Here is a 126,193-nt window from a genome sequence, read left to right on the forward strand (position 1 = left end):
TATAGTCGAGTTCTTTGGTATACAATTTTTCAAAAGGCGAGATATTGTTCAAGTTTTTAGAAGGTAGCCGATTTATCAGATAGACAGATGCTAAAGCCGCTTCAGCCCAAAAACCTTTTGGGATGTTTTGAGAAACAAGGAATATTCGAGTTGTCTCTATTATATGTCTATGCTTCCTTTCGGCTAATCCATTTTGTTGAGGGGTTTTGGGACAAGATCTTTGGTGAAGAATACCATGACTTTCAAGATAATTTTTGAATTCACTTGAAAGGTATTCTCCACCAGAGTCAGTTCTAAAAATTTTTAGATTCTCATTAAATTGATTTTTAATCATCATATGATAAGTTTTAAAAATTGAGAAAACTTCAGATTTGTGTTTAAGAAAATAAATCCAACAATATCTCGTGTAGTCGTAAAAAAAAATGACATAATATGCGAAGCCTCCTTTTGATAGGACGGGTGCCGGTCCCCATACATCTGAATGGATAATTTCAAAAGGTCTTGTTGTAAATATAGATCTTTCACAAAAAAGGCAATTTTTTCATTTTCCCAAGAATACATTCATTGCAAGTTAAATCACATTTACATAGACTTTTAACAAAAGGTAAATTTAAAATTTTTATAATATTTGGATGTCCAAGTCTCTTGTGCCACACATTAATATCCTTTTGTTGGACAACATTACAAAACAAGTTCTTTGAAATTTGAAGGGAATCGACATAGTATAGATCGCCCTTCCTAGAGCCTTCCCCAATCAATCTCCCAGACCGACGATCCTGTATCCAACATTTTTTAGATCAGAACTTTATATAACACACATGATCCGAGAGTTGAGAAACAAAAAGAAAATTTAAGTTTAATTTGGGTATAAATCTAATTTTTGGAATAAAGAACCCTTGTTTTTCAAAATTTCCTATTCCTTTTACTTCAAGAGATGTTCCATCCGCAGTTGAAACAAAAGATGAAGAGAATTTTTTTGAGTATTCGGAAAAAGAACTAAAACTTGGGGTCAATTGAAAAGAAGCATCCGAATCTAAAAGCCAAGAGGTCTTACCGGGAGGATAAGAGGTTGACATGGCGGCTCCGGAAATAGCCCCTTTTAAAAGAGGTTGAAGTGCATTCATGATTTGTTGCAATAAAAAAGCTCCATTTGAAGATGACGATCACTCTTCCTTTTGAGGTTGAGATGTAGTAGCCATGACAAGTAACTTTTTTCACTTTGGGCAAATAGGCTTGATATGACCCGGTTCCTTATAAAAATGACATAAAAGCTTGCTATAATCCTTCTTCCCTCCTTGACCACTTGAGTTTTGATTTTTGAAGTGAGGAGGCTTGTAGGTCCTTAAGTTGCTCGCCGGTCTTGAGACGACATTAACTTCTTCATTATAGGAAGGTGTAGCTAGAACACTTGGGTTGTTCTTGCTTATACCCATACGAGTCTCTTCCCCACTTAGTTTAGTAATTACATATTCAAAAGAGAGGGAAGTGAAGGTGGATAAAAGACTTGAACGTATATGTCCTGTATACTTAACTGGACCCTCCCATTAAAATTTCCCCCCTGCTTCTATGGTCATACAGATAAGCTGATTATGTGTCTCGAATCTTGATTGCATATTAGATCCACGAGCTCCATTATCTAACTCGATAAAAAAACTAAAGAACTATGTACATCATTCAAAACATGAAGAATAGGTTGTTTGGGACCTTTCTATTGGAACTAGTTGTTAGTCATGTAGTTGGAGGTGGTGGAGCATATGCTGCTTATCACACTATTGGTGTTGAAGACAAAAACAAGGTCATATGACATAAAAGGATGAGAAGAGTCAGATTGAGTATCACCAAAGGGAGGAGCTGCCTGTGATATGTACATGGTGAGTGTGGTGCAAAACCATATAACATGGATATTTGAACTATATGCAACCACGTATACAAGGTACAAGCAAGAGAGAGAGAGAGAGAGAGAGAGAGAGAGAGAGAGAGAGAGAGAGAGAGAGAGAGAGAGAGAGAGAGAGAGAGTTTTGCACCATCACCAACTAACCGATCACAATGACCTCGAGGTCTCTTCATCATCTTTCTATCAAGTGCATCTTTGAAGGACTCGATACCCTCAATGTCAACCTCTCGTGGTTCTTCTTCTTTCCCTTGTGTTACTGAACTTAGAGCTTAAAATTTAAATAGAACAGTAGTTTTCATGTAAAACTTTATTATGTTATTCATTCGTTTTTTATCTTATAAAGAGGGACAATTTTTGTTTTTCTAGAATGTGTTCTGTACAAGTATCAGATAGTGGTACGCCTGAAACGGGTTACACATGGCGAATCGGTGTTTCTATGCAACTATAAATTTATCTTCGTTAATAAACTCAGTTAGCCTAACACAGTTAAGAAACTGAACAGTTGTTAGGCCCACAAGATAAACGCCTTTCATGGGATATTTAGCATTCACATTATATGCAACTTATCTCTAGAAATGCCACTATGAAGTGTGAAATGACACTATGAAGTGTGAACACGCTGGTAAAAAATCTCAATAATTTAAAGACCAAATTACGTTATTTTCAAAAGATACCGATATGTTGACCGTTTGAAATGACAAACAATCCTGATATTTGCCGTACTTGGTGATTTGTACACACGGCACTAAACTGGGAAGACCAATCACACACACACACATACGGAGAAAAGCATGTGTGCTCGCACTATTCTGCCAGCATTTGTGAGGGTGCTGGCCCGCACGTGACTCCCGCCCAAGTGCTTTTACTTTTTATCCACCACGGATGATTTACTTCCACTATTTTTTTTTTTTAAATTTTTTTCATAATCTTCAGCTCTGTATTAAAAGACTAAGAACTTTATTCTATAACAAAAAACAAACAAACTATTTTATAGAGTTTAAAATGGCACGATGACTCCTCTGAAACCGAATGTATTTTTTCTCACTGAATCCGTCCCTTTTGAGACGTCCTCTCTTTCTCTCTGTGGAAAATTTCCCGTCATGCCTACGGCTTCTAGGGCAGGCCGACCGGAGGGAGGATCCGGGGGGAAGGCCCTCCGGCAGCGACGCCGCCGCTCTCCGGCGGCATCCTCCCCCTACCGCCGCCCAGATCCGCCCGCTTCCTCCCCCGAGCCCCGGAACCCTAACTGGTTCTTCGCGCTGCTCGCTCCGGCGTCGAGGTTCATCGCTAGCAGTGCCGGGAGGTTGATCTCTTCGGTGCTCGGGAGGGGGGATTCGCCGTCATCTTCGTCGGCGTCGTCCTCGTCCGGTGGAGATAGTGAACCGGAACTTGGTTAGTTGTGCTCTTCCCTTTTAATTTTTCTGAATCTTTTGGGAGGTTTGTGTGTACTTGGACTCAAGATTGAGTTCGGTGGTTTTGTTTGGGCTTTGTGGATGAGTGTCTTGTGCTTGCTTAAAAACCAGTCTGGTTTCTTTTGGTTTTGAGCGTGGAACGATGATTTGGTGTAGTCGGTTCTTTTTTTGCTCTGTCTGCTAGACCAATGAGATGCTAACTCAAACCAGAGGCGTTCATTTTTCTTCCTTCCGCGTAATTGTTATGGCGTCGTTAGGAATCTGAGTTTGTATCGCAAATTAGTGGTTGTTTGCTTCCTTCGTCTTTTCGGAATATTGATCTCTTTTAGTACCTGTAGAGACCATTCGGGTTTTGGTTTTCTTTTACCCACGATGCTTACTGTCTGATTATTAAAGACCTTGCTGAACGACGCAATTCAACTTTTTTGCTTATTCAGTGTAATGCTTATAAGAGAGCAGTAGTGGAAATGAGAAGATCATGGTGTAGAGTGAGGAACATCTAGGGCCATGGATGATAGTGGATATTGTAGGTTATTCTCTTGGAAGGGGAAGCCAACGCCATTGCTTTACCCTTTCCTGCTGAAATGTTTCTTGCAAAAATCCATGAGGTCAAAACATTAGAAAGATAATTATTTTCACCTGTTATATGCTCTACTTGGAAGTGAGGTGTATAGAATTGCTTGGCTACTAGAACAAATATGCTCTGGAGTAAGATTTTTCTTTCTCTATCTTTCTTCTTTTAATTTATTTATTTGTTTTTTTTTTCAAAACGTGTTTGGCATGGATGAATTCTACTGTTAGTTTGTTAGGAAAAAAGTCGTCTTGAACACTTCTCTGTAAAATTTTGATATTACTTTTATAATTGCAAATGTTTTTTCGGGTATGGTTCCATAATTTTGATGTAAATTTTACTAGTTATAGTTGTTTTGAAGTAGTTTTCTTTCGGTTTTTGTTTCAAGGTTCATCCGTATCTATGATCAGTGTCAATTTCTACAAGCTTAAAAGCATCTTGATCTACAATATTAAGGCAACTTTAAGTTTTAACCTTTTCCTTTGTTCTCATCACTGCTTTTTTATGCTCGTTAGACTAATCAGGTGGATTTTTTTAATCAGTTTGATTTTTTTTTCTATGTTGGGTTAAATTTTTTTTTTTTTAAGTTTCATATGTAATTGAGACACCCTAAAAAAATTTGCAAAAAGCTTTTATTTTACTCAATATTTTATCAGAAAAATTTCAGCAAAGCTGATTGTTACATGAAAGCAATATATCATTCACAACTTTTTGAATTTCAGAGAGCGATTCTTTAACCTGAATGACATTACTTTCCATTCATGATATCCAAAAGGAGTTAGTAAACACAGTCTTGTGCAAGGTTGTACGTTTCGTACTGTATGATACTGTATATTATTATCTGTATCATACAATACATGCCCTTATCGTACTGTATTGTACGATATGGGGTGTATCATACGATACATACTCGGCGCACTTTAAAAAGGGCTGAATTATAATGTTTTAATTTTAGGTTTTAAAGACATCTTGAGGGCCAATTCCCTCATTTGTGTAGAAGCCATTAGAGAGGTATTCACACACCATAGGACTCGTGAGAGCGATTTGGGGGTCGATCTGTGCGCAAGGCAGAAGGATTTTGCAATTTGTTCAAGTAAGAGTGCAGTTTTACCATTTTTCTACTCAAGGAAGTGGATTAAGGTAAAAAAAACCTATTCTTTGCTTCTTATTGAGTGTTTTTGGGGGAAGATGACATCAAATGATCTGTCCTGACAATGGGACACTTGAGTAATTAGTGAAAACCAATTAAAAATCGAATGTAACTATTGTTATATTATTATTTCAGGAGGCGCAAAGAGCAATTTGATCCCATTAGTTTGAAAATTTTTGATATATTGAATCAAGAAGAAGCAAACATTCTAAATAAAAAAGACATTCCGTGGATAAACGTGGAAGGAGCTTAGGATGTAGGTGATTAAGAGCTCACGTACATTGGAGATGATGTGAATGTCGAAGAAGAAAAAGAAGAAGAAGATAATAATAATGATGATTGATGGTATATTTTTAAAAAACTTGATTATTGTTTCATGTGTTATTTTTAAAAAACTTGGTTATGATGCCTTATGTTACTCATAGATACATAAATGCTTCATATGTGATTTTATGGTTGTATTTTGTGTAATTCATCATTGTTTCATGTGTTATGATTTTTTTTTAGAATTTTTTCTATTTTCATGTTTTTTTGGAATTTTTGAAAGCATTTTATTAAAAAAAAATATTTTTTTAAGATACGATACGATACATATCTTATTCTGGACCCGACCGATAAGGGTAACAATAAGATACATACAACCTTGGTCTTGTGCCTATCTTCTTTTAGTTGAATTTGCGATAATATGGACATAATATCACAATTTTTAATATAAATTTGATCTTTGAATTCTTCTGATTAAACTTCAGTTAAGATATTGATACGTTTTAGAATGAAGTTAGGAGTTTTTTAATTTATTGCTAGTTTGGGAACCCCCTCTTCTTTTCAACTGCATTTTGAAAATAAAAAGAAGTGTAACTATATTAAACAAACTTTTTTATAGTTAACTACTTTTCTCTTCATTGATATCCAAAACAAAACAATTAAAATTAGGCTTGGTCAACAGGAAGATGTAATATCCATATAAGAGATGTTCCAATTTAGAAGATCTGTCGACCTGTGTATGATGCTTAAGAATCACACTCAATACCTCACTGTAGACCACGATAATCCTTTGTTCAGAGCCTTGAGGCTATTTTCAATCTGTCTGCTCATCAATAGAGATGATTCTAGCCCATTGGTTAATGAGTTTAGTGCATGGATCACAAACTATATGGGCCAAGTTAGGCATCAGACTACTTTGGTTGGAATTATCCATTTGGTTTTGAGAAATCAATGAAGATAGAACAATAGGAAAATCAATGTTCTACTATTTGGCTCCCACATTTCCTAGGCCAACTCACTGAACCTAGAATGAGTAGTTCATGGTGGGTTAAAATCCATAATTTCTTTTCAAGTCTTCCATTATGTCCAAATGTACTAAATCACTCATGCTATGACCTTCTGTGATGCCCCGAAAGTTTAGAGATATTTTCTTATAATAACTCTTTTAGAAAACACAACGGAAGTCTCCCATTTTTTATTTTGAACCTGAGATAACCTTGGGCACACCACATATTTAAAGTAAAAATCATTCATTCATTTAAAGTAACCAAAATAATTTCATTCATTTCATTGAATGAAATATCAGAGTTTCACAACCAAAATAATAGTAAACTCTTTGATGCAGTCTAGTTCATTCCAAAAATATCTTTGAATCCCTGTGTACTGCGTTATCTGTTCGCCTACCCCCGTGAGCCTGGAAAGTATTTTAAAAACAACATGAGACAACTTAATGTTTCGTATGATTACTCAGACCTTTACTCGGTCTCTAGTATGCAACGTACATAAAGCAAATAAAACATTTTTAATCAATAGGTCATCATCCATATGACATTACATTGTAACATGTAATTGAGACATAATAATTATGCATATGACATGACTTATCTATATGACATGAAATAATTTATATCTTTTTATTTAAATTACTTTGGAAATTACATGACATGCTTGCAAACCATTACAATTTAAATGATCATCCTAATTCAACTCCCGAGACAACACTTCTCGGGCCACTTTGGGTTCTTAGGCCTCCAAGGGTGTTCATTCAAATATTTCATTTTATATTTTAAACCTCTGGAGGAACACTAAGATACTTGCACCAGAGTCCAGGATTCTTCGTCAAGACATCCCTCTTCCTGGGACCAAGAGTCCGAGACATTTTGTTCCTCTTCCTATAGTCAATGTAGTGCAACACAAGACATACAGTCACAACTCCACCTCCGCCTCAAGTATCGAAGTCCTTTGCCCCCTAATCCATTGTTGATGAGGACGGGTTCACATTTCACCCAAGACATGACTGTCGAAACGTATTCATGTCAACACATATTCCACGAGTTTGGTGTTTACGCCGATTCTCATTTGACCGACTTGCTCATCCACATTTGACAAGCTCCAAATCATTAGTGCAATTTTTCTTATCTTTCTGATAATATTTTCTCAATGCATGCTAATTTTAAAAATAAATACAACATACTCAAAATTTATAATAAGTTGCACTTTTTGGGTCAATACCTATTTTTTTATGTTGTGTAATATGCATTTTCAAAATAACCATGAATAACATGAATTTACATTTGAAATATGCTTTTATTTTATCACACATTTATGCATTACAATATGCATTTCAAATCATTTAAACGTACATGATTATAAAAAATGATGCAATATTTGTATTAACATAATTCAACACATCATATCATGCTTTTTCAATCATTAAATCATGAATGGATCTCTGGAGAATTCCAGAACCCTTGGTTAGCACTCATGGATTAACCATAATCTTACGTACATATGCTTATCTTAGCATACATATCGCATACAAGTCTCATAATTTTTTTTTAATATTAGGGCTCTGAACCCATAATTCTTGAAAATAAGAGTGCCAGATATTTTTAACTATCTTAGGAAAATAGTGCCAACCTTAAGGCCTACGATTTTATTTTACATCCTCCATAGTATATCAAATTAAATTCTAAAAATTAAACGATAATTCAAATAAATTCATATGATTCATTCTGAGGTTTCTTTTCCCCATATTTGGAATTTTTGAAATATTAGAAAATACTTGTCCTAAATCAGATTGTAGTTCAAATATTATTTTAAAAATTTGAACACCTACTCTATTTTTGAGCAATAATGCCTATGAATTTACTAAAATTTGAACAATATTTGGTCTATTTTAATTTGAAAAATCCATACATTATTTTAGAAATTTTGACCAGACTTCCTCTGTATTAAGTCATAAATTGAAATTTCAACTAGGACCTACTTTATAACAAGTCATAATTTTTGAAAATTTTGCTAGAACTTACTTTATACCAAGTCATAATTTTTGAAAATTTTGCTAGAACTTACTTTATATCAAGTCATAATTTTTGAAAATTTTGCCAGAACTGACTTTATATAAAGTCATAATTTTTGAAAATTATTACATAATCACCGCATAAATCTATACGAGGGATAGATGAGTTATACAGATTCATACATGATTTTATCAAAATTTCAGCAGTGCTTTCACAATGCTTTCTCAAAATTGCCGTCGAATTGGGTAGAACCTCTGCTCGCCAAGCTCTAAGGGCCGAATTTGTTGGGGCAGGACTAACTCAAACAAACAGAGACCGTCAATAGGTAGAGGCAGGGGTCACAAAGGTTTCTAACGTAACAAACTGAAAAATAACGGGGCCTGAGATATTTAAAACAAGAGAGAGTGGGAGAAGGGAGAAAAGCTCTGAGGGAGAGGGGGGGATTTTTTTTAGGTGAAGCGCCCCCTTTAAAATCCATATTTTGCACCCTTTGTTTTTGGAACTTGATTTTGTAAAACTGTTTACAAAAACCATCAAATTTGGTTGTTTTTATAGAAAAAGGTGGGAAATTTTTAAATTTTTATTATTTTTATTATTTGTTTATTTTGTTAATTCCATAAATCCTATTTATTTTTACCAAAATAACCTTGGTCTTATTCCACGTGACCAAGTTGCCACTTGGGTTATTAAATTATCTTTCTCCTTTAATATTTTAAATATTTACTTGAATATACCCTTGGTGTGGTAAATTACCATTTTTTCCTGTACATTTTTGTTATTTACCTGAATATATCCTTGGGTTGAAATTACTATTTTACCCTTGAACAATTTAAATATTTATAAGCATGCCACTGAAATATGGATCCAAATAAGTATCCAGATTCATTAAAAATATCCATTTAGATAATATCCAAATCCATTAAAAGATCTATATGAATTTATTTAATATTTAAAAATTATAGTTATTACATTCTTACCCTCTAAAAAAATTTTTCGTCCTCAAAATTAAGTATACACTCAATCTAATAGATGAGGATATTTTTCCCGTATCTCTGTTTCTGGTTCCTAAGTACACTCTTCGATGCCGTGAAGCTGCCATCAGACCTTGACTAGCAAGACTGTCTTATTCCTTGGTACTTTCTCGTTACGTTCCACTATTTCTACCTGTCGCTCTTCCATCGTCGAGTCTTCACATACTTCTTTATTTTCATGTATAATATGATGAATCTTTAATATATTTTCTTAGCATTGATGCGTGAAATACGTTGTGTACTTGTGTGTACTGCGGTAGTAGAGCTACTCAATATGATGCTTCTCTAACTTTTCAAGTACTTCAAAGGGACCAATGTATTTAGGGCTAAGCTTGCCCTTTTTACTAAACCTGAATATGCTTTGGGTCGATGATATCTTTATGAATACATGTTCTCTAACTTTGAACTTGAGTTCGCGATATCTCTGGCCTGCGTAGCTCTTTTGTCTACTCTGTATCATTAGTAGATGTTGTCGGATCTTCTGCACTTGTTTTGAATACTGCTGAATGCTGATTGGTAATTCTAGTGCTCTATCTCCAACGTCACTCCAACATGTTGGTGATCGACAAAACCTACCATTTAATGCTTCAAAGGATGCCATTCCAATGCTGACATGATAACCGTTGTTGTAGGTAAATTCTTCCAACTTTACATGTCGATCCCATTCATTGGACCAATCCAAAGTACATGCCCTTAACATATCTTCCAAGGTTTGGATGGTCATTTCTGATTGTCCATTTATCTGTGTGTGAAATTCTGTGTTGAATTGTAACGTTGTTCCTAGAGCCTTCTGCAAATGTCGCCAGAATCATGACGTGAATCACGGGTCGCGACAATGTTTTTTCATATAGTCAAACTATCTCTTCGACGAACAAGTCTGTCAAACTTTCCAAAGGTTAATTTACTCTAATAGGCAGAAAGTGTGCAAACTTAGTGAGACAGTCTACAATCACCCATATAGAATCGTGTTGCTTGCAGGTTCGAGGTAACCCAACAATAAAATCAATGGTGATATTGTCCCACTTTTATTCTAGAATCTCCAAAGGCCATAACAAACCACATGGCCTTTGGTGTTCTATCTTTACCTTTTGGCAGGTGAGGCATCTTGACACAAATTCAACAATATCGTGCTTCATTCCGTTTCACCGGAAAGTTCGTTGTAGATCCTTAAACATCTTTGTACTCTCGGGATGGATAGAGTACTTGAATCTATGTGCCTCGACAAGTAGCTCTTCTTGCAAGGCCTCATCATTTGGGATCCACCACCTTCCCATAAATTTTATGGTCTATCCTCATCACAAACAAACTCGGATTCAGGCTTTCGCGTAGTGGCCATAATTTTTTCAAGTTTTGGGTTCAAATTTTGTATCTGGGCAATTTTATAAAAAATTTTAGGTCATGCACCCAAATTCGAGCACTTGGTTTGCCCTGACTCGTTTAAAAATGACTTACAAGTAATCAAATCTTCCAATAGTTTTCAACTATGGCCAATTAAACGGGAGGCTAATTCTTTTCTGCTTAAGACATCTGCAACTACATTTGCCTTTCTTAGGTGGTACAAAATGGAGTAATCATGATCTTTCAAAAACTTCAACCATCTTTTCTGTCTCAGATTTAATTCTTTTTGAGAAAATACATATTTAAGACTTATGATCAGAAAAGACCTCAAACTTCTCACCATAAAGATAATGGCGCAAGATTTTCAGAGCAAATACTACGACTGCTAATCTTAGGTCGTGGGTGGGATAGTTTTGCTCATGGACTCTCAATTGTTTGGAGGTGTAAGCTATCACCTTTCCATGTTGCATCAACGCATCTGAGGTATCACTGTAAACGACAAAATCTCCTGATTCAGATAGTAATGACAAAACTGAAGCTGTGATCAGTCTCCTTTTTAGCTCTTGGAAGCCCTCCTCACATTGAGGAGTCCATACAAACTTGGCTTCCTTTATCATCAACTTAGTTATTGCAGCGGTTATCCTTTCAAAGTCCTGGACAAACTGGCAATAATATCCGGCTAATCCCAAAAAACTTCGGATCTCTTAAACATTCTTTGGTTGTGCCTATAACAATACTGCTTCTACTTTGGTAGGATCTATTTTCACACTATTACCAAAACTAACATGTCCTAAGAACATGACATGATCCAACCATAACTCATATTTCGAGAACTTGACATATAACTGGTCTTCTCTTAGTGTTTTTAATATGATCCGAAGTTGAATCCTGTGTTGTTTCTTGCTTTTAGACTATATCAGTATGTCATTAATGAATACTATGATAAGCTGGTCTAAGAAACTTCTAAAAATATGATTCATTAAATCCATGAAAGCCGCTAGAGCATTGGTGAGCCCGAATGACATCACCATGAACTAATGGTGGCTATATCTAGTTCAGAAGGTTGTCTTCTAAACATCAGTAGCCTTGACACACAACTGATGGTAGCCTAATCTTAAGTCAATATTTGAGAATACCTTGGTTAACCTCAATCCTGGGTAGAGGATATTTGTTCTTTATTGTGACTTGATTCAACACGCGGTAATCAATACACAATCGTATTGACCTGTCCCTTCTTCACGAATAGGACCGGTGCACCCCATGGTAATACACTAGGTCTAATAAAACCCTTATCCATTAATTCCTGTAGTTATTTTTTTAGCTCTACCAATTCAGCTCCAGCCATACAGTAAGGTGCTTTTGAGACTGGGACAGTCTCGAGCATCAAGTTGATGGAGAACTCAATCTCTTTCAAAGGTGGTAGACCTGACAAGTCTTCGGGGAATATGTTTTTAAATTCTCGAACTATTTTCAGATCTTCAATTGCTGCTACTTCATTGTTTAAAGCTATTACACTTGCAAGGAAAACCTGACATCCTTACTGAATGTACTTTCATACTTTTATTGCAAAAATTATCTTTCTACACTTGGAGTGATTTACTGAGCTGAACTCGATCAATGGGTGGTTAGGTCGTTCCAACAAAACCTTTGTTCCATGACACTTTAAAATAGCAAAGTGCTCGTATAACCAATCCATCCCAAGTATGATGTCAGAATTCGTTATAGTTTTCCCTGCCCCCCCGGCCTCTCACTTGATTTCATTCTTCCTTTGTACCATCGATCGATGGAGTGAGCGAGCAAAGCGAGCGAGCACTAAAGATTAAACTCAATAGGAAGCTGCCTTTCTAGTGCCTAAGTGAGATAGTATGGGAATCCAACTAGCATGCATTTACCAGTGTCAGTTTAGTCCAGTAGAAAGCGGATCCGTATCTTCATTATCTTACATAATCTTTTTGTAGGAGTTGGAAGGGGCAGTGGACAAGGAATCAACTGCTCCCATTCATGCATGTGAAAAAAAAGAAGAGAACGAACTGGGAGTGGGTGCCTACATAACAAGTTGCTTGCTTACCAAGTCGTCCTGGCAAGCTCCTCTAGTTCTATCATATTTAATAGAATGAGATTAGCTGAAAATTTGTGTCCTTGAATAGACACTTCTATATCAGGAATGCATTCACCAGAGACTCTGTTCATTCTCAGAAGAGTGACCACTTCAAGGCACACATCTAACTCCCTTGTCATAAAAGAACGAGAAACATCCGAATCAAACAATACATGCACCGAGTGATCGGCTATAGAAATAATACCTTCTATGACTTGGTTGCTTGGACCCACTTCCTCTGCAGTGGCCGTATAGACTTGGCGAGTATTCCGCTTCTTTTGCTGGTTCAACTTGGGTTGCTGGCGCATCTGTTGAGGCGGTTGCAAGTACAACTGTTCTTGGGGTCGTGGTAGGCATTGTTGCTGCTTGAGTTGCAACAGATACTGCTGCTATTGGGGTTGTGGTTGTGACCTCCTCATTGGGCACTCCCTGAAGAAATGCTCCATCTTTCCGCAGTGCAGACATGCCCTAGTGTCACGAGGACAAGGACGTCCAAAGTGACTAGGGCATATTTGGCAAACCCTTGGAGCGGGTTGATTATGCCAGTACCCTTCGTGCTGAGGTTGCTGTTTCTTATTGAGGGTTGCTTTTCCTTTACCCTTAAAGAAGGGCCTCTTGCATGATTGCTCATGATTCTTTTGGGATTTTCTTGTTGGTTCCCAATCTTTCTCAATAATGGTAGCCGCCTCGATGGCCTCATCCAGGGTTTTGAGGACTCTTGTTAAAGACTCGACTTTTGAGTATGTCGTTTTGAGGACTCCTGTTAAAGACTCGACTTTTGAGTCTGTCTTTTAACTCTTAAACATACTTTATTGCTCGAGCACGCTTTGTGGGATAAGTATTTGGGCAATAACGCTTCAAATGTCTAAACTTGGTGGTGTAATCGATCACTCTCATATTGTCTAGTTTCAGATCCAACAACTCCGGTGTCTTTTTCTCGCGGGCATGAATAGGGTAGTAAGCATCATAAAATACACTCCTGAAGTCTTCCCCGGGTACTACTGGTATGACCTCAAATCATACCTCTCTGGTGGTCTCCCACCACTTCTCGGCATTCTCCTTCAGTTGATAAGACCCCACAATAGTCTTCTTATCCTCAAGAACTTCGAGTATGGTAAAAATCCGTTCGATCTCGCAGACCCAAGATTTGACCTTCTCTGGATTAGTTTTCCCAGTAAAAGCAGGAGGATCCAACTCCTTGAATTTCTTGCATGCCATACATTGGGGTCCCGCTTGCTGAGCTTACTTGTGTCAGTGCATTGAGGGCTCCCATAGGAAAGTCCCTCTGCTGATTCCAGTTATTTGGCGGGTGAGGCATCTTCGTTTAAAAAAAAATTAAGTAACAATTAATTTTCATACATTTTCTAAACCTACCCCCTTAGGTTAGACTTATAATTTATACATTTCACATGGATATATATCTATCAAAATAAAAAAGTTCGTACATATTCTTATAATAGTACAATACTTACTACAATTTAGTAAGTATAAAACTTTACTTACTAGCAGCGGAATATCAACAAAAACACAAATTCTTGGAATCTTTAATTCTCTGAACTGGATATGAAGTTCTCTGGTACCAACTCTATGATGCCCCGAAAGTTTAGTAGAAGTCTCCTATTTTTTATTTTTTATTTATTTTGAACCTGAGATAACCTTGGGCATGCCACAAATTTGAAGTAAAAATCATTCATTTAAATTAACCAAAATAATTTCATTCATTTCATTGAATGAAATATCAGAGTTTCCCAACCAAAATAATAGTAGACTCTCATATGCAATCCAGTTCATTCCAAAAATATCCTTGAGTCCTCGTTATCCATTCACCTACTCCTGTGAGCCTGAAAAACCTTTTAAAAACAACGTGAGACAACTTAATGTCTTGTATGCTTCCATATACCTTTCCTCGGTCTCTAGTATGCAACATACATAAAACAAATAAAACATTTTTAATCAATAGGTTATCATTTATATGACATTACATCGTAATATGTAATTGAGGTATAACAATTATGCATATGACATGAAATAATTTATCTTTTCATTTAAATTACTTTTGAAATTACATGACATGCTTGCAATCATCACAATTTAAATGATTATCTTGATTCAACTCTCGAGACGCCACTTCTCGGGCTACTTTGTGTTCTTAGGCTTCAGGGGGTATTCATTCAAACATTTCATTTTATATTTTAAATCTCTGGAGGAACACTAAGATACTTGCACCAGAGTCTAGGATTCTTCGTCAAGACATCCCTCTTCCTAGGTCCAAGAGTCTGAGATATTTCATCCTTTTTCCTATAGTCAACGTAGTGCACCACTAGACATACGGCTGCAGCTCCACCTCCGCCTCAAGTATCAGAGTCCTTTGTCCCCTAATCCATCGTGGATGGGGACGAATTCACATTTGACCCATAACATGACCGTCAAAACGTATCCGTGTCAACACATATTTTATGGGATTGGTGTTTACATTTGACCAACTTGCTCATCAACATTTGACAAGCTCTAAATCATTAATGCAACTTTTCTTATCTTTCTGATAATATTTTCTTAATGCATGCCATTTTTAAAAATAAATACAACATACTCAAAATTTACAATAAGTTGCACTTTTTTGGATCAATACCCATAAAATTTTTTATGCTATGCAATACGCATCAATATGCATTTTCAAAATAACCATGAATAACTTGAATTTACAATTGGAGTATACTTTTACTTTATCACATTTATGCATTACAATATGCATTTCAAATCATTTAAACATAAATGATTATAAAATATGATGCAACATTTGTATTAACATTATTTAATTGTTCATATCATGCTTTTTGAATCATTAATTGATGAATGGATCTCTGGAGAATTCTAGAACCCTTGGTTAGCACGCATGGTTTAACCACAATCTTACGTACAAATGCTGATCTTAGCATACATATCACATACAAGTCTCATAATTTTTTTTACGACAATTAGGGATTTGAACCCGTAATTCCTAAAAATAAGAGTGCTAGATATTTTTAACTATCTTAGGAAAATAGTGCAAACCTTAAGGCATAAGATTTTATTTCACATCCTCCACGATATATCAAATTAAATTCTAAAAATTAAACGATGATTCAAATAAATTCATACGATTCATTCTGAGGTTTCTTTTCCCCATTTTGAGAATTTTTGAAATATCAAAAAATACCTGTCCTAAATAAGATTGCAGTTCAAAAATTATTTAAAAATTTGAACAACACCTACTCTATTTTTGAGCAATAATGCATATAAATTTGCTAAAATTTGAACAATTGTTGGTCTATTTTAATTTGAAAAATTCATAAATTATTTTAGAAATTTGCTATTAAGGTTAAAATAGAGTTTTATATAAATCTAAGTAAGAGTCGTGATAATGAGAATTTGGAGAAGTATATTATAGCAAAGAAGAAAGCTAAAAAAGTAGTTTGAAACGCGAGGGATAAGGTATATAAGGAGGTTTATGACAAGTTGGATACCAAAGAGGGCGAAAAGGATATTTATAGGCTTGCAAAGATGAGAGATAGGAAATCAAGGGATCTGGGTATGGTTAGATGTATCAAAGATGAAACGCAAAGGGTTTTAGTCAAAGATGAGGAAATTAAGGAGAGATGGAAAGATTATTTTGATAAGCTATTTAATGGAAGTCATGCTCAGGATCTTGGAGACTTTTCTATTTTTTTTCATGACATGAACCGTGACTTTATGCGCAAGATTCAAAAGAAAGAAATTGCAGAGACTTTAAAGAAAATGAAATCAAGAAGGGCAGTTGGCCCAGATGGTATACCTATCGACGCTTGGAAATGCTTGGGTGACAAATGTTTAGAATGATTGACAAATCTTTTTAACAAGATTTGGCGGACAAATAAAATGCCTAAGGAGTGAAGGAAGAGTACTTTGATGCCTCTATATAAGAATAAGGGTGATATACAAGATTGTACAGACTATCGTGGTATAAAACTCATGAGTCATACTATGAAACTTTGGGAGAGGGTGAGGAAGGTTGTCATGATATCGGAGAATCAATTTGGTTTTATGCCTGGAAGATCAACTATGAAAGCTATACATCTTCTTAGACAACTTATTGAGAGAAATAGAGAGATGAACAAAGATTTGCGTATGATGTTTATTGATTTGGAGAAGGCATACGATAGAGTACCTAGGGACGTTCTCTGGTGGACAATGATGAAGAAAGGTGTTTCTCTCAAGTACATTAGTATAATTAAAGATATGTTTGAAGGAGTAGTAACCAATGTCCGCACTTGTGGAGGGGTGGACACCAATTTTCCTATAACGATTGGGTTACATCAAGGATCTGCTTTAAGCCCTTTCCTATTTGCTATAGCGATGGATGTGCTTACGAGATCAATTCAAGAAAATGTGCCGTGGTGTATGTTGTTTGCTGATGATATTGTTTTGATTGATGAGTCTAGAGCTGTGGTTAATGCTAAGTTAGAATTATGGAGATGGACATTGGAAGCAAGAGGTTTTAAGTTGAGTAAGAGTCAGACAGAATATATTGAATGTCGGTTTAGTAAACAACGAAGTAGTGATGGGAGTGTAGTGAAGCTTGGTGAGCAAGAAATATCGGTGGATGGTTGTTTCAAATATTTGGGATTTATCATTCAAAAGTATGGAGAAATTGATGGACATGTAAATCATAAGATAAAGGTTGGGTGGATGAAATGAAAAAGTGCAACTGGAGTGTTGTGCGATCGTAGAATGCTAATGTGGTTGAAGGGAAAGTTTTATAGGACGACTATTAGGCCCGCTTTACTATATGGTACGGAATGTTGGGCTGCCAAGAGACATCATATTCAAAAAATGAGTGTAGCTGAGATGCGTATGCTTAGATGGATGTGTGAAAATACAATAAAAGATAAGATTCAGAACGAGGAGATACGTAACAAGGTAGGCGTTGCACCCATTGAAAATAAGATGAGAGAGAATCGTTTACGATGGTTTGGACATATTCGACGAAGGCCTAATGATGCTCCAGTTTGAAGGATAGCGAAATGAGAAAATATATTAGTTAAAAGAGGTCGGGGTAGGCCTAGGAAGACATGGATGGAGATGATAGGAAATGATATGAATGCTTTGAACCTCACCGAGGACATGACATTGGATAGAAATGATTGGAGAAGAAGGATTCATGTGGAAGACCCAAAATGATTTTCTTTTTTGGTTCATATCGCCGACCCCAATTGTTTTGGGATGAAGGCGTTGTTGTTGTTGTTGTTGTTGGTGATGGTTAGAATTGCACTTCTGCAAGTCAACCCAGTCATCAGATCTCTTGAAGCATGCATCAGAGGGACTCTTTTTTTTTTGGGATAACGGTAGAGAATGTTGGGCTACCAAGAGAGATCATATTCAAAAAATGAGTGTAGCTGAGATGCGTATGCTTAGATGGATGTGTGGAAATACAATAAAAGATAAGATTCAGAACGAGGAGATACGTAAGAAGGTAGGCATTGCACCCATTGAAAATAAGATGAGAGAGAATCGTTTACGGTGGTTTGGACATATTCGGCGAAGGCCTAATGATGTTCGAGTTAGAAGGATCGAGAAATGGGAAAATATATTAGTTAAAAGAGGTCGGGGTTGTGAAGAATCCTTGCAAACAATCAAGTTTTCAAATAACTTGATACTTCAAATACTCAATACACAAAATAAATGCAGTGTGTTTATAAGCTTTACACCACAAAAGAAGTGCAATAAATGCACAGTGTTTATAAGCTTTACACCAAAGAAAGTGCAATAAATGCACAATATTTATAAGCTTAAGGAGACAACTCCTTACTCTAGTACATGCATACAATGGGCTCACATAGCCCTTATTTATAAGCAAACTTAAGAGACGTTGGGCTATTCCCAACAGCTCTTATTAGAGACGTTGGGAATATATTTTTAAAACTGTGTGCACAGTCAATGGCTGACTGTTGTACACTGTACACAGTCAGTACAAAAACATTATATAAAAAAAACTAAAATAAGAAATGAAAAAAATTACAGAAATAAAATAATAAAAAAGAGGAATTACAATCATATTAAAAAACATGAATATGCATAAAATATAGAAATGACTAAAATACCCCTACAACCAATACAATAAAGAAATATATATTTTATATATACAAGTAGATGAATACATATATATATATATATATGAAATATATATATTTATATGTATCTTCTTTTATATATATAAAATATATATAGAAAATACATTGTCTTATAAATTACAATTTAACACCCCCCTCAAACTTATGGCAAGATGACCGAAAGTTTGCGAAGGAGGAAATTGAACCGCGGAGCACACAAAGCTTTGGTGAAAAAAATCTGCCAACTGATATTCTGAAGTTACATATGGAAGATCTATAACTCCTTTCAGATACGCTTCCCGAACATAGTGACAGTCCATCTCAATGTGTTTAGTCCGCTCATGAAAAATATGATTTTTGACAATGTATATTACACTTTTGTTATCACAGCATAGCTTGGTGGGCCCTTCTATTGATATTCCCATGTATTCTAATAGCTGATGAATCCATACAATTTCCATGGTAGTAGTCGCCATGGCACGATATTCAACTTCTGTTGAGGATAGAGACTCTTTTTGCTGCTTCTTACATCTTCATGAAATAAGTGAGTCTCCTAAAAACACACAAAAACCAGTGGTGGAGTGATGGTTATTTGGATCACCTCCCCAGTCAGACTCAGTATAAGCAATTAATTTTAATTCAGAAGAAGATGATAAGAATACTCCCTTGTTTAGTGTGCCTTTTATGTATCTCACAATTCGCAAGATGACACTCATGTGAACTGATGTTGGTGCATGTTGGAACTGACTTGCAGTATGAACTGCATGAGAGATATCTGGGCTAGTAATACTCAGATACATCAAAGATCCCACAAGCTGTCTGTAGAGGGTGGGATCGAAGAGAGGAATACCATCATCAATCTTCATTTTGGCTCCTACTATAACAGAAGTTTCACAAACCTTATCATCTATAATACCTGACCGGTCAATAATCTCAGAGGCAAGCTTAGTTTGAGATAAAAAATACCCTATATGAGAGTAAGCTACTTCAATACCCAAAAAATAAGTTAGAAATCCCAAACCAGACATTTCAAGCCTATCCATCATAATTGATTTTATGCTTTTAACCCCTTTAGAATCACTTCAGGTTATAAGCATATCATCCACATATAAGAGCAGAATGACAATCCCTAGATTGGTTTTTCGAACAAGTAAGACAGTGTCAATGAAACAGTAAGAAAAACCATTTTCTAACATTACGAAGTTAAATCTATCATACCAAGCCTTAGGGGCTTGTTTTAAACCATAAAGTGCTTTTCGAAGACGAAGCACTTCCCCTTTGGATGTTTTTAGTCCTGGTGGAACATCCATATATACATCTTCATTCAGATCACCATTTAAGAAGGCATTTTTAACATCCATTTGATAGATGTTCCATTTGTTGATTGAGGCAACAGTAATGAGATATCGGACAATGACCATTCGGGCCACAAGGGCAAAAGTTTCTTTATAGTCAATCCCATATTCTTGACTATATCCCTTTGCAACTAATCGAGCCTTATATCTCTCCAGAGATCCATCGCTCTTAGTTTTTACCTTAAATACCCATCTACACCTTATTGCTTTCTTACCCTTAGGAAGATCTTGGAACTCCCAAGTCTTTGCCCTGTTGAGAGCTGAAAGCTCACATTCCATTGCTTTCAGCCATTCATCATTCTTTTTGGCTTCTTCGAAGTTTTTGGGTTCTATATAGGAATGAATGGCGCTAAGGCAGACTCTATGTTTAAGAGTAAATGAATCATATGAAATAAATCTAGAAGTTATCTTTCTACTTCTCTCAGTTCTTTGTAGGTTTTCATCATTTGTTGAATTTGACCCACTAGGTTCACTGAATTTTTCAATTGCACTCCTAAAATTGTTTTTATCTCTATGGGTATATGTTATAGGATATCTCAATGCTCCTTCACTTCTATGTTGGGAGATAGGTGGATGGGAAGAGCCATTTTCTTTATCATTGACGTCATTATGAATGAAATCGTCATCACTATCATCATCATGTGTTAACATTTCAAATAAAAAGAAGTAATCCATGTTTTCTTCAAAGGGTTCACTCCTTTCAAAACCATTAACATTTTTCAGAAAACTCACATTTCTGGAAACATATAGCTTGTCATTCTCAATATCATAATAACGAAACCCTTTTTGGGTTTCAGAATATCCAAGAAAAGCACATGCAATGGATTTTGGCGAAAGCTTGTCATTCTTGTCAGTAAGAACGAAACATTTGCAACAAAAAATTCTCAACCGACTATAGTCGAGTTCTTTGGTATACAATTTTTCAAAAGGCGAGATATTGTTCAAGTTTTTAGAAGGTAGCCGATTTATCAGATAGACAGATGCTAAAGCCGCTTCAGCCCAAAAACCTTTTGGGATGTTTTGAGAAACAAGGAATATTCGAGTTGTCTCTATTATATGTCTATGCTTCCTTTCGGCTAATCCATTTTATTGAGGGGTTTTGGGACAAGATCTTTGGTGAAGAATACCATGACTTTCAAGATAATTTTTGAATTCACTTGAAAGGTATTCTCCACCAGAGTCAATTCTAAAAATTTTTAGATTCTCATTAAATTGATTTTTAATCATCATATGATAGGTTTTAAAAATTGAGAAAACTTCATATTTGTGTTTAAGAAAATAAATCCAACAATATCTCGTGTAGTCATCAACAAAAATGACATAATATGCAAAGCCTCCTTTTGATAGGACGGGTGCCGGTCCCCATACATCTAAATGGATAATTTCAAAAGGTCTTGTTGTAAACATAGATCTTTCACAAAAAGACAATTTTTTCATTTTCCCAAGAATACAGTCATTGCAAGTTAAATCACTTTTACATAAACTTTTAACAAAAGGTAAATGAGAAATTTTTACAATATTTGGATGTGCAAGTCTCTTGTGCCACACATTAATATCCTTTTGTTGGACAACATTACAAAACGAGTTCTTTGGAATTTAAAGGGAATCGATATAGTATAGATCGCCCTTCCTAGAGCCTTCCCTAATCAATCTCCCGGACCGCCGATCCTGTATCCAACATTTGTTAGATCAGAACTTTATATCACACCCATGATCCGAGAATTTAGAAACAGAAAGCAAATTTAATTTTAATTTGGGTATAAATCTAATTTTTGGAATAAAGAACCCTTGTTTTTCAAAATTTCCTATTCCTTTTACTTCAAGAGATGTTCCATCCGCAGTTGAAACAAAAGATGGAGAGAGATTTTTTGAGTATTCGGAAAAAGAACTAAAACTTGGGGTCATGTGAAAAGAAGCACTCGAATCTAAAAGCCAAGAGGTCTTACCGAGAGGAGAAGATGTTGACATGGCGGCTCCGGAAATAGCCCCTTTTAACAGAGGTTAAAGTGCATCCACGATTTGTTGCAATGAAAAAACTCCATTTGAAGATGACGATCACTCTTCCTTTTGAGGTTGAGATGTAGTAGCCATAGCAAGTAACTTTTTTCACTTTGGGCAAATAGGCTTGATATGACCCGGTTCCTTATAAAAATGACATAAAAGCTTGCTATAATCCTTCTTCCCTCCTTAACCACTTGAGTTTTGATTCTTGAAGTGAGGAGGCCTGTAGGTCCTTAAGTTGCTCCCCGGTCTTGAGACGACATTAACTCCTTCATTTTCGTCATTATAGGAAGGTGTAGCTAGAACACTTGGGTTGTTCTTGCTTATACCCATACGAGTCTCTTCCCCCACTTAGTTTAGTAATTACATCTTCAAGAGAGGGGGAAGTTAAGGCAGATAAAAGAGAAGATCAAATCTGTCCTAATTCAGGCCTAAGCCCATTCATTTTCTTCATTATAGGAAGGTGTAGCTAGAACACTTGGGTTGTTCTTGCTTATACCCATACGAGTCTCTTCCCCCACTTAGTTTAGTAATTACATCTTCAAGAGAGGGGGAAGTTAAGGCGGATAAAAGAGAAGATCGGATTTGTTCGAATTCAGGCCTAAGCCCATTCAAAAAATTAAAAAATCTATCTTCTTCCAATTGTTTATAAGGAAGCTCTATGGCTTCTCCACTCCACTTGGGTTCGAGCATAGCAAGTTCATCCCAAATAGAAGAGAGTTCAGCAAAATACTCCCTTATAGTCATCTCTCCTTGACGAAGAGTTAAAGCTCTCTTTTGAAGGTAATATTTATGAGACAGGTCCCTAGAGGTGTACATCTTCTGAAGGTACTCCCATGCTTGAGAAGCCTTCTTAAACTTGATAATATTGGCGTTAATTCTTGTTTCTACGGATGAGAAAGTCCATGAGAGGATTTTAAAATTCCTCATCTCCCATTCTTCATGCTTTTTGGTGTAGTCTTTAAGAGCCTTGGCTCTTTTTTCGCCTTCAAGGATTTTTATTTCTCCTTTCTCCATCAAGGTTATCTTTGGCTCCGGTTCGAGAATCGAGCCTTGAACATAACCCCAAAGCCCTTTTCCTTTAATATGAGCCTCCATGTTTCCGGCCCAGACGTGATAGTTGGACCCATTGAGTTTGAAGCCGAGAGAAAAATGAGTCTTTTTCACCCATTAGAGAGGAGAGATGATGAAAAAGAATACGTACCATAAATGATTTTTAGACCTTTCTTGATAGAAGAGTCTTCTAGAATATTGGATGAACAAGTGAATCCACTTCAATTACCAAAAAAATCGAGGGCACGCTTTTTGAGGCACCCAAAAAAGTGAGAATCCACATGATCTTTTTTTTTCTCCAACCTTGCTCTGATACCATGTGAAGAATCCTTGCAAACAATCAAGTTTTCAAATAACTTTATATTTCAAATACTCAATACACAAAATAAGCTTTACACCACAAAAGAAGTGCAATAAATGCACAATGTTTATAAGCTTTACACCAAAGAAAGTGCAATAAATGCGCAGTATTTATAAGCTTAAGGAGACAACTTACTCTAATACATGCATACAATGGGCTCACATAACCCTTATTTATAAGCAAACTTAAGAGACGTTGGGCTATTCCCAACAGCTCTTATTAGAGACGTTGGGCTTCCCAATGTCTATATTTTAAAACTGTGTACACAGTCAATGACTGACTGTTGTACATTGTACACAGTCAGCCACTGACTGTGTACAAAAACATTATATAAAAAAAACTGAAATAAGAAATGGAAAAAATTATAGAAATAAAAAAATAAAAAGGAGGAATTACAATCATATTCAAAAACATGAATATGCGTAAAATGTAGAAATGACTAAAATACCCCTACAACCAATACAATAAAGAAATATATATTTTATATATACAAGTAGATGAATACATATACATATATGAAATATATATGTATATGTATCTTCTTTTATATATATAAAATATATATAGAAAATACATTGTCTTATAAATTACAATTTAACAGGGGTAGGCCTAGGAAGACATGGATGGAGATGATAGGAAAGGTTATGAATGCTTTGAACCTCACCGAGGACATGACATTGGATAAAAATGATTGGAGGAGAAGGATTCATGTGGAAGAACCAGAATGATTTTCTTTTTTGGTTCATATCGCTGACTCCAATTGTTTTGGGATGATGACTTAGTTGTTGTTTGTTGTTTTAGAAATGTTGACAGAACTTCCTCTTTATTAAGTCATAAATTGAGATTTTAACCGGAGCCTACTTTACAATAAGTCATAATTTCTGAAAATTTTGCTAGAATTACTTTATACAGTCATAATTTATAAAAAATTTTGCTAGAAGTTACTTTGTATCAAGTTATAATGTCTGAAAATTTTGTTAGAACTTACTTTATATCAAGTCATAATTTTTGAAAATTTTGACATAATCACCACATAAATCTATATGAGGGACAAATGAGTTCTACGGATTCATACATGATTGTTTCAAAATTTCAGCAGCGCTTTTGCTTTGCTATCTCAAAACTGTGGCTGAATTGGGCAAAGTCTTTGTTGTTCAAACTCCCTGAGCCGAATTTGTTTGGGCAGAACTAACTCAAACAAATGAAGACCGTCAATAGGTAAAGGCAGAGCTAGCAAAGGTTTCTAACAGAACAAACTGGAAAATAACGGGGCCTAAGGTACTTAAAACAGGAGAGAGAGGCTCTGAGGAGAGAAGGGGGGGGGGATTTTTTGTGGTGAGAGAGAGCCCTAGGAGGCTATTTATAGGCCCAGGGGTGGGGTTGCCCCCTATTGGGTGTCAGTCTTTGAAGAACCCCCTTTAAAAACCATGTTCTGCACCCTTTGTCTTTGGCACTTGGTTTTGTAAAACCGTTTACAAAAACTATCAAATTTGGTTGCTTTATAGAGAAAGGTGGGAAATTTCTAATTTTTTATTATTTCTTTCATTTATTTATTTTGTTAATTTCATAAGTCTTATTTATTTTTACCAAAATAACCTTGGTCTGGTTCCACATAACCAAGTTTTCACTTGGGTTATGAAATTATCTTTTTGTTTTTCAATATTTTAAATATTTACCTGAATATACCCTTGGTGTGGTAAATTACTATTTGGCCCCTATACATTTTTGTTATTTGCCTGAATATATCCTTGGGTTGAAATTATCATTTTACCCTTAAAGAATTTAAATATTTATAAGTATGCCACTGAAATATGGATCTAGATAAATATCTAGATTCATTAAAAATATCCATTTAGATAATATCCAAATCCATTAAAAGATTTATATGAATTTATTTAACATTTAAAAATTGCAGTTATTACACCTTCTACATCCCAAGTCTCCCCATTCTTCGATATGACTCGTGTTCTTCTTGTGGCTAAATGACTATGAAATCACATTGATACTTTCACTCCACACATTACGCATAGCATCAAAGACATCTCTATTTTTCCCTCGAGGAGTCTTTAAGGTCTATTTGTTTCACACTAAGGATCAATGCCCTTTTCCTTTCATGGGGCCCACATTGTTGCTAGTGTGGAGGTGGGATGATAATGAGTTTTAACATGAGGGGAGGTGTGACATCCAAATGTCAGTAAAAGGAGGCAGTGAGAAATGGTGGGACCCACACCCAAGGTTATAAAATGCATATAGTAACTTACTAAAAATAAGTATTGAACCTCATAAAATTGTAAAGATTTTTAAAAACTAAAAATTTCAAAATAATTTAAAATAATAAGAAAAATTATAAAAAATTCATAATGCAAAAAGCAATGTTAGTAACCTATGTCACATGGGTGTGGGTGCGGGTGCAGGGATTCGGCACTTTCAAAAAACCTGGGTGCGGGGGGCGGGGTGTCCAGGGGGGGCCGCCCCTGGCGGGCGGTTATAGAGGGGCAGCTCCACCCCCAAGATTTTTTTTTTAAAATTCCGCAGCCCATTTCATAGGGCACTTTTTTTAAAAAAAATCCAAAAAAATGGACCGAAATGACCCGGGGTGCGTTGACCGCACCCAGGGATGGGTTGACCACATCCGGTGCCGCACCTGCACCCGCGTCGACGCGGGTGCGGCACCCTGCTATCCGAATCCCTGTTACATAGTAACTATAAATCAAATTCAAAAGATCACATAACAAATAATAATCAGCCACAAAACATTGAATGCTCAAGAATTAAGATAATAAGCTATTAATGATCATGACTAATAAGAAAATACAAATTATCCAATACTCTGAAGTATCACACCAAATAAAACACTTATAAATGAACACACACTCTAAATTGGCTTGTATTTTCTCAAGTCATTCTCTTAGTTTTAAATCATTAGCCCATCTATCATGAGTTATTTAAAATTTTAAACCTTTTGAACTATCTGTCCTATATCATGGATTGCAGCTTGCCATAATCTGACTGAATATTTTTATGTGCCTGAAATGGTAGCTCACTGACCAGACTGATGTCGATCATAATCGCGCCTTGTCCCTTCTCATTAGTGAACTGGTCTGAATATGATTTGAAACTAATTCCCCATTACCCTAGTTCATGGTGAACATGATTTGATGGTAGCCTTTCCCTTTGATAGCCTCCTCAGGCATGGGCTGCAGATGAAAAATGCTTGATGATAGATTTCCTCACGGCTTGCTGTATTTTGATAATAGTGCAGTGGAAGATAATTTGGAAGTCGTGCCTTCTGTTGGTACTGTCTTATGTATAAGAGAGAGAGAGAGAGAGAGAGAGAGAGAGAGAGAGAGAGAGAGAGAGAGAGAGAGAGAGAGAGAGAGAGATTGGTAAGATACCAAATTTTCCTCCTAACCACTTCAAAAATCATGGTTGCAGGTGTTTCTGTTTGATCTGAACCTGTAGATGTGTTTATCATTGCCTTTTCATTAAAGACATGCTTTGAGTCAAATTAGTTCAACAAGAAACTTTATTTTTAGCATAGAATTTTATTAGCGATATGAGCTGCTCTCTCTCTCTCTATATATATATGTGCGTGTAATATATCTATATATATGTATGCATGTATATGTATGTATTTGTCTGTGTGTGTGTGTGCACAGGCTGGTGTGTATGGGTGTTTGTAAGTGTATCTTTGTGAGTGCATATGTATGTATTCCTTTTGTGTCTTGTGCGTATGTGCATGTATATTCCAATCGTTGTCAATCTAAATGTATGTCTTCTTATCAAAATATTGTTGATTTTTATTTTAACATATGACATATGTACTTGTTGGTTTTCTTTATTTGGTTCTTTATAACAATCAGCAAGTAGGGTTCCATGATTGTGCATTAAATATTTGAAATCATAAAAATGCTCAATAAAAAAGAAACACGAAGCATGCCCTCAAATCAGTTTTGACTTGGCGTAATCATGATCCACTCACTTGTATCGCCGTGTGGGTGATTCCTGACTAAGTCTGAACCATAATCCCCTATAGCGTTAAAGGTAATTTCTCGGTGAGGGTATTTCTTGGAGAGATTTTCAAAAGTTGATAAATCTCGGAAGTTTAAAAAATTGAAAAAAATATAAATAACAACAAAAAGCTAAGAAAATAATAAGTTTTGCATTATTTTTCTTCCAAAAATATAAAGAAACATGTTTTAAAGGTTTTAAAATTAAAAGAAACAAAAAATAGGAAATGAAAACTTAAAAAACAAGTTTTTTCCAAAAAATATCGCGATATTTTGAAAATGTTGTGAGATATTACATTTAGTATCAGCTACCTTAAAATATCGGTATTTCTTGTGATATTTTCAAAATATCGTCGATATCGGTGACAGTGGTCTGAACTGATCCTGGTTCAACTAGGATTGCGGTTGGCCTAGTAAGGAGGCAAGTTGAGACCCATGATTGGGGTGGATCGATGGCCTACTAAGGAGACAAGACGATTCGATTTGGCCGATGCTCGAGTCAACTCCTTGGGTTTGTATTTGGACTTTATGCCTCTTGAAATTAAACCCCCCAAAAAGGACATATATAGGTTCGCCACCTATGTGAGTGCTGACTAAGCATTGGCTGGTTGTTCTAGTCGGTGCACCTAGTCCGGCCGATGACTAGGTGCATGGTGTTAAAATGTATTCTCTTTTATATATATATATATATATATATATATATATAAATATATATATCTCAAACCCGATAAGGGTAATTATGTAAATTCATGTATTTTACGCATATTCTCACTTGAGAATATGTTTGTACCTTTTTATTTTTCATTTCTTTTTGTATTTTTCTTTTTTACCTTTTTTATTTTTTACTTTTTGTTTGATGTGACATGCGGGGGCCACCCAATACACATGTTGGAGCCCCCTCCAATGGTTACATTTCTAACCATTGGAGGGGCTCCAACGTATGTATTGGAGCCCCCCAATGCCTCAAATACTTATAAATAGGGGTGATCCCCTTTAGATTTTCTTATGCTTTGTAAAGCCCCTTTTGGGACCCAATATATTGAAGTTGATATTTTTTTATGCTTTTGTGCATGTGTATCCGTGCCTTTGTGCACTTGTGAGAGTTTTCCTTTGTGCCGTTATGCACACTTCGTGTTTCTAGCATTGTGTTTATACACAAAATCTCTTTTTATAGAGATTTTCGCATGGTATCAAAGAAAGGTTGCTCGGAGAAAGAAACTCTTGCGGTTCTTCACATTATCGAGTGCCTCAAAAAATGTGCCTTCAACTTTCTTGTGATAGGCATGAAGACTTCTCTTCATCCAATATTTTAGAAGAATACTACAACAAGATTTAAAATCTCATTGTGGTACGTCTTCTTTTCTCTCATCTTCTCTCTCTAATGGGTGAAAAAGACTTCCATTTCTCTCTTGGCTTTAAGCTCAATGACTCCAATTATCACGTGTGGGCCGGAAATATGGAAGCCCATATTAAAGAAAAAAGCCTTTGGGGCTATATTCAAGGCTCAATTCCGGAACTGGAGCCTAAAATTACTTTGGTTGAAAGAGGGGAAATCAAAATTCTTGAGGGAGATGAAAAAACTAAAGCTCTTGAAGAATATAGCAAAAAACATGAGTGGGAAATGAAGAACTTCAAGATTTTGTCACGGATCTTCTCCTCCGTTGAGATTAGAATCAACGCCAATATTATAAAGTTTAAAAAGGCTTCTCAAGCGTGGGAGTATCTTCAGAAGCTGTACACTTCTAGAGATTTATATAAGTATTACCTCCAAAAGAGGGCGCTAACCCTTTTTCAAGGAGAGATGACTATAAGGGAATATTTTGCTGAACTCTCTTCCATTTGTGATGAGCTTGTTATGCTCGAACCCAAGTGGAGTCGAGAAGCCATAAAGCTTCGTCATAAACAACTTGAAGAAAATCAATTTTTCAACTTTTTGAATGGGTTAAGACCCGAGTTTGAGCAAATTAGATCTTCTCTCCTATCCTCCTTCACCTCTCCTTTTTTTAAAGACGTCATTACAAAATTGAGTGGAGAGGAAACTCATATGGGCATTAGCAAGCAAAATCCAAGTGTTCTTGCAATGCCCACAAATCAAGATGAGTGCTATGGAGCTAATGCCATTTCTAGGCACGGGAACAACTTGAGGACATATAAACCTCCTCATTTTAAAAGCCAAAATTAAAGTGGTCAAGGCGGAAGAAGGGATTATAGCAAAATTGTGTGTCACTTTTACAAAGAGCCGGGTCATATCAAACCGGTTTGTCCTAAGTGAAAGAAATTACTAGCAATGACCACCATATCTCAATCACAAAAAGAGGAATATTCAAATGGAGTTCTATCTCTAAATCAAATTGTGGAAGCTCTTCAACCTCTTCTTAACGGAGCCATTTTCGGTGCCACCGTGTCTACTCCTTCTCTTCCAGGTAAAACTTATTGGCTTTTAGATTTCGGTGCTTCATTTCATGTCTCCAAACATTTCCTCTTTTTTCGAATATTTTGAAAGTTCGTCACCATCTTTTGTTTCAACCGCGGATGTCACTTCTCTTGAAATTAAGGGAATTGGAAATTTTAAAACCCAAAACTTCTTTATTCCTAAAATTAAATTTATACCAAAATTGAATTTGTGCTTACTTTCCGTCTCTCAACTCTCGGACCTTGGGTGTAACATTCGATTCTCATCTAATAAATGTTTAATACAGGATCACCGGTCCGTGAGGTTGATTGAGGAAGGCTTTAGGAATGAAGACTTATACTATGTGGACTCTCTTCAAATTCCTAAAACCCTCTTTTGTAATGTGACCCAACATAAAGACATAAATGTTTGGCACAAAAGACTTGGTCATCCCAATATCACCAAGTTATCTTATTTGGACTTTGCTAAAAATCTTTGTAAAAGTACTTTATCTTGTAATGACTGCATTCTTGAAAAAATGAGAAGTATGCCTTTTGAATAAAGATCTATGTTTATCGCTAAACCTTTTGAAATTATTCATTCGGATGTTTGGGGACCGGCACCCATTATACCCAAAGAAGGTTTTGCCTATTATGTGATTTTTGTGGATGACTTTTCACGATATTGTTGGATATATTTTCTTAAATATAAGCATGAAATCTTTACATGTTTTAAATAATTTCATATGATAATAAAAAATCAACTTAATAGTAATTTAAAGATATTTAGGACCGATTTCGGAGGTGAATATCTATCTAATGAATTTAAGAAATATCTTGAAGACTATGGTATTGTTCATCAAAGAATAGTGATGCAAATTTGGGATAGCCCTTACGACGCCTAGTTGGTCATTAAATAACCAAGGTACAGAATAGTGATGCAAATTTGGGATGGCAATGTTTAAGTTTCATGATATGATGTAACACACCAAGAAATAATATGTAATTGCTGTATAATATTGCATGCATGCCTATGGGATGGAGGAGTTGCAAGCTGAATACATTTACCCATTATGTAACTAGTTGGTGTACTATTAAAATTGGCTCTTTTTGGAATTGTTTCAGGTAACCTTGAAATAATTATTTGTACAATACTTTTACGAATTGATGTATATTTTTGTGTACTTAAATGGTAACTGCTTTTCTTATCTTTATACTAAAGATTGAATCATCTAACATTTTGCAATGTTTTTTCTGAAGATGATGAGGATATTGGTGCAACAGTTTCTCAAGAATCCAATCAGGTAACATGAATATCCCCATGGATCTTTGGATTCATATATTTCTTATTGTTCAATTGAACTAGTAGTGAAAGATGTGAAAAATGTGTATGGTCTTGTCACATGTTGGTTTCAGATTGTTTGTCCATTTCTAGTGACACTTGGAGAAAGCTCCTGTATTGTGAAATTACAATAAATGTACCTTGCAATTAATTTCTCTATTTCTGAAAAAATGTGATTAACATATCAGTAGGCATCCAAATTTCAAATGTTAGAATTACATCCAAATCAATTGATCACGTGTGCATATGCACTTGACCTGGACACTTTTTAATGTGAAATGGAATTCAGAACTTCATAGTTATTGACTTTACCATCTAAAAATATACAGAATCCAGCTATGTCAGAAATAAATGAGAATCCTGGAACAATATTGCAGCCAGTTAAACAAAAGAGTGAAGCAAAACTTGCTATTGAGAAGTTACTCTGGCAAGAAACTTTTTCCAGGTAAGTACATCATATAAACCATATGTTTACAATGTTTTTATGTTTGTATCATTTGCTGTATTTGAAGCTCCAAATCTGATACGCATCCTCATTCATGATTTTTCCATCTCTGTTAATTATTAACTTCTTTTGAGTTGTCTTGCTATGTTCTTTGCTTGTGACCCTTCTGAATGAAATCTGTTGCTGGAGTTATGTCGTGCATCCTTATTGCCTTGAGGGGGACTGTTTTGTATTCAGGCTGTTTTGTTAGGGGTTGAGATGACCATGGAACTTTTCAGGCATTTCCTAAAATGCTTAAAGTTAATCATTGTTTTCATTTCCTCCTTTTTAACCACCTATAAAATTGCAAAGTTCTAGAGATTGGTACTTATATGCTGTCTGCTGAGCAAATTGCTTAGGTTACATTGTGAAGGCCTATGGAACCCACAGTTAAAATATGAATAGTTTGTCATTTGACTTTGTGAGAAGTGCCTTTCTTTGCTGCAATTCTTAGTTTATTAGTAAAGAAAATGTTTTGGAAAATCATGTGTCAGAATAAAATGTCATCTTATGAATGAATCATCAATCTGGAATTCTTTTCATGCTTCTTTTGGATAAGTTGAAAAAGTTGTTTACAATGTACTTTTAGATGTTGTAACACTCGTTCTTGTTATCTAATCCAGTTTCTGTTTTAGAGTTTGGAAAATATAATTTGGAATTACTTTGTCAGTTGTCACCATCATTAGTTTAGCCTCCCTTTAAATGAGAGTTGGGCTTTGATTTAGAAAAAAACAAGTGATGTATGCTTTAAAATACTGAGGTTATGGATCGACATGGAAATGCCAATTGGTTTGCGTGTTTGTTAACTTCTTTCAATGCTTTGGTAAATTTTGCACATTAGTTTTTTTTGTCATAACATTGTGGGAAACGACACTTTTTTTCCTTCTCTTGCAGTTCTTAGTCTTTCTGTTCGAGTGTCATAATTATGTCTAGGATTGTCCACAAGCCAACCCAAAGCCCAAGTATGGTTTATTCAAGCTCGGCTCGGGCTGCAGTTGAGCTTGAACTAGTTCAAGCTTGGCTCAATTGAGCTCAAGCTATGCATGAGCTTGGCTTGTGAAGTTGAATCCAGTTTATTAAATATAAAAGCTTTTTCTCCCTTCATTAAATGCAAAGGAGATTGGTTGATAGGTGTTTCCAGTACCCAAGAATTAGTTTTTGTCAAAAAACTTCATGTGAATTGCATATATTTAAAAAAATAACTTTTTAGCATGCTTTAAACAGTTTGTTGAGCTCTTGAAGGGAACATGTGCAGGCTTGTGCTTGGCTCATATAATTAAATGAGATATCAATATCTGAGCTTGGATTGTTCATTAACTATGGTAGTTTGAGCTCTTACCAAAATCCTGAGCATCTCATGGGGTTATTTCAACCCTTAATCATGTGCTTGTATGTTTCGTTCATGTATCCGATTCTCAGTGTCTTGAATTTATATTTGGAAATTTGTTTTACTCCTGCTAACAAAAAAGAGAAAAGCTGCTCAATGGGTGCCAAATGCTTGTAATATTATTTCTCTGATGATAATTAGTTGTTATGTTCTCATGCTCTTAACAGGATGTTTGATGTTTTCTCACCAGGGATGAGTACATTAATCTGACTCAGATATTGCAATCACGTGTTGTTGACAACCTCCCTCCTAGAGAAAGCAGTGAAACCATGCAAAAAGATCCATGTGATAAACCTAGCAGTGGAGGTACTGCTGTTTTGGAATCACACCAATTGGTTGAATCAAATAAAAAATCTGCAAAAGATTGGGAAAGCAGATTTGGTCTTTCTCCAGGCCTTTCTAGTTTTACCACAAGTACACCTGACCTATGCATCACAGCTGTTATGGAAGCAAAGAAGTGGAGAGAGAGGAAGCTGAAATTGAGTTCAAGTCCTCAAATGGACGATGGACATTGTACTCTGAACACATTCGTTCTGCCAAATGTTAGTGTCTCTGAGTCATTTTCTACCTTTATTATTTGTTGTTTGACATGCTAGATTGAGTGATGGCCTGTTATATACTTGTGACATAAATCCAACTAAAACAAAAGGAGTATTGGCAGTGAAGGATTAGCATCTTGTTATCATATTTGATGAAATAACTGCATTTAAGTGATCCTAAATAAAACCACATTTTCTTGTGAGAGCTATCTTGCTTTTCTTTTTATATCAAGGTTTCTGCTCTGGAAGTTGCTCCACCAAATTTGACTTGCATTCTTTTCTAATTCCTTTGCATTTGGCTAGTGTATTGGATGGGAGGGACATGAAACAATTTCCTTTCACAAAATGCTATAGGGATCATGGACAATAGCCAGATACTGCTTCCTGCATTATTAGATGATTTGACAGTCAGAGCTGAAGATATTAGTTATGTTTATTTCTGGGAAGGAGCCTAGTTTATCATGTTGAAATTTATTCTTTTCATCATAGCAATACTTTGAGTGGGAACTCTAAAGAAACCTTGCATTCTTTTCATCCCATTCCATATCATCTTTTCATTGACGCTTCTTGAGAAGTCACTTAAATGAGCAAACATCAGGTGTAACTTTTGGTTATTGTTTCCCATAAGGGTGTCTTTCCTGTCCTATATTATATTTAGGCAGTGGCCTCTCACCTCCACTAGGTCATGCTTTTATTTACTGATGACATGTTAGAAAATATGGGTGGTGCATTTATACTGTTCCGGTTGCTTCAATTTTCTGAAGTTAATTGGGAATTTATAGCAGTTAAGTTATTTTTTTCTATTTTTTCCCTCTCTAGTATAGGCAAAAGATGGCGATTTTTGCTTTATATCTTCTCTGTTTGATGTGCACACATGTGTGCAGTTTACACGTGCATGCATATGCTCAGATTCATATTTGAGAGCATTCACTGTTCAATGTTGGAAACTTGCATATTGACACCTAATACTTTGTGGAAACTTGCATATTGACACAAAATATGTTGTTTTAATTCCATCTCTCTGGCTAAATTTTGCTAATCTTCTGTACTCACTGATGTAGGATGCCTTTTAGGTCCTTACATTGTTGTGTCTTTGCAGAACTTTGAAGAAAGTGATATTGGATCACCAGTGGACATGGCAAAGTCTTACATGCAGGGCCGGCAGACATGGGCATCACCTTCGGTTGGCAATAGCAGCCTTGGCACACCACCATCCATTCGGCCACTTATTTTAAGGGATGAAACCTTCGATGCTGTTGCCAGTCAATCTGCACCCTCTTACAAGGTTCATGTTACATGTTTAATCTTGACTGGTATTTCATTTGAAGGGTTGTCTCCTGGTACTTTGTGTTATTCTTAAATTCTTGAAAGTTTGTTCATAGCATGGTCTACTTGTTAACTTATATGGTCCATATGATTGTATATATATATATATATATATATATATATATTCTTTTTCTTTTTCATTCTCCTTTTGTATTTGTAATAGGTTATGCCCATTAGGGGCATTTGTGTACCTTTTTTATATTTTTGCTTTTCTTTCTAACCATTGAGACTAGCTCAACGCCTAGTTGGACTAGCCCTCTTGCTCTTTCCCTTCTCTATAAATATGGGATTCCGTATGCTTTTCTTAAGCATTTCAAGTGAATAAAACTTATATTTTATACTTTGTGCTTGCCCATTAGTGGCTGGTGTGAGTGTGTTCTTGTGCTCTTTGTATTTGCCCTTTTATAGCTCTTATGTATTGCCTATTGTGGCATTGTATTTGTGCACATCTTCCTTTGTTTTGCACTCTTTTGTATTGTGCACATACCTATCGTATTTCATTACATGGTATCAGAGCCATAAACTCTTGTGATCCTTTTGTACTCGATCAAGGCTCGTAGTTGCAGTAGGAGGAGGAAGTGATCTTCTTCAAGTATATTGGGGTTTCATATTCAAATAGAGGGCCAAAAAGGATGACTATGATCTCATTCAAGCTCAACGACTCAAATTAACGTATGTGGGCTGCCGCCATGGAGAATCACCTTAAAGGGAAGAAGCTTTTAGGGGTATGTGAGTGATACCACTTGTCAGAAATTGCTTCACCAAGGTAAAGCCCAGACCGATGTTTGTGATGAGATATATGTATAAAGTTTTAGGTATGGGTCAGATCAAGATTTGCACCTATGAAGTATTGTAGTGGCATTATGTCACATAAATGAAATATAGGCCTTTTCTGTACTTTATTTATGTTATTTTAATGTCCTTTAGTAAAAGAAAGGCATGGGGGAGATTTTGATTTAGACAGATTTGTCTCTCTCTCTCTCTCTCTTTCTCAAGGGGAGAGGTTTGTTATCGTGGGGTTGGGTCAGGGGCGGGACCCAAATGGGATTTGGGACTCGTCCCTTTGAACAAGCCAAAAAAAAGAAAGGAGTTTGGTTAGGGGTGGACATCAAGTTGTGCCGGCCCGGCCCGATCCAAAGCCAATTAAGGCATGACAGGCCCAAAAATAGTTTGGGCCGCCGAGAGCCTGACCTGACAATTATCAGGTCGGGCTCGTCTCGAGACTTTTCAAGCTCAGGTAGTAGGAGCTTGCCCGAGACTTGCCGATTCATTTCAGATTGGGTAAGGCATCCACGTGTCCAAGCCTCCACGAACTGCTCCGTATGCAACTGGTGGAAGGTCCCTTTTTTATAGGTTTTGGAAGAGCTCTACTTTTTTATCGATATGGGACAAAACCTCATGAAGTTAATTTTTTAATGTGTTAATGCTAAAGTCAAAAAAACTTTTGAATGTTCCTTTTTAAAAGAGAGAATGCATTTTAAAAAGAGATAGAGAAAAACTATTAATAGTAATTATATTTAATGTATTTATAATGGGAAACTTGCTTTCTCATGCAACATGCTCAAGGGCTAAGGCACTTACACGGGAGAATAGTCCTAGTGGAACACTTCCACTGCTTATAAAAAGGGAGGGGTGTCTCATATGGAACGTGTTTCATCGTGGGTCGGTTTTGGGCTCGGGTTGGTGTTGCCCAACATGTTTTGTAATATATATATATTATGTATTTTAAAAATAAATAATATAATATATAAAATATTTTTTAATTAAACTATCATAGGTATAAAAGCTCAACCCTGGATGACCTTGGTGCTGAAGCCTGATTTTTATCGGGCACGGTTGCCAAATGGCGGCCCGAGTCCGAGTCCGACCCTGACCTCGACCCGACCCGAGAGTCTGCAGGCTACCTGGCCCGTTGTCCATCCCTAAGTTTGGTATCGAGTCTGAGTTGGGTCCAACTCGATCCATCCCAAACTGCACCCAAAATGTACCTAGTACCCATACCCATGTTGACAGGATTGAAATGGGTACTTAAGGTACATTGGCGTAAGACCAAAACAATTGGAAAGATAATGATATTTTTTGAATTATTGCTATATTGAGGTACTTGAGGTACATGGGTTTTAGTCAAAGATGAGGAAATTAAGGAGTGATGAAAATATTATTTTGATAAGTTATTTAATGGAAGTCATGCTCAGGATCTTGGAGACTTTTCTATTCTTTTTCATGAGATGAATCGTGTCTTCATGCGCAAGATTCAAAAGAAAGAAATTGCAGAGGCTTTGAAGAAAATGAAATCAAGAAGGGCAGTTGGCCCAGATGGTATACCTATTGAGGCTTGGAAATGCTTGGGTGACAAAGGTTTAAAATGATTGACAAATCTTTTTAACAAGATTTGGCGGACAAATAAGATGCCTAAGGAGTGAAGGAAGAGTACTTTGATGCCTCTATATAAGAATAAGGGTGATATACAAGATTGTACAAACTATCGTGGTATAAAACTCATGAGTCATACTATGAAACTTTGGGAGAGGGTGAGGAAGGTTGTCATGATATCGGAGAATCAATTTGGTTTTATGCCTGGAAGGTCAACTATGAAAGCTATACATCTTCTTAGACAACTTATTGAGAGAAATAGAGAGATGAACAAAGATTTGCGTATGGTGTTTATTGATTTGGAGAAGGCATACTATAAAGTACCTAGGGACGTTCTCTGGTGGACAATGATGAAGAAAGGTGTTTCTCTCAAGTACATTAGTATAATTAAAGATATGTTTGAAGGAGTAGTAACCAATGTCCGCACTTGTGGAGGGGTGACAACCAATTTTCCTATAACGATTGGGTTACATCAAGGATCTGCTTTAAGCCCTTTCCTATTTGCTATAGTGATGGATGAGCTTACGAGATCAATTCAAGAAAATGTGCCGTGGTGTATGTTGTTTGCTGATGATATTGTTTTGATTGACGAGTTTAGAGCTGTGGTTAATGCTAAGTTAGAATTATGGAGATGGACATTGGAAGCAGGAGGTTTTAAGTTGAGTAAGAGTCAGACAAAATATATGGAATGTCGGTTTAGTAAACAACGAAGTAGTGATGGGAGTGTAGTGAAGCTTGGTGAGCAAGAAATATCGGTGGATGATTGTTTCAAATATTTGGGATTTATCATTCAAAAGTATGGAGAAATTGATGGACATGTAAATCATAAGATAAAGGTTGGGTGGATGAAATGGAAAAGTGCAACTGGAGTGTTGTGCGATCGTAGAATGCTAATGTGGTTGAAGGGAAAGTTTTATAGGACGACTATTAGGCCCGCTTTACTATATGGTACGGAATGTTGGGCTGCCAAGAGACATCATATTCAAAAAATGAGTGTAGCTGAGATGCGTATGCTTAGATGGATGTGTAGAAATACAATAAAAGATAAGATTCGAAACAAGGAGATACGTAAGAAGGCGGGCGTTGCATCCATTGAAAATAAGATGAGAGAGAATTGTTTACGGTGGTTTGGATTGGACATATTCGGCAAAGGCCTAATGATGCTCCAGTTAGAAGGATGGAGAAATGAGAAAATATATTAGTTAAAAGAGGTCGGTGTAGGCCTAAGAAGACTTGGATGAAGATGATAGGAAATGATATGAATGCTTTGAACCTCACCCAGGACATGGCATTGGATAGAAATGATTGGAGGAGAAGGATTCATGTGGAAGACCCATAATGATTTTCTTTTTTGGTTCATATGGCTGACATCAATTGTTTTGGGATGAAGGTGTAGTTGTTGTATTGCTATATTGAAAATATTGCGTACCTTGTGATGTTTCTTTTTTATTTTTTGAATTTTTAATCTTTTATTATTAGTTATTTTAAAAAAAGTATCTGATGTTTTCCTCCCAAGGAAAACCTCTTGTTTTTGAATTATCACGTAAATATCCTTGCAAGGATATTTTTGAGTCCGATATTGGCGACTATGATGTGCTATGCTTTTACCTATTCATTGTTTCGGATCTATCTTATTTTCTGGACTGATTTATTTTGTATGCATCTTAAGTATACCTTTACAAGAAACTGCTTGGTTCAACATTTGAAAACATGTTAGCTTGCAAGTTCCTTGAAACAAAATGTTTCGTTGGCTTTTGGTGGTCTATTTATGCCTTGATGAGATGAAAACATGGACAGAGGGCGGTGCTGTAGGAGATTATATCTTATAAAGTGATAGCATTTTGAATATTTAGACTTCGACTTCTACTCTGTTACTTGCCATGCTTGTGGTAATTAATAGCCTTAAAGGATAATATGTTTTAAGGTCAAGTGGTATATACATTAACATATCCTTCAGGTGACCTATATTAACTGCTTATTATCATGATCTTCATTGTTGTTTTCTCGAATGCTGCAAATCCTACTTTGGGCGTTGAAAGTATTCATGAAATAAAGTAAACTCTAAAATGCAAAAAATGATGATTTTTTCTTCTTGTTACACTAATAATTTCTGTATGTCATGTTCTATTTGGTTTCAGGGACAGAAGAGGAATTCTCTTGTGACTGAAGTTTTGGAGGCTCTTGATGAGACTCGAAGAATCCGGCAAAAATTAGGGGAAGATACTGTAGAATTGCCTTCAGATGCGATGAAAATCAACTCATCTTCAAGTGAATTGGAAAATATCAATCAACCAACGTCTTTAGATGCTGATAAGAAATTGACAGAGGTTGGCAATTCAACAGAAATGTTGGTTGAAAGGCCTACATCTGATGCATGTGATATTCAAGATAGAACAACTAAAATTAGAGGACTTTCAGAAGGTGATGTGCCTGGTGAAAAACCTGTTGGAGAGAAACTTGTAGCTGAGGATTATTCTCGCGAGCAGACACACAGCATGGTTGCTGTTTCAGAGCCCGAACTAATTGTTAAGGTAGAAGTGTATGAGCACCGTGGCTAGATAACGGGTTGCTTCTCCTGGAAATTTTGCTTTTGGGACCAGTTGATTGAGAGAATCTAAAAACCTAATATCTGTGCTATGCACATGGCTTTGTTGGGATCAGGATTAATATAAAAGAAAAAAGATAAGAACGTAGAGGCAACCTCTGTTCTTCTTTCTCGGTGAGATGGCATATATTCTTTGCAGAAGGAATACAGGATTTAGCCTGTGTTATATAACATGAGTGCTTAAAAATTCCTAGTGTTACCACTGGGTTTTGGTGCTAGATGGTTCTGGTATTGCAATGCATATGCACATTTTACACACTGTACATTTTCTTCATTCTTTTATTCTTTCCTTGATTATCTTAATGAAGTTCTCTACTTAAAGTCTGAGAGGCAGACTCTCAGATGCATGTGAGCATGCAGACATACAGGCACAGTATACCGTTTCATCCTTTAGGAGAAGGCCGTGGCATGCCTGCTGTACACATAACTTTCTGCCTACTCATGCCCATACACATTTCCATGTATCATAGAGCTTAGATGGTTAAGATTCAATTAATATTGGCAATATATTCAATTATGTATTTCTTTTGCAGTGAAAAACCATGAGAATTTTTCAAGAAAGAGGAGCATATAGCAAAAAGCTCCCCTACATTTGATCCCATCAATTGCTTCCATCTTTCTTATTGATTTTGTTGTACTGGAATTATATCCATGCAATAACTGCTGAAAATTTATCAGTTTTTCTAGGTCCTCTCTTCCTAATTCTTTAACATTATTTAGTAAATCAGGAGAGAGGTCTTGTTTTGGGGAACACTGCATTATAATCTATTTTTTAATGGAAAATTTTTTGGACCTATATTCACCTGAGCTATGTAATACATTAATTGTGTTATGTCATTTTAAATTTAAATGGTGATGCTTTCTAAACTGTTCCTTTTTTTCTCACTCCATTTTTTTTCACAATGACAATGTGAGTTGTTTTTTCTCCTGCATTCTTGTTCCCATGCCTTAATAAAACTGAGAACGTTAATAGCCGTGTTTCCTATATCAGAAGAAATGAAGCTTATACGTGTGACATTTTTTGTTTATGTAAGGACTCTGAAGAGAGCAAACAGCCTGCTGGCAGTCGGTCAGTTTCTGATGAATCTGTCTCAAAAGACTCCATGCTATTGCAACATGCTAGCAATAATCTTAATCAAGATGGCCAAGGTATGTGCTATGAATTCTTTGATGAGTTTGAATCAGTTTGCTATGTTTTTCTAATGTTTTAAAATGAGATAAATATAGCATGTAAAACCCTGACTGCCATTGATCTGATTCCCTAGCAAAATCTTCCTGAGAAAATTTTAGAATTTATGAGATTCTAGGGATCCTTCGGGCGTTGCTCAATGGAACTATTAAATAACACCACCGGTGTCAATGTGATCTTCGTTCATGATTCATTTGATAGTCCAAAACAAAGTTCTGCACTACTTGAGGCCATGATTGATTATTTCCCTAGCAAAATCTTCCTGAGAAAATTTTAGAATTTATGAGATTCTAGGGATCCTTCGGGCGTTGCTCAATGGAACTATTAAATAACACCACCGGTGTCAATGTGATCTTAGTTCATGATTCATTTGATAGTCCAAAACAAAGTTCTGCACTACTTGAGGCCATGATTGATTATTTCACATATCATAAGCTCATAACCATCAATTCAGAGGCATTGATGAAAATGACTGACACCAAAAATTAAAAAGATTTGAGCAACACTCCAAGTGGATATATACACAAATCCTCTCAGTAAAATCTGTCAGTTAGCATTCTAAACACATTACAGTTTTATTTTGCACAAGTTTTAGATTTCCTTTCTGGTGGTGAACAAAAATATTTGACATAGGAGAATAAGAGTAAAACCAGAACTCAAAGAGCATTAATGGAAAAAACACATATAAAAGACTTATTGTAAGTTGTGTATATTGATTCAGCCCTTAAATGCACAGTGCATGCTATTCAGGAAAATTGTTCACATGCTGCAACTGTAGATTGTATCAACAGAGGGCCTTTCCAAATTATGCCAAATTGCCAATCGATTCAATGTTCACAATGTGATACCACCGATCTTCTTTAGCTTTCTAGCATCATCTTTGTTGTACCCTTGCACTGGTGTGAAAGGATACACAGGACAACATGCACCAGGTAGATTTGGAATTTATGACATCCAGAGTTCTATCATACGAGAAGAATGGAGGACGTTGAGAGAGAGAAGGAGCTGCTGCAGAAACCCACAATTCTCAATACAGGAATAGGCATACACTATTCTCATCTAAGTCACAGGGATTCGGCCAACCACGTGCTGCACCCGCGTTGACGCGACGTGACGCGCGTGCACATGCGGGTGCGGCACCTGGTGTTATCAACCCGACCCTGGGTGCGGTCAACACACCTAGGGTCATTTCTGTCCAATTTTTGGACCTTAAGAAAAAAAAATTTGCGCCCGATAAAATGGCTGCGGAGAGGAGGATTAAGGCAAATTGTTTTTGCCCTAATCCTCCCTGCCTCTCCTCCCAACCTCTTCTCCTGAAGCTGAAGCGGGCAACGACCTCTCTGCCGGATGCCGATGCTGACCTCTCCGCTGGACCTCTCCTCCTCAGGTACTCTCTCTCACTCGCTCTGTCTCTCTTCTCTCCGTCTCTCACTCTCTGTCTTTCTCTCTATCGCTCTCTCTTCTCTCGCTCTCTCCATCTCTCACGTACTCTCACACTCTCTCTATCTCTTTCTCTCGCTCCATCTCTATCTCTTCTCTCACTCTCAATCTCTCGCCCCTTCAAACTTTTGGAATCATCATACACTTGGATACAATGATTATTCTGACATTAAAACAATTGTAAGTGATTAGTAGAAGAAGAAGAATCTCAATGTACATATTTTTTCTAGAACAATGTAATAAGAGTAAATCCAATGTTGTACCACAAGTGGCTCCGATGATTCCATGGCTGCATATTGAATCTTATGAAAAACCATGTCAGTCTTATGAACTCCCAATGAAAAAGTGCTGTTTACTTGCATTTATTTATAGTATACACAATGAATCTTCAGTGATTTGAGAACACATCAGTGCAAACTACTGATTCTATCAGTAATACACTTCAAGACTTCATTTGAAGACAGTTCTCAGCCTTTTCATGAACAGCACTGACGAAAGACATTAAACTCAATAACCAGAATTTGCAGAAATTCATTTGAAAGCCATGCAGGCCTCATTAATGTGGTTTGACGTTTCTAGCATGTAGAGTGTGAATAGTATTAGGTGCTTAGGTCTTGTCTTTGACCCTGTATTTATACAAACTTTCTGTTTGATACTTTGCTTAAACAAGTATACCATTTGATGTGACTAATACAAGTAAATTGGTTAATTTACTAGTGCTCAAATTTTAATAATTAACAAGGTTACTAGTGTTTAATAATTGGTTGCTACTGGAAAAACCCCTGATGCACAATTGTTTTTTATTTCATTAGTGTTACTGTTGTTAACTGTTAAAACTTAAAAATTATATATATATATATATATATATATATATATATATATATATATATATATATATATATATATATATATATATATATATATATATATATATTTGCCGCACCCCTGCACCCAAGTTTTTTGAAAGTGCCGCACCCCCGCACCCGCACCCATGTGACATAGATTCTCATTATATGTTGTGTTTGACACAAAGTTTAGGGTACTGAAATACCCTTTTACAACATAAAGAAATTACAAACATGCCATTACTGAAGTGCATCAGCCTTGTATAAATTAGAACATAATAAGACACAGAATCAGGTCTGGATCCAGCACCGATTTGGACCCAAATACATATACGACGGCTTTTCACCCTCCCTCAAGTTGTGCATGGTTTTGAACCATGAACAACTTGCCTTTTAACATACAAAACCTGTCTTTGGTCAGTCCCTTTATGAACATATCAACCACTTGATCAGTAGTCTGCACAAATTCAGGCTCAATCTCCTTCTCTTCCACCTTTTGCCTCACAAAATGTTGATCTATCTCGATGTGTTTGGCACGATTGTGATAAATAGGATTGAAGGACATGTTGATGGCACTTTGATTATGACATAAGAGAAGGGATCGAGAGACCAATTCCTCTTCCTCTATCAGCTAGTGCCTAATCCATGTAGCCTCAGCAGTGGCGGCTGCCATTGATCTATATTTGGCCTCTGTACTTGATCTAGCAATTGTCGTTTCCTACTACTCCAGGATACCAGGTTCATCCCAACAAAAACACAATAACCTAATACCAACCTGCGTTCATTTGGATCTCCCGCTGAATCTGTATCAGTGTAAACAATGAGCTCATTTGCATTTTGCCCATTCATCTTCTTTCTATACAAAAGACCATCCCCGATGGTTTCCTTCAAATACTGAAGTATTCGTTTAACAACTTCCATATGCCCCACACGCGGCTCATGCGTGAACTGGGATACCGGATTAACTGAGTAAACAATATTAGGTAGAGTGAAAGTGAGATATTGCAAGATCCGCTGCAATACTTTGTAGGATCCTCATATAGATCTCCATCTTGGGAACTGCGTTTCTGGTGAAGAACACTGGGAGTTCCTAAAGGTTTGCACTCTTTCATACCTGCCTTGCTGAGGATGTCGGTGGTGTACTTATGTTGGGTGAGAGTCATTCCTTCAGTGGTGCTTTCAACTTTAACTCCAAGAAAGTATCGCAGTTTCCTAAGATCCTTCATTTTGAATATTTGATTCAAGAGCTGCTTGATCTCCTCAATATGATCTTTGGAGTTACCTGTGATGATAATATCATCTACATATATCAATAACAGAGTAACTATATCGTGGCTCTTGAATATAAACAGGAAGTAGTGAAGAAGAGATAGATTAAAGTCATATTTTTGTATTTCAAGAGAGAAACTATCAAACCAAGAACGGGTTGTCTGCTTCAACCCGTATATCGGTCTTTTTTAATTTGCACACGTATTTTGTAGAATCTCCTTTTGCATATCCAATGGACTGTTCCATGTACTTTTCCTCTTTTAGATCTCCACGTAGAAAAGCATTCTTGATATCAAATTGACTAAGTGTCCACTGATGTTCAATAACTAAGGATAATATGACTCTGATTGTTCTCATTTTCACAACTGGACTGAAGGTCTCATCATAATCCTGTCCTTACTCGTGTAAAACCCTTTGCAACAAGTCTCGCCTTGTACCGTTCAATAGTGCCCTCTGGTTTGTACTTTATTTTGTACACCTACTTCGGCCCAACTACATTTCTATCAAGTGGTCTGAGAACAACATCCCAAGTATCACATTAATGAAGGACCTTCATTTTTTCATTTATTGCTTTAATCCATATTCTAGAATTTGTTGTCTGATAAAATGTTGTGGGCTCATCTTCCTTTCCCAAAGAAGTTAGAAAGAGTTGAAAATTCAACGAAAATTTTTCATAACTAACCCATCTTTAAATCAGATGACGAGAGCGAGTGGATCTTCTAACATCGAAGGTTGGGGTAAAAGTAAAAGGTGTATCCATCTCCTGATTAAAAATGGAGGGCTTCTCTCTTCCTCGTCGAGTATAAATAAGGCCTTTATACCTTTCTGGTTCCAAGGGTGGTTCTATACTCTCTTGTGCAGTCAACCTGTCAGCAAGAATAGTCCCCCTATCCCTTTGAGCACAATATGAAGGGCAAATATCATTAGTACTAGAGAAAAAATCAGAATTTAACTAGGGGTGATAGACCTCAACTTTGGAATTTAATTAAGAAGTGATAGGTGTGAAAATTCGTGAGGGATCTGTTGAGCCTGCACAGGAAACAGAAAGCAGAGAAAAGGGAGAGAGAGAGATACACAATGGCTGGGGCGGCTAATGTGTTTCACACCATCGAGCCCTAATCTCTTATCATTAAAAGGCTTTTACAAATGGAGACTAAAATATTACACCATAACACTCATATTACATAAGTGCCATTAATGAGAAAAACATCAACTGCATAATTAAAAGAATAGACGTACGTATGGATCTAGATCCAGATCCATGTGCATGTTCTATTTTAACACCCTCCCTCAAGTTGTACATGATTTTGGAGCATGTACAACTTGCTCTTCAATAGCCAAAATTGATGTGCTATTAACCCTTTGGTAAACAAGTCTGCCACTTGATCTTTTGTTCGAACATGACGTAGTTTTATCTCTTTCATCTCGACTTTCTGTCGTATAAAATATTGATCAATCTCAATGTGCTTCGTTATGCTATGTTGAATAGGATTACACACAATGTTTATTGCGCTTTGATTGTCACATAGAAGAGATGATCAAATAATTGTCTACCCAAGATCACTCAATAAATGTCTAATCCATGTAACTTCTGCCGTGCCTACAACCATCGACCTCAAGACACTAAACTGTGTCCAATATATACACAATATCCAGAGACATATCGTCTCTCATTTGGATCCCCTGCCCATTCTGCGTCTGTACAAGTGATGAGTTCATGTCCTTTATGTAGGTTATCGTTCTTGCGATAAGCAAGTTTGTCTCCTATAGTTCCTTTTAAATAGCGTAGAATGCGCTTCACAACTTCCATATGACCTTCCGTTAGAGCATGCATAAATTGGGATACCTGATTGACAGCATAAACGATATCAGGTCTAGTAAATGTCAAATATTGCAGCATCCATACAAGGCTTCTATACGTTGTAGGGTTGACACAAAGATACCATCTTTAGAACTCAACCTTTGATGTAATACACTCAGAGTGTTGACTGGTTTGCAATTCGTCATCCCGACTCTTTCCAGGAGATCAAGAGTGTATTTCTGTTGCATGAGTGTCAATGTGTCCTTTTGTTTGTCAACCTCCACGCCAAGAAAGTACCTCAACTCCCCTAAATCTTTCATCTTGAAAATTTTCATAAAAAAACGCTTCATATCTTGCACATGATTATCTAAACTCACAGTGATCACAATGTCATCAACATATATAAGAAGAAGTGTAACAATGTCCATCTTCTGGTAAATAAAGAGCGAGTGGTCCAACGAGCATCTTCTAAAACCATAGCCTTGAATTTGCATGGAGAAACTTTCAAACCAAGAACGAGATGCCTATTTCAACCCATACAGAGATTTCCTTAGCTTGCACACCCAGGCAGTAGGATCCTTCTCGGCATACCCAGGAGGTTGCTCCATATATACTTCTCCTCTAAATTTTCATGCAAGAATGCATTTTTAACATCCATCTGGCTAAGCTTCCATCATCGGTCGATTGCTAAGGATATGATGACACGAATTGTGCCCATTTTGACTAGAGGATTAAAGGTTTCATCATAATCTTCACCATATTGTTGTGTAAATCCCCGAGCAACAAACTGCACTTTATATCGGTCAATACTTCCTTCAGGCTTATATTTTGTTTTATAAACCCATTTTGAGCCAACTACATTCTTTCCTTTTGGCCGATGCACTATTTCCCAACGTTTGGCATTCAAGAAGAGCTTTCATTTCTTCATTCATAGCCTCAATCCAATGACGAGATTAAAGAGCTTGACTAAGACAAATGAGTTCATTCTGCTTTGTGAGCTGAGATAAAAATAGCTTAAAATCAAGAGAGAAGGTCTCATAACTCACCCATCGCTTAATAGGATGCCTGAAGGCCTTTGAACTGGAGCATTAGGGATGATTTCCACATCCTTCAGTCCTGTATTTCTGTTCCTTCTAGTGTATATGTCTAGAGAAGCGTGCAACTGGAGGTGGTTCAACTGCTGGTGGTTCAACTGAAGATGGCTCAACATACATCTGTGAGTCATCCAACTCCCTACTCAAGTCGAAGGAAGGACAAGTTGCCTGACATGTCTCTTTTGTATTGGCAAAAAGATCTGCGCTCATCCATGGATCATATACCTCTACTTCTCGAGATGGCAACGCTTCAGGGTCATTGATCTGAAAATGTTGTTCATCGAAAACAACATTCTTGGAAGTCCTAATACGTTTTGTAGTAGAGTCATAGCATCGATAGCCTTTGTATTCATCTGCGTACCCAATAAATCTGCACTTAACGGCCTTGTCCTCAAACTTATTTCGCAGAGATGAATCAATATGCACATAACATGTACAACAAAAAACACGCAACTCATCATAAGAGGGATGTTGCCCAAATAAAACGTAATAAGGAGATTTTCGATTCAGAAGTACCATAGGAAGACGATTTATGACATGAACAGATGTGTGAAAAACTTCTATCCAAAGACTAATGGGCACATTGCTGCCGTGTAACATGCTCACGCACTCTCGACAATATGCCTGTGTTTCCTCTCCGCAACCCCATTTTGTTGAGGGCTATAGGGGCAAGAAACCTGTCGACTTATTCCCTTATCCCGAAGAAATGCAATAAACTCGTTCGATGAATACTCACCTCCACCATCACATTGTAAGTGCACAATATCACAAGAAAATTTTGTTTTGACCATCAAATGAAATTCCTGAAATATTTGGAAAACTTCATGCTTGTGTTTCAAGAAATATATCCAAGTATAGCGAGAATAAGAATCAATAAAAATAACATAATAACGACTGCCAGAGAGAAGAAATATGTGCGGGTCCCCAAACATCGGAGCAAACAATTTCAAATGGCTTTGAAGCTCTTTTGTTAATAATATGAAAAGGAAGAACATGACTTTTGCAGAGTTCACAAGATGAACATTTTTTATTCTCTAAAAAGGAACATAAACTAGACTTTGGAAGAAGACCATCAGAGACAAGACTTTCAACGAAACCCCGACTACAATGTCCCAAGCGACTGTGCCAGATATCTGGCTTATTACAATGAGATGAATTAAAAACTTCCAATGGAATAAAAGACAAAGACTCTGAAGACGAAGACACTAAGAATGCTTGGACAGATTCAACTGGAGAACTGGAATTGAGGGAATCTCCTTGAAGACAGACATGTTTCCTCGTCGCTCTCCCTTAGCGAACGTCTCCTTCGTTCGTAGATCCTTAACATAAACAAAAGAGTGAGTAAATTCGACTGGAGAATTCATATCGTCAACAAGTTTAACTATAGAGACTGTTCTTTTTAATATTAGGAGCAAGAAGAACATTGGACAAGTGAAGTGTGGACTTTGACATAGGAATATGTGCACTGCCAGTATGGCTAATGGAGTGATAAGTTCCATCTCCCGTAACTATACTACATTTTTTTAGATAAGGCAATAAGTGAGATAACTTACCCGCATTACCCGCGACATGTGTGGCAGCACCAGAATCAACGTACCATTCTCCTTGTTCATTTTGCTTGATTGTCATCTGTGATAATGCTGATAGCAAAAGTTGTTGCACATCTGTAGATGGCGCTTTCGTGTCCATAGTAGTAGCTGACTTATTCTCAATTTTGTTTATTTTTCCCTTGTTCTGCAGATTAAACCAACAATCAGCTTTCACGTGTCCTCTTTTGTTACATAAGAAGCAAGTGAGCACTCTCCTCTGATTCCCTGCATTAAAAACACCTGAAAAATTAGGTGTAGGTAAGATACCACGTCCTCCTTGCCCAAAACGTTCGCGGCTTCGACCTCCTTGATGCCCTCCGTTTCCTCGTCCAAAACCTACAGAAGTGTCCATTAGCCAAGACTGAATGAGAATGAGCTGATTCATTTTCTTCTGCCCCTTGTTTCATAACCATCTCATGCTGGAGAAGTTTCGCTTGAAGGTCGTCAAAGGTGGGAACGTGGGGAAGGCGGGACAAAGCTGTGGTAAATATGTCAAATTCAGGGCCCAATCCATTGAGAAGTTGTTGAACTTTATCTTTATTTAAAATAGCACTTCCAATAACCGCCAATTGGTCAGTAATACTCTTTAAGCGGCCTATGTATTCCATAACTGTCATGGAACCTTTCTTCAAACTTTGAAACTCATTTTTTAAGTACATAACTCGAGCTTCTGATATTTGAGAGTATGTCTGAGACAACTTACTCCATAGATCTGCCGCAGTGCAATCATATGAAAGAGTAGCCCACACTTCTTGGGAGAGTGTTGACGTAATATAAGTAACCAAAGACTGATCCCGTTTACTCCAAACTGTATACTCCGGATTCTTAACAGATTTAGTAATTGTGTCACCCTGCTCATCCTTGGTTTCCTGCAAAATAAGACGTGGTGGTATAGGAACAAAACCATCCAGATGTTCATCGAGATCCTGACTCTGTATAAAGAGAAGTATTTGTCTCTTCTAGGTCAAGAAATTAGAATGAGTAAGTTTTTCCGTAACGAGCTGATTCAAAAAGTTTTTAAAGGAACCAGATGACGAGGAGTAATCCATATCAATGGGACAACGAGTAAGCAAACAAGACGAATGAAGAGAAACAAACTGATTGGAGATCACTTAATCAATTAGTAGAGCTTCAATAAAACATGTACCTATGCTATCAATGCCTTGAAAGGAAACCCTCCTTTTTTTTTGAATTGACGTGGAGATTGTAAACTGTTATAATCTGCTGATAGACGTTGCACAGAAAACACTAATTTAAAAGAATTGAGGTTGACGTGTAGATTGTAAACCCCTTTTAAATTGAGATTGACGTGCAGAAGGAAAGAAAAAGAAAAACTGATATGCACGTCTGACAACAATAAGAAAGAATGAAAAGAGAAACTGATATGCACGTCTAGCAATATGGAAACAAAAGTTTCACAACCACAAAAAGAAAAGGAATCAGAGAGGAGGAAGCTGCAGTTGTTTTGTTTTACTGACAGCAGTCGTTGATGTTAAGGAAAGTTGCAGATGGTGAAGAGTACTATGAAGAAAAAGGAGATGCAGACGTTAATGCTGCAGTCGTTAATGATGAGGAGTACTATGAAGAAGAATGAACGAGCAATAGAGTTAAAAGGAAAGAGGAAGAGTAAACGAAGAGACAAATCAAAACCTGCTTCTTCAGATCTCGCTGGAATCAAAACCTCCTTTTTCAGATCTCGCTGAACAGGCTTCTGGTAAGGTTCCGCTACCAAGCTCTGATACCATGTGAAAATTCGTGAGGGATCTGTTCAGCCTGCACAGGAAACAGAAAGCAGAGAAAAGAGAGAGAGAGAGGGAGATACACAATGGCTGGGGCGGCTAATGTGTTTCACACCATTGAGCCCTAATCTCTTATCATTAAAAGGCTTTTACAAATGGAGACTAAAATATTACACCATAACATTTATATTACATAAGTGCTATTAATGAGAAAAACGTGAGCTGCATAATTAAAAGAATAGACTTATGTATGGATCTGGATCCAGATCCAGATCCATGTGCATGTTCTATTTTAACAATAGGTTGATTATCAAAGTTCAGTTCATCAAAGACAACATTTCTTGATATCTTGATGCACTTACTCGTAGGATCATAACACTTGTATCCCTTATAGTCATCCGTATATCTCATAAACTTGCACTTCAAGGCCTTGTCCTGAAACTTATGTCTCATCGAACTGTCAATATGAACGTAACATACACAACCAAACACGCGCAAATCATGATAGTTGGTTTGAACTCCAAACAGAGAATTGCACTCTGAACAATATGGTGATGCTTCCTTTCAACAATCCCATTCTATTGAGGTGTATGAGGGCAAGACACCCTTCTGCTTATTCTATTACTTTGGAGAAAAGTAATAAAGTCACTTGAAGAGACCCCCCCCCCCTCCATCGCATTGGAAACAAAGAATATTTTCAGAGAATTGATTCTTGATAACATAGTAAAAATTTTGGAATGACTTGAAAGTCTCAGACTTGTATTTCATAAAGAAAATCCAGGTGTAGCGAGAATAACTGTCAATAAATATAAGATAATATCGAATTCCAGATATAGAGGCAATTGGGGCAGGCCCCCAAATATCAGAACAAATAATTTTCAAAGGTCTTGAAGCTCTTTTATTAATAGAATGAAAAGGTAGAATATGACTCTTACATAAGAGACAACTAGAACATTTTTTGTCATCGGCATTTAGCCCTAAACTAGACTTGGGAATGAAATTATCTGAGACAAGCTTCTCAATGAAATAACTATTGCAATGACCTAAACGACCATGCGAAAAATTTGGTTTATTAGATTCAGAGACACTAAAAACACATTTAGGAATCACTGAAGACGACGATGAGGTGAACTTAAAGTTGGGATCAACAGGACAAACATGAGTAGTAGGATCTTCTTGGAAAACATACATATTGCCCTGTCATTTTCCTTCAGCGAATGTCTCCCTCGTGCAAAGATCCTTGACGTGAACAAAAGACAAAGTAAAATCAACTGAAGCATTAATATCATCAACAAGCTTAGAAACAGAAACAATGTTTTTCTTGATGATAGGATCATAAAAAACTTTTGAAAGACCGAGAGAGGACTGTGACATAGGAATAACAAAGTTTTCAATATGGAAAATAGAATGATGAGATCCATCTTCAGTGATTGCTATTTCTACCAACATATGGAACATGATTTAGGAGCTTACTAGCATCACTAGTAACATGAGTCGTTGCCCCGGAGTCATCGTACCAAGTACCCTGATCATTCTCTTTCAGAGTTAATCCTGCCAAAGCTGACAACAACTCCTTCACTGGCCTTTGAACTATCTGTTCCTCTCTTCACTTATGTCTGTGTTGATTTTCCTTTATTTTAAGGATTAAACCAACAGTTAGCCTTAATGTGCTCCTTTTTATTACACAAGAAACAAGTAGGAATTGGCCTTTGTCGATGTGAGCTGGGAGGTATGTTGGGCGTAGGTAGTCTATGACCTCCTTGCTCATTTCTTCCTCATCCTCCCCTTCCCCGAACATCATAACTTCCTCATCCTCCCCTTCCCCGAACATCATAACTTCCTCTTCCTCGTCCATATGCTACCCCTATGGCAAGAACATCTTGTGTGCCTGCGTGCACATGTGATTCTTCAAAGAATCATTTCAAGGTCATCTCATATTGTAATAGTTTTGCACGCAGATCTTCAAAACTGGGTAGATCAGGTAAACACAATAAAGAAGTAACAATCATGTGGTAGTCAGGTTCCAACCCATTCAGAGTTTGCTGTACCATGTCTTTATCACTCACTGCACAACCCACAATTACTAGTTGATATGTAACGATCTTCATGTTGTTCAAGTACTCCATGATAGTCATGGAGTCCTTTCTCAACATCTGAAATTCTCTTTTAAAAAACATTATCCTGGCCTGAGAAACCTGTGAATATGTTTGAACTAATTGATAGAATTTCATCTGCACCTGCATTAAGAGAGAAAACAGAGAAAGAGAGGGAGAGAGAGAGAGAGACGAGAAGGGAAAACCAAAAGAGCCCTGCGGCTGTCACGATTTTTGTATATCAGAAATCGTGACCTAATGCATTGTATAAAAACCTTTAAGTATACATGGGTCGGGTCGGGTCTAATATAATATCCGAACCCAACCCAGAAGAAAAACATTTAAGTTTAAGTTTTACAATGAACTCGGGTCTGGTATAGGATCCAGACCCGAACTCGAAACAATATACACTTTTTCACTAATCTATCCCACATATGCACAACTGAATAGTCATCTGTAATTGTCACAAGAACCTCTTGTGACAATGTAGGAGTGATATAAGCAACCAACGCCTGGTCCTTTTTCATCCAGGTTACATACTCTGAGTTTCTGACATACACTATGGTAGATGCTCGTGATATAAACTTTGAAGGAACCAGAATAGATCCATCTGGATGTCTAGAAAGATCCTGACTCCTTATGAATGGAACGATCTGCCGCTTCCAAGTCAAGAAATTAAAATTGTTCAACTTTTCAGACACAAGTTGACTAAGAAAGCTTGAGGAAAGACCAGACTGGGAAGGGAACAAGTCCATGTTTCAAAAGGAAGAAGAATATGTCCAGCACACAGCCCGACGATAACTTAATAAATCAGTGTATCAAAAGGAAACCTTTAGTGTAAAAGAAAAAGAAAATTCTGCAACCTCTTCCTTTTCTTTTTCAGAAACAGACTTTAATATTTTCCTTTTACAGAGTGCAAGCAGTCATGCAGACAGCTGAATGTAGACAGAAATTCAGTTTCCTTTGTAAAAGAAACTATATTGGGTTATGGGAAGGAAGCACAGATCTGAGACAGGAAAAGAAGCACAGATCTGGTATTGGTTCAACTCAGTTATTGAGTTCTGATCAAATCTGATTATTGTCTAGATCTGATCAGACTAACCGGTCCTTTGCTTTTTTTTTTGTTTAAAGATTGAAAAGAAAGAAAGATGAGACCTGGAATGAAATAAAATCTGATTAACTCTTTTGATCAGATCTGGTTTGATTCAGATTTGATCACAGTGAGTAATATGAAAATAGAAAAATAGAAAACGCAATCAGATCTGCCTCTGATCAGCTCGTTTGATTCAGATCTGATCACGATGGGTAATATAAAGATAAAGAAATATAAAATGCAGTCAGATCTGCCTCTAATCAGATATGGTCAAGAAAGAAATAATGAAATTGAAGAGAAATAGAAGACGCTATCAGATCTGCCTCTAATCAGATCTGATCAAGAAAGAAACGATGAGATTGAGGAGCGATTGGATGCATCAAAGAAATAAACAGAAGAGAAGAATCAATTCTTGACTTGGGGGACTAGAAAATCTCTTTGGTCATACCTTTTGGAAGCAATCCCAGATCCAACTTTAGCGTGACTCTGATACCATGTTAGAATTTATGACATCCAGAGTTCTATCATACGAGAAGAGTGGAGGACGCAGAGAGAGGAGCTGCTGCAGAAACCCACGATTCTCAATGTAGGAATCAATGTACACTATTCTCATTATATGTTGTGCTATGTCACATGGGTGCGGGTGCGGGGATGTGGCACTTCCAAAAAACCCGGGTGCGGGGGTGCGGCAGGGGCAAAAATGTAAAAAAAAATTATATATATATATATATATATAATTTTGAAGTTTTAACAGTTTAACATTTAACAGTTAACATTGTTATAATATGATTCATCATGCATGCAATATATCAACCTAAATATCAAATTATCAATCAAATAAGTAAAGCAATTATATAAATCGACCTAAATATCAATCAAATAAGTAAAGTATAAAAGAACTAAATTACATACCAAAGTATATCCTGATGAAGTAATGAATGTTAATAATTTTCTTCTTCATCATCAAATGCATCATTAGAAGGAATATTGGGCTCAACTAAATCCATGCTTGTTATGTTGAAATCATGTTCTCCCTCGAAGTCACACTCTTCTGGGTTTACATCCCAAAATTTGGATGTTCCTTGTCTGCGTTACAAACCCAATTTGAAAATGATAAATACAATACAAGTATATTTAAATGAAAATTAAGAAACAATCAAATAACTAAGAGAGCAAATTAGTACCTGTATTCATCATTGCTTCGCGAAAGTAATCGAAGATTAGAATAAACATATACTAAATTCTATGCACGCTTGCTGGTGAGTTTGTTTCCCTTTATGTTGTGGATTTGAGAATATCTGCTCCAATTTCTTTCACAACAAGATGAACTAGCAGGCTGCGATAGCAATCTTAATGCAAGACGTTGGAGAAGAAGTGTTTCTGATCCAAATGTTGACCACCATGTGATAGGATCTATATTATCTTCTTCTCTCGCGAATAATGCCGGTCCATATAATCTCGAAGATGAAAATTTTCCAAACTCTTGTGTGACTTGATTGTACAAGATATGCTTCTGGAAAAAGTCTTCTCATACACATATTTCTATGTCTTGATAGCTCTAGGTCTAAATTTGGAAGGACACGACCAATACCACCAACCCGCCACTTATTTGCATAATATTTTGGATTAAGAGAATGTGCCATGCAATGCAAATGATTTATTGCTCTTATCCCATCTTCTGACTAAAATTGAATGAATATGATTAAAAAAATCTGAATCATCCAATGCAAGATTTTTTTCTTCATGCTTGAAAACTATAGCTTGTGTTTTTTCAATCATATTATCCCACATTTCATAAACTCTGTGAAGCATGGACTCATCATTATCAATTTCTCTTAACATTTCCCAAATAGATTGCGTAAATTGAAGGAAGTATACCACTCTGTCCCAAAACTCATCATCAAGAATGAATTTTTTAATTTTTTGAGCCTTGATATCATTATCAGCACGATAGAATGTTCAATTTTCATCAGTCACCATATTAATCAAAGCATTCTTCACTCTTTTAATCCTCTTTATCATCACAATGATGTATGCAAAACATGTTTCAGCGACTTTCAATAATTTCTAATCAGAATGCCTATTAAATATAACATTAGCACGGTGGTGGTTAACAACAAAATTCCTAATGCTTTTGACATTTCTTTCTAAATCTTCAATCCATGAACATAAAGCATATGCTTGTGAATTTTCTTCTTCTTTGGGGTTGCAGATGCTCTTTAAGGCTAGATTTAAGCTATGTGCTACACAGGGAGTCCAAAAAATATGAGGGTACTCACTCTCCAAACTCAACGCTGCACTTTTACAAATTGGAGTGTTGTCTGTAATGATTTGTACCACTTTCTGATCACCACTTCTTTTATCACTTCTATAAACAATCCTTTCAAATACTCTGCATTTTTATATTCCCCAGATGCATCAACTGCTTTTAAGAATATTGAGCCATTAAGCGAACAAACAATGCAATTGATTAATGGACGCCTTTGAATATCTGTCCATCCATCAGACACAATAAAAACTCCATTTTGCTCCGATGAATATTTTTTAATCTCTAGCAACCTCTCCACATTTGCCCTCTCTTCTGCAAGAAGTGTGGTTCGTATTTTTTCTGAACTTGGAGGCACATAACCACTCAAATTACAATTTGCCAAGGATGTTACTAAATCCTTCCAATAAGGATTTCTAGCCGCATTAAATGGGAGTGAACCAGAATAAAAATACCTCCCAACTTTTCTATCCAATTATTCTCTTCCATATGTATTGAATGCTGCTTGTATCGTTTATCTACCTCCTACATCGACTTTTCTTTTTTTTTCAGCATCTTCTTGGTGGCTTGCAAATGGCACACTGATGGCAGAAGAATCGACCATTGCCTTTCTCTTTTCATATTCTTCTTGTATTGTCTTCGCATTGCCTCATCAACTTTTCTGCAAGCTGAAATGCCATGTCCTGGTATCTTCAACAAATGAGCCTTCACTCTTGTGTAAGACCCAACAAAATCTCTTTCACAGAGCTTGCATCAAAATCTCTTGTTTCCACCACTTCCTTCTCCATTTTTTGCAAGTTTATCTACATGTACCCATAGTGGCCCCACATCATCAATCCCACTGCAATTATCAGCAAAACTAGCAGCAGAACTCACATGTTGGGATGAGGATGGCGCAAGTCCTTTCCCTTTATCCGTCATTTTTATCCTGAAAACACACAAAAAATACATTAAAATTTTCAAATCAATTATACTCGACCCCCTCCCCCTGTCGAAAACACAGGGAGAAGGGGGGGCTCAGCCCCTCCCCTGCCAACCCATCCCCTGTCGACCCAAAAAAGAGAGCCAGAGGGGGGAAAGGCTCGGCCCCTCCCTTGCCGATCCAAAAATTGAGCCAGAGGGGGGAGGGGCTTGGCCCCTCCCCTGCCGACCCAAAAAGAGAGCCAGAGGGGGGGGGGGGGGGCTCGACCCCTCCTGTGCCGAAAACAGAGGGAGCCCAACCCCTCTCCTGCCGACCTAACAAGAGATCGAGAGATGGGGGGGGGGGGGGGGGGCTTGGCCCCTTCCCTGTCGACCCAACAAGAGAGCGAGAAGGGAAGGGGGTACTTGTCCCCTCCCCTGCCGACCCAAGAAGAGAGTGAGAGAGGGTACATACCTGCGAAAGGAGAGGAGGAGCCTGAGAGGTGGAGCTGGGGTGTCGATAGGAGAGAGCTCGAGCTCAGGGGGAGAGGAGAGGAGAGATTAGGGCAACAAATTTTTTTGCCCTAATCCTCCTTTTCATCGGGTTTTTTTTTTTAACGCCAAAATAGTGGACAAAAATGACTCTGGGTGTGTTGACCGCACCCGGTGCCGCACCCGCACGCGCACCCGCGGCACGTCGACGTGGGTGCGGCACCTGTTTTGCCGAGTCCCTGTGACTTAGATGTTGTGTCTAAAACAAAATTTAAGGTACTAAAATACCCTTTTAAAACATAAAGAAATTACAAGCATGCCATTAATGAAGTGCGTCAGCCCTCTATAAATTAGAACATAATAAGCCACAGAATTGGGTCTGGATCCAGACCCAATTTGGACCCAAATACATATATGACGTCTTTTCAATTTCTCAGATTGCTGGATATAGACGATCCGATCAGGTACAATCACATTAACACTTTAGTGTGCCACTGCACCTGATGCACCCTAAATCTTCTGTTGGGCCGCACAGCTGACAGGCTTTATCCCAGAGGTAAAGGGCGGACAAGTGCAGCGGCACACTCAAAGTGTGCAATGTGATTGCACCTAATCTGCCCTCCTGGATTTAGGGGAAGAACTCTTCGAACTATCTTTTCCTCATGTTAGGCAAGTTAGTAGGTAAATGCTCACACCTGTGAAGCATGTTTTGGAAGCAATAGGGGGTATCAAGGTATGTGTTGTAATGAAATATGAGGAAAAACAAATACAAAGTGCTCAAGCACTATTTCAAGTCCAATAAAGAACAATACAAAAACACAAAGGCACTACACAACCACAAAGTGCATATAGAAGTCTTTAAAGAGTCAAAACAATGACACAAAAGCATACAAAATATAAGTTTTATTGAGTAGAATGCTTAGGAAAAACATTAAGTCTAATGGGACAAGAGGTCCCTATTTATGTACAAACAAGAGGGCCCGGCATAGATATTGGGAACTGCTTTAACAACTAGAAATATAGCTGTTGTAGATTTTCAACAGTATATTCACTAAAAGACAACTGAATATAGCAGTTGGAGATTCTCAACAGCTATATTGACTAAAAGATAAAACTGCCCTTTACAAAAATGTAAAGGACAAAATAAAAAAAGAGGTCAATTCTGCCCCTAAAGGGCAGAGGCTATTACATGTATAAAATTATCACAATACCTCTAAAGGGTATTATTACCTATTACAAATGGAAGAAAAACAGTTTATTATATAATATATATGTACACTCATATATATATATATATATATATATATATATATATATATATATATATATATATATGAATCAATACATTTTAACACACTCCCCATCAAACTTAAGGTGTGATTATCGAAAGTTTGAAAATACAAGACAAAGGGAAGGATCCAAGTCCTCATTGATAATCTTCACTAAATTTCTTCATCGACTACCTTTATCTTCATGATATGATATGAAGCATCAAAAACAAAATTTCTTTCTCAACCCATATCATCTTTAAGAACATGTAGAGAGAACAAAAGATAGGTTCCAACTACACAGAGAAAGATATCCTAATTAAATAGATTTAAAAGAAAATGTTTTAACAAAATAGTTAAAAAATAGTTATAGGTTATATGTATATAGGTTCAAAACAAATATATTTTGAACAAGTATATATATATATAGCGAGAGAGAGAGAGAGAGAGAGAGAGAGAGAGAGAGAGAGAGAGAGAGAGAGAGAGAGAGAGAGAGTATGATTAAGTTACATAACAAAACATAAAAGTATTATAAACTAAACAATTTTAAAATCAAGATGTGCACCTTAATCAATAATTTAAAAATTTTAGAAACATTAACAAACAATTCAAGCAAGATGCAATATTCATTAAGATATACACAAGGAATATACTTCAAAATCATTTTTTTAAGAATTTCTCGTTTAGACAATCATAACCATAAAAACAACATATTTTCTTAAGAAAACATAAATTCTGAACATCATAGAATTTTGATTACTAAAGTTCAAAAGACGAGCACTTATTAGACATAAAATATCAATAAGATATAAACAATTTTGCAATAATATCTCAAAGGCTTAGGTAAACATTTCAAATAAAGGTATAACTCGTTAGTTATACTAAGCAAAACACATGTATATTAAATGTAAGATCTCAAAGGCGCTCACAAAAAGAGAAAGAATTAATTAAATTCATACAAAAAATGCAAGATAACAATCACAGAACAAATCTAAATATCCTCAGCATATATATTCAACTTGCAATTAAAGCATATTTAATGCATATAAAAATACATGATAACCCAATACGATTCATGTACAAGAGGCAAAAAAGTCACTCACACAACCCAAATATGGGTTCAAGCACAAAAGCCATTAAGGATCAAGAGGATACACATAAAAATAATAATTTTATTAAAGAGAGAATGCACACAAAATGCATGTAAAATTTTCAAGGGATAACCATTTTCCATACAAGGACAAACGAACATCGAAAAAGATTAAGAAATAAATGAAGAGATTTTTAAAATCCCACGTAAAAAAAATCATAAGAGAAATGATATTTGCTAATCTCAACAATAGTTAACTGACGATGAACAATTACCTCATTGACCTCCAACTCAACATCCTCAAAATTCAAGTGTATCAGTGCATAAAACAAGAGATCAAACACAAATGTCAGCAATAACCATACCAGTGACCATGCACCATTAATACTGGCTATCTAAACTGACAATAAATACCAGCTACAACCACAAGAGGTGCACATCCCTCACCTCACAAATGGTTGTAAAACTGTAATCAATACTTTCAACTGCAACATGTGAACATAACTCACCACATCTATGGTTGTAAAATTGATAAATAAAAATCTCTTATCCAACAAAAAATCATTCAAATAACAGGGAGAGTGGACAAAACAAGATAGACAAAAATACTGTAATGAAGACAAACTGATGTCAAAAAGCAAGAAGATTTGAAAACAATATTCAAATCAAAGTAATAAAATTTGCAACAATATTAGATTTAATCCATAAGGACGGAAATGATTACAAGCAAATAGCAATTAAGTCATCATAAACAAAGATCGATACGAGCATCCAATAAACAACAAAGGCCAAATAAACAATTGAGTGATACAACTCACTCATAAAACCAGAGGTCAATCAACTGTCAGTCAGAAGCAAGACAAGTACCAATACAACACTTATAAACTTGACAATCTATACTGACAAGAAGATAGAGGTTCACACATAACTCACCTCAACAACTAACTCGAGCTCCACAACATCGAGGTGCCCAAAAGAGCAATTGAGTGATGTAACTCTCTCAGAACTAGAGGTCAATCAATTGTCTCTCAAAGCAAAAAACAAGTGCCATTTCGACACTCATAAGCTTGGCAATCTATATTGACAAGAAGATAGAGGTGCACACATAACTCACCCCAATAACTAACTTTGTCTCTACAACACAAAAGTGCATACTACTCACATCGATAGGGTCAAACAAATAATAATGAATGTATCCAAAGAATAGTGATGCACTAAGCCATATAAAAAGGCAAATAGAAAATCCTTGAAAGACACATTCCATGGAACAAAAACCGATTTGACAAAAAAAAATCGAATCAAGTGAAATCCTCAAATAAGTTTAGTAAAAACATACAATAAATGTAATCATATGACAAGATAAAATGTCCACCAATGAGAATCTACATGAATGTCCACCAATAGATACGAAATGGACAAGGACAAAAGTGAACCACAAAGGGTACACATACAAAACCCACAAAGGGTAAACACAAGGATGACTATGTAATGAAATAAAGATCTTCCACAAAAGCACAGATGCTCACAAGTGTCTATTAAAGACACCTTAATCATAACCCACAAAAGGGCACAAATGAGAGAACTCAAGAAGAAAAACAATAAATTTATTTCATTCACATAAAATGCTTAAAAAGCATTGTAACAATGAGAGGGGAGTTACCCCTATTTTTGCACATAAGAGAGAGGGAGAGAAATGCCTTTAAGAGGCTCTAAAGGAGTTGTTGGAGCTAGTCCAACGATTCTATTTGTAGCCATTGGACTAGCTCCAATGGCTCTTTAAACATGTTGACTAGTTTGAGTCTAGTTCAAAAAGAACTAGACATCCTAAAAAGCAACAAAAAATAAATAAAGAAAAAGGAAAAATATAAATAATATATATATATATATGTATTATATATAATTATATATACCTATACATTTATGTATATACACTTTTTAACACTCCCCCTCAATGAAAGTTTGTTTAAGAGGAAATGAAATCTAGAAGCGGTGAGAGGTTTGGTAAAGAAATCTGCTAATTGGTATTCTGATGTAACATAAGGCAGATCAACAGTCCTATGTAGATACTCCTCTTTGACATAATGACAATCTATTTGAACATGTTTGGTACGTTCATAAAATGTTCGGTTGCTGGAAATGTAAATTGCACTCTTGTTGTTACAGTACATGCGTGAGGCTTTTGTCACTTCAACTCCCATGTCAACCAACAGTCTTCTGAGCTAGACTACCTATATCATTGTGGTGGCCATGGCTTAGTATTTAGCTTCGGATGATGAAAGAGAAACTTTTTGTTGCTTCTTGCAACGCCACGAAATTAATGATTCACTTAAGAAAATACAAAAACTAGTGGTTTAGTGCTTGTTAATGGGATCACCTCTCCAGTCATCATCAATATAAGCAATCAAATCCAATGAAGATGAAGCAGACAAGAAGAGGTCTTGAGAAATAGAGGACTTAATGTATCTAATAATACACAAGACTGCTCCCACGTGAACAGAAATGAGAGCGTGTTGAAATTGACTAGCTGTGTGTACAACGCGTGCTATATCTGGTCTAGTAATTATGAGATACAAAAGTGCTCCAATAAGCTGTCTATAAAGAGTGAGATATTTAAGAGGTTCTCCATCATCAATTTGCATTTTGGTGTTGATAACCTCTTGAGTATCAATTCTCTTATCATCTGTGATTCTGGATCTGAAAACAATATTAAAAACAAACTTAGATTGAGATAATAAGTAACCTCAAAGGGAATAAGCAACTTCAATTCTTAAAAAATATCTCAATAAATCTAGATCAGTCATTTTAAAATGATTTTTATGAAGCCTTTTAATGTTTTCAACTCCCTATTTGTTTCCTCCGGTAATGATCATGCCATCCACATAAAGAAGAAGAATAATCCCTGCATAAAAAATCTTGACAAACAAAGCATTGTTAGTCAAACAAGTGTTGAATCCATTATCGAGCATAATATGACTAAACCTATTATACTAAGCTTTTGGTGGTTGTTTAAGACCATAAAGAGCTTTTTCTAAATGAAGAGCTTTAGCCTTAGGAATATTTATATCAGGTGGTGCCTTTATATATACTTCTTCGACTAGGTTTCCATTGAGAAAAATATTTTTGACATCCATTTTAAATATAAGTCATTTTCTAACATAAGCTAAGGTTATTAAGGTCCTAACTGTGGTCATCCTGTTTATTGAAGCAAAAGTTTCTTCGTAATCTGTGCCATACTCTTGAAAATATCCCTTGGCCACTAATCTGGTCTTATATCTTTCAAGAGTTCCATTACTCTTGGTTTTAATCTTATAAACCCACCTACAACCTATAGGTTTCTTTTTTTATGATATATCTTGAATAGTCCAAGTGTTAGCCTTTTTTAAGGTTTCTAATTCTACCCTCATGGCTTCTACCTATTCAATATGTTCTTCGGCTTGAGCATAGGATGAAGGTTCTGTATACGAGTATATTAATGCAGTGAATGCCTTATGTTTGGGAGAAAAAGATTCGTAGGACACAAATTTACTGGGAGGTTTAGAAACTCTAGATGAGCTTCTGAATATTTTTCTAGTGTACATAGAAGATTGAATTCCCTACATATAGAGTATTGCAAACAATTGGTGTCCCTATGGGTTTCCTCTTCATTAATTACATTTTGTTCGATATCTATGATATCTTGAGCATCATCAAGGTCACATTCATACTCACAACTATCAGGCTTTGAAGTCAAATCTATCAGAAAGTAATACTCGGTTACTTCCCTGGACCTTTCAAAATAAAAAAAAAAACTTTCCTTTTTCAAGAATGATACATTTCTTGACATATAATTTTCTATTTTTAATATCAAAACACCTATAGCCTTTTTGGTTATCTACATAACTTAGGAAAGCACACGTAATGGCACTAAGAGATTTTATCATTCTTGTTAGTGAAGACAAGTTTTTAAAGAAGTTAATTTAACAAGTTTTTCAACTGTGGTTATATTTTTTAAAGAAGAAGATGCCATTCGGTTAATGAGATAGGTAGCAGTTAGGTCTGCTTCAACCTAAAATTCTTTTGGTATTTGGTTTGCTATCAATAAGGTCCTAGTAGTTTCCATAATGTGTTTGTATTTTCGTTCGACCAAACCATTTTGTTGTGGTGTGCGAGGGCAAAATCTTTGATCTGTGATGCCATATAAATTGAGATAATCCTTAAATTCTTTTGAAAAAAATTCTCCCCCTGAGTTGGTGCAGAAAATTAAAATACCATTTTTAAATTTATTTTTAACCATTTTGTGAAATGTTTGAAAATGCAAAAAGACCTTTGATTTATGTTTAAGGAAATAGATCCAAGTATGCCGAGAGAGTATTAACTCAAGTGGCCTAGATGAAACAAAAGTTCTATCATGAAATGATAATCTCTTCCTTTTACCAAGAATACAATATTTACAAGCAAAATTTTCAGAATTACAAAATTTTTCTAAACTTAAAAATATTGGATTTTGGATATATGAGGATGACCAAGTCTTTTGTGCCACAGATCCAAGTCAAATTTCTGAACACTATAACAAAAAATATTCTTGGGTAATTCCAAAAAGTGCATATAATAGAGTCCTCGTCTATGGCCTTACCCAATCAACTTTCTTGATTGGCGATCCTGTACCCAACCAGGAGAAGCGAAGGAGATGTTACACCCGTAGTCAGATATTTGAGAGACAAATAAAATGTTTAAATTTGATTTGAGAATATATCTAACTTTCGGGATAAATTTTTTTTTGAGTTTTGAAAATTTTCAAAATTTTCTATTTCTTTTATTTCAAGAGATGTACCATCGGCTATGAAAACATTTGACACACTTGAATTATTATGACATTTAGACAAACTATTACTATTTTAGGTCATATAAAAAGAAGCCAAAGAGAGTTACCAGGATCGAAAAAGAATGAAACAACTGCTCTGGTTGAGGCTTCAGTTGAGGAAGATGCTCTTCTGAGAAGACGTTGAAAAATTTCATTAGTTGCGCCACAGATACGAGTGCCATAGATACAGGTGCATCTTGATTGCCTTGGTCTTTTGCTTCTTGTGATGAACGACTGATGTAACTTTTTTTTTCATCTCTTCTGTTTAATTTGGGGCATTGCGGCCTATAATGTCTCAGTTCACGACAATAGTGACAAATCACTCTCTTTTTGTCATAATCATTGCCTTGTCTACTGAAATGAGGTGGCCTATAAGTGCCCATATAATTTTCCGGTCTAGATATGGTTAGAATGAAATCCTCTTCATTCTTTAGAGTACGCTTTTTTAACCTATTCTCCTCCATAGTTAATTCCTCAATAGTGTCAACCAGTGTTGTCAAAAATGCGCCTTGAGGCGCAAAAGGCGCACCTCGCCATGAGGCGCGGCCCTCTGTGCCTCGATGCACAAAAAAAAAATACAACAAGATTTCTTAGACATTATCAACAAAGTTTTTGTAGCTTAATCTTATATATTTTCCAGTTATTTCAGTTATGTAATAAGTTTATTAGTATATTTTAACTTTTGTGGTTAATCTCATATATTTTTCAATTATGTAATCAGTTTTTTAGTTAATTTTATATGTTAATCTCATTTTTAGAATAATCTCATATATTTTAACTTTTGTAGGTTAATTCAGAGTTACCGGCAGCGCCTAGGCGCATGGGGAAGCGCACTTCCCCGAAGCGCGTTTCGAAAGCACGAAACATTGTGCTTCCAAAACGTGCAGGGAAGCACGCTTTTTTTGGGAAGCGCGTTTCCCTTTTATGGGAAGCACGCTTCCCCCATGCTTCCCCAATTTTTTCATTTTTATTTTTTTTATAATTTTATTTTTTCGCTTCCCCCTCGCTTCCGGTTCGCTTCCTAGGTCGCTTTCGAGACGGTTCGTAATTTTCTTCCAAGTCATCCCACGCTTCTCGCTTCCTAAAATTTTGAAAGTGCCTCGCTTCCCGCTCCCGCTTCTCGTATTGCTTCCCGCTCTCGCTTCCTCGACTTATAACTCTGGGTTAATCTTATATATTTTTCAGTTATTTCAGTTATGTATTCAATATATTTTAACTTTTGTTGGTTAATCTCATATATTTTCTAATTATGTAATCGGTTTTTAGTTACTTTTATATGTTAATCTCACATTTTTTAGAATAATCTCATATATTTTAACTTTTGTAGGTTAATCGTGTATATTTTCCAATTATTTGAGTTATGTAATAAGTTTCTTAGTATATTTTAACTTTTTTGGTTAATCTCATATATTTTCCAGTTATGTAATAAGTTTTTAGTTACTTTTATATGTTAATCTCATATTTTTTAGAATAATCTCATATAGTTTAACTTTTGTTGGTTAATCTCATATATTTTCCAGTTATGTAATCGGTTTCTTAGTATATTTTATCTTTTGTTGGTTAATCTCATATATTTTCCAGTTATATAATCATTTTTTTAGTTACTTTTATATGTTAATCTCATATTTTTTAGAATAATCTTATATATTTTAACTTTTGTAGGTTAATCTCATATATTTTTCAGTTATTTCAGTTATGTAATCAATTTCTTAGTAAATTTTAACTTTTTTTGGTTAATCTCATATATTTTTCAATAATATAATCAGTTTTTAGTTACTTTTTATATGTTAATCTCATTTTTTAGTACTTATTTGAGATTTTCTATTTCTTATTGGTTGTTATTTCATCAATAAAGCATTTCTTTTTTTATTTATATTTTTTGGATTTTTTTTATAATTTTTTTAAAGTTTTCAAAAAAAAATTTGGCTTACGCTTTACGCCTCGAGGCCTATGCCTCGCCTGGGTTTTTGGTGAAGCGCCTCGCTACGCCTCAACGCTTTTCACAACTATAACGCCCCAAAATTTTAACCCAAATTTTGAGGAATTTTGTTTTTCATGACAGTGGAATCAATTCACTTTATTGGGTTAAGCATTCAGACATATTACAGGAGTGATCGAAGCAATAACATTCGTTTTATTCCAAATAAATGATGAAATCAAAGTTTCGAATAATATGAATAACAATAATTAGAAAATTATTAATCGTCGACCCGGGAACACAATAAATTGAGCATTTCGATCAGCACCTCATTCTGCAACCACTTTAGATATTCTACTCTTCACCTGAAAAACAGTAAGATAATTGTAATTAGACTAGAACCCGTCTAAGTAGGAAAATACTGTGATTTTAGCAAATATACTAAGTAACAAGTATGCAAGGGATTTGTTTAATTACAGGCAATAAGGCATGACACTAAGCATAGCATGCAAATCTGAACATAACTAAACTACTTTGCCCTCCTAATTTAAGTTTGTAACTAGTATATGATCAAATCAACAATCATAGGAATAAAGAACTTATTTTATGCTAAGTTAACTAATGACTTTGTGAAAACGCAAAGTAAATAACATGAACTGAAGTACTACAACAACAAATTCTAAGAATCTAACTAAGATATGCGAACAGACCACATGTTGACCTTCTACTGTGCGTAGAGTGACTGTTTCTACCCATTTGGTGAAATATTATGTTGTGGCAAGAAAATATTTGTGGCCATTTGATGCAGGAGTGATAGGGCCTACCACATCAAAGGCCCACATAGAAAATATCCATAGAGAGATGGCAGTTTGCAAATATGTTGCTGGCGCATGAATAGAAGGTGCATGTATCTGGCATAGAGAACACTTCTTTACAAAATGGTAGCAATCTTGCTGCATAGTCTTCCAATAATATCCTGCCCAGATGATTTGCTTGATAATAGTTTGGTAGCCGACGTGACCATCGCAAATGCCTTAGTGTACTTCTCGCACGACTTCTTTGGATTCATCTTCTTCTAGGCATCTGGAATATTTAGAATTGAATCCACGATGATAGAGGACATCGGCGAGAATAAAATATCAGGCAGACACGCGCCGAATCGCTCGTTACTCTTGCCAGTGATATTCTGAGAGAAGGAGACAGATGTCTTCTCCTTGATGGGAGCCTTTCTGAGACTGTCTTCAGCTTGCTCAGACATCATCCTATTCATCATTTTCTAGAACATCTGATATGCAGCAGGATCAATGTCATCCCTATCATTCGGACTGTCTTCTGGCAGTTCTTGGAGAATTCATCTCTTTTTACTTGATGCTTTAAAAATCACTGGTGCACTTGATATAGTAGCGTCTTCTTATCTGATCTGGACCACTTGGGAATACCGATATTCTCTGCAGAATGTGATGAATGATTAAATTTTGATGATGAAGATTCAGGATAGAAATGAATATAGGAAAAATATTTGATGAGAATTTGGTAGATAATTGGAAGAACATCCATTACTGGGGATTGGGTCACCGCTGGAGCAACGACAAGTGTGTTGTCATTCTTTGAGAGGAGAACGAACAGCTGCAAATATGCCTTGCCACCTAAGCGAGGTCGTCAAACCATGATAGAATGAAAATTGAAGAATTTCTTTTATTGAAGGAAAAATATGATTGCATTAATAGTGGACTTGAGAAAGGGGGCATATAGGCAGTCTGCCACCACTCTTAACGATCAACAGAGATACGAGGACTAGAAAAAAGAGTAAGAGTGACGAAAGAATCTCAACCATATTTGGCAGAATGATATATTTCGGACCACTGCGTTGATGCAAGGTCGAACTTTGGCATAACCCCTGATAGTAGCCGAGCTTCTATGTGCTTCTGTCTCCGAGAAAATTGCCTGACACATCACTCTAGATAGTAGTAGGTACAGGAAAATGGGCCAAGTAGCTTGAACTGCTTGCCATACACATACGTATATCTGGGAAGAAAGCGAGCCCTTCAGTGCATACGACCATCGCATACTGAATTCTTTCTCGAGTTGTTCTGGATAATGAGCTGACTTCTGCAAATGCCCCATACTGTTGATAGATCTCGATCAGTTTCACATATTTATTTCCAGTTTCCTCAATCAATGGCCAAGACTTACGCCCTGTCATGCGAGCTAAAGCATCTCGGGGGTCCAAACCCTTGCCATTGATCAAAAATTGTTGTTCTAATGGATCTCCAGGCTGACCTGCTGGCTCGGGCAGTCCCATGATCTCTGAAAATTTGTCCATCAATAGTGTCATCTCGCCCCATGGGAACCAAAATGTGCAAGTGCGTGGATTCCACCGCTCTGCCAGTGCATGGATCAGATTGCCGTTGACTGGCAACTTTCTCACTGCAGATGCCAGTTCCAACCCACAATCGCTTAAATGGTCCGGAAACATACGAGAGAAGTTTTTGAACCACATTTAGTACCACCGGGGGAAGAAGGGTCCGGTGCTGAGAGATCGATGCTCAGGAAGACTTTGTCGCACCTCGTAGGAGATGTGACCCTCAGGAAAAACGGAGTCGAGCTGACTGAATGCCATTGGATTGAAAGATAGGAAGATTGAAATTAAACTTTGGAAAAATACAAGAATTTTGAAAATTGCAGGCAGGATAAAGTGAAATGTTGAAAATTCGAAGTCCAGAGGAACGAAAGAATGAAAAATCACCTGGAGTTTTGAAGAAAAAGTGGATAATTTGGAAAAATCGTCCAGGGTTTACAAAGAAATGCTTTATAAATGGGAAAATGAAGTATTTTGGAAAATTATTCAGTATTTTGGAAAAACAGGGAAAAATATGGGAAAATAAGATAGAAATGAATATCATATATTCAATCACAAACAATTATGCACATACAACATTCCCTAAGAAGCTGACTCTAAATGCATTGATTTTGAAAGAGCTTTAGGACCATAATCCTGACTCTAGGCTCAGATCAACTGTTTTCAATCATGCTATGCCGATATACTCGAGCCTAGACTCGATGTACGTTTTTCCAACATCCTTGAGCACCTGCCGATATACGTTGGAATATGGCCCTTGGTACGTGGCAGGGGGGCGTTGGCCCAAATAAGTGGCCCAGTTGTAAGGCTTTGTCCCGAACTATGGTTTTGGAAGAGAGCCTAGCAACGTGAAGACCGGGTAGACATAGGTGGGGTGGTTTTTGAAAACATGATCACATGCAGGCAAACCGAGGGCTCTAAATCAATATGTATTTGTAGATGTCTTGAGATAAAATTCACATATTTAAGAAGAACTTCATATATTTGAAGGAACTTTGCATATTAGAAGAAACTTCACATATTAGGAGGATATATATCTTAACTTAGTTAGGTATTTGGGAAGTTTTGAGATTTGGGCTTAAAAGAATGTTCATAAATATTATTTTGTAAGCTTCTTGAGGTTTAAAAAAAGTGTGTGAACTTCCTTTTAAGTGAGAATTTGTGATACCCAATGAAGGAAGTGATATATCGTGCAAATTTCATGAGTTTCACACATGCGAAGAGTAAAAAAGTCTTAACAAATGTGCCTCTTTGAGGTTTTGGTTATCGGGCAAATTTTGATAATTTATAAGTTTTTTAGAAAAACATGTTATTTTTATAGTACTGTATGGTCATTTTCAATTAAATATTTGTATCTAATAACCTATTGAATTGATATCAAATATCATCCATTTGCATCCCTTACTTGAGGATGCAAATCGTTAACAATATTTTTATGAGTTGCTGGCCCAAGAGTGTGTTAGGTTTTAGTGGTGGTTGTCATCTACCCGAGAAGGCTGAATGCTATTAAAATTACTACGATGAAGATTACATTCATTCAAATTACTATGATGAAGAACATTGGCACTGGTTTACCTACGTAGTTTCACATCCTCTACAGTGATCTATCAATTGTTCATTTTTTATTGCCTACACATCGAACATCTATATCCTTAATCGGTTCAGGCAGATGTGCTCAAGATGTTTTTATTTAATGTTTTTCTTGAATTATCCCTCAGGTACACGCTGGCCAAAGCAACCATAACAGAAGAGAACATTCAGGAGTTTATTATGCATTGGTGTTTTATTAATCTGAGCGTTCTAACTGAAACTGTAATCCTAAGAGAGCGGTCAGTAACCGAGAGAACCTCTCAAAGGCCCAAACAAACAGGATGCATCCCTAACTTCTGCAGAAGAATTTGGATCTACAGCCTAGGACAAATTTGGTAGTTTGGGTCCCCTAACTTCGAGAACTGGGGACCAACGAGTCATTACCGCTCGAAGCAAGAAACACATGTCCCCGGAGTTGTGTATCACCTATCCTCTCCAAGGTAAGCTCGAATCTGAGTGGGTTGCTCTTTTTATTAATTTATATTGTTCGATATGTTCGGGTATTTTTTGTACCCAACCCAGTCGCTCAAAGACACTTGAGTTCCTCAAAATTTGATTCCTACTACCGAAGTAGTAGGCCCAACCATTCATACCTTCAAAAGGTATATTAACTAAAACTTTATCCATTTAATTGTGCACACCCACTCAGAGTGCTCTGGTACCTTTAAACCGTCAAGCACAAAAGCCCCGGTACCTTTAAACCAGTCAGGCCCGATTACCAGATCATCATTCATCGTCATATTCAATAGCAAACTGTCACAGCATACTATTAGGTTTTAAACTTGCAGCGTCCCAACACAGGGTGACGTGCACGGCCAACTCTTGCCAAACAAACAGTGACCCGTTTGTTTCCTTTAGAGAGTATGCAGTGTAGTCTCAAAGATTTGGTACTACAACTATATGCTTTTCTCCAAACACATTCACTTTTGAACATTTAGATTAGTTGGCATTTGATAATTTCAAAAAAAAAATGTAGTTAAGCTTTTGAACTTCAGACAATATAAAGCTTAACATGCATTTGAACATTAGATAATATGCGACTTAATAGGCGTTTGAATATCAGCAACTGTGCAGTTTAATGTGCACTTGAACCTTAGCAAATTTGCAGATTATTATTATGTATTTGGACATCAGAGAATATTACATAACTTTCTACCCATGGAAACAAGCGGACTCCTTTTTAGTCTAAATGCAGAGTTTAGGCAACAACCCCACTGCATATCCCATTAGTCATAACAGAATCTAAGGTTACATCCTGAACCAACACAACAGGTCAAACCTACTTCAAATCAGTGCACAATTATACTTGCAACATTATCTAATTACCAATTATAAGGTGTTACATACTTATATTAAATCAAAATCAGTAGGTGCTAACCACCACTTGAACATGCGCAAATCTGAAAGTTTAAGAATTCAGCACTTGTACTAATTTCAGCCGAGAAGTTAATCAAATTATACCATAACCTGAGCATCAAAACTTTTAAAACATGCAACACTCTGAAAGCTTAAGAGTTCAGAACCTATAATAGCCTGCATCATAAAATGTTAGAATCTGCACTAAAAGTTTTATTCAGCCAACAACCACTACTACTTGGACCAATACCCAGACTAGGTATACTGTAACAGGGGGGTTGACGTCCATTTTCAGGGTTACTCAAGCCTGATTTGCAGAACTAAAAAGAAGAAAATTTAGAATAACGCCTTAACGCTGCAGCTAACAAAGAACATTTTCGAAGCTCAACAATACTGAAAACCTATATTTCATACTTGTCAAAATACATACATAACTTAGTGAACGAAGCACCCTGTGTCAGATTTTTATTACAAGTAACACCCACCGAACAAAGATTCACCTATTAATCACGGCCAACTACTCCTATCGAAATGCCTAATCGTATCAACCCTACATTCGCCATCTAACAGCATGATTTATCAGCCGGAAGATTTCTGCATGAAGTCCTACATGACATACTCAAAACCCCAATAAAGGAATCAACGTCTCTATGTCCCATACGCAATGTTTGAGGCAGCGCCAGTGCATCCTTGCTCTTTATGCGTGATTTCGTATCAATCAGACCTACTAGAGGGTATTGGTCGATGGAAGGAAAAATCCCCATAGTTACCTCCTTACGAAAACAAAAACTAAATGAAATCCTTTCGATTTGGGGTAACTATGACACAGTACAGGCTTAAAACACATTGTACTTGCAAAACATAATAAAATCCTACACCTAAATCCCAAAATTTTGATTTGGGGATTCACGGCAAACCCAAAACCCCAATCCTTTCTTGTTGGGAATTACGACAAATCCAAAGCATTCTTGAAAACTTAGTAAATATGCGAAATCATAGTAAAACCTACCTGTTCGGTGCTTCTCCTCTGCAGCCGAAATCCTGCTCTGCCGTGAAAGGGAGGATGAGAGGGAGAGAGAGAATAAGAGAGGAAACGAGGAAAAAGAGAGCGTGGGAGGGGAGGGTGAGAAGAGGGGACTAAATAGGGAGGGTGGCCTCGAAAAAGGAGGTCGGTTACCTCCCCCCCTTCCCCCAACGGCTGCACACACAACCCTCCCTCCCCCCTTCTTTCCACTATCGGGCTGTGTTAGGGTTGTCTCATAACCCTAATGCCCATTTTATCGGGCAGCCTATTTGTTTTTTTTTTGTAACTCATCTCCTCAGGCGGGGCGCGGCCCGGGTCCGAGACCCAGGATCCAACCGCGTGTTGGATCCGCGTCTCTTTCGCGATGTGGATTTGCAAGTTAGATTACAAATGGATCCAACTGTGGTTCCCTGCGTTAATTTTTTTTTCTAATTGCTATATATAATATTATATATATAGACCTCTTTTATGGATCCTGGATCCGAGCGTGGATTCCAGGCTCAAACTTTTTACGTATCGATTCAAGTATTTAAAAAAATTTGGTTATTACAACAACACTGGTTGTTGTAATAATTGGAGGAGGAGGCCTAGAAGACTTGGATGGAGATGATAGAAAAGGATAGGAATGCTTTGAACCTCACTGAGGACATGGCATTGGATAGAAATGATTGGAGGAGAAGGATTCATTTGGAAGACCCAGAATGATTTTCTTTTTTGGTTCATATCGCCTCCAATTGTTTTGGGATGAAGGCGTAGTTGTTGTTGTTTGTACAACAACACTGGTGTCAGCAATAAAAGAAACTTTTCCTCTATATAGAAAGGTTGATTTAGTGGTTTCAAATTCTGGCCTTAAACAGTTTACAAATTGGTAAAAATGTTCCATATCGAGTTATTTTTGGCGAAGTTCGATATCTTCGGGACAATGCCACTTTGGCTTAAGAAGAGCCAACTCTTCCTAAAGTTCGAACAATTCATTATAATATTCTCTAATACTTTTGTCTCTTTGGGTCATAGTTCGCACATTGTTTTGTAAATTGCATATATGTACAATATCTTTAAAAGAATACATATTTCTAAGGTATTCTCAAGCCTTATTGGCATGCCCAAACTTTACAAGACTGATATCAACGCTATTAATTAGCTAAGACATAATCTTGGCATGCCCCATCCTCTATTCCTTCCATTTTTTCTCATAAGTAGCTAATACCCTGGTGTTCTCTCCTTTCATGAGAGGTACCTGTTTCTCATATTTAATTTTTGTGAGAATTAGTTTTGGTTTCGGATCAGAATCATCTACTAGCCCCCACAATCCCTTCTCTTAAATGTGGTGTTTCATAATTGAAGCCCACATCATATAATTGGTATCATTTAGTTTTACGGGCATGATGGTGACTTTATCATTGTCATCCATTCTTACAAGGGTGATGGAGAGAGAAAGGAGATGAGAGAGAAAAAAAGAAGAGAAAAATATGAGAAGGTGAAAGTGCGAGAACACAATCATGATTCCACGATCTTTGAGTAGTCAATGATCTTTCGAACCACTTCTTTCTTCAACTATGTAAGCACAAGAATACTTGAATCACAAATAACGTAACAAATAAACTTCTTGCTAAAATGACACAAAAAATGATGTAACAACTTTTCAAGATCTAGAAGATTCCAAGCTCTGATACCATGTAATGAAATGAAGATCTTCCACAAAAGTACAAATCCTCACAACAAGTGTCTATTAAAGACACCTTAATCACAACTCACAAAAGGGCACAAATGAGAGAACTCAAGAAAAAAATAAATAAATTTATTTCATTCACATAAATGCTTAAAAAACATTGTAACAATAAGAAGGGAGTTACCCCTATTTATACACATAAGATAGAGGCAGATAAATGCCTTTAAGAGACTCTAAAGGAGTCGTTGGAGCTAGTCCAACGACTATATGTGTAGTTGTTGGACTAGCTCCAACGGCTCTTCAAACTAGTCAACATGAAAATGTTGACTAATTTGAGTCTAGTTCAAAAAGAACTAGACATCCTAAAATTACAAAAAAAAGAAAACGGAAAAAATAAAAAAAAATATAAATATATATGTATTATATATAATTATATATACCTATACATTTATGTATATACACTTTTTAATAGGGTCTCAAAAATCACAAATTTTATTAATGTACCAATCTTGCAAAAAAGCATAATACTTAACACTCATGTGAGGTAACATGATGTAAAAAAAACATGTAAGATAACATTCACCAATGAGCCATGAGTCTAAGAAATATTACAATCAAAAGGCACAAACCATTCAAGTGCAATAAAAATACCTCCCAAATGGGCACAATCACAAGGGCCACTAAAAAAGCCAACAAGAGAGTACACAATAGCATAAATATTTTTAATAATTTTTAAAATGCACACTTAAAATGCATTTATAAACCTCATAGAGAAGTTCAACATAAATTCCACAAGGATGAGTGCATAATTTCTCATAAAAGAACAAGTTATGCACGAAGAAATCATGCTCAATACCTTATGCTCGAATAGACAAACTCATTCATCAATGTGTATTTTAGACAATCAACAAAGATCATATATCAAATTTCTAAAAACTAACAAGATATCTATGATCACTACGACCCAACGACCTATAATCTTAATAGTACGGAAAGTATTCTATGTTTCACGTAAGAGTACATGAAAGAGAAAAGAAAGAAATTCAAACACAAGTAAAATTTTATAAGATCATACTTGTGAATGGCACACAAAACCATTTTAAAATATTTAACAATAATAAAAAAAACAACACTAATATGAGTTCAACAAAGTCCAATATAGGGATAAAAAACGCAATAAATTTGAAGTCATACATAAGAACATGTTTTGACATTTATAACCATGAAGTGCTCGAATAAATCATCTAAGTGCCAAAAACACATGCTCAAGAATACTAGATCATATACATACATATTAAATAAATATAGTTAGAAAAACCTAAGATTCAAACTAGATCTCATAAAAGCATATACATTTAAATATCATATCACGAAACCAAATAAATATTATAAATTTATGAAACATTTAATAAAGATTATATATATATATATATATATGTGTGTGTGTGTGTAAACAAATCCAACAACAGATTTGAAAAGTTTTTAAAGGTTTAACTTTTAAAAAAATAACAAATAATTTTTCAAAGATAAGAAAAGTGAGTGCTTTCTCATGCATAATGCATGAGATAGATAACTCAAGTAAAAATAAAAATTTAAGATACATACCAGGTCAAGATCTCCCTTGAATCCAAGTCATACATCGATCACGATTCTTTCACGAAGCTCAAACTCAAACCAAAGAATCCCAAGACCCAAAAAGGCAAAATACCAGGAAAATGTTCTTGGCTCTGATACCATGGAATGAAATATGCGGGAAAACAGATACAAAGTGCTCAAACACTGTTATAAGTCTAATAAAGAACAATACAAAAACACCAAGGCACTACACATGCATAAAGTGCATATAGAAGTCTTCAAAGAGTCAAAACAATGACAAAAAAGCATAAAAAATATAAGTTTTATTGAGTAGAATGCTTAGGAAAAGCATTAAGTCTAATGGGACAAGCTATCTCTATTTATATACAAACAAGAGGGCCAAGAAGACCCATATAGCTGTTGGGAAAGGTTCTAACAACTAGAAATATAGCTGTTGGAGGTTTTCAACAACTATATTCACTAAAAGACAAAACTGAATATAGCTGTTGGAGATACCCAACAGTTATATTGATTAAAAGACAAAATTGCCCTTTACAAAAGTGTAAATGACATTATAAAAAAGAGGTCAATTCTGCCCATAAAGGGCAGAGCCTATTACATGAACATAATTACCATTCTGCCCCTAATGGGCAGAGCCTGTTACATGTAAAAAAGAATCACAATACCCTAAAGGGTATACCTATTACAAATGGAAGAAAAACAGTTTAAAATTATATATATATATATATATATATATATATATATATATATATATATATCTGAATCAATACATTTTAACATGTGTGTGGTGGCATGTAGGCAAATTACTTCATGTTCTCGTCACGTCATTTTAGATGATCCATGATGGAGAAACTTTTTTATTAAAAAATCATTTTGCTGGGTACCTCTTCTTTTGATGTACCTTTATCTCTATGTCACATGGGTGCAGGGATGCGGCACTTCCAAAAAACTCGGGTGCGGGGGTGGGGGGTGCGGCAAAAAAAAATAAATATATATATATATATATATATATATATATATATATATATATATATATATATATATATATATATATATATATAAAACGAGCCTATACAAGTCAAGCTGAACCCACATATTTTTAATCGGGTACTTGAACCCGATAAGAACTATATGAACCAGACCCGAATGATACTCAGTAAAAACATATTTTTTATTATTTTTACATTAAAAAATTGCAGGTCTTAATGGAAACTCAGGTCAGGGTCTGATATAAAATTTCACAAACTATACCTAGGTTCTTGTATTAATCAGATCTTCTGGTCGAAATCGACTCTTAATTGGGTCTTATTATTTATCACCATACCCGGATCTTATAGGGTTTGGTTCGGGTATGGGTAACATTGAATGCAATAATAAAAAACATGGTCTTTTTCTTATGTAAAAACTGACATGATGGGTGTCCGTATGTAATTTCACATTATATAAAACAAAACTCAGTTCAGAAAATATCTTCACCGAGAGAGAGAGAGAGAGGTTGGGAGATTAGGGTTTGCTGCTTCCTAGTTCTTGAATTAGGCTTTTTTTTTTGCTCTATCGCGTGCATCCAAAGGCATCGGCTTGGGTTCTTTTTCTCGAGGGACGTCTGGAATCGGTCCGTTGACGCAGGATTGGGAGCCGATTGTGATCAGGAAGAAGACGCCCAATGCCGCGGCCAAGAAGGATGAGAAGGCGGTGAACGCCGCGAGGAGCAGTGCGGATATCGAGATCATCAAGAAGTGTGAGTCCCCGCTCGCCTTTTTTCCCTTTAGAAATTGCGAGAAATACGAGTTCCTCGTCGATTACGTTCGTGTTCTGTCTTTCCTCTTTTTTCTCACCCGTATCTTCCGATCGCCTTTTTTCCCCCTTGGAAATCCTATGTCTCGTTGATATTTTCTCTTGTTTTCGGCTTCGTTAGCTCAAGAGTAGAGTTACCAGTCGAGGAAGCGGGAGCGGGAGTGGGAGTGGGAAGCGAGGCACTTTAAAAAATTTAGGAAGCGGGGAAGCGTGGGACTACTTAGAAGAAAATTCTGAACCGTCTCGGAAGCGAGGGGAAGCGGAAAAATGGGGAAGCGTGGGGGAAGCGTGCTTCCCATAAATGGGAAGCGCACTTCCCAAAAAAGGGGGATGCTTCCCCTCACGCTTCGGAAGCGCGACGTTTCGCTCTTCGGGGAAGCGCGCTTTCCCTTTTACCTAGGCGCTTCCGGTAACTCTGCTCAAGAGTTAGACGATTCCATTGATAATTCGTGAATTTATTGGTTATATTCATCTTTCCAACCTCCTTTCCCCTGAAATCCGTGGAACAGGCTCTAATGATTCAAGATCTTTTTGTCCTTGATAAAAAATTAAAATTTTTTTAATAAAAAAATTTAACAAAAAGGAACCTGGGTGCGGCCAACGCACCCAGGGTTGGGTTGACCGCACCCGGTGTCGCACCCGCGTCGAGTTGCGTCGATGCGGGTGCGGCACCCTGCTATTCGAATCCCTGTGACATAGCTTTATCTAATAATGTGACTAACAGTTTATGTAATGATAAAGATTAAGGTGATTAAGTGCAAATTGTAAATGAATAGCAGGCTTGCTTTCTCTTTTGTGTGAGGCAGTGTTATTAAAAACACGCCTTGAGGCGCAAAAGGTGTGCCTCAAGGCGCCAGCATGAGGCATGAGGCGTGAAAAAAGAAGAAGAAGAAGAATCATATGTTTTAACTTTTATAGGTTAATCAAGAAGAAGAAGAAGAATCATATGTTTTAACTTTTATAGGTTAATCAATAAGAAGTTAATCTCATATGTTTTAACTTTTATAGGTTAATCAAGAAGAATAAGTTAATCTCATATGTTTTAACTTTTATAAGTTAATCTCATGTTTTTTTTAGTACTTATTTGAGATTTTCTATTGCTTATTGGTTGTTGCTTTATAGGACATTATATTTTTCAATTATATAATTAGTTTTCCAGTTATGTAATCAGTTTCTTAGTTACTTTTATATGTTAATCTCATATTTTTTAATACTTATATGAGATTTTCTATTTTTTATTGGTTGTTACTTGTTACTCCATCAATAAAGCATTTCTTTATTTATTTGTATTTTTAGATATTTTTTATAAATTTTTTAAAGTTTTCAAAAAAAAATTTTGAGGCTTACGCTTTACGCCTCGCCTCGGTTTTTGGTGGAGCGCCTCGCTGTGCCTCAACGCTTTTCACAGCACTGGTGTGAGGTGTTGGACACACGAAAACACATTGCTGGCACCTAGGGATCTTGTTTCTCATCTTCTACTAATATCTTGAAAACTCTGGCTAGAGCTGCTGACTGTTAAAAATTAAAAAGTTGCAGCAAGTTCGGTTGGTGTTTGTTTCTTATTTCTGCTTGATCAGTTAATGTAATTTTTATGAGTTTGTTGTTGATTTTATTTTACTGCCAGTTGTTTGCTTGTCTCAATATAGAATTACGCCAGTGTGCAGCAGTTTTATTTTCATTGAGAATGCATGATGGCATGCCGTATTGAGCACTTACCAAATAAGATCTCTGTTGGTCTGTTCATAACTATCATATCTATAGATCATTCAATACATACCTCTGTGGCTTCCTCTCCACGAACTTCATCCTTTTATCGTGGTACCCTTGTAGCTGTCATGTGTCTTCTTTGTAAGCTGCTTAGATGTGAGCGAGTGCCTTGTTTGCATTATTTATCTATAGATCATTCAAAACTTACCTCTGTGGCTTCCTCTGCACAAATTTCATCCTTTTATCGTGGTACCCATGTAGCTGTCATGTGTCTTCTTTGTAAGCTGCTTAGATGTGAACGAGTGCCTTGTTTGCATTATTTAGGTACCATGTAAGACTCTGGATAGACGGTATTTTTACTTCTCCACACGTTAGTTTCTTTCTCTTACACTTTTTTTTGAAACTTATATGACATGAAAAATATCCAGACATGAGAAAAGAGGGAGGAAGCTCTGAGTCAGTGGTGGATAGTGCAAGCAAAATTGCGGATAATGGATTTAAGTCTTCACCACTTGTGTAATTTCTAACTGCTCAGTTTTTATCCATTTATTTCCCCAATATCTCGTGCTGTGGAGTTCATCAATCCTTCCTGTTCTTTTTGCTCAGCTCTGCAGGAGTGGACGAGGAAGCAACTTGTAGAGGACCTGATGTGGGGTGTTTGGGTCCGGCCAGCAGTAGTAATGATGCATCAGCTAGTGGAGATGCAGTTCAGGCTTGTGGACTGCCAACCCAGTCTGTTGTTGAGGTGCCAGTGGATCGAGCTGGTCTGCCTATGGATGAGCAGCCAAACCATAGAACTGAGAAGTTGGAAGAGAAATCACGCCCCAAGAGGAAATTAAGTCAGGGAACTAACCCTTCTAAGAAAACAATCACTGGTGTTGCAGGTCGAGGACGAGGAAGGAAAGATAGCGCGTACAAAGGTGGGCAGGGACGCAGAATTGGGCAGGAAGCATCGAAATGACAGGATCCATTTTGTCAAGCACCTGTTGTACCAATAGCTGTACATTATTCTGGGAATTCCAGCAGTTTTTTCTAGCTGATTTCTCTTTTGTAATCCTATGTAGAACATTTTTCATGGCATAGCCTGTTTGTTTTATCATTATCAGATTAAATTAGATCAGAAATAGTGAAATTTGAGGGTGCTTGCTATTGTGTGTGCTTTCTGCAGAAATTTGTAACTTGATCAACTTAGAAACCACGGCTACATACCGGATCTACTTGGATCTATTGGACTTTTGTTGTGAAAAAGGATGCTAGTTGATCTCTTCAAATCGACATTCTGTGATCATTTGTCTGTCAAAGAGTAGAATGGCTGCTATGATGTATTGTTTTTGGGTAGGATTGAATTGGTCCAAACTTAGTCTGGATCCGAGCTGTTTTAGAATTATTGGAACAAGTCTGATCCATGTTCGGATAATTAGGGTTGTGTGTGAATTGCGGCAAGTTTTCAGTTATTAACACTGGTCCCTAAAACCAGACAATTGATTATTACCTAGATAAATTGCATGATTAAATGGTTTCAATATTTATTTTTTGACACGAGAATGGGGAGTGATTCAACAAGGATGAAAAACGAATCTTATATCTTAAGTGGTTATTTTATTTTTTGAGCGTCTTAAGTCGTTATTTAATGTGCATTATAAATGACGCTGTCTGTTGAAGGTAATAATGAAAAGCTGGTCTACTTTGTAAATAGCTGATAAGTTAGCTGAGTGGTTTGTAATTTACTCAATGCCTTTTTATTACATATATCACTCAGATCCCTCTCCTGATGTGTGCGTGTGATTTGAGCGTAAAAAATGTGGTTTGATCAGGTCATTTTGAATCGCCACCTCACATCTCACAGCTGGGCCCCATTCTAACGGTCCCCAAATGAGATTGCAGTTGGCGTTCAATATGGCGTGATCTGCTCTTGTAAAAATTAGGCCTAATATTTCATTGGGTGACATGGGTCTCTCTCTCTCTCTCTCTCGTGTCCCTGCTCTGAGATACTCCCCTGTGTCATCTATACAAAACACCAGGAATTTAATTTCATTAGACACCTGACATGCGAATGGGTCTTTATTGTATCAATATCATGTTATGTGTTGTAATATATTGGAATCCCTTGGCATGTTTGTCCCTTATTTTTCAAACCCATGTACCGCACATGGATACCCAGACCATGCCGCAGTTAGGCCCCCACATGCGTTCATGGTCGTCTCTTCTATGCTCTGTTTGGGAGCCGGAGATGGGGAGTGGGGATGGTATTTAATGGGGGTGTAATTAATACCACCAACCTCTACAGGTGTTTGGGAACCCCGTTTTGTGAGATGAGGCTGGTGTTGGGAGTGAAGATGGGCCATTTTTAACTACATCCTCAAAAAGATGTTGACAACTCCAGTCTCATCTCCACTCCCATCACCCCTCTCATCTCCTCCCCAACACTAGCTCCCAAACAGATCCCTAAATGCATTGGATGCTCCTGACCCATATGTAGAAAGTTTTCTTCTTGCTCTCCATGGAACTCACTCGCACTAAAAATGTCAACTAATCTTTAGGCTTGTTCTCTTCCCATTGTGGATTTTCGCTGAACCTTGACATCTTGTCCATGAAATTTTACTCGGATGATATCCAGAATTCCAGATGGGTGATGACGTGGCTTTGAATTAAGGAATTAGCAAATAATGCATATGCTCATAGTTGTAAAATATTTATTCTTCCCCCTTTGTAAATCGGCTTCTTGTTTTCAAGCAGGTAGGGGTTTACCTAACCCCAGCTTTCTTTGTAAAAGAAATATATAGTTGGTAAAAATCAAGTAAACGACTTTGTCACTAGTTTTAAAACACTCCCAAAAGGTGACCATGAAAATGAAAGAGTTGTAGTTCATGAACTCTGGTCACCAAAAGTACTACCCTTAACATCCAAAGGAGTTATCTGAATTTGTTAGAAAGGGATGTGGCAATGGTCGCAGCACAAAAGGACATGCTGGCCAGAACCTTGTAGTAACATAAAATTATGGCATTGTATCTTTCTATGCTACGTGGAGGCCTCTTAAGCATTGTCGACAAAAAAGATGCTCGATATGATGCATCAATGTGGATAGAGCTCACCTACTATTACAAAAAAAAAAAAGTGGGGCCAACTCCAAACTGACTTCATTCGGGGAATTTTTCTTTCATTGATGCTTTAGGAGAAGCAACTTCTCAGAGTTGTGGAGCTTGACTTCTCAAATCTGAAAATGAAATTTCTTAATATTGGAAAACCTCTTCTACAAATTTTTATTCTCCTTAAAAAACTTGCTTGTATGATGAGATTTTTTTTTTGTTAAAATAAATGTTTTTACTATTTTTTTCTTATGTTGCGTTCTGTTTCTTTTGGTTTAGGTTGTTTCCACTTTCCTCAAACACTTTCAATCTTTCTTACCAACGGGAGGAGCTGTCTGTGCACGTCTCCCTGTGGTGGGACGTTGCAGATTCAAAACCCCATGTGCGTTGATTCAAAACCCCAGGTTCGACTCTCGTAAAGTGTACAGGTGTCTTTAACTGGTGGACTCCATAAAAGGCTTGGGTGCCTCACAAGAGGCAGGCCCATTAAGTGACTCGATTCTCGGTGAGGGTTCCTTGTCATAAAAAAAGCTTCTCGCTTCCTACTTGGTGAATCCACTTCATGCACTCCCTTCATATTCTACTGTCAGCTATGGTTTTTACTATTTGCCAAAAAAAAAATCGAGATGCTTTAATTGTCTACAAAAGCTCCACTCATCTCATCTGGTAGGGGCGCTCCTAAATGCAACTAATGTCACAAATTAATTTGAAACCATGGCTGTGCATTCTTTACTATGGTGCAACACTGTTAAACAAATGATTGGGCTAATCATTGCTAGTAGCAACAACGACAACCTAAACCAACTTTAAAAATGAAAAATGACAAGATTGTACGATAAATTTGGCCCATTTCCCCAAATGCTTCACAAATTTTGAAATCCGCCGGATGTTCAATTTCACAAGTTCCTTACTTTTTACCTTTAGCTTGATTTTTTGCACGTAAAGTTGCTACTCTCTCAATCTTGCTAAATATCACTAAAAACAAAATAACAAAATTTACACGATATTTTCATTGCGAAAATGGTTACTCATCACTTTCACAAAAGCCCTACGATTTTTACATTTATAATACGAAAATAGCGATAATGCTTGCAAAAATCCCTTGCATGCAAATTTTGTCAAGAGTTTCACATTAGTGGTTGCGAAAGTTTATTTTCGATGCAAAAATCATGAAAAGTTTGTGAAATTCACATACTTTTGCATGCAGTCAACTTTAAGTGTTGCAGGATTTTGTTTTAGTGTGTGAATTTCATTGTACACACACACACACACACACACATATATATATATATATATAGGCGATTAGCATGCGAAGTTCGTCAAAAGTTTTGCATTGGTAGTTACAAGATTGCTGAAATGTTTGTAAATTTTTTAAAAGGTTTGTGAAAATTGTGAAATTTTGTATGTGGTAATATGAAATTCCTTTTCAGCATGAGAATTCTTCAAGAATTAAATGCATTTTTCATTTCTTAAAACCTTTTCTATGCAACCGAGGGCTATTTTCACATAACCTAGGTTTTCTTGTGGTCTGCAAACCTCTTCCTCCCCGACAAATTTTTTGGTGACTATTTTCGGTGAAACAACATCGGTGACTATTTCAGTCAATCCTTCGAGTTTTTGTGGTAAGGTCATTGTTCACCGGTGAATCATTTTTTTATTGCCATGCATTTCTAATTTCATGTTTCTAAAAAGATGATAAAAAGCGACTGCTGTTAGGTAAAAAAATGAACATTGGCATGATTGTTCAAAATTTTTTTATTGCCATGCATTTCTAATTTCACGTTTATAAAAAGATGAACATTGGCATCATTGTTCAGTTTTTTTTGAAAATTCTAATTTCATGTTTCTGATTGTCATGAATTTCTAAAAAGATGATAAAAATAGCCAAACACACAAGAGGAATTTCTTATGTTGTCAAGCATTTCCATGCATTTCTAATTTCTGTTATTGCATTTAGTTATTGTCACGCATTTCTAATTTTTGTTTATCATGATTTTTTAGTAGACTATTCTTCATTTTTGTTATTATTGAAATTTATTATTTTAAGTATTGCAATATGGCACCAAAGAAGTCCAAGTTTGAATTCACTTTGAAATCAATTTAGGATTTGCATGCACTTCAAACATACAACTTAAAGTACTTGATGATCCTTACGTAGTGAGTCATATTTCTTATACTGAAACATACAATATGCTTGCCACTTGAGGTAGTTGTAGAAGGTCAACAGGAAGCGGAGGAGAGTGAGGCTAGGTTGGAAGAGGAGATAGTGCATGCTACGAGGAAGAGGTCGCAACGACCAATAAGGTTTGGTGCTCATCTAAAAGTTCTTTTCTCCATTGTGTGTGTAAGCATGCTTTTATGTTATAGATAAGTAAATTGAGTCTTTAAAATGTTATACTGGTTTATGTAAGCATAGATAGTCAAACATACTATTATTCGTGCATATCCATTGGAAGACCCATGACATGTGACATTTTTTTCTAAATTTTCTATTGCAATGTGGAGGCAGTTGTACAACGATGAGGATAGAAATGAGGGAGGAGGGTTGGGTTCTCGTATCAGCAGGGAAGCTTGCATTGTAGAATTGCGCAAGATGACCATGACATATGTAAGTATTCTTGAAACAATTTCTTACATTTTGTGCTATAATATGATATAGAAACAACCATGAATGAAATGTTATTGTAGGTAACCTAGTGACCCTATATAGACGCGGTGGATGTGGATAAACAGGATGTGGTTGTTATAGTAAAGGGCCTCGTAAGGAGGAATATTTGGTTGCATAACATGAATACAGTTGAACGCTAACTAGCCAGTCGAGTGGTTCAGCAATTTGGTTTTGTTCAGAAGCAACCACCTCATCACCCTGGTGTAGTAAGCAAATTTGTTCATGGTACATAGAAGGATTACCCGACGTTGTTTGAATTTGAACTTGAAGACAAATACGATGATAGGAAAGACATCAATAACTCATTTACGGTACTTGATGACGAGGAAGTTAATGTCTACACTGAGGAGGAGGAGGAGGAGGAAGTTAGGGCAAGGAGTTAGAAGCACATTGTAGAGGTGACCTTTTTAAGAGAAGAAAATCAAAGGTTAAGGGAGTTACTTAAAGCAAAGGATGACATGCTACAAAGTGAAAATGATCTTATTGAAAATATGGAGATCAACAAGGAGTTATTGTCACACCTTAAGCAATATGAGCAGTGATAATGAAGTTGTAATGAATTTGTTAGACTATTTTGGATTGTTATGTATATTATTGTAAATGAAGTTAAAATTTAATTGTTGTTTAACAATTTAACTAGCTTGAATGGTCATAGAGTGCATTCATTTCATTCTTTCATAAAATGAAGTCGCTTATACATTGCATTCATTCCATTCTTTCACAAGAATGCTAATTCTCAATGTTTCTTTGATGGGTAGAAAATAGAGTATGTGCATAGGTACCTTCGTCTCTTAGGCCTCAAGAATGCTCCATATCATTGCATCTTTGATGGGGAGAAAACACAATATACCATCATTGATTCTACACTCGATATTATTTTTCTAATTTTTTCTATACCACTCATCATGTGATCAAACACTGACTGTGCGATACATTGACTTTGTTTTGATAAAAAAAATATAGTATACCATCGATTCTATATCATCATCATCTAACACATCTATTCGGCTATCACAATTTGTTAAAGCAGAGGCTTCCTCGTCGATTTTACATCATCATTGTTCATGATGAGAACAAGTTTTAAGATAATCAATTGCAGCACTTTCGAATAACTTGTAGACTTTTGGTTTCCTATCCCACCCATACCATAAGATGCATTTATCGAAAAAACTCATCGTCGATGATTTTTTGCTGATAAAGTGCCATTGATCTTCTCACTGACAATGCTTTGCCCTGAAAAAATAACCATAATTTCTAACTATCTGGAGACCACAAAAAACACCCTAGTTTCTATGAAACCCTAACTTTGCTTTTATACTATGCTCGTATGGAAATTCACAAATCCAATTTTTTTTTTTGCATCACCTCATGCGAAACTATGTGATTTTCGCAAACCTTTCAGGAATTTCTTAAACATTTTATTAATTTTGCAACCACCAACATGAAACTCTTGAAAAAAATTCACACTATAAATGCCTATATATACACACAGGTAAATTCGTACGCTAAAATCTAATCTTGCATCGCTTAAAGTCTATACCATGCGAAAGTTCATGAATTATGTAAACTTTTCATGAATTTTGCATTGAAAGTAGACTTTTGCAACAATCAATGTGAAACTCTTGACTAATTTTGCACTCTAATCGCCTATATATACACATAAATTTGCACATTAAACAAAAAAAAGTAGACTTTCGCAATCACCAACGTGAAACTCTTAACTTTGCACGCTAATCACCTATATATACAACAAAATTTGCACGCTAAAACAAAATTTGACATTGCTTAAAGTTGACTGCATGTGAAAGTCCATGAATTCCATAAACTTTTTCATGATTTCCGTATCGAAATTAGACTTTCACAACGACTAATGTGAAACTCTTGACGAAATTCGCACATAAGGGATTTTCGCAAGCATTGCCACAATTTTCGTACTATAGATGCAAAAATTGTGGGGCTTTTGCAAAAGTGAGCAGTAGTCATTTTTGCAACATGTATTGTAAAAAAATCATGATTTTTGCAGAAATATCATGAAAATTTTGTTTTTAGTGATATTTAGCGAGATCAGAAGAGCGTCGTGAAGTAACACACAAAAATTGAAAAATATGCATGTGCTAAGGGTAAAAAGGTCCTAAAAAGTAGGAAATCCGTAAAATTGGACATCCAATGGATTCAAAATTTGTGGAGCATTTGAAAAAATATGCCTAATTTATAAACATTTTTCGTTTTAAAAACACCATCTCAACCTCCTAATCGGTTAAGGGGGTATCATGTGAAACATGACCACGATGGTGAATGTAGCCCTAGTGCCCTCGTAACAATAGAAATGGTCACCCCTTTTGCCAATAACAACAACAAGAGCAAAGACACCAATGATTTCATAAATAGGTAGCTCAGGCGCCAGATGCTGCTGTTTTGTGCATATGCTTGGCATCATGTGAAACGTGAGCAACATCGGAGATGATGAACTTGTTCATAGTTTCAGAGATGATGAACTTGTTCATAGTTTCAGAACACGACAACCCATGTAAACCACATTTATAAGGTTAGATTCCAAACAAATTAAAAAATAAAAATAAAAATGTGAAACGTATGGTGCTTTTTAGTAGATTGTACATATAGTCGACTGTAACGAATATTGCACACACACACATTTCTTCTCTAGTAGGAAAAGTTACAAAAATTCATGAGCTCTAAATGCTATTCTAAGGTAGGGATGGCAGTGGACCGGGGAAAAATGGGGCCCTGCCCCACCTCGGCCCATTGAAACCGGAGATGAAGGGCATGAGGCGGGGATGGAGGTTAAAATCAAAACCCGTGTGGGATGGAGGCAGGAATAGACTTACGCTTTCCCCTGCCCCGCCCCGTCCCCAATACCCGTTAGTAAAATGTTAAAATACTCTTTAGGAATGACAGGCCGAGGAAAAATCACCCAGTTTGGACCGGAGGTGGAGGACATAAAACAGGAATGAAGGTCAAAATCAAAACCCACGCAGGAATGGAGGTGAGGATGGACGGCAGAATTTTGAGACGGGGTGAGGGTGGAGACCTTGTCCCCCGCTCCCGCCCCGGTCGACTGCCATCAAGGTGTGGTTTGATATAGAAAACGAAGTGAATTGGGATGTTAGTATATATTAAATGTCCAGACCAAACCAAAATTGTCACTATTATTGTTACTTTATTCTCCTGAAATGTAAAAAATGATAGATTGGAATGATATATATATATATATATTCATCATGAGATTGTGCCATACCACTAGGTTTTTCAAGATGTGCCACATGAGTAGGTTTTAAAAAAAAAAGATTAAAAATTCACAACTGACAATGCACCAAAATTTCATGACTCGGGAAAACATGTTTTTACGCTGAAATGGCACACGCAATCCAAGATGCAATACCAAAAGAACAGAAAAACCATGTTGAGTGCATCTATAGGGTCAGATTTACTTGACAAAGTTTGCACCTCTACGATAGTATGTTACAATAGACTGTACCTTATGTGGGTGGGTGCGTGCGTGTGCATGTAAGCCTTTGGTTTTGCAGAAAGAAATGGAGGACGGTGAAGGGGGTGAGGGTAATTGTTCAAAAAAACTTACATAGCCTTGGTTTTGCATAAGTTAATGAAGGAGGTTAAGGGGTGAAGAGTTATTTTAAAAAAAGAAAAGAAAAAAGAAGCATAGGAATTGTCCGCATGGAAGAGCACTTCATGTGGGGTGAAGATGGGTGCATGTGTTCATGTTGGACTTGCAGATTTTGTTCTTCATCTAAAAATGGTTTCAGGAGCTTGTGGTTTTGTTTGCACGTGAGGTGTGCTAATATGAGGAATACTATATTCCCTATTTACAGGTAAAAAAACAACAGCAATTTGTATTTGTTAAGCTTTTATTTATCCATTGGAGAAGAGTAGAGACAAAAATAACATGTGGGTGGGACACCAGACATCGAATTTGGTGGTTTAGAGTCCTTGGACAATTTTATTCAAGCATTCCCTTAAATCACCATCACAAAAGTAAAAAAAATGGCAAAAATCTTGGCAGATAAAAACTCTAGAAAAACATTTTTTTTTGTAAATTTCACATTTTTGGTAAAATTTTGGCAATAAAAAATTTAAAAAACACATGATTTTTCTAAGATAAATAGCGGGTAAAAAAACATAAATATCGTGCTTAAAACACAATATTTACGTTTCTGAAATTTCTCGCAATATTTTTGCGAGATTTTCATAAATCTCACGAGAGTACAATCCACTGAAAAAGAAGCAACGACTAACAGAAGTGATAAATCTCGTGATAAGCAACGACTAACAGAAGCGATAACAGTCGTGGGGTTTTACTATCTAAGCAGGGGGCCAATTGGCGCGAATTTCTGACATACTGTACATGTTTCCTCGTTATTGAAAAACAATGCTAATACATAGCGTGCAGATATACCGTTGCTGCGCCAGTTACACTGAAGAAGACCATTTCCATTGTAAATGCAATATTAATAATGAAATAGCTCAAAATGCCATAAGTTCTAGCAGGGTGCACTGAATCTAGAGGCCAAGGCTTCAAACAAATTCAAGTTGAGCATGAGGTTTTGCTTAAATTCTTGTACTCTTGAAGCATTTGAGCCAACCAGTACTCACCACATGTGCCACAGACACATGGGGCCCATCCCATATGACTAGTTCTGGCAAAGCAATGACAGGTGCTGGTTGGCCCAAAACTTCAGGGATCCAAGAATTTGAGTTCTTGAATAGGTCCCCAATCCCCATAGCAATTTAGTCTGAGCATGATTGAGCTTATTCCATGGCATGCTTCCAGGCAAAATTTGAATTTGAAAAGAAAATAAAAAGATCATACCATCTATATGGTCCTGCTGTCTGGGGATGCTGAGGGTAAGGAAGACTAAAATCGTACTGACCTTCAGTCTTTTTGCATGAGGTCATTCTTCACTGCTGAAGACCATCCATCTCAACAATTCTCAAGATAGGCACCACACAATCCAAAGATTGACTGACATTAAGAAGCCAAAGATTGAACCTTCAATGTGGAGTTATGTATGATTGAAAATGAGCCCTTGTATCATCAAGTGCATGCTTTAGGTCAGATTGCAAATTCGTAGGCTCAAGATCAGGTTGCAAAGGCGATGGTTTCGCCTCAAACATTTACTCAAGAGAAGAAAGAGTTTGTAGACAAAAACAATAAGAAGTCAAAGATCAAACTTCGATGTGGAGCTATGTTTGATTGGAAATGAATCCTTAGAGAAACAAGTACATGCTCTGGGTTAAATTATAGGATTCGCAAGCTCAAGAGTTGGATTGCAGATGAAGCAGTTTCGCCTCAATCATTTGCTCGAGAGAAGAGAGGGTTTATTGATGAAAACAGTAATCAGATTGGCATTAAGAAGTCAAAAAATGCACCCCTTAATGTTGAGCCTTTTTCTATTGCATCAATTAATGAACATGTGTGACATAGTTCGTCGAACCCTCTAATATTGTAATATATACTGTGAATGTTTGTAACATATTCATTTTTACTGAAATGAATATATATGCATGAACATGTTCAATTTTGAATGAATATAATGAATATATGTATGACCATGTTTAGTTTGAATGAATTGAATCAACTTGTACCGCATCCTTTGACTAAAAGGTAAATTTACATAATTTTTTTTGCAGATCTCACAAACTTTGCATAAAATATAGGTGAAAAATGACCAGTATTTGTGAGGATGAAGAAGTCTGCATTAAATATATGCAAGGATAAGAAAGTCCACATAAAATTTATACGAACAATTCTTCAACCTCACAAATATTGATTATTTTTTGCCTATATTTTATGAAAACTTTGTGAGGTCTTCCTGATAAAATATATGCAAACTTCTTCATCCTTGCTTAAAATGTATAAGAACTTGTTTGCATTCATTTTATTTTTTCACCTGATACATTGCATTCATTCCATTCTTTCACAAAATGAAGTTGTTCATACATTGCATTCATTATATTCTTTCACAAAATAAAGTCACTCATACATTGTAATCATCTCATTTTTTCATAAAATGAAGTTGCTCATACATTGCATTCTTTCACAAAATGAAATTGCTCATATATTGCATTATGACATTCTTTTACAAAATGAATGAATGGTTATACATTACATTTATTTCACAAAATGAAGTTGTGCATACATTGCATTAATTCCATTCTTTTACAAAAATGATGCTTCTTACTGCCTCTTTGATGGAGAGAAAACTCAGTATGTGCATAGGTACCTCCATCTCTTGGGCCTCAAGAATGCCGCATATCATTGCATCTTGATGAGAATGGGTTTTCAAATGATCAATGCACTCACAAACATTGCAAAAGCATAATTTTTTATCTCACCCATACCATAAAATGTGCTTATCGAAAAAACTTGTCATCAATGATTTTTCACCGATTAAGTGTTGTCGATCTTCTCACCACCAATGCTTGGCCCTGAAAAATAGTCATAATTTTTCACTGGTTGCAGACCTCAAAAATCCTAGTTTTTATAAAATTCATTTTATTTTTATACTATGCTTGTACGAAAATCTGCATATTTTATAAGAAGATCATATATAATTATGTGAAAAGATAAAAATATGTCACATCCCAAATTCCTTATGTTAAGAACACAAAATAAGTATTTCTCATTAAAATCATATTTTATACATAGGCACCAGATATATGTGATTTTACTAAGCTATTTAAGAAGTTACGATCATAAGGAGGTTCACAAAATTTTTTGTATGCTTCATTATGACTGCAAAAAAAAGATGTGCAAACATACATTTAAGTGAGGGTTAAAGAAAAAAAAAAGAATGTTCACATAATTTTTTGCAACTTTGAAATAAAATATGTGATTATATTAACGTATTTACGATTAATAGAGAAGACCCCATAAATAACATTTTTTTTTTGCGCTTCCTATGTCCGCAAAAAAAATGTGCAGACCTCTTTTTAAGTGGGAGTGTTGCTATGCCCGACAAGTGATCGATATATTGCATGAACTTTATGAGTTTTGTACACACTAAGGGTAAAGGTCTTAAAAAAAAAGTTGGCTATTTACTATTTTGATCATCAAACTGATTTTGGTAAATTGTGGGATTTTTAAGAAAAACATGTTATTTTTATACGGTCATTTATCATTGTGCTAAGCAATTGCCCCCTACACATGTAATTAATTGTTGCCATCTTAGAGGAGAGGATTGTTAATGGAGATTGTATTTTGGCATAGGTTCTAGGCAGTCCTGCATCCAATTTTTCTTGGTCATGGATTAGACGAACAAGGTCTCGGTCACATCTGGATTGAACAACTTGGACCTCATCCAATCTAAAATTTCATCCAGCATTGTTGCTCAAGCTTGCCGTATTTGAAATAAACATGTAAAAATGGTAGAGCTGGATCCGAAAAATTGGGCTATGATTTCCTTGCGTGCGTCATAGGGGACTTATGTCACTCATCCATCCAACTTCAGATATGGGTCTAAATGCATAGGATCCCGTTGGGTCAGGGTCCATGGTCAATGGCAATCGGTAAATTTATTCCACTGACAGTACAGTCAATTTTTGGACAAAAAATGCATCATCATCATTTATTACTATTATTGTTTATTAGTGGTATGAATTGGCAACATCACCAAGGAAGATTCTGCTGTCCTAAATTAGGTTTTTGCTGAGGTTTTCCTGGCAACAAGCATGCAGACCATCCCCCTTCCCCTCTGCAAACTTTCTAAAGTCCAATTTTCAAAAGAGCCAACTAGAAAAAGACAACAAGAGTTTAAGGCTTTTAGCAGCCATAGTAACTCATGCACACACTTTCATATGGTAAAAACAAAATTGTGGGGTCCCAAGAATAAATACTACCATTTTGCCAAAACTATCCTTTCCAACATAAAAAAATTTCAAAACAACATTCCTCATAAGCCCATGACTTTTCACAAGGAGTCTCACTATTAACAAATTTTTTTTCTTTTCTTTTCGACAGAGAAAGTTGGGGTTAGGCAGACCCCCTACCAGTTATACAACTATACCATAGGGATTCGAACTTGCAATGTCCCAACGCAAGGAGACGTGCACTAACTGCTCCTGCCACACAAGAGGAGCTGGTACTATTACCAAATTGCCATAGTCATCAACTTGTCTGGTAAGAGCAGATAGTGCATGTCACATTGTGTTTGAACACCAAATGGTATGGTTGTATAACTGGTAGGGTCTTCCTAACCCTTACTTTCTCTGTTAAAAGAAAAAAAACAAATTGCCAAACTCATCCCAACTTATCCTCTCTTTATGTAGTGATGGATACATACATTACACAGGCTACTAGAATATGAGAACTACCGTATGAACTGCATATTTTAAACACCTTTTTCTCCCAATATCCGATCATGCAGATATGTGTAACATAATAAATTTGCTAAGAATGTACTGTTGGATCGTGTATTTTAGACAAAAAGGAATGATTTTTGAGTGCTTGAATATTTATAAAAATTTTAAGCTATTGATTTTCAAGCCTTAAAAAGTTTTGCTTATGCAATTTAACCAAATGATTCATACGCTGATTCCTATAAAACCAAACATGTAGATTACATTTAGATTCAAAAGAAAATAACAAAAACTCATGAAAATCTCAGTTCACCTGGTTTTCATATTCTAACTACATTATACAAAGCTTTTCAAACTCCGGAAAAGAATGCTACAACAAAAATTTACCATATAAGAAATGGCCAATGCTTACTTTGAAAAAACATTTGTCATTTTGAGATTTGAAGTTTATCAACACCATTTCTGGGACAAACCCATATTAGATATCATCTGCCTTATCTTCAGATCAAGGGTTATATTGTAAGACATTTCTGTCATTTTGAGCATAAGGGCAGTTATGACAGTTTCAAAGTGGCAATTCTGGATGTTATTAACAATGGCATGACCAATATGGTAACTGTGCCCAAAAGAGAATCCAACTCCTCACCTACAAAAAGGTCCGGTCCCTCTGCTCAAAGTCTCTTTCTGCTCTAACAGAGTACAGAAACAGGGTTATCTCTACAAACCAAGTTTGATCCATGGCTAAATCACAGAGGTACAAAGGTGTGAGACAGAGGCACTGGGGCTCCTGGGTCTCTGAAATCAGGCACCCTCTGCTGTAATACCTTCAACCCCTCTGAAAAAGAAGCACAACTTTGCATGCATTTGAATTACTAAGTTCTTTCCATTTTTTCCATTTTCAGGAAGACCAGAATCTGGCTTGGAACATTTGAGACAGCAGAGGATGCGGCGCGAGCTTACGACGAAGCAGCTCGGTTGATGTCAGGGCCGCGGGCTCGAGCCAACTTTCCGTTTGATCCAAATTCTTCAAATTCAAGCACGTTCACGGCGAGCATAACAGCAAAGTTGCAGAAGTGCTATCACGCGAGAATGCAACGAGAGAAGCCCGCCGGTGAACCCCCAGAAGAGGTCAATGATCTACAGAGGATCGACGAAAATGAGGGCAGCAGGAAAGAGGAAATGGATGAGCATTATGAGAGTTTGGATGAGGAGCACATTGAACAGATGATAGAAGAGCTTCTCTACTATGGACCAATGGAGATTTCCTCTTCTTCCTCTTCGTATTTGGCGTCAGAGTAATAGTTATGCTTTGGGTTTCGAGTGTGCATTATGGATTGATGGTAGTCATACTTTCTACTACATATAGATATGTACAAGAAAAATAAAGATACAGGGGAGGGGGGGGGGGCTTCATAGTCTTTTTGTTATGCTTCTTGTGCTGTTTCAAACCGAACCCATGTCAACTGAGCACTGACTCAATGGAGACGGGTATCAGACTGGTAGCTGGACACTCCGTTTTGCCCTCAACAAGCGTCGACACCATTTTACCCTCTATACATACAAGTTTATATTCGATTTAGAATTTAGAATTATATTTTTATTTTATGATTTCTTATTTTCAGTATATAATATATATTTTAGATATACCATATATATTTAGATTATATTGAGTTTATTTTAAAATTATTTTATACTTATGTGATATTTAATATATATGTATATAGCCGGGTCTCCTTGCCCATATTTTTCGAAATTGCTGTCATTCCATACCTGCACCTGCACCCAGTTTACATAGGTATCAGAGTTTGTGAATGTTCATCCTCTTTGTGGACTCCATATGAGTTAGTCCGATCAAATTAAAGAAATTAAAAGATGTTATCATTGTCCTCCTTCCTCTGCTCATCAATACTATGGTTTATGAGTACGTGGACTTACTGTGCTCCTTATGAAGCTGAATATATATATATATATATATATATATATATATATATATATATATATATATATATATATATATATATATATATATATATATATATATATATATGAGAGAGAGAGAGAGAGAGAGAGAGAGAGAGAGAGAGAGAGAGAGATTTCAGAAGGTTGGCTTCCATCGAGCGTTACCCTCAGCCTGGTTTCAGTTATTTTTTTCATTAATGCCAGTTAATGTGGAACATGGCAGTTTCAAGTTATGAAATAAGAATGGACCCAATCTCTGCCATGTAGGGTCTTGTTACGTGTGATATTTCCTAAAAGGAACATTTAAAAGACAAGAATGGGAGAAAGATGAGCATAGACTCGGACTAGTCTCATCTATTTTTGGGTAATCACTGGTTCCCATGTTCTTTTTTGATATTTACATGGAGAAACCGCCCCCAGAAATAGTTACTTATGGTCACTGTCCTAGCAGTGTAAAACTCTCTGTGGGCTTACCCCCCTGTCCCCAGGGAGTCGCAGGCTTCAGATTGTGGAAGGAGTGATGCCCATGCAAGGGGTGATGCCCATGTTGGATTATGATGAAAATAAGTATTTTCCATGGTAAGATTTTAGTGCACTTTTCACTCAACCCGTATCCTTTTATATATCTATCTTTCTACCAAAAAAGGATTGCTTTATAACAAATTTAAGAGTGACATAAAAACCTTTTTGTGTATACCTGTTCTTATCCTAATTTTTGAGGAAAAACTTTGGATTGTTCCTTCTCATAATCTTTTCAATTTACTTTTAATTTGTTTTCTTTTTATTACCAACTTTAAAAGTATTACTTTTAAGCAAAACATTTAAAAAAAAAATACACCCTTAAATTGTGAAACCTTTGCCTTCGTTTAGGTTTTTGTTTTTTTAGCCTAGTATGCACAAAGCGTGCCTCTTCTAAGATGTCTAAATGTGGTGTCTGCACTATCATAGACAAATCACAGTAGTCAGATCCAAACTTGAGCATCCATTGATTCCTCTATTTTGTATCGATCCAGATTGAGGATCCATAACTAGTCAACGTTGCGACTCCCCGGGGCTAAGGGTTGAATTTTTCACTGCCAGGACAGTGACCATAAGTACGGCAGGCAGAGTCAGCGGCGCGGCGCTAAGTCTCTGATCCTAGGGTGGTTTCTCTGTGTAAATATAAAAGAAAAAAAACAAATAAGTTCCACAAACAAGCACAAGTTTCGCCTATAAGTCAAAGAGGAATTTGTGTTCATTGTTTGAAATTTTGAACCATACTTATTTGCCTATAAGTCAAAGAGGAAGGGGGAAATGAAAAATCAATTACATGATTTGCTAATATTCTTTCATGTTTAACACTCTTACGGGACTATGCTCATTGGCCACTTTAAGTATGAGATGAAACAGTGGTCAGCGGGGTGATTGTGAGGATGATGAGATGAAGACACCAGATCAAACTTCACTGCTGCACGAGTGTGTCTGTAAGCGGGTCACTTAAGGCACCGTGAGTGTGCCCCACAGAGGTTTTCCTTGCTTCGGTGAGGATTCTTCGTCATATATATATATATATATATATATATATATACAAAGGCGTAGCTAGGGGGGGCAGGACTGGGCTGTAGCCCAGTCCTGCCTCCCGAAACAGTTAATTTTTTTTTTTTTTAAAAGCCCAGTCCTAGCCCAGCCCTGATTCCATATGAAATAGATTTTTATCCATTTTTGTAGCCCAGCCCAGTCCTAGCCCAGCCCTGACAGCAGCAAATAGTTTGATTTGTCCATATGAAATAGATTTTTATTAATAATTGTAGCCATTTTTTATTTTATCTCAAAAAAATTTTTTCGGGGGCAGCGCCCCCAACCCCCAACTATCACACGAATACTTTTTTTTTTTGCTACACCCCTGTTTGCCCGCCCCCCCCCCCCCCCCCCGCTCACATGAATCCTAGCTACACCCCTCTCTCTCTCTCTATATATATATATATATATATATATATATATATATGAGATGAACATGTGTGTGCACCCTCACGAGTTGTTCCATCTCATATATATATATATATATATATATATATATATATATATATATATATATATATATATATATATATATATATATATATATATATATATATATATATATATATATATATGAGATGGAACAACTCGTGAGGGTGCACACACATGTTCATGCAAGGACGCACTCATGACTGCACACCTCCAATGCAAGAATGTGCAAAGAAAACTTTTTGCATCCCATTCTTCACATAGAGCTATAAAATTAGTGTATATACTTGGCAACTAGTGAAAAGCCTCTTAGCAGTTGGCAATTAGCTATAGACAAGGAAATTATACTCACGTTCTCTGATGTGGATTCTAACTTAAATGTTGGTTCATAGTACTACGGATAATTAGGCATATGTAAAGGCTTACTAACCTGGTTCTTGCCTGGAAAAATAATGTTTATGTTTTTTAATTAAAAAATTACAGATCTTAATGGGAACCTGAGTTTGACTTGGGTTCATAAAGAATACTTGGTTCCATATATGCTTATCTGACTCTACGGATTCAACCTGAATTATGCTACATTATTTAACAATCGGTACATATATCTTGAATATATATATATATATATATACAACAACAACTACTACGCCTTCATCCCAAAACAATTGGGGTCGGCGATATGAACCAACAAAGAAAATCATTATGGGTCTTCCACATGAATCCTTCTCCTCCATTCATTTCTATCCAATGCCATGTCCTCGGTGAGGTTCAAAGCATTCATATCCTTTCTTATCACCTCCATCCATGTCTTCCTAGGCTTACCCCGACCTCTTTTAACTAATATATTTTCCCATTTCTTCATCCTTCTAACTGGAGCATCATTAGGCTTTCGTCGAATATGTTCAAACCACCGTAAAAGATTCTCTCTCATCTTATTTTCAATGGGTGCAACGCCTACCTTCTTACGTATCTTCTCTCGTTCCGAATCTTATATATATATATACACATTAGTAGAATTTTATCTGCAGTATACTTATCTGCTTCCACTTTTCCTTTTTCTGCTTCAAACGTCATCAAGGACATACTTTTCAATTCAGTTCATCAGTCTTCGAGGGCCCTGTCAATTCCTAATGAGCTGTTGGGCCCTGAGTCTATGGTTGAGAGCTGAACATCCCGAGTGATTCCTTGGAAGGAGCAACACGAGTGCTGGTATATGGGTCTCTGATAACATTGGGAATCCAGAAGGAGCTTATTAGCAGTTTGTTGATGTAAATACTTCATCTGATTTATGAGAAAGTTGAATATTTGCAGCCGATCCACTCTTTTCTTACAGTAAGGTGGTTCATTTTTTTGTCCTCTGTTAGCCGAGTCTGGTTTGCTGTATCGTGCATGCAAAATCAATCTCGTTTAGCTAGTCATTGTACTTTTTGTCATTTGATGAATTGAAAAATAGATTCAGGACCATTCGCATATTTGCTCATAGATTTATTTCATGCAAATTATCAGATCCTTCTGTTTGATCTGCTTCAATGGCTTAAGCAAGCAACATTTGGTAAATTTTTTGGTTCCCAGAACTTTATATATGAATGTTATTAATAAAAAATAACGCGATATAGAAAAAGCTTTTGAAAACATCGACTATCAATTCAGACTATTTTTTTTTGTATCTGTTTTGGATTTGGATCAATGTTTTAGATCAGATCTATGTTAAAATTTGAATTAAATCTGATCCATTTATATTTTTTAAATGTAAAATCCTTGTTTCTCGTCTCCCTTTTTTCTTATTGGATTCTGAATTACAATATAAAATTTTGCATCCAGATTCAACTTCATTGGGTCTCATTCAGACCTGGACTTGGATTCGTCTTATTGCATATAAATCAGATTATCAAGAATGATCCAGTTTGTGCTGAATCCATACGCATCCCTATTGTCGAGCAATTTAGACTTAGCCTAGCCAACCTTAATTTGAATAGAACCAAGCGTAGACCCATGATCACTTATGGTTATGGGTAAGGGATACGCATGAAAGCGGGTCATTTATATTAGGACCTACTCCAGCTATATTGTATAATCCAAGCACGGTTTCCCAATTGGGTGGGACTCACACCTGTCCCATTCCAGACCGAGTAGCGTCTTATCAGTTCTCCACATTGGGTCAGTTCATTTCCTGTCGAGTTCCATATCGACCCGGTCCTAGAATATTTTTCTGTGATTCAGAACTCTTGTAGAAGCAGATCCAATGTTCGGGACCCAGCTCATATTAAGAGTCTAAAAGTTTGGGTAGGGCTGTCAATGGATCCAATATCCAGCCCATTAAGAACACCCAAATCCGTCCAAACAACTTGTAGGTGAGTTCAGGTTTCGGTTTTGTCCGAGGGACCAATACGGGGGTGTCCCCCATCCAGGGGTGAAGATGGGTACGCTCGCTCTGTGTTTGTAGGATAAACTCGGTTCGATGACGCAACGCATTCTTAAGCACACGTAAAAGGTGCCCTGGGGCTACTGTTTTTGTTCAATTGGCCTTGGAATTTGTCCCAGACAAGTTCCTAGGGTGTGTTCCATTAATTGCGGAACCTTTCTAGAATGCAGTCATTCTGCGTGGGTTAAGAAAATGGGATTCCAAACTTGACCCCAGATAATTTAATCATTTTAAGGGATACTTTTTTGTTGGAAATATGGGATTGAGTTGGATACTTGACACCATCCGACCCTAGATTTGGGTACTATTTTCACTTAAGAATTAATAATAAATGATTATATATTCCCGTATGGTTAGATATCGACAAAAACCCTAGAATAAACAGACCGAAATAATTTTCAGAAATTCAAATAAGATCAGGCCGATGGATGAATTATATAGGGAAATGAAAAACCTACAAAATGTGCACGGTGCTAAATGAAACTCCATGATGAATTATATAGGGAAATTAAAACCTATGGAATGTGCATGGTGATAAATGAAATGTTATTGAATCTTCATTCATGTGGCCATAAGATGATTGTTGGGAGGCTATTCCAACCATTACTCTCTTTCAATGGTTGCAACTATTCAAGCATATAACAATTAAAGTACAAAACTAATCAAACTAAGTTACAAGATAATAATGTACATTGCAAAGAGATGTCTTTCTTGATGCTGAAAGGTTTTTTTTTCAAGGACGTGTCTCAAACTTGAACCCTTTGTTATGAGTATGAACCTTCTCAGTTGTAGGAGGGTTGAGAAGTGTGAACCTTCTCAGGCGATTTTGAGCGTAACAATGCACGCTTCATCCCGCCCAAATCTATGTTTTTGAATTTTCTTCATGTGATCGTGATTGTGTGCACTCATCAAAATAGAGTGCGCTCGTTGTCGAGAAAATCAACCAACATAAAAAAACCAGGCACACAAGGGGAATTTAGCGAAGAAAGGTCAGTCAACATTTTATGTTTTGCATTATCAAATACTGATTAGAAATCACTGTTTGGGAAAACCAATTTATGAGGGTAAAAGTTTTCATAAATAGAAGGCTTGGGAGAGTTGTCAGAGCTAACTCTTTTTGGGGTTCACCACTAAGTAATCGGCCTACCGAAAAGGGCATCGATTCACTGAAAGGGCTCGATTCCTTTCTCACTATGAGAGGCAAAACCCTCTAAAAGGGAATAGTAAGGGAGAAAGACCAACCTTTTTGTTGGTTTTTAGAAAGAAAAGAAAGAAAGAAAGAAAGGGTTAGTGGCTCCCTCTCTCTGTTTCAATCTCAGGCTACAGAGGGAAACCCTACTCTCTCTCTTCCTACCAGTCTAGAAGAAGCAAAGCAGAGGGCGCATTGTCCCTCCGATCTTTGTTGTGCAGCCACCAGCCGAATATCTCACCTCTCGCCGAAACCCAAACAAAAAAAAGGAAGAGGGTTTGCTTGTTGCCCCCTTCGTTCTTTCATCGAAAATCGATGGAAGAGGCATTTGCCCTCTTGCCAGAGTTCACCTACAGTGAGAAGGGGCAGGGGCAGGGTTGTTGAGATAATTCCACCCTCCCACCGAAGATCGCCTACAACGGTGGAGGAGCGAGGGTTGTCTTGTTAAGACTAAAGGAAAAAAAAGTTTTACCTTGTCGGTAGTGACCCGATCCTCCAGCGTCGCAGTGACTCTGCCGTCCACAGAGTGTTGAATGGAGCAGGCAAGCATCACCATCCATTTATTCTTAGAAAATCGAAAAGGGGAACCCGACAGGGCTTCCTCTGCTCATGCTCTCAAATCTCGTCGAATTTGTCGTCGGTGATGGCTGATGGTGATGAGTCGGACGAAGTAGGCGGGCATTGCCAAAGAGGCAGTCATCCACCACCTCTAGTGAAGAGCATTGTCGCCAGAATATCCCTTCTTTTATGGCGAGGACGCATCGCCAGAGAGGAGGAACAAAAAAACGGAACGATTTCGAGAAGGGTCGAGAACCCTTCTTCTTTTGTTAATAAAAATTAATAATAAAATAAATAAAATAACAGTTTTGCTTAAGTCCAATAATTCTTGTTAATTCCATTTAGGACCCCTTGAATATTCTGCACAAAGGGTTTATTTTCTGAAATTTCCAGAAAAAGGCTTATTTACTCATTTTTTCTGAAATAAGTCTCTACATATAGTTTTTACAGAAACAGGCTTTCTATTTTTTTGAATTTACAGAAAGAGGGTTGAAACTTTGTGTTTAACTCAACAAGTTTTTTGAGGTTTCTGTTTTGATTTTTGCTTAAAGAGGGTTTTACTTTTCTGAAATCATAGAAAAATGGTTCTCCTTTCCTGATAAACTCAGATAATTTTAAACAATATTTTGCTTTACTGAATATTTACAGAAAGACTACTAATGTTTTCTAAAATTATAGAAAGAGTGTCAAAACTTTCTGTTTAACTCAAAAAGTTACAGAAATAGGTATTTGTGTTTTTGCTTACACAACCCTCCTTTATTTTTCTAAAACTATAGAAAGGTGGTCTTGAGTTTCAGAAAACCACATAGTACTTATTTTGGCAATAGTGCTTAAAATTTTAGCATTTTTGTGTATTTATTGCATACTTAAGTATCTTGTTGCATGCTAAACTAGTTTAGAAAGAATTAAAACTAGTCACATTAAAAAATATTAGTTGAAATAGTTTTAGTAATCATAATATTTGTTTATAATTAGGATAATAGCAAATTGAATAGTCATGACTGAGTTGTTCAAAATTAAAAAACTCAATGAAACAAATTTTGGAATGTGGAGGAAGATGAAGTATTTATGAACACATGACAAGACCCTGCAAGTATTTAATAATGTGAAATCTTCACTAACTGATAAATCTAGTGAAGAAGAGAAGAAAACTTATAATAAGTTTATCAAGAACGATCAACTTGCTTGAGCAACTCTTCTAACATTCATGCAAGATGACCTTATCCGAGTATTTGAAGACTTTGACACTACAAAGAAAATGATGAAAGAAGTATGATATGACTTTAGAAACCCATATTCAACTTTTTCTGAAACAATATAACTCATGTAAGATGAAAGAGTAGACAATGTAGTCAATCATGTGAATCAAATGTTGGTAATGACTAATGACTTAGTCATAACTGTAAATGATATTTCTGAGTGAATGCAAGTCTCCATCATACTAAACAACCTTCCTCAAACTTGAAAGATGGTGTCAACTGCCATGAGATTAACCAAAAAAAGTCATTTTCTAACTGAGTTGCCTCTGCAATTAGCACATGTCAAAAGATAGAAAGGGAGAAATCATGAATACCCAAGAATCCTTTCTAGCAACCTTTTATAGGTTCAAGTCTAAGGGCACATTCTTCAGAAAATTTAAGAAGAATAAATTCAACAAAAATCATCCAGTGCAAACCAAAAACTCCAAGACTGCAACCAAGGGAGCATGTTTTTTTTATGAAAAAATTGGGCATTTTAAGAAAAGATGCTCAAGTAAAACCAAGAAAGAGAATTCAGGAAAACAAGTTACTCGAGAATGTGAAATAGTTTGCACTGTGTCTGAATCATTGATCACGGATGGCGATATCTCAAGATGCTAGATTGATTCAGGGGTGACACAATATGTGTCTAAGTCAAAGGAAAGACTTATGGAGATGAAGGAGTTGAAGCCTGAAGTTCATAAGGTGTATATGGAAAATAACACCTACAATGATGTAGTCGGGATATGGACCTACAGGCTCCAAATAGAAGGGACTAGTCTTCTAATGACAAATATACTTTATGTATCTTCCATAAGAAGAAATCTTTTAGCAGAAGGAGACTTTGCTAAAAAGGGTTTCAAAATCCGTTTTCAGGGTGACAAGGTTAGGAAAGATAGAAAAGTGAAGCTCAGGGGTTGCTATGATATTAACCATTGTCTCTTTCATTTAAATGTAACTTCTATAAATAATACAATGAATGTTTCTGGTTATATGGAGTGTGCATTTAATGTTGATGCATATTTATGACACTTAAGGTTAGAACATGTAAATGTTAATAAAATGAAAAAATTAATTTGCATGAGATTATTATTTTGTCTTAAAAATATAGAATTTGAAATATATGAATCATGCATATCAGGTAAAATGATTATACAACATTTTTCTAAGAAAAGTAGGGCATGTGACTTACTAGTTTTAGTACACACAGATATATGTGGGCCCTTAACAGTAGAAACACATAAAAAGAAATCATATTTCATCACATTCATAGATGACTACTCAAGGTATGGATAAATATACCTAATATCTAAAAAATCTGAAGCTCTATAAAAGTTTAAGGTATATAAACATGAAGTTGAAGGACTATTATGAATGAAACTCTAAGTTATTAAATCTGATAGAGGAGGTGAATATAACTTCAATGAGTTTAAGACTTTTTGCAATGAAAATAACATAACTACTTATACAACTATGTCTTATACACCTCAACAAAATAATATAGCAGAAAGAAGGAATAAAACCCTAATGGATATGACAATATCTATGTTGACACATACAAATCTTTTCAAAATTTTTTGGGAAGAATCTATATGCATTGCCATGTATATTCTAAATAAGGTTCTTTCTAAGGTTGTAGAGCTTACACCTCATGAGTTATTGACTGACAGAAAACCCAACTTTAGTCATCTGCGAAAGTGAGGGTCACCTGCTCATGTATTGACTCTTAATCAAATGAGGGACAAGTTAGATAACAAGATTATCAAATGCATCTTTATGGGATACCTAAAGGGATCAAAGAGATATCATCTATATAATCCCGAGAAAGAATTTATAGAAAGTAGGGAGATAGAATTCTTGGAAACAAAAGAAATTAATTTTAATCTTGAAGATGATTGTGTCCTTTTGGATATCATAAATGATTATAGGATATTTACTCAAGAGTTAAGGCATAACGATTCAGTTGTAAATAATAAGCAAACTTCACAACCAATAATTGGACAGAAAAGAACAATAATTTCTCCATCTTATTTGAATGATTATTATACATTATTGAGTGAATAATTATGCTATTTTATGAACTTGGATAAAACTCTTGATAACTTGAGTTTTGAAGATGTAATTGCTTCTAATGAATCTGAACTATAGAAAGAAGCAATGAAAGATAAGTTAGATTTCGTAAAAAAAACAGAGTTTGGGAACTAACCATATTATCTAATGGATATAGGGCAATTGGTAGTAAGTGGGTTTTAAAGAAAAGACTCAAGGCATATGGATCTATTGACAAATTTAAAGCAAGATTAGTAGCAAAATACTATTCTCAACAAGAAGGGATTGATTATGAAGAAACTTATTCTCCTATAGCCAAACTAGTATCTATTTGAATTATTTTGGCATTGATAGTTTATTTTGATCTTGACCTATATCCAATGGATGTGAAAAAAGTCTTTTTAAATGCTAAACTAAATGAAATTATTTTCATGCAGCAATCAGAAGGTTTTGAAATTGAAGGTTAAGAGGATAAAGTATATAAGTTAAATAAATCCTTGTATAGACTTAACCAGCCATCAAGGCAATGGTATTTGACTTTTTATAATGCTATAACCAAGTTGGGTTATGAGGCAAATAGTCTGAATCACTGTGTATATGCCAAAAATAGTCGATTAAGTTTATTGTGTTATCTCTCTATGTTGATGACATATTAATTACAGAAAATGATATAGTCATGATAAATATGACTAAATTATGGTCAAGTTCTCGATTTGAAATGAATGATATGGGTGAAGCTTTATATATCCTTGGAATTAAAATACAAAGAAATAGAAAATCGAGATTACTATGTCTAAGTCAAGAAAAATATTTTGACTACATTCTAAAGAACTTTAGAATGAAAAGTATCAAGGCAAAGGGTACTCATGTAGTAAAAGGTCTAAAACTAAGTAAGAACGATTGTCTAGAAGTTAGACAAGAAAAGTTGAATGTTCTTTATACTCATGCAATTGGAAGCTTGACATATGCAATGCTTTGCACTAGACTTGATTTAAGTTTTTCTATAAGTCTAGTGAGTAGATATCAAAGTAATCTTGGGTTCTCTCATTGAGAAACAGTGAAAATGATTTTTTGATATCTAGGGAAAACTAAAGAACTCAAGCTATATTATTAATCTGATAGTCTAAACCATGTAGGTTATTCAAATGCTGACTTTGTTGGTGATAGCGATGAAGCAAAGTCTACCTTTAGTTATATATTTATGTTAGGAGGTAGAGCAATTTCATGGTCATGCAAGAAACAAGGGTGTGTGACACAACATACCCAATAAGCTGAGTATATGACCTGTAACATGGCAACCACTTTTGGTGTATAGATAAGTCACTTCCTAAATGAGTTAAAATTGGATATTTCAAAAAAAACTAATTCAACTTTATTGTGACAATAAAGCTGCTACAAGACTGATACAAACATAAGTTGATAACTCTAAAAGTAAGTATATTGCAGTTAAATATCAATATATTCATGATATGCTTATGAAAAATGAAATAGCAGTAGACTATATTTCTTCAATTGACATGGTAGCGGATCCGCTAACCAAGGCAGTCATTGAGAATGTTTTCGCAAGACATATGAATAAGATGTGACTCAAGTATATCTAAGTGGTGAGTGAATAAAATATCACTCAGAAAGTGTGTATGCAATGTTCCAATTGAGAATAAGCATAGAAACACAAAATATCCCATATGACCAAGTGAGAGATGTAAGGTCATAGAAACACATAATATCCCTTATAACCAAGTGGGAGATGTAAGGTCATATGGCCATAAAATGATCCCAACAGTCACTCTCTCCCAATGGTTGCAATTGTTTAAGCATATAACAATTAAAGAACAAAACTAATCAAATTAAGTTACAAGACAATAATGCACATTAAGATACAATTATATGCTTGAATTGCAAAGAGATGTGTCTCTTGGGGCTTAAGGGATTTCTCCTAGAGATGCATTCTAAACTTGATTATAAATGCAGTGTATGAGTCTAAGAACATATACTGAATTCAAATTCTCTGAGTGCGAGAGAAGTAACGTTGTGTAAGAGAGTTGAGAAGTGTGGACCTTCTCTGGCGATTTCGAGCGTAACAACACACACTTCAACCCGCCAAAATCTGCATTTTCGTATTTGCAGTTTCCTACACTCCAGTGTTTTTTTTTTTTCGAAAATCTGATGTAATCTATATGCTTGTTTTTATAGGAATCACTTCTTGAAGCATTTGATTCTGATGCAACTTTTTATAAGGCTTTAAAAAATCAATGGCCTATAATTTTTATAAAATTTTGTGGCTCAAAATACTATTGTTTTCATCCATAATGCATGGTCCAAATATCAATCTCTAGTAAATCAATCATCATGAACACATCTATGGGGCCAGAATTAAAAAAAAACTGAAAATCCAATAGCATGTTTCATTTAGCATCGTGCCCATTTTGTAGGTTTTCATTTCCCAAACTATATATATATGAGAAAAACATGCCAAATGAGCTTTTCGGCTTTTTGGAACTTCTTTTGTGAATCTGATTGTATGGATGCGTTTGTCATGGTTGATTTGTTAGGAATTGATGCTTGACCATGTACTTTCAATGAAAAAAATGATATTTGGAGACTAAAAAAATTACAAAGATTTTGAACCATTAAATTTTATAATCTTATAAAAACCCACCAACGTGTGAGAATTTAATGCTCCAAGAGTTGATCCCTATAAAGTTCATTACATATATCAAATCTGTATGGTTAAAATTTAAAAATAAAATGAAATAAGCCCAAAAATTCTATTTAGCATGTTTCCTCACTATATATAATAGGGTGTATCGTCAAACACTTAAAGTGTCCCATGATTTTTGAACACTTGTGTGCTGCTGATTGCATGCGCGATCAGTGGCGTAAAAAAATTATGCACAAAAAGGTTTTTAGTAGTTGTCAAGACCACCGTTAAAGTCCTGGGTGACCTAGGCAGAAAAATGAGTTTTAGCGGCAGTTCAAAACCACTGCTAAAGCTCATATTTAAAAAAAATAAGAACGCGCGATAGAAGGGGGGTCCAATGATACCTTATATAGGGTAATACATCCATGCAAAATAGGTTTTTCCGCTTTTCCATTTTTTTTTCGTGGTTCTAACCCCATAAATGTGTTGGTCATGGTCAATTTACTAGAAACTCACACATGGATCATATATTTTCAATGAGAAAAATGATATTTGGAGCATCTAAAATTTATAAAGATTTTGGAACATTGTTTTTTCAAACCTTATAAAAACTCAACCAGGTGTCAATCAAACACTTCAAGAGCTGCTGATTCCTATAAAATCAAGTACTTAGGTCACATCTGTATGGTCAACATTTAAAAATAAAATGAAAAAGCCCGAAAAACCTATTTAACATGTTTCATTTAGCATAGATGTATTTTTTATATTGCAATTAATCAATTAACAAAAAAATAAAAACCCTAATTGATTAAATCTACTTATTACAATTAATCAATTAATAAAAAAATAAAAACCCTAATCGGCTAATATTATTAAATCTAATCTAAATTTAAGTAAACTAAATTCTGAAACTAAACTAACTAAATCTAAAAAAAATAGCAACAACTATTGTGAAACAAGATTAATAACTAAAAAAATGATTATCTATTGGCACACAAATCAAGAAAATGATTATTTATGACTTTCTATTTTTTTCTTTTTAAGTTTTTAGATGCAAGAAAACTTAACTAAACTAGATTAAATCAAATGAATATGCAATGAGATGATTTATGATATGCAAAACTAAGACTACGATGAAACGAAGAAGAAGAAGATGGTTTTTACCTGTTGCACCCAAACACACTTCAGCTCTCTCTCCGACAGAGAGGATGCAAGGAATTGACAATGCTGAGGTTTAGAAGACAGATTGAGAAGCATAAAAAGCAAGAAAGGAAGAGGGTAGGCAACCAATCGATCAAAAAAGGGGAAGAAATGAAGAAGGGGAGGCAAAGAAGAGAGAGAGAGAGAGAGAGAGAGAGAGAGAGAGAGAGATGATCCAAATAAGAAAAATTATTTTTCTTTCTCAAAAATTCAATTTATAATCCCAATTAGGTTAAAACCTGAATTTTTAAAAAGAGTGATAATTTTTTAGAATTTCCAAAAGAGGTCTCCTTTAGAAAACATATTTTTAAAAGGTTTTTTCTAAAACTAATTAAACTTAGTAACTACTCTCCTAATCTAATTAGATTACAAGTTAAAAACTCTTAAATTAAGTAAAACATCGAAAAATGCAGGGCAAACTTTGAAATTTGCATTTTTTTGATAATTTCTATTTCAATGCGGTGTCTTGAAACTAACCATAAAAGTGAGTTTTTAATACATTTTTTCTATAAATCATGCATAAAATAGTATGAATAAAATGCATATATACATATATGAAACAAACATGCCTAATGGGCTTTTCGGCTTTTTGGAACTTCTTTTGTGAATCCGATCTTATAGATGTGTTTGTCATGGTTGATTTGTTAGGAATTGATGCTCAGCCATGTGCTTTCAATGAAAAAATGGTATTTGGAGCCTCAAAAATTTACAAAGATTTTGAAACATTAAATTTTATAATCTTATAAAAACCCACCTATGTGTTGAAATTTAATGCTCCAAGAGCTGATCCCTATAAAGTTCATTACATATATTACATCTGTATGGTTAAAAGTTAAAAATAAAATGAAATAAGCCCAAAATTTCTATTTAGCATGTTTCCTCTATATATAGCAGGGTGTATCATCAAACACTTAAAGTGCCGCATGATTTTTGGACACTTGTGCGCTGCTGATTGCATGCACAATCAGTGGCACAAAAAATATTATGCACAAAAAGGTTTTTAGCTGTTGTCAATACCGCCGTTAAAGACCTGGGTGACAGCCACGGGGGCAGAAAAATGAGTTTTAACGCAGTTCAAAAACACGGCTAAAGCTCATATTTAAAAAAATTAAGAATGCACGACAAAAGGGGGTCCGATGATACCTTAGATAGGGAATACATCCACGCAAAATAGTTTTTTTTCGGCTTTTCTGTTATTTTTGTTTCGTGGTTCCAACCCCATAAATGTGTTAGTCATGGTCAATTTACTAGGAACTCACACGTGGATCATATATTTTCAATGAAAAAATGATATTTGAAGCATCTAAAATTTACAAAGATTTTGGACCATTGATTTTTCAAACCTTATAAAAACTCAACCATGTGTCAATCAAACACTTCAAGACCTGTACTTAGGTCACATCTGTATGGTCAAAATTTAAAAATAAAACGAAAAAGCCCAAAAAACCTATTTAACATGTTTTATTTAGCATAGATGTATTTTTCTATTTATGAAAATGAGAACCTACTAAATGAAATATGCTATTAGATTTTTATGGATTTTGGGTGTTTTTTCAAAAATCTAACTATACAAATATGATCCTTGTTTTTATAGGCATCACTTCTTAGAGCATTTGATTCTCTTGCATAGATAAGTTCTTTTAATGTTTCAAAAATCAAGGGCGTACAATTTTTATAATTTTGAAGGCTCTAGTTACCATTTTTTCATCCAAAATACATGATGCAAGTATCTATGGGGTTATATTGCCATATTTTTTTATCATAAATTTAGAAGGTTTAATGAAAACAATGCCTTCATAAAATGAAATCATTGCTTGTATGTAGAGATATTGGTAGAAACATTCTTGATATTCGTTTGATACTTGTACTGATGATTTTGATAATGAGTTTCATATTGGAATCTGATATTGGTGCGCCTGCTATTCTAGGGTGCATCGATTTCTAATGCAGATATTAGTGGAACATATGTGGTGGATCTGATCCGACCTATATCTAAGCTGGAAAAATTTTAACAGCGAATATGGGTTAAAAGAACCACTTGTTTTGAATTTGCTATATGAGAGGTATTGCAGAATTCCTTTATTTTGTGGGGATTCCGGTACAATGGAAGTCCAAATCATATCTGAATCCGGAACTTACCATGTGACCCGAGTCAAATCTGGATCCAAAAGCTTCTACTATGTGACCCGAGTCAAATATGGATACTATCTCGGATGAAAACCGATTCGATCCATATCGGACCCCTTTGGAACCTGAGCAGTTGGCGGCTACACAAACATTCGGGTTCGGTTTGGGTCGGGTATCATATGCAAACCCGACTCTCTGGCGGCACTCATGTTAGGGTTTTGGTTTCCCCTCCTATTCGTCTGTCTTTCTCCTCGCGCTCTGTTTCTGCTGCTCCACCGCGTAGCGGCGTCTTCTTCTCGAAGGAGTTGGCGAAGATGGTGATGATCTTCTCTCTCTGTCTGTGTGTGTGTTCGCTTTCTTCAACTGCGTTTCTCTCGTTCCTGTGATTCTTAAGCTTTCATAATTGAAAGCATCGCTGAAGTAGATTAAGTTTCGACTTAATTATTTTTGGTTTTGTATCTGATATTGATACGTAACGACCTTTATGCATTTGCTTGTTTTGGTTGTGGTTTTTCTTCGTTTTTCATTACTGTAGTTGTTAGGGTTGCGGAAGTGTTAGATCGATGCGTCGGTGCCATATTAGGGCTTTTGATGCTAAATCACTTCGGTATTCTTTGTTCATATTCTTACTTCGTTTTTTTTTTGCATTTTTCGCCTTTTTGATTCTTAGGGTTGCGCAATTGGGGTTAGGTTTTTTGAGTTGATTTTTGTGTTTTTATATCAGCTTTATTAATGCTGCAGTGTTTATCATGGGATTTTACGGGTATTTTGCATGCACCCTCTTATCTAGATAACTGGGATAAGTTGGGATGTTGCAATGTGGTGCAACATATCCATATAAATACGGTGAGTTGGGATATGTTATCGTTTTCTGCATTGCAATATCTTAGCTATCACATTTTTTTTCTTGGTAAGTGGGTTCATTTAAACACCCCCTTGTGGTTAGCATCCAGACTCACCCTCCTTTGGTGTTCGTGTGGGCCAACTTCCCAGCTTATCACATCTTCTGGATAAGTGGGTGCATCCAAATAGGCCATAGTTTTTTGTGATAACTATGTTAATTTAGATTTTCTTTATACCTAACTTCCTACTCTTTTTTTTCATTTTGTATGGACTTTTTCTATCATAATCTGGAAAGTTTTTGTCTTCCATTTTGGATTGGTTCAGAATCTTGAATATTCCGTCATTCCTTTTTATGACACTGTTTCTGAAACTCATGAGTTGCTGTTTTAGTATTGTGATCAAGGTTGTATGTATCTAACCCGTATCGGCAGGGCTCATAGTTACACCTTATCGTAAACTCATCATAAATTTTTAATAAAAAAAATCAAAAAATCCAAAAAAATCAAGAAAAACCAGAAAAATAGCAAAATTTTTTAAAAAATCATAACACATGAAAAATGATGAATTTCACAAAATACAACCATAAAATCACATATGAAGCATTTATGTCTTGGTATGAATGGCATGCATAAGACATTGAACCTTAAATAATCAAGATAATATGCTATAAATGGCAATCTCACAAAAAATTGCAAACTATGAAATAATATGCATATTAAATAATGAATCTAAGCTAATAAGTTACAAGATGCATAATAATGTATGTTTACATAAACAAAAAAAAAACACATTGTTTTTTAATGCTTAAAAATTTTACATAACTATTTTTTTTAAATTTCAAACAAAAAATGAATTAGATAACATCAATCATTGAGTATCATTAACATCATTTTCTTTTTTTTTTTGGAAAAAAATCTCTCTAAATCACTCTTAAGCTCTTTAGGGATGAATATGAACTAGCCACAATGGTTCTTATATGTTTTCAATTTTTTTTTTGAAATAAAATAATTTAAACTGCATTTATAGCGTATCTTAAGATACGTCCTGTATTGCAGTGTATCGTAAGACACGGGGGTGTTTCATACGATACATACCCGTATCAAGATACAGGTGTGTATCGTATTGGAACACCCCATAGTTAACGATATGTACGATACTGACTACCTTGATTGTGATATTTAGATTTTTCACTTTGGACATGTTTGCAGTACCTTGTGTTTCTTGGATTTTCTGAAGATCCTGTGATTGTAACTCACAATCACAACACTTTATCAAGGTTAGTGAAACATGTGAAAAGTACAAGTTGTGATTGTGACTGCCAGCTGTGGTTATTTTTGCCTTGAATCTTGTGAACCTTGTGTGACCAAAGCAAACATGGCCTTAGTATTTTCTGGATTTGTTTCATATTTAGCTTTTATATTTTTGGATTTTATGATGTTTAGGTTAGTCCACTACTTCTAATATGTGCTTTATGTTTTCTAGGTCGACATTCAGAGTTATGGTTACATGGTTCTCCTATCAATGCTATTCGTGTTGCTTTTGTCTGCATGAATGCACCTAAAAGATACTTTTTTGTGTTTTATGGGTTTGAGTTTGAAATTTTCATTTCCTGTTTTTGTTAATTTTGGTTGCTTCCTTGAAAGAATTGCATGGCACGGGTTTGATCATTTTCTCTGCTGCTTATCCCTTTTAGTTTTCTCTATTGAATTTTGATATTTGCTTCCTTGAAGCGATTTTTGTTGTTTTTATAATTTGTGCACAGTTTTTGCTGCATTTTTTTTCTTTTTCTTTTTCTTTTTTGTTTTCTAATTTTGATCTTTTCTACTTTTCACGATTGATGTTTGTTTTTTCATTTCCGTAAGGTATTGGGAATTTGATGCATTAACTGAATTGCATTACATCAAAATTTCTATATTGTATTTCAATGCATTTTATGTCTGTTATTGCAGCCGTCACACAAGACATTCATTATCAAGAAGAAGTTGGCAAAAAAGATGAGGCAGAATAGGCCTATTCCTCATTGGATCAGGATGAGGACTGACAATACCATAAGGTGATTTGCATTCCCTTTGAACGACATATGGTTGTTTCTGCTATTATATATTTTATTCTCCTGATTAGGATGTTAACTGGTTTTATGCATCTACCGATTGACCATTTAATAACTAGTCATACATGTTTATTTTTGAAAGTGTGTTTGGGGATTGTGATACTATTATTGTAGTTCTTTTAAGTATGTTATTGCCTTTTCTGGTGCAAGGTGTTAAAACATATGTAATAATACCATAATACCCGATAGGGGTATTATGGTCTTTTCACAAAGTACCCAATAAGGGTACTTATTTTATTTCTTTTATTTTACTGTTTTTTATTTTTGTTTTTATTTTTTAAAATGTATTTTTTGGATACCGAAAAGGGGCCCCACAATGGAGTCGTTGGGGCCCCCAACGGTCACATTTGTGACCGTTGGGGGCTCCCAACGACTCTATTGGGAGCCCCTTTGGTCTCCTTTTCTTATAAATAGGGGGAACCCCCCTTGTATGTTGTATTGCTCTCTAGAGCTCCTCTTCAATAATAGTGATATTATTTTTCATGTGTGTAGCCTTTTTATAAGGCCCTTCGTATATCCCTTAGTGGATTTTCTCTCTTGTGCTTGTTGCACTTGTCCGTGTGGGACATAGTGAATGCTTTAGCATTCTTGGTTTCTTTCGCATATTTCATTACATGGTATCAGAGCTATGTCACACGGACTCGGCTCCAAGGTCGCCGCACCCGCGTCGACACGCACCGACACGGGTGCGGACACGGGTGCGGCTCGGACTCGGTCAACCCGACCCTGGGTGTGGTCAACGCACCCAGGGTCATTTTGGTCCATTTTTTGGAAATTTTTTTTTTTGAATTTTTTTTTTTAAAAATTTTCTGGGCTACAACTGTAAGGAAAAAAACCCATCACAACTAAAAAACCTGTACACTTTCAAGTTTTAAGTACAGAATGGGCACAACTCAAGTTTTTGTGGTTTTTTCCTGTATGAAGAAAGTGAATTATTACAGTGTATGAAGAAAGTGCCCAAAAGTGAATTATTCCTGTATGAAGAAAGTGTACAGAATGCCTTCACAACTCATCACCTGTCCCCTAATGGGCACAACTTTGACCGAGTCTTATTTATATATATATATATATATATATATATATATATATATATTTATTTTTTTTAATATATATATAGCCGAGTCCCCGTGTCCAAAATTTTTAAAATTGCGCCGCACCCGTGTCGCACCCGCACCCGCACCCGCACCCGCACCCATGTGACATAGTATCAGAGCCATACGATCTTCTAAAGGTAAAATCGTGTCTCTCTACTTCCTTTATTTCTCACATCTTCATTGTGTAGCAATGGAAGTCAAGATCGATCTATCATTCAAACTCAATGAGAAAAATTACATGATGTGGGCATCCGCAATGGAGAATAATCTCAAAGGCAAGAAGCTTTGGGGTTATGTAATGGGAACCGTTTCGGAACCCCAACTTAAGCTCACAAAGATGGAAGGAGATCAAGAGAAAGCACTTGAAGGCGATGCTCGTCTCAAGGCCATTGAAGATTATAATCATCAAATGGAAGATTGGGAGAGCAACCATGCAAAAATCCTAGCATGGTTTATGAATAATGTCGAACTCAAGGTATGTGCAAATATTGCAAAATTCCGCCGGGCAAATGAAGCTTGGTTTTTTATGAAGGGTATGTTTACCCAAAAGGATCTTGCAAGAGCTTATTTTTTGCAAGAAAAAGTAAGAACCACAAAACAAGGTGACATGAGCATACAAGATTATTATAGTGCTCTAAATCCTTTGTGGGATGAATTGGCTCTTTTAGAGCCTAAATGGGTGGCTATGGATGATGTGGTACTAAGACAAAAACAAATGGAACAAGATAGATTGTTTCAATTTTTATTTGGGCTTCGTCCCGAATTTGAACAAGTGAGATCCTCACTTCTCCATAGATCCACGTTTCCTCCCTTAGAAGAGGCTATTGCCGAGATTACTCAAGAAGAGACTAGGCATAGCATGGGTAAAAGCATAGAGGAAGTTCTTGCCGTATCTAAACCCGGCAATCATGTTAAAACATACAAACCACCTCATTTTGGTAAGCAATGGAGTGGTGGAAGAAAAATGATTATATGTCATCATTGTTATGAGCCGGGACATATTAAACCCTTTTGCCCAAAGCTAAATGGGGCATTCAAGCCAAAGGTGGCTTCCGTTGAAGAATCCACCACCAAAGAAGATGACGGCAAGAACGGGGATCTCAAAGATACTCTTGGACAAATCTCCTTGGCTCTCCAACAAATTCTAAAGGTCACTTCTTCCACCTCCGGTGCCGCCATTGCCTCATCATCACCTCCCGGTACTTACTCTTGGATTTTAGATTCCGGAGCCTCTTTTCACATGACTCCTCATGAAAATGCATTAACCAATGTGCACACCAATTCAAAATTATCTTGTGTCTCTACGGTCGATGGAACTTTTCTCAAAATAAATGGTATTGGAACTCTTGATTCTAAAAATATTCAAAATTTTCTTGTTCCAAAAGTTAGAATAGTTCCTAAATTAAATCTTAACCTCTTTTCCGTTTCTCAAATAGCCGACCATGGATGTGAAATATCTTTCTCATCCCAAGGGTGCTTTGTGCAGGATCTCCGGTCCGGGAAGCGGATTGGGCAAGGCCATAGGAAGGGAGACCTTTATTTTATGGATAACTTAACACTTCCAAATACCTCATTTTGTACTTATGTCCAAGACAAAAATATTGAAACTTGGCATAAAAGGCTTGGACATCCAAGTTACTCTAAAATGTATCTTTTTCCTTTTGGAAACAAGTTTTGTAAAGAAAAAGATATCAATTGCAAAGATTGCATTTTTGGAAAAATGAAGTCTACTCCTTTTCCTATTAGAACCTTTGTGACAACAAGACCTTTTGAATTGGTGCATTCCGATGTATGGGGACCATCTCCGGTTTTATCCAAAGGTGCTTATTCGTATTATGTTACATTTATTGATGATTATACTAGATACGTATGGATTTATTTTCTTAATGTTAAATCGGAAGTTTTTAACTTCTTCAAAGAATTTCATGCAAAAGTTCAAAATCAATTTCAAAGTCAAATATCCATTCTTAGATCCGATTCGGGTGGAGAGTACTTATCAAATGATTTTCAATCATATCTAAAACAACATGGCATTTGTCATAAAAAATCTTGCCCAAGAACTCCTCAACAAAACAGTCTAGCGGAGAGAAAACATAGACATATTTTAGAAACCACTAGATCCTTACTCATTTCTAAAAATATTCCTAAAAATTTTTGGGCCGAAGCCGTGTTAACCTCCACCTATTTAATCAATAGGATGCCATCTTCAAAATTAAACAATATCTCTCCTTATGAAAAACTTTTTAATATGACACCCGACTACAATCGTCTTCGTATTTTTGGGTGTAAATGCTTTGTTCTTTTGCATAAAAGAGATAAATTGTCACCTAAAACAATAGAATGCGTATTTTTAGGATATGATGAAAATCAAAAGGGCTATAGATGCTTTGACTATAAGAACAATAAATTATTTGTCTCCAAAGATGTGACCTTTTTAGAAGATGAAAATGGATTTGAAACTTTGGAACAACCAAATGAAATTGATTATATGTTTTCAATGATCTTTTAGAAGACTCAAATGATGATCTTTTGAGTCATCCGGAATCTTTAGAAAATATTCATGATAATGGTGTATCACCAACTAATGGTGACAATCTCCAAGTATACACTCGGCGTGAGGAAGCACAACCTATTAGTGCTTTAGAAAAATTCTTACGGCTTAATGAACCCCTAGAAGAAACCTCTCTTAGGCGTTTTTCTAGAGAGTCCATTCCACCAAATAGGTTTGTCTCATATGAAACTCTCTCACCTAAATATAGAGCTTGTCTAATTGCCTTGCATTCTTACTATGAACCTTCCCACTATAATCAAGCAAAAAATATTCCTCATTGGGTTGAAGCAATGAAAGTTGAACTAGATGCTTTAAATAAGGCTAAAACTTGGGAAATAGTTCATCTCCCTCCAAATAAAAAAGCTATAGGATGTCGATGGGTCTACAAAGTCAAAACAAAAAGTGATGGTTCCCTAGAACGTTATAAAGCTAGATTAGTTGCTAAGGGATATTCACAAGAATATGACATCGATTATGAAGAAACTTTTGCCCCCGTGGCTCGCATGACAAGTGTTAGAACTCTAATAGCAGTAGCATCATCTAAGAAATGGCCTATATTTCAATTAGATGTTAAAAATGCCTTTCTTAATGGTCAGTTGAATGAAGAAGTATATATGGACCCTCCGCCGGTAATTAATGTTAACCAAGGTCAAACTCTTCGGTTATTAAAAGCTTTATATGGTCTTAAACAAGCCCCTAAGGCTTGGTATGATAGATTTAATGCTATATGTTAAAATTGGGATTTCGTTCATGTTATACTGACACTGCTCTTTTTGTTAAACGTGCAGGTAATAGTATCATCATCCTTCTGCTTTATGTTGATGATATGATCATCACTGACAATGATGAAAGTGGTATTCTTAATGTTAAAAATATGTTAAAACATAATTTTGATATGTCTGATCTGGGTTTTCTCAGGTACTTTCTTGGTATAGAAGTAGCATACTCTCCTCGAGGGTATATATTGTCACAGATGAAGCTTGCTGCAGACATATGTTCCAAATCTGGGATCTCAGATGACAAAAAGGTGGAGACTCCCGAGGTTATCAATGCTAAACTACGACTGGAGGATGGAGTTCCGCTGGATGATCCTACGCCCTACAGGCAACTCATAGGCTCCCTCACCTATCTGACTATCACCAGGCCGGATATTGCTCATGCTGTGCACTCTGCAAGCCAATTTCAGCATGCTCCTACATCTGTGCATGAGTGTTGTGCTCCGAATCATTCGATACATCAAAAATACTTTGACTAAAGGGCTATTTCTATCCTCACTCTCATCCTTAGATTTACTGGCTTATACTGATGCTGACTGGGGAGGAAACCCAAATGATCGAATCTCAACTACTGGCTTTTGTGTTTTCCTAGGAGATTCGCTAATTGCTTGGAGGTGCAAGAAACAACAGAAAGTCTCGTTGTCTTCTACTGAAGCAGAATACAGGGCTATGGCAACTACTACAATGGAGCTTGTGTGGCTTCGAAGTCTTCTTCAAGATATGAGAGTCAAAATTATCGGTGCTTCGAAGCTTTGTTGCGACAACAAAAGTGCTATCTACATTGCCAGCAACCACACCTTTCATGAGAGGACTAAACATATTGAAATGAACTGTCATTATGTACGCGATGAATATCTTCGTGGGACAGTTACACTGCCATATGTCACTTCAGAATATCAACTTGCAGATTTCTTTACCAAAGCCCTGCCTGCTCCTCGCTTCTTGTTCCTTCTTGGCAAACTTTCAGTCATTCCCCCGTAAAGTTTGAGGGGGGGTGTTAAAACATATGTAATAATACCATAATACCCGATAGGGGTATTATGGTCTTTTCACAAAGTACCCAATAAGGGTACTTATTTTATTTCTTTTATTTTACTGTTTTTTATTTTTGTTTTTATTTTTTTAAAATGTATTTTTTGGATACCGAAAAGGGGCCCCACAATGGAGTCGTTGGGGCCCCCAACGGTCACATTTGTGACCGTTGGGGGCTCCCAACGACTGTATTGGGAGCCCCTTTGGTCTCCTTTTCTTATAAATAGGGGGAAAACCCCCCTTGTATGTTGTATTGCTCTCTAGAGCTCCTCTTCAATAATAGTGATATTATTTTTCATGTGTGTAGCCTTTTTATAAGGCCCTTCGTATATCCCTTAGTGGATTTTCTCTCTTGTGCTTGTTGCACTTGTCCGTGTGGGACATAGTGAATGCTTTAGCATTCTTGGTTTCTTCCGCATATTTCATTACACAAGGCATGGTTGTGATTTATTGCTTTAACAATGCACTGATTTATTGCTTTAACAATGCACAATTTTGAAGAGATTGTGGTATCATTTATTTTTGAATTCTTTACTCTATTATAGTCTGAAATATCTTATTTATTGTTGATGGTTCTTTTCAGGTATAATGCCAAGCGTAGGCATTGGAGGAGAACAAAGTTAGGTTTCTGATGCAATTTGCTGATTTTAATATTCAAGTGGAGTTTGTGGACAGTTTCCACTTTAGGCTGTTTTAGATTTTGATCCTGAATGGGGTATTTTAAACACATGCTCTCAGTCGACCTCTCTTTTTGTGTTACAAGTTGATGTGTAGGATTTGCAGGCTTGATGAGCAAGTGATTTGAAGTTCTTAACTGAAGAATTTTTAATTTCATGTTGCATTGCTTTTAGTTCATCGTGTTTCTTCATCTAATCTGCAATGATTTGTCTAGGTTTATGTGTGGGTTTTCTGTTATTTGTTTAAAAATATGAAATTGTTAGTTATATGGTCGTTTGCTTGATGTAGGTGGGAACAATTTTAGAACTATGATTTATCTTTAAAATTTGCATGCCTATCATAAATTTGGATGCTTATTTTTCTTCAAGTCTAAACGGGGATTACTAATAAGTAGGTACATAATAATGTAAAAATAAAGAGAAAAGAAGCATAACATTGATGAGCTGTCAATTGCACCTGGACTCTTAGGATTTGTAGAGGTTGTGTATCCATGCCTAGTGTTTTTAAAGTCCTCTGATTTTTCCACAGCTAATTTCTATGCTGCAGGGCTAATGTTGAAACTTTACACTCTTGAATGTATTTGGCTTCTTTTGGTTACATTTGTTTATTATTTATAAATATTAAATTAAAACATGTTTATATATTTATGGAGAAAGCTAGAAATGGATTTTGACTTTTTGGATTACAAACTGTTTATGGTCCCATTTGGATAGTGCTCCATCATACCCACTTGACATGAGATTTAAGTTCAGGTTGCCCTTAGCACCAACAAATCTGTTTCTCCTTGTCTCCTTGATGCATTTGAACGCATTCTCATGGCTGCAATTGAACCCTTTTACTGAGAAGGCCTACTGTTCAGGTCTGTATAGCTCTATGTGATAGATTATTTGGTGTATTTTATGTGATTTGTAGAGTGTAGAGTTTTGTACATATTTTCTCATCTCACCAATGACTGGTTGGGCCATATAAACATGACATTCCCAAATGCCTGGAGGTTCCTCCCATTATTCCCATTCTTCTCCATGGCCCTTTTGCATAAGACTCCTTTTCTTTAGGTGGACACTGATTCTTCCTTTCCCAGCATCCATTTCCCCCTCAAAGCCTTGGCAGTTGGCACCCACTTCTTTCGAATGCCAAAATGGAAATTGGCTATGGGGATTCCACAAAGGGGTTCAACAGGAAAGTTGTTCTGATTGATGCATACCCATGATGCTCAACAGCCTGAATTCAACACCAATCTTCGTAACTACAAATCTCTCTGCACAGCCCCTAGAAGCTTGATCATCACTGCCACCTTCTTCTTTGCCTTGTGGTTTAGAAGAATATGAGAATCTGCATCCATATTGGGAAGAGAGATACAATGCTCTTATGCAAGCTTACGTTTTGACATGCCACTTCATTGCAAAAGATCCTAGGCATTTTTACTTTGCGTAGATATCAGTGAATTGGTTGTCATGTCTACTTGAACACCAAGGAAATACCTGAGAACACCAAGATCTTTCATGTTAAACTTATCATAGAAAGATCTTAAGATCTTGAATACGAGATTGACTACTCTTTGTGATAATTATATCATCTACATAAACAAGAATAAACATTATTTCATGATTATCAATGTGGGTGAATAAGGAATAATCACACCGACTATGTGTGAAACCAATGGATCACTGTTGTGCTAAAAGTTTCGAACCAAGCCTTGGAAGTCTGCTTGAGCCCATAAATATCCTTGTCTTAGCAACATCACCTTTCAGATAGTCATACAAAACACTATGAAGAAACATATTTTTGACATCAAGTTGATACAACTGCCAACTAAAAGTTACAAGTGAAAGAATAACCTGTATAGTCCCCATTCTAATGACATTACTAAAGGTTTCATCAAAATCAAGGCCATGCTTCTGACTGTACATACCCTTTGACAACTAATCTTGCCTTTTATCTCTCGATACTACCATCAGCATTATACTTAATCTTATAGACCCATCTACATCCAACAATATTTTTACTTGTGGGTTTATCTATTACCTCCCAAGTGCCACACTTATGAAGAGCATTAATCTCTTCATTCAAAGCATCAATCCACCAAGTGTTCTTGCATGCTTTAGTAAAATTAAATTTACCTTTTCTTAACTGATAGATACCATAAACAATTGAAAATCAATAGAAAAGGCATCATAAGTTACTCCACTTATCCGACGGGTGGCGCGCCCTAGTGAATCTTCTCAATTGCACTTGCTCTTCAATTGCATTAGAATCTGGTTCAACTATCTCTTGAGGTCTGTCCACAAATCCATATGCTATTCATTTTTCATCATTAGCCATCTATAGCCTTTGAAATCATCATCATAGCCAACAAATTTACAGACTTGCGTAATGGTATCATCAATGTGAACATAACACTTACAACCAAAGACAGGAAGAATGAAATAGTTAGGTGGATTACAAGGAATATTCGTAAGTTTTCAGCCAGCTATTCTGGTGTTAGTCTTAATACTGGACTTTTGTTTGCTCCGCTTTCTCTTGATCAGGAACGCATATGGTTTGATTTGCCAAGGGGATGGGATCCTACCAACGGGGGCTCCACTTGTCTGGTAGGAGCAGCTAGTGCACGTCACCTTGTGTTGGGATGTTTCAGGCTAAAAAAACCTAATGGTATAGTTGTATAACTGGTAGGGGTCTGCCTAACCCCAGATTGCCTTTAAAAAAAAAAGTGGGTGGGATCCTTTAGAGGTTTGCAGTTTGCAAACTGAGTATTGATGTAAAGTCTTTGTGATTGTTCATTCTTTTTATTCTTTGTACACACATGAATAAATGAAGGGGGCCTGCCCCCAGCTATTTCATCCAAACAAAACCTTTTTAGTGTTTTTATTCTACACTAGTCATCCCTGAATTCATGAAGTCTCCCTGTCAACTTCAACCCTCTTAACCCAGCTCGATTGGCGAGCGACTGGATTTGTAATGGAATTAAATCCAACCAGAATCACTCCTTATACAGATTCCATTCCAAACCGTTACCAGACTTTACCTGATTTACGTACCAACCAAACATAATCTGACCGGTGAAAGCTGAAGCTTGCCCATGATAGGTAGACCCAACCCTAACCTGAACAAACTTGACCACTCACCAAATTCATGGCTTGGGCAAGGTCATGACCAGCATTCCTCCCTTGGTAATGGGGCCGGTAAATGAATTGCGCAGCTCTTGGTTGGCTCAGTTTGGCTTGTCATGAACTCGTTCTTGATCTATTTGTATAGCTGGCAAGACAAACCACAAGCAAGTCATTTAGCTTAAATGAGTTGATCACAAACAGTGTTCAGCTTGGCTAGACTCTTGTGAGCTCTTATATATATATATATATATATATATATATATATATATATATATATATATATATATATATATATATCCAACCAAGGGTCCAAAATTTACAACCAACGACGTTCGGATGGCTCCCCTTATCTAATGCTTGAGCATCTCATCTACGGGGGACCTCATATATTTTATTTAGTAAGAAATATGTTTTACATAGAGACTTTACGACATATAATAATGTTTTTTATGAAAACTGGATGTCTCACAATGCACTACTTAAAACTTTACAATACAAGGTATTGTCGACTTTTAGCTCTTTTAAAAATGCGTGTCATAGCAGGAGAGTTGGTCCGGGTTTCTGTCTGCACTTTGAAGAAGACGCACATAAAGAACAAAATGTCTTAAAGGGTACGTTTGATTGCTTGGTTACCAAGGATTTGAGATTTCGTGTTGTATGATGTGCATGTCCTCAAATATGGGACTTTAGCGAACCTTCCTTGGAAACATTGAATTCACATGTAACCATCTGTTTCATTTTCTGATAAATTTGCTTTCCTAGTTGCTTAACAGATACAGAGCACTGCGGCTTCTCTAAAAGAACGTTTCACTTGCAAACATAAACGTGTTAGGATACAGCATTATCTTGGTTTATCCTTTTATTTAACTTTGAGTATTCAATTTGAATGAAATTACCAAACCACACCTTAGATGCTGGTGCTTTTGGAAACATGTTCTTTTTATTGGTAAAAGAAGTCACATTTGCTTTTGTCAACAAGTGAATTTCTAAACTATCTTTTCTTACTATTTTCAAGTTATTGTTTCGCTTTACTTCAAACAGGCCTAGTTTATAAAAGTAACAATGCAGGTTGTAAACTGCAACTACCTTGGAGGTAGTTTGGTAATTTCTCTTAATTGAACGTTATTAAAGTTAATTCAAAGTGTTCAAAGTTACACATGAACTTTGTTCCTTTTTTTTTTTTTTGAAAAAGAAAAAGCGTATTGAAAGCACCCTCCAAAAATAAAGAAGCAAAACATCCAACTGAACACTACCAAAACCAATGTCAAAACTTCATTTAGAGAACACACAAAACGACGATGGAAGTGCAGGCTGGGTTGGCCGTCCTAATGTCAGCATTTTCCCCATAAAATATTTGCATGGAAAAGGAAAACTTTTCCTATCTGCTTTTGAAAATTCTCATGGCAGTTGCCTGTCCCCAGTGAGATTTGTCCTGTCTGGCTCATTTGTTTCAAATTGTTTATTTCCACTTATTCTGTAGACGAGCTAGTAAGCTACCCACATACTAACAGGTCATCATGCGTGTGTATGTCACCATTCTGGTTCTTATCTTGCTTTCTAACTCACTTGTTAGCCAATTAATGTACTATTGTGAGTTGAATTATATTGGCTAGCGACCACAATCTTGTGAAAGTTATTGTTGCAGAAACTGCTGCCTTATATTGAACTACGGTCCTCGTTTTTCTCTCTGTTTGCTTTTCACGCACACACACGCAGAGAGAGAGAGAGAGAGAGAGAGAGAGAGAGAGAGAGAGAGAGAGACTTCAATTATCTTTAGAATTGCATTATTTCACTTGCTATTTAAGTCATTACCTAGAGTTCGCTGGATTGAAGAAATGTCTAGATGACTCTCAAACCAACGAGCTGCTTCCTGGTACAATGTATAGTTGCACGCTTTACTGGCTTTTCAGTAGATCAGTTATGCATTTCTAGGTTCCTGAATGTCGCCATTCAGTCATTGTTTTCTTGCTATATCACGCTGTCCTGTGTTGTTCACGAGGAGATATGCCGAGAAATCTGTCAGTAGGTGACAGATTGTACGCCTATTTACAGTACAATTACTACAATTGGTTTAGCCTTCATTAGATTTGCCGTGTCCCTTGATTATTCCTTGTGCAATCGTTTTGTTTGTTTTTTCTTTTCCTATTAAATTTATAGTGTTGTTAATGTCTGGTGAAATTGGCTTGGCGTAGCTTCTGCTTTTTATTTTCCAGCACAGAATCCACTCGGGGTCTTTCTGAACAACTTGTGTTGTTTATTTTGTATTTTCCTTTTGTTTTATTTCGAGGGAATCTCATATGTACAAACTTAGTTTAAACATGCCAGCACAAACATGTAAGACTGACCTATCTCCACTATTATGAATCACTCAAGTGGACTTGTGTCAAT

The 126,193-nt window shown here is 36.1% G+C and overlaps 2 protein-coding genes and 1 pseudogene across 3 annotated transcripts; all 3 read left to right on the plus strand.

Moving 5' to 3' along the window:
* Positions 1-2,916: 2,916 nt before the first annotated feature.
* LOC149842284 (protein KAKU4-like) lies at positions 2,917-81,455 on the plus strand. 2 transcript variants are annotated; one of them, XM_089999043.1, is made up of 9 exons: positions 2,917-3,286; positions 31,338-31,381; positions 31,749-31,864; positions 33,481-33,832; positions 34,929-35,114; positions 39,667-40,059; positions 41,168-41,282; positions 80,583-80,670; positions 80,761-81,455. In XM_089999043.1, the coding sequence occupies exons 1-9, from the start codon at positions 2,995-2,997 to the stop codon at positions 81,113-81,115; spliced, it is 1,941 nt and encodes a 646-aa protein (XP_089855169.1). In that variant the 5' UTR covers positions 2,917-2,994; the 3' UTR covers positions 81,116-81,455. The 2 variants fall into 2 exon arrangements, with proteins under 2 accessions (XP_089855169.1, XP_089855170.1); XM_089999044.1 differs by lacking the exon at positions 80,583-80,670 and having other exon boundaries at positions 2,928-3,286; positions 80,761-81,286.
* Positions 81,456-94,979: 13,524 nt separating this feature from the next.
* On the plus strand, positions 94,980-95,541 carry LOC149842285 (ethylene-responsive transcription factor ERF003 pseudogene; annotated as a pseudogene).
* Positions 95,542-111,830: 16,289 nt separating this feature from the next.
* On the plus strand, positions 111,831-121,020 carry LOC149842286 (large ribosomal subunit protein eL39-like). The gene is made up of 3 exons (XM_090001354.1): positions 111,831-111,928; positions 114,404-114,507; positions 120,601-121,020. The coding sequence occupies exons 1-3, from the start codon at positions 111,926-111,928 to the stop codon at positions 120,647-120,649; spliced, it is 156 nt and encodes a 51-aa protein (XP_089857480.1). The 5' UTR covers positions 111,831-111,925; the 3' UTR covers positions 120,650-121,020.
* The last annotated feature ends 5,173 nt before the right edge of the window (positions 121,021-126,193 follow it).

The sequence above is a fragment of the Nuphar pumila genome, chromosome 3, assembly GCF_984573655.1.
Source record: "Nuphar pumila chromosome 3, dmNupPumi1.hap1.1, whole genome shotgun sequence".
Classification (NCBI taxonomy): Eukaryota; Viridiplantae; Streptophyta; class Magnoliopsida; order Nymphaeales; family Nymphaeaceae; genus Nuphar; species Nuphar pumila.

Coding starts and splice junctions, on each gene's coding strand:
- LOC149842284 (XM_089999043.1), top strand. CDS start 2,995: ATGCCTACGGCTTCTAGGGCAGGCCGACCGGAGGGAGGATCCGGGGGG. Junction 31,382..31,748: donor TTTCTCAAGAATCCAATCAG/GTAACATGAATA, acceptor AAAAATATACAG/AATCCAGCTATGTCAGAAAT. Junction 33,833..34,928: donor ACACATTCGTTCTGCCAAAT/GTTAGTGTCTCT, acceptor GTGTCTTTGCAG/AACTTTGAAGAAAGTGATAT.
- LOC149842286 (XM_090001354.1), top strand. Junction 114,508..120,600: donor AGGACTGACAATACCATAAG/GTGATTTGCATT, acceptor GGTTCTTTTCAG/GTATAATGCCAAGCGTAGGC.